Source organism: Alnus glutinosa, chromosome 1, assembly GCF_958979055.1.
Source record: "Alnus glutinosa chromosome 1, dhAlnGlut1.1, whole genome shotgun sequence".
Classification (NCBI taxonomy): domain Eukaryota; kingdom Viridiplantae; phylum Streptophyta; class Magnoliopsida; order Fagales; family Betulaceae; genus Alnus; species Alnus glutinosa.
Window position 1 is genome coordinate 6,830,854 of NC_084886.1, and position 106,800 is coordinate 6,937,653.

General features: G+C 36.2%; 12 protein-coding genes and 2 pseudogenes across 20 annotated transcripts; 4 read left to right on the forward strand and 10 right to left on the reverse strand.

Annotated features, from left to right (window-relative positions):
- LOC133863664 (xylan glycosyltransferase MUCI21-like) overlaps positions 1 to 361 on the reverse strand; it is a 7,773-nt pseudogene extending 7,412 nt beyond the window's left edge.
- Positions 362 to 1,594: 1,233 nt separating this feature from the next.
- Positions 1,595 to 3,843, reverse strand: LOC133863741 (xylan glycosyltransferase MUCI21-like). The gene is made up of 3 exons (XM_062299859.1): positions 3,714 to 3,843; positions 2,453 to 3,333; positions 1,595 to 1,909 (listed from the first exon to the last, which is right to left on the reverse strand). The coding sequence occupies exons 1-3, from the start codon at positions 3,841 to 3,843 to the stop codon at positions 1,595 to 1,597; spliced, it is 1,326 nt and encodes a 441-aa protein (XP_062155843.1).
- Positions 3,844 to 6,517: 2,674 nt separating this feature from the next.
- LOC133858629 (xylan glycosyltransferase MUCI21-like) lies at positions 6,518 to 9,434 on the reverse strand. 2 transcript variants are annotated; one of them, XM_062294104.1, is made up of 2 exons: positions 8,994 to 9,434; positions 6,518 to 7,846 (listed from the first exon to the last, which is right to left on the reverse strand). In XM_062294104.1, the coding sequence occupies exons 1-2, from the start codon at positions 9,205 to 9,207 to the stop codon at positions 6,603 to 6,605; spliced, it is 1,458 nt and encodes a 485-aa protein (XP_062150088.1). In that variant the 5' UTR covers positions 9,208 to 9,434; the 3' UTR covers positions 6,518 to 6,602. The 2 variants fall into 2 exon arrangements, with proteins under 2 accessions (XP_062150088.1, XP_062150087.1); XM_062294103.1 differs by having other exon boundaries at positions 6,518 to 7,852.
- An 18,983-nt stretch (positions 9,435 to 28,417) lies between these two features.
- Positions 28,418 to 35,493, forward strand: LOC133869132 (uncharacterized). Of its 2 annotated transcripts, XM_062306098.1 has the most exons (6): positions 28,427 to 28,580; positions 28,666 to 28,789; positions 30,705 to 30,940; positions 31,056 to 31,875; positions 32,036 to 34,207; positions 35,095 to 35,493. In XM_062306098.1, exons 3-6 carry the CDS (start codon positions 30,707 to 30,709, stop codon positions 35,124 to 35,126), a joined length of 3,258 nt encoding a protein of 1,085 aa, XP_062162082.1. In that variant the 5' UTR covers positions 28,427 to 28,580; positions 28,666 to 28,789; positions 30,705 to 30,706; the 3' UTR covers positions 35,127 to 35,493. The 2 variants fall into 2 exon arrangements, with proteins under 2 accessions (XP_062162087.1, XP_062162082.1); XM_062306103.1 differs by lacking the exon at positions 35,095 to 35,493 and adding an exon at positions 34,577 to 34,596 and having other exon boundaries at positions 28,418 to 28,789.
- A 9,272-nt stretch (positions 35,494 to 44,765) lies between these two features.
- Positions 44,766 to 47,332, forward strand: LOC133869150 (pentatricopeptide repeat-containing protein At2g03380, mitochondrial). The gene has a single exon (XM_062306112.1). It carries the CDS (start codon positions 44,868 to 44,870, stop codon positions 47,007 to 47,009), a length of 2,142 nt encoding a protein of 713 aa, XP_062162096.1. The 5' UTR covers positions 44,766 to 44,867; the 3' UTR covers positions 47,010 to 47,332.
- A 173-nt stretch (positions 47,333 to 47,505) lies between these two features.
- LOC133858638 (putative pentatricopeptide repeat-containing protein At1g69350, mitochondrial) lies at positions 47,506 to 50,195 on the reverse strand. The gene has a single exon (XM_062294113.1). The coding sequence runs from the start codon at positions 50,093 to 50,095 to the stop codon at positions 47,708 to 47,710; it is 2,388 nt and encodes a 795-aa protein (XP_062150097.1). The 5' UTR covers positions 50,096 to 50,195; the 3' UTR covers positions 47,506 to 47,707.
- A 1,210-nt stretch (positions 50,196 to 51,405) lies between these two features.
- On the reverse strand, positions 51,406 to 55,677 carry LOC133869157 (clp protease adapter protein ClpF, chloroplastic). Of its 2 annotated transcripts, none has more exons than XM_062306118.1 (9): positions 55,546 to 55,677; positions 53,949 to 54,359; positions 53,764 to 53,823; positions 53,348 to 53,442; positions 53,002 to 53,174; positions 52,546 to 52,658; positions 52,105 to 52,150; positions 51,915 to 51,955; positions 51,406 to 51,790 (listed from the first exon to the last, which is right to left on the reverse strand). In XM_062306118.1, the coding sequence occupies exons 2-9, from the start codon at positions 54,288 to 54,290 to the stop codon at positions 51,635 to 51,637; spliced, it is 1,026 nt and encodes a 341-aa protein (XP_062162102.1). In that variant the 5' UTR covers positions 54,291 to 54,359; positions 55,546 to 55,677; the 3' UTR covers positions 51,406 to 51,634. The 2 variants fall into 2 exon arrangements, with proteins under 2 accessions (XP_062162102.1, XP_062162099.1); XM_062306115.1 differs by having other exon boundaries at positions 55,527 to 55,666.
- A 2,268-nt stretch (positions 55,678 to 57,945) lies between these two features.
- Positions 57,946 to 66,685, reverse strand: LOC133869169 (uncharacterized). 5 transcript variants are annotated; one of them, XM_062306129.1, is made up of 15 exons: positions 66,527 to 66,685; positions 65,505 to 65,942; positions 65,345 to 65,422; positions 64,969 to 65,024; positions 64,243 to 64,362; positions 64,058 to 64,128; positions 63,300 to 63,393; positions 62,746 to 62,949; positions 61,090 to 61,341; positions 60,408 to 60,525; positions 60,223 to 60,290; positions 59,014 to 59,083; positions 58,857 to 58,931; positions 58,617 to 58,708; positions 57,946 to 58,281 (listed from the first exon to the last, which is right to left on the reverse strand). In XM_062306129.1, exons 2-15 carry the CDS (start codon positions 65,817 to 65,819, stop codon positions 58,203 to 58,205), a joined length of 1,692 nt encoding a protein of 563 aa, XP_062162113.1. In that variant the 5' UTR covers positions 65,820 to 65,942; positions 66,527 to 66,685; the 3' UTR covers positions 57,946 to 58,202. The 5 variants fall into 5 exon arrangements, with proteins under 5 accessions (XP_062162113.1, XP_062162129.1, XP_062162124.1 ...); XM_062306145.1 differs by having other exon boundaries at positions 57,946 to 58,278; positions 60,417 to 60,525; positions 65,505 to 65,976; XM_062306140.1 differs by having other exon boundaries at positions 60,417 to 60,525; positions 65,505 to 65,976.
- Positions 66,686 to 71,441: 4,756 nt separating this feature from the next.
- On the reverse strand, positions 71,442 to 75,392 carry LOC133859574 (UDP-glycosyltransferase 708G1-like; annotated as a pseudogene).
- Positions 75,393 to 76,408: 1,016 nt separating this feature from the next.
- LOC133869202 (uncharacterized) lies at positions 76,409 to 78,546 on the reverse strand. Of its 2 annotated transcripts, XM_062306168.1 has the most exons (5): positions 78,208 to 78,546; positions 77,836 to 77,925; positions 77,651 to 77,747; positions 77,381 to 77,534; positions 76,409 to 76,752 (listed from the first exon to the last, which is right to left on the reverse strand). In XM_062306168.1, exons 1-4 carry the CDS (start codon positions 78,425 to 78,427, stop codon positions 77,396 to 77,398), a joined length of 546 nt encoding a protein of 181 aa, XP_062162152.1. In that variant the 5' UTR covers positions 78,428 to 78,546; the 3' UTR covers positions 76,409 to 76,752; positions 77,381 to 77,395. The 2 variants fall into 2 exon arrangements, with proteins under 2 accessions (XP_062162152.1, XP_062162148.1); XM_062306164.1 differs by lacking the exon at positions 76,409 to 76,752 and having other exon boundaries at positions 77,152 to 77,534; positions 78,208 to 78,543.
- Positions 78,547 to 78,735: 189 nt separating this feature from the next.
- LOC133869194 (UDP-glycosyltransferase 708G1-like) lies at positions 78,736 to 81,422 on the reverse strand. The gene has a single exon (XM_062306154.1). The coding sequence runs from the start codon at positions 80,953 to 80,955 to the stop codon at positions 79,543 to 79,545; it is 1,413 nt and encodes a 470-aa protein (XP_062162138.1). The 5' UTR covers positions 80,956 to 81,422; the 3' UTR covers positions 78,736 to 79,542.
- A 427-nt stretch (positions 81,423 to 81,849) lies between these two features.
- LOC133858444 (uncharacterized) lies at positions 81,850 to 86,207 on the reverse strand. Its single transcript, XM_062293913.1, has 5 exons — positions 85,876 to 86,207; positions 85,080 to 85,212; positions 83,490 to 83,614; positions 83,180 to 83,326; positions 81,850 to 82,239 (listed from the first exon to the last, which is right to left on the reverse strand). Exons 1-5 carry the CDS (start codon positions 86,065 to 86,067, stop codon positions 82,105 to 82,107), a joined length of 732 nt encoding a protein of 243 aa, XP_062149897.1. The 5' UTR covers positions 86,068 to 86,207; the 3' UTR covers positions 81,850 to 82,104.
- A 9,145-nt stretch (positions 86,208 to 95,352) lies between these two features.
- LOC133869215 (nodulin-related protein 1) lies at positions 95,353 to 96,260 on the forward strand. Its single transcript, XM_062306174.1, has one exon. The coding sequence runs from the start codon at positions 95,500 to 95,502 to the stop codon at positions 96,013 to 96,015; it is 516 nt and encodes a 171-aa protein (XP_062162158.1). The 5' UTR covers positions 95,353 to 95,499; the 3' UTR covers positions 96,016 to 96,260.
- A 4,607-nt stretch (positions 96,261 to 100,867) lies between these two features.
- On the forward strand, positions 100,868 to 103,980 carry LOC133869223 (uncharacterized). The gene is made up of 2 exons (XM_062306182.1): positions 100,868 to 101,057; positions 102,824 to 103,980. Exon 2 carries the CDS (start codon positions 102,894 to 102,896, stop codon positions 103,683 to 103,685), a length of 792 nt encoding a protein of 263 aa, XP_062162166.1. The 5' UTR covers positions 100,868 to 101,057; positions 102,824 to 102,893; the 3' UTR covers positions 103,686 to 103,980.
- Positions 103,981 to 106,800: the final 2,820 nt, after the last annotated feature.

A 106,800-nucleotide genomic window follows, 5' to 3' on the forward strand; every position in this document is an offset into this window, starting at 1 on the left:
TGAAGAGAATAATATTAATGGTTCTGCAACGCATACCTTGACTCTTAATATATAGTACTTGAATGAGTCACATTTATTCTTGGTATATTCGATAGATATTTAAACTGGAATACCAAGAAAAGTAGTACGATCACGATGCATGCGATCAGTAAATCCATGAGTCGAGCCCTGTCCTGCAAGACCAACATTTCCCCAGCAAAAGAAAAGAGACCATAACTTGAGAAAAAGCACTAACAATATATCCAAACAAAATGGAAACACAACACATCTAAGTAGGAACTTACTTAGCTTGTACCCTAATGGCAGCCTCATACGCAACAGGGGACGAGAGAAATTTTGCCCTCTGCAACAAATTTACCATAGTGGATTCTCTTGGAGATCGAGTGCCTGCCTAGCTAGGCACCCAACATCATAAAGTCAAGTTTTCTCAGACCAAATATGGAATGTAACCAATAAGCCAAAGTCTCATATATGTGATTTGTCATTAAATCGATCAGCAATTGAGAGTCTAACCCAATATATATAGCATGACAGCAGCGACAGGGATACTTATCTGTTGAAAAAACAGATAAAAGAAGTATCTAACATGTCTTGTACTATTCTTGCTGCTTTTTAACTTGAATAATATTAGGAGAAAAGATAAACATATATGTAAAAGCAAAGAAAACACTTCACTAAAACTATGGAGTAGTCATACAGAATCTTTTGCTTTATAACTTCAATTTGAGAATTAAATAAAGAAACGGTCAAAATCTTCTTGACTATAGATAATTTATGCTTAAACCCCTTCAATAAAGATGGGAAAAAAAAAAAAACACTTTTTTCCTAAATCAATCATAAAAGCAAACTCTTTATCTCTTACTCTGCCAAATTTTGTGATTAAATGTTCGAGTAATGTGATTACGTTCACATTTATCAGGAAAGGAAATAACTTCCTAATTCTTATCCGTTTAGACTCTTTGCTGACTGAAAATTTTCAAGCCTTAATTTTTTATTTTTTTTAATGAGTAATGCTAGAAGGAAAATTTATGTCTTTTTTTGTGTCCTCTTAAAATTGATATGACTTTTTAAAATTATCATTGGATCAAAATTCAATAATAATCTATCACAAATCCAATGGTGATTTTAAAAATCACGTCAATTGTGAGAGAATACAAGAAGAACAAGGGTCTTCCTTCTAGCATTACTCTATCTCTGATATTAGTTTTCATTTGCTCTTTTTCTACTGTTAGAAAGCTTCGAAAGTGTCTAAGAATGCTAACTTTAGAGCACATAACTTAGCTAGATGACCCGCTTCTCACTTCATCTTTGAAAGCATTCCCAATTCATACCCCATTCTAATTTCTTTCTTCCATTTGGATCAAGAGTGAGAAAAGCCCTTTATTGTGACATTTTCCCTTCTTCAATTAGGAAAAAAAAAAGGGGGGGGGGGGGGGGGGGGACATCCAAATTATAAGCAGTTTATTTAATTAATTTCCTTATGAATTCTACAAATAAATGTGAAAAAGAAAAAAAAAAATATCAGCACCCTCCCTTTCAAGTTTCAAATATTAATTTTCTTGAACAATTACAAAAGTACTAATAATCAAAATTACTATCCCTCATTGTCCATGAATTTCTTGGCCTTCATGTACACTTCCTTCAAGTACTCCCTAAATCTTATAATATCCAACCTAACATTTTGTTGCTTCAAGTATATTCTCATAGCGTCATGATTGGAAAAGTTCACTCCTCGGAAAGCAACTGGGTCTTTTATAATCATTTCATCCTTGCTATACTTGTCTATCAAGCTGCTCTCCTCCGCCTTTATCTTATACTCCATGTACTCTATTCCCATTGCTCTTGCCGACCTTCCAAAGCAAGCCTCTGCCACCCATTCCGCCCCAAGCGGCACCACTTGCACAAATATCTGTTACAATATATATTCTTATTAGTTTAAGCTTTTAAGATAAATGGTGATTTAACATGATATTAGAGACCAACGTCTTGAGTTAGAACCTTGATTTTACAATTCACCCCATTAATTAATTAAAATTCAAGAGAAGAGTTTGTTTAAAGTTTGAATTCACACATGAATGAGAGTGTTAGAATATAAATTAAATGATTAAATTTATTCATTCTTGCTGTTGTGGGGTTCAAGAATGGTTGATGGGCCTTTCGAAGTTCGTGCCATCCTTAGTAGGATGTTAACCGTCATAACTAGTGGCCATTTCATAGGGTCGTGTCATCTATTTGGCACATTTCCTTTCATTTTCTATTTACACACACTCATATATTGTATTCGAGCTTATTGTTGGGTTGCCCAAACTTTTGTTTATGTTTTGTTTTTCTTGTAATCTTCATTTTCCGCTTTCCCCGTTATTGAAAAAAAAAAAAAAAAAAAAAAAAAAAAAAAAAAAACCAATTTCTTTTCTATCGAATTAAACTTTTGGAATATGTAATCATATTGTACCGAGCGAGGCCGGAGGAAGAAGGAATGTGTAAGAGCTGCGCCATGTACCCCGAGCATTGCATGACTCGAATTTATTAACGCATAAGATTCCCTCAGAGGGGTCCTGGGCGTTGGCTCAAAAACAGTCACATCAAAACCAACCTTTTCTGCTTCAAGTTTCACTTCATTTTGGTTCAAGAGCCGGCGGCTGGCGCTTCCATTGCGACCAGCTAACACAAGAAGTGGCCGGGACTTTGGAAGGCAGCTGGATATAGAGGGATGATTCTGGTGATAGGCTTTGCCGAGAAAGGCATGGAAATGGGTGAAGGTTTTTGAGTTTGGTATGGATTCAGGGTCTATGGTCATAACACCATGTGATATCAAACCCACACTAGCAGAGGGAAAGCACTGGGTGGCAGTATCATTATCGAGGATTATGATAGGGTGCTTGCTGAAAGTGCGTAACAATTCTCTGTACTTGCTTATCCACCAATCACGAGCGTTCGATATCACAAGTACGACATCTTGATCAGGGAACATGGAATTGACGGTGATGTAAAGGGGGATAAAACCATCGTTGAACTCGTGGAAGAAGTTCCCGGTGGCGCAATACCCACCAACGCTGAATACCACGGCCGGAGCCTTGTGTTGGATTTCACATTTTGGGCTTGGTGGGCCCGCGAGGAGGGTGACCTCCGTGATTCTAGACATCGTCAAATTCTCCGTCTTGCGAGCGTATGGTCGAACTTTTTCAACCAGGGGCTTTTCTGGGTTCGAGCTGGTGGGGTTCATTAGCAAGAATGTGGAGGTGGTGGAATCCAAGACTGTTGGGCCGTTGATTGAACAGATGTCGTAGGTATTGTGGGCTCGATCACAACTGATTTCTTCTGCTCGTTTTTTATCTGCAGCCATGAAACTTTACTTCAAGGTGCGCACAATGTGAATAATAATAGTTAAACTTATTCTAAAAATTTAAATTAATAAATTTAATTAATATTTTAATATCTACCCTTCTTGCCCCTAGAAGTGATATTCTTATGGTACAATATTTTTTTGGCACAGATTAATTAAGGAGGATGGGTTCACTTTAGTGATGACAATGATTAAGGGCATGTTAGTTTCATTATGAAGATTTGTCAATATAAAGCTTGGGGCATGTGTGGTTCGTCCCCAAAATATAAACCTGTGTGTTATATTTTCATTGGTTTGTTGAAATTAAAGCATAAATGTATGCACAAAAAGTAAAGGGAGGGAAATGAAGAGAATATGAAGGTAGAGTTACCTTGAGTCTTAATAGTCGTTGAATGAGTCACATTTTTTATCACCAATAAATTAAACTGGAATACCAAGTAAAGTAGTACTACAACTGCGATGCATGCGATCACCGTTGTAATTGAGTCTCTCCTCTTCATATCGCTATCCTTAGAACTATACTATTGGAGCCTCTCTGTGTTCTTACAAAGTGCTCGTATGAATATATATATATATATAAAACAGCTTTTGATCAGGATGTAACTACTGTTACATCGCATTTAGTGTATTATGAATGCTTTGTAGAGTAACCGATAACAATTGAACATTAATTACTCCACTTATATATGCTACTAATTAACTCATTTAATTCCCTTTCAAGGGAATTAATATAGCATGCATAATAACATTTTTAAATTTATATTTTGGCCCGAGTTCACCACTAAAACGACTGAAAGAAAAGTTGAGACGTATTGGTAGGCATATATTAGTATGAAACATGCAATTGGAATTAATCTATTTTTATATATAGTTTTGGATCTATAGTTGTAGAATAACAATATTAATTTACCCAACAAAATTATATAAGTTAACAATCATTGTGTTAGATTAATTAATTCCCTTTTTTCTTTCGTATCTTGGATTGGCAATGGAAACAAATTAGTTAATTAGTCACATTTAATTAATTATCTTTTTTCTTTCCTATCTTAGATGTAAGTACTGTTACATCACATTTAGTGTATTATGAATGCTTTGTGGAGTAACCGATAACGGTTGAACGTTAATTACTCCACTTATATATGCTATTAATTATTCTAATTTTAATAATCAACTCCCTTAATTCCCTTTCAAGGGAATTAATATAGCCTGCATGATAACATTTCTAAATTTATATTTTGGGTCGGGTTCACCACCAAAATGACCGAAAAAAAAAGTTGAGACGTGTTGGTAGGCATATATTAGTATGAAACATGCAATTGGAATTAATCTATTTTTATATATAGTTTTGGATCCATAGTTATAGAATAACAATATTAATTTTCCCAACAAAATTATATAAGTTAACAATCATTGTGTTAGATTAATTAATTCCCTTTTTTCTTTCGTATCTTGGATTGGCAATGGCAACAAATTAGTTAATTTGTCACATTTAATTAATTCTCTTTTTTTTCTTTTGTATCTTGGATGTAAGTTTGTTACATTACATTTAGTGTATTATGTATGCTTTGTGGAGTAACTGATAACGGTTGAACGTTAATTACTCCACTTATATATGTTATTAATTATTCTAATTTTAATAATTAATTCCCTTTCAAGGAAATTAATATAGCTTGCATGATAACATTTTTAAATTTATATTTTGGGCTAGATTCACCACCAAAACGACTAAAAGAAAAGTTGAGACGTGTTGGTAGGCATAATTAGTATGAAACATGCAATTGAAATTAATCTATTTTTATGTATAGTTTTGGATCTATAGTTATAGAATAACAATATTAATTTACCCAACAAAATTATATATATATATATATATATATATATATATATATATATATATATATATATATATATATATATATATATATATATATATATATTTATATATATATAAGTTAACAATTATTGTGTTAGATTAATTAATTCCCTTTTTTCTTTCGTATCTTGGATGTAAGTACTGTTACATCACATTTAGTGTATTATAAATGCTTTGTGTAGTAATCGATAAAGGTTGAACGTTAATTACTCCACTTCTATATGCTATTAATTATTCTAATTTTAATAATTAACTCCCTTAATTAATTCCCTGTCAAGGGAATTAATATAGCATGCATGATAACATTTCTAAATTTATATTTTGGGCTGAGTTCACCGCCAAAACGACTGAAAGAAAAGTTGAGAATTGAGATGTGTTGGTAGGCATATATTAGTATGAAACATGCAATTTGAATTAATATATTTTTATGTATAGTTTTGAATCTATAGTTATAGAATAACAATATTAATTTACCGAACAAAATTATATAAGTTAACATTCATTGTGTTAGATTAATTAATTCCATTTTTTCTTTCGTATCTTGAATGTAAATACTGTTACATCATATTTAGAGTCCGTTTGGGTTTTCGATTTAAAAATGTGTGATTTAAAATAACAATTTTAAAATATGCAATTTGAAAAAATAATTTTTAAAAACGCAGTTAAGCGTTTGGCAAAATCACAGTTTAGCCTTTAAATTCGCAAATTAACCTTTAAAATTATGCGTTTTCAAAAAAACACCATCTTACCTGCGATTTGAAAAAGCAGATTTTTTGCGTTTTCAAATCGCAAATTTTAAAAACACAGTTCCCAAACGATTTATATTCTACGATTTTAAACAAAATCACACTTTTTGTCTACGAAATCGCAATTCCAAATGCACCCTTAGTGTATTATGAATGCTTTGTGGAGTAACCAATAATGGTTGAACGTTAATTACTCTACTTATATATACTATTAATTATTCTAATTTTAATAATTAACTCCCTTAATATAGCATGCATGATAACATTTCTAAATTTATATTTTGGGCCGGGTTCACCACCAAAGCAACCGAAAGAAAAGTTGAGACGTGTTGGTAGGCATATATTAGTATGAAACATGCAATTGGAATTCATATATTTTTATGTATAGTTTTGGATCTATAGTTATAGAATAACAATATTAATTTACCCAACAAAATTATATAAGTTAACAATCATTGTGTTAGATTAATTAATTCCCTTTTTTCTTTCATATCTTGGATTGGTAATGGCAACAAATTAGTTAATTAGCCAGCCCTAAAAGTTTAAACAAATTCGTACTCAAATCATCAAATTCTAATTTTTCTTATGAATTCTACAAATAAATGTGAAAAAGAAAAAAAAAATCTCAAGACCCTCGTTACTATCCCTCCCTATCCATGAGTTTCTTGGCCTTCGTGTACGCTTCCTTCAAGTACTCCCTAAATCTTACCATGTCCAGCTTTACATTTTGTTCCTTCAAGTATATGGTCATAGCCTTATGGGACCAGTTCTTTCCTCGAAAAGCAACGGGGTCTTTCACAATCATGTCATCCTCGCTATATTTGTCGATCAAGCTACTTTCCTCCGCCTTTATCCTATACTCCATGTACTCTAACCCCATAGCTCTTGCCGACCTTTCAAAGCAGACCTTCGCCACCCACTCCGCCCCAAGCGGCACCACCTGCACAAATACCGAGCCAGGCCGAAGAAATAACGAATGTGTAAGCGCTGCACCGTGTATCCCGACCATTGCATGGCTTGAATTTATTAACGCATAGGCTTCTTTCAAAGGGTTTCTAGGTGTTGGCTCGAAAAGAGTCACATCAAAACCAACATTTTCTGCTTCAAGTCTCACTTCATTTTGGTTCAAGAGCAAGCGACCAACGCCGCCGCTACGACCTACTAACACAAGAAGTGGTCGAGATTTTGGAAGGTTTTGAACCTTATGATTCTGGTCGTAGGCTTTACCAAGGAAGGCACGGAAATTGGTGAATTTTTTTGAGTTTTGTATAAATGCTGGGTCTATGGTCATAAAACCATGCGATATCATACCCACACTTGCAAAAGGAAAGCAATGGGTGGTGGTATCATTGTCGAGGTTTATAATAGGGTACTTGCTGAAAGTCTGTAACAATTCTTTGTACTTGTTGATCCACCAATCACGAGCCTTTGATATCACAAGCACGACGTCTTGATTAGGGAAGATTGAATTAACGGTGATGTAAAGGGGGATGAACCCATCGTTGAACTCATGGAAGAAGTTCCCTGTGTACCCTCCAGCACTAAATACCAGGGCCGGGGCCTTGTGTTGAATGTTGCATTTTGGGCTTCGTGGGCCTGCCACGAGGGTGACCTCTTTGATTCTAGACATTGTGAAATTCTCCGACTTGCGAGTGTATGGTCGGACTGTTTCTACCCTGGGCTTTTGTAAGGTCGAGCTAGTGGGGTCCTTCAGAAATAATGTGGAGGCAATGGGGTCCAGGACTGTTGGGCCGTTGATTGAACAAATGTCGTAGGTATAGTGGGCTCGGTCGCAGCTGATTTCTTCTGCTCGAGTTGATTGCTGAGGTGGAGGAGTGAGTATTTTCATATTGTGAACTGATTTTGGTACCAAGCGTTTTCTATCTGCAGCTAGCCATTGAAATTTACTTCATTGTGAATATATATAATAACAATCTTTATAAATTCTACTACATGCAGGAGATGGATGAGCTGTAGTTTTTTTTTTTTTACAACACCTAAACTTAATCCGTCCCTAATTTATAGGATCCAGCTTCCATGCGGTAGTTTAAAACTACCGCATGGGTGCTGTAGTGGAAAACGGTACCACAAAACGGTACTGTTTTCCACTTAAAAAAATTTGCAAAATTTTTAATAAATTTAAAAATAATAATAATTAAAATCAAAAAATATTAAAATAAAAAAAAGCTTAAGGGGTGGCCGGCGTTGCCCAAGGGAGTGGCCGGCCACCCCATTATTGGCCAAGGGGGTGGCTGGAGCCACCCTCTTGGCCGATCTGAGGTGGAGAACCACCCCAGTCGGTTTGGGGGTGGTCCGGCCAACCCCAAAAGGCCAAAAAATAAAACAAAAAAAAAAAGTTAGGGGTTTGGGGGTGGCCGGACTTGCCCCAAGGGCCTGGGGGTGGTTTTGACCGCCCCATACGGCCGATCTGGGGGTGGCCGAGCCACCCCCAAAACCCAAACTTTTTTTTTTTTTTTTTTTTTTGGTTTCTAGGCCTTTTAGGGGTGGCCGGACCACCCCCAAGGGCCTGGGGGTGGTTTTGACCACCCCATACAGTCGATTTGGGGGTGGTCCGGCGACCCCAAACTTTTTTTTTTTTTTGGTCTTTTGGGGGTGGTCCGGCCGACTGGGGTGGCCGGCCATCCCTTAAGTTTTTTTTTTTTTTTTTTTTAATTATTATTATTTTTATAATTTTTAAATTTATTAAAAATTTTGCAAATTTTTTGAAGTGGAAAATGGTACTGTTTTGTAGAAAACGGTACCGTTTTCCACTACAGCAAGCTAGATCCTAATTTATAAACCAATGATATTATCCAAATTGACTAAAACCCAGGGAGTTCTTAAGCACCAAGAGATCGATCAAATTGTGATTTATTTTTTAGATTTTTATTAAAAATATTTATACATTCTACTACGCAGTTCTTTGCGTGCCTATGTGGACCAATGAGAGCCGAGGTGACAAGCAGATTGAGACAACATATGCAAGTCTTTCAGATGAAAAATGAAGAGAAAATGAAAAGAAAATACGTACCTTGACTATTAATGGTTGAATAAGTCGCATTTATTCTTGATATCGATGATAAATGAAACTGGAATACCAAGAAAACTAGTAGGAATATTGCGATGCATGCGATCGCCATTGTTGAGTAGTCTTTCCTCCTCATATCGCTATGTGATCGAAGCTTCTTTTTTTGGTAGATTTTTCGAATTTTGAGAACCCAGCTAGCAAACCCAATATCTATCATTCAAGCTTTCCTACCTATATATTATTCATCTTTCTCACCATATATATATCCCACCTCGCACGTTTAAAGCTCCTGTAGTTGATGGTATTCGATCTGGAATTCATAAAGAAAATGTCAAAGAAATTATTGCAGATATCAATCAATCAATATAGATGATGAGAACAGGAGAGAATTAGCATATTGAGAGAGAGAGAGAGACGTGGGAGGCATTTGCCGGGTGCAAGCTCACACGTTATTGGGATAAATTATATTAATTAGCAGGGAATCATTTACGAAATGTAATTAAATCGTACGTGGTTTAGAGTTGGCACAGTTGGTTGGAACTTGGAAGCAGCCTCTCACTGTGTCACAGTCTCGAGTAAAGCGGTGATTGGGTACGCGGTTGAAGCGGATTGGTTCAAAGATAAACAGTTTGAAGGTTATGGAGGGTTGGTGAGTTGAAGTCCACCCGCCGGTTGAAGCTAGCTTATTCATTAAGAGTAATGATTGAATACCACTTAAACATACAACTTTTCACTACATTGCCTATGTGGCAAAGTGATCCTTCACTACTTTTTGAGTTTTTTTATTTTTTAAAAATAAATTAAGGTAAGGGGACCACCTTGCCACATAAGCAAGGTGGTAAAAAGTTGTATTTTTAAATGGTATTTAATCATTACTCATTCACTAATGGGCGTAAATCATGTGGAAAAATGTTCCTTCTATGCATGGGAGGAGCATTTGTTTTAATTTATTTATATATGTACACGATTTTCTTTATTAAATTAATCAACTCTATCACCCCACTTCCACATGCATTTTGTTCCTTTTATAGTTATGCTCATCGATCGAACCAATTTTTATTTTTATTAATGATCGAACCAAAATTTCAATGGAAAAGATATTGGGTGTCTTGCTGTACACATCACATTTCATTATTCACATATCATTTTAAAACGGAAGATCAATGGATCTTAATTTATGCATAGATGGGTCATGGGCGATTCGAGCCTTAGACAATTTAGGAGGTCGCCTAAAGCCTCTAATTGAATAAGGCTTTCAACTACTAATTATACAATAAATATATATATTTAAAAAAAAAATTAAGACTCTAATATAGTAAAAAGTTAATAAAATACTATTTAATTAAGGCCCTGCTTAATAATTGTACCATAAAGGTTATTTCCGAAACAAATTTTAAGACTCTAATATGGTAAAAATTTAATAAATAGTTTTTAGTTAAGGCCCTCAATTATAGTAAAAGTAATTACAAATTGAAAGTCTTTAAAAAAAATTCATAAATTCTTGGAAAGTCCTACTTATTTACTCTTTTTAAAAGCACCATTTTTACATTTATGAAATTAGTCCAACATGCATAATTTTTTCTCCAACGTTTATTTGAATTGAACGTTTAGAAAAATATGAAAAGTCTTAAAAATTGATAAATTCTCATTGTTTGCGTTATGCATAATAGATAAAATTACACCATCAGTGAGTTTTCATTGTCCAACAATTTTTTTTCGCATTATGTTTTCAATAAAAATCGGTAGTTATATAACTTATTTCTAATTTTCTTTATTTTTATTTAAATCTTATTATTTCATGTCTTTAAATCAAGTGATAACTCATTCTATATCTAATAAGTTATAAAATATATTTTACAAAAAGAAAAAAGAGAATTGCTCTAATTGACATATTAAATAAATAAAAATATATAATATAAATAATAAATGGGTTGTCTTTCTTGTACTTTTTACCACTACAATTTACCATGCAATTAATTATTTGAATTATAGTCAATTTAGACGGCAGGTGAGAGAAGGCTCGGATGAAGTTCACATATTCAAATAAATTTGAACCTCCTCTTATCAGGAACTCAGGCAGACTACGGTCGACGAAGCGGTTTCTATTCATTTTTCGGTCGGGTCAAACAAATTTTAAACCAAGCCCAATTTAGGATCGATCCATTTTGCCATTAATAGCCAACGCTATAGAGATGGGTTAGGGAGGATGTACAATTTGGGCCACAAAAATAGTACTTTAATAAAATTATTTTTTAATTTGTTTTTGCTCAAAGTCAAAGCTAGGAATCCTAGGATATTCTATTATATAATAAGAACTTTAAGTGGGCCCCACTTTTTAGATTTGAGCCATTAACGTAATTTTTTATTGGATAAATATAAAATCGCTCTTAATAATTAGCCTAACTTACAAATTGTTTTTTTTTTTTTTAATAAACTTACAAATTATTTTCTGTCATATTAAAGTGAACTCAAAAGTTCTTGGAATATGCAAAAAAAAAAAAAGTCTCAAGAGTCAAATTTCATTAAAATATTGGACAAATTCGTTATGTGACATGTCAATAAAATAACGACGCGTATTACTCTTAATAAAAAAAAAATATATATAAATATGTAAAACTGAAAAATTAATTTTAAAAAAAAAATGAAAAAGAAAAAAAAGGAAAGGGTTTATTTTTCTTTTTTTAGATTTTAATTTTTAATAAAATAGTAAAAATATTATTTTAAACAGAAATGCTAATTAGACATTAACCATCTATAATAAACTAAAACGGCAAACTCCCTGAGCGAAGAATTGAAAATTCAAACATTTAATTTATAAAATTAAAAAGTAAAAAGTAAAAAAAAAAAAAATGTAAATTCAATTCACATTTTTAGTGGTACATTTAATATACATTTCCCCTAATATTTTAAAGAATTCTAATCCGTAGATCATTCGTGAGGGTCCCACTTACTCTTTGGTTTCAGTTCCAGCCCTTTTTGTTTCTGCCACCCGATCACTAACAGAGCAGATTTGAAAGACAAAAGAGTGGTCCCAGACATCTTAGACGTGTGACTGTCCCGAATGTTGTACTTCATCTGTCCAGCAAAGTCATCGCTCCTTCTTCTCATCTCACATATACCATACAATAAATATTCCATCGTTCCTCACTGTAATTTCTCTTTTCTTTCTTTTTTTTACCGTCAGAATTTTTATCAGTTGTTAAAAAAAAAAAAAAAAAGCAAATATTTCCTCTTTGAAGGGTGTTACAAAAATATCACTTACAGACTCCATACACATTCACATCATATGAGGAGGTGAGTGCGTATGAAGCGTGTAAATAGTTTTTTTTTTTTTTTTTTTTTTTTTTTTTTTTTTTTTTTTTAACTTTTACCTTTCTTTTTTCACGATCTTCTTTATTCATACCTATTGGCTATTATAATAAATACGATTAGTTTTTTTCCTTCCATTTTTAAAAGTAAAATTAAATCGTAGAAACTTAATTTATTGCTATATTTCTTAAAAGTTGGATTTTTTAAGCGAAAAATAATAATTTAGGAACACGTGGAATAAAATTATATATATACCATAGTAATATGTCCCACCATTTTCACAAAATAAATCCGTTCCTATGAGAGAAAATTAGAAAAGTAACTATTCACAATGGTAAAATAAGATCACCTTATGCATTCCTCTGTTTAGTTATAAGAATGTTATATACCATATTTTTATTACATAATTATTTTATAATGTTGATGTGGTAGTCCTTTATCAACCATTGAGTCTTTTTTTTTTTTTCAAGATAAATGCTATATACTATATTTTTTATTCCAATCAAACCTTTATTTATTTATTTTTTAATAATGATTGGTTTAGATTGTCTCGTCAGCACTTTATAATAGTTGAAGGATAAAAATGTAGTTTCTATCATTTTTTTTTTTAAATAAGGATTGTTCGAAAGGTTGAGACTGTTACATCAATATTGTAAGGTAGTTGTGGAATTAAAATATGGTTTCTATAATTAATTATTTAGTTATTATCATTCTATCATCTTTTCTATATATATATATATAGAGAGACACAGCTTCTAGTACGGTGGTACAAGCTTTCTGAAAAGTTATTATTTAACTTATAAAACAATGAATATTAGCACAGGAGTTTGCTGGGGGTGCCAACTGATCCCACTATAATGCTTAAGTCAGTCTTTGAGGAGAATTTATATCAACTCTCAATAATCAATAATATCAACTTTTTAATATTTGATGGCTTATATATATTTATAGTTGAGACTTCAACCGTTCCCTTTGGATAGATAGGACCTGATTCTCTAATTCTGAGGGTGATATTGGGTTATTTGGGGTTCTTGGGATCCCTACAATTCTAGTATCTTGGGTCTTGATATCTCCAAGATACTCGAGAGTATCTCGGGATCTTGGTATCTCAGTGGCTTCTTGCAAGTTGTTTTTGGATAGGCTTGGGCTTTAACTTGTCATCCAATAAGCCGCGTAGCTTGCCCCTTTTTTAGGATTAATATATGTAGATGGGCTTGATCTCAAGTTGGTATGCCCTTTTTTTAGGATTAATTGTTAAGCCCATTTACTAACTATCGAGAATATTTCCCAATATATATATATATATATATATATATATATAGCATCCACATTCAATCCTTTAAACATCATTTTTCTTCAAATTATGAAGAACCACAGCCTAAAATCGCCCTACATTAGATTTCGGTTGATCCTCCATATTAAATATAATGCTACATTAATCCTTCATATATTATACTTATTCTTTATCTCTTATTTTACTGGTTTCTCTCTCCAAATTCCACCTCTCTCTTTAACTATTATTTCTTTAAGCCTAAAATAAAAAATAAAAAACGAATCATTCTTCAAAATAAAGAATTAGATGTAGAATGTGTTTTTAAAAGTGATATTTCAAAAAAAAAATTAAAAAAAAGAAAAGAAAAGAAAAAGAAAGTAGGGTTATTCTTCAATATAATTAAAAATTAAAAGATCCGATGTGGATACTCTTACTTAAAAATCATTCTAATCAAACAAACGAATGTAGAAACAAATTCTCAAACTTAATTATCCAACACTTCTTGGATGCTATTTCGACCCAATGGGCTTTGTCGCCTATTTGCTTATATGTTGCAAGCCTTTTGTAGAGCATCTTGGAACTCTGCGTTTTATCAGGGAGACAAGATTCAATTTTGGAACTTTGTCCCATTTAGGAACTCTCACAAGTCACAAACATACAAACCAACTAAAATCACATTGCACCCAATTCAAACTCTCTTTCAACTCATAAACTTGCAATTGACACGCTTTGATTAAGGACAGTTGGGAAGAGTGCAGAACACTCCACTAGACGTCGGCGTGACCTCCACTCGAGCGGAGGTGATCAATGTAGAACACTCTACTAAACGTCGGATCAACCTTCACTCGAGCGGAGATTATACAATGTTAAGCGCTTGACCATCACTCGAGCGTCGGTCGGTAATGCTCGATACAGAATCTTCCACTCGAGCCATGCTAGACAAAGGGCTCGAGTAGTTCTGCCGGCTGCAAAACAGTTTTGGAAAGTTCTTAATTTAGGCAACACCACGATCTCATCTGTTTACCAACTTTATATGATTTTTCTAGCGTTAGCTCTAATTTTCCTTCTTTAATCATTCTTCGAAATCAGGAGATTTTTCTTGTCTTTTGTTTACTCTTTCAAATGCTTGTGTAAGGGGAGAAGAATTGTGATTAAAAAAAATCAATTTTTTTTTGCTGCAACAAAGATTTGAGTTCTTGGTTTTCAACGTGTGTTGAGACTTTGTGGAGTGAAACTAACACAATTTTCCCCTCATACCTCACCAACTCGCTTTCGCTAAGTCACTCTTATAATCTCAAAATCTCAATGTAGCAAATGGGACTCTCATGCTTAAACAATAAGCAAACTTTTAATCATAATTAACTCACACTATCTAATGTGATAATTAATTAATTAATTAATTATACTTATACGTACGTATATGTTTCAATATATTACAATTCTAACGTATAAAATGTGCAGGAGCTCCTCCTTTTCCCAAATTGGTATGCTTCTAAAATCTTAATATGTGCAAATTGTCTCTTTCTTCTAACATTTATTCGAAACAAATTTAAATGATTTCTCTTTTATCTCTCTTTCTCTTAATATTTAATTTAAATCACATTTAAATGATATAGAAAAATGATAAGAGAAGTAGAAAATAGTTTAATTTTATAAATTAAGAAAAAGTTTCCCTTCTACTGCTACTGCTCTTATTAATTAGTGCTTGGCAAATGGAAGAGTCGCGCCTTATCCACTAGTTCAACTGCACACTTCACGTCTAGTTGGAACCAACGTACGCAACTATAAATGTGTATCCGGTAGATGATTTGGTAGTAAACTCTTGCCGATTAGGGGTAAATCTCGTTTTAAAGATAGCGATTAAAGAAAAATAAGAAAAATAGGAAAAAGATTGGAGGTGGAAAAAAGGAAAGAAAAGCAAGGGAGGGTGCATGATGGTAGCAATGTTGGGGAGTAACAGGAGAAAGATTCCCATGGAGTTTACCTTAAAAGGACAATTATGGTAAATGCTGGGGCACTGTTGGGAGTGACTTTTATCGAAAAAGCCGGGGGAAAGCAGATGCTCTTCTCTCTCTCTCTCTCTCTCTCTCACATCGATCTTTGGAAGTCGTGAGGTTAAGAAAGAGACAGACAGAAGGATGAGGTGAAGGACGCAATGGGCCGGATAAATGCGTGGGGACCACACAATACCCCCAAAGGGCAATTTCGTCAGCCTATTTTTTTGGAAAAGGGCCTTGTCGTTATTTCCACGGAAACTGAGGGCCATCCACTTTTGCGACCCAAAGTCGTTAATTTAGGAGCCCAACATTCGTGGATGCAGATCGACATAGGGATTTGAGAGTGAGAGTGAGAGTCTTTGGAGAGAGAGAGAGAGAGATATGTGTGGAATTTACTATTTATGGGTAAGATGTTGTACGGACAGGATGTCGGAATCTTTAAGTTGCCCATTCTATCCTTTTGTATTTCCTGCCAAAATTGTTGAGTTTATGTGCTTGGTTTGATATGTGTAGCAAAAGCGCCGGTTACATTTTTATTAATATTATTATTAAAAACAAATTAATATATATATATATTATAAAGTTTAATCTTATGTAATAAGAAAACTAGGGATAAATACACATACTCCCATCAAACTTACACTTAATTGTCAATGTGCTCCCAAACGACTAATTGTATCAATATCTACCCCTACACTACTAAAAAATGTCAATGTTCCCTCTAAACCAAAAAAAATATAAAAATAATCTTAAAAAATTTTTAATAAGACAAATATATCCTTATAAATTCGATAAAAAATATAAAACTATTTTTTTGTTGAGATTGAAAAAAAAAAGTTGTTTTAAAAAGAAAAGAAAAATGAAAATACAACGAGGTGGCTCAAACTGAAAATTATATAAAACAAAATCTTTAAAAAAAATATCAAAAAAATGAAAAACATTGGTTTTTATTTCTTTTATTTCTTTTTTCCTTTAATTTTTATTTTTTAAAATAATTTTTTGTTATTTGTTTTGGTTTTTTTTTATTATATAATTTTAAGAATTTTAAAAAAGGTATTTTTGTCATTTTGGGGAATATTGACATTTTTTTTATAGTTTATGAGGGGCACATTGCCATAATTGATAGTTTAGGAGACACATTTACAATTTAGTTGTAGTTTAAAGAGGGTATGTATACTTTTCTAAAAAAATTAATGAGGAACTCAAATATTATGAGCTATTTTATAATACTAATTTTTTAAAGTGTCGCATTTCAAAATTATGAAAGTTAAATAAAATTATCTTATTTTTGAAAATTCTAAATATATTTGAGATAACTTAAAATCCTATTTTTGAGTGGTTGGGAATACGTATAAGGGTAAAATCAACCTTTCCTTTTTCTATGATAAAATAGACGTTGAGGTTGACCATGATTTATTTTTTCTTTCTAAATTTTAGAGTAATAAATAACGAGTGGTTTTTGTTTATGAGATTTGCACCTACAATTTCGAACAATCAAATTAAACGTCCCATTGCATTGCAATAGAACAATAATATGCGAGTGTATGGGTGGACCCGAATTACTCAGGTAGGTACCCAAACAATCCCAACAAATAAGGCCTGAAATGCCACTTCAATAAGGCAGGAGTATTAATTGCACTGATTTGATTAAATAGTCTAACTATGTACTATGAAGAAGATAATGAAATAATATAACAAAAATATAACGTTGAAAATAATGATGATGATCTTCAAATATGTAATATAACAATTTTTTATGAAGGATGAATATCTAAATTCTCTCTCGCCGCTAGGGTTTGAGAGAATTTAGAGAAAGAGAGAGGAGGGCGAGATCCGCATTCAAGGAGGAGGGAGGCCCTATGCTTCCCTCCTCCCATGGTGGTTTAGGTTTCTTGTTTTGGTTATCTCCTAGTCTGTTTTGGGTTATGGAGTTTTTGTTTCTTCCTGGATAGATCCAGTTGAGTTGGATATTCTCCTAGTCCTTCAAGGACTATGGTGTTATTGTTTGTTTTTTCAATTCGGTTTTTTAAGGCAAGAAGGCATTGGGAAGCGGCATCGGCAATAGCTTGTAGGACTTTCTTCTTTCTCCATCTACTGTTAAGCCAGATCTGTGTCTATACGCCGGAGCCAACATGACATACGCCCCTCTATGGTGTTTGTCAGCCTCCTTCGGTTCTGCCGCCTCAAGCCACAGCCTCATTGGACTTCAGTGCCAGGCGCGTGGCCAACACACGCCAAGGATCTTCTCCTTGGGCAACTGCACATATGGGCCACACTCTGTCTTCCAGGTCGTGACAGGTGGTTCCTAGCGGCCGCTTGCTGCAGTGGGGTTCCTAGGGACGGCGCGTGGTCTACACGCACCGTCTTCGGCGACGACAGTCTCCCCCGACACCGGATATGGGATTTGGTGTTTTCTGTTTTGGTTTTTCAGTGTTTTAGTGTGGTTTTTACAAGTCTGTCTGTTAAATTTTCATATATTATTGGACTTTTAATGGCTTGATAGCTAGATCAACCATCTTTCATTTGTTGTGGCGCTTTATTGTTAAAGAAAGGTTTATATGTCTAATCCTGTAATATTTGGTATTTGTAAGCAGCACCCAAGTCATAATTTTTTCTTACTTAGTGTGTAGAGAGTCTTATGCCTCTATTAACTGTATTTGCCTTCGGGCGTTTAATATATCAATGAAGATAGATTTTCCTGTTCAATTTTTTTTTTAAAAAAAACCTATGTACTATGCACATTACATCTTGTTTAACTTGCATGTGACTACCTTTTGAAATTATGCATAATTTTTTATCCATGTTATATTCAAACTGAAATTTAGATCATTTGAGAGAGTGAGTCCGATCAGAGGGCTGGGTCGTTGGCCGATGGAGCCAGATACGACGCCGCAGTTGAGGACCCGAATTCCGGTGGAATGACGCCTTCAGAGCCAGAGATCGCCGGTGAAGAAAGACCAAACCTGTATGACTTGAAGAGCCGAGTAGACCCGAGAGGCAAGGAGACCAAACAGGAGTCGATCATCAGTGGGTTCGACAGAAGGTCGGGGCAAACATAGATCTGCTTCCTGATTTTAGTGCTTGTTCTGTGCTTAAGCTTCCATGGCAGATTGTGGCCGCTGATGCAGTTGAAGGTTTTGAAGGTTTGGGGCAAACTGAAATTCTGAAAGTGATGAAAAGGGCAAAACTCAAAAGGCGTGCGGGTCATAGTCGTGTTCACGGTTTAAACGGGTTTGGTCTCTCTTTAGTCTTCACTTTCAAATTTTATTTATTTTTAAATGAAATCGGGTCATAATCGTGTTTGCGATAATGTAAAACCCAAATCCTATATTTTCGTATCGTGTTCGTGCCGGGTTCGTGGGTCGTATCAAAAATTCCCAAGCCTAGCAGGGCGGGGCGGGTCCTCGATTTTTTTTTTTTACAACCAGGACCCGCAATCCGCCCCGCCCCGTGCGGATCCCCTATATTTTGACTCGCACCCGCTGAAAAAACCATAAAACCGGTCTTTCTAGGGGAGGGGGAGTCGGGGCAAGGCGGGTCTTGCCCACCCCTATCTATAGCATAGAACGATTCAATGACAAGTTTTTTAAAAAAAATTAGATCGGAATTTTTTTTTCTTTAAAACAATTCATTAAACTAACATTTATTTTTTAGAAGGAGATTAAAAAAAAAAATTAATAATTGGGTACGCATGTAGCCGGCACCATTCAATCGTTTTTTGTTTTTTTAGATAGATGAAAAGAAATTACATCATAAAAGAAAATTACAACAAGAACTAGACAACCTAAAATAAAAATTAAAAATGTAAATACGCGATGACAATGCTTTCGAAGATCTAAATTCTACAACCTATCAAGAAATCACATAAAACACGGCGGAGGAAGATGATGAAAGCTGGTGAACTCTGTGTTATGAAGACAAAAGGCATAAAAAGTAAATAAATTATCTCCGATAAAGCGGATAAGGGTAGAAAGAGTTCAAGCATGGCTAAGCAACAGAAAATCTGAAAATCAAAGAAAAAGAAAAGAAAAAATGAAATAGAAAATGGGGGAGCAGAGCTTTTGACTTCCTTTCCGTCACTTTTGGTGCACGAAGGATAGCAGACTAGCAGTATTTTGTAAAAAAAGAAAGGCAGACGGTTCTCAATCTATCTGGCGAAAGTGGCACCATCCATCCAAAAACAAAACGGTGTGAGTATGAAAGACAGATATGGTTAACTTGGTTGCTCTTTTTAAAGTTATTTGAGCGTAATATTTGTTACGCCATGTGGCATGATTTGTATGGTGACAGCTATCAAATGCCAATTATTTGACATCCCTACTACACTCTACTTATAACCAATCAAAATGCTGCCTAAATCAACAACTCGTACACCTACGATGCCCTAAACTACATCCATCAATGTCTTATCTCAAACACTTTCACCGTCGTATTCTCGCCTGCAAATTAGTTTTCGAAAAGTTGCCTTCTCTTTCAAAATCATTTTCCAAAAAAAAATAAAAAATAAAAAATAATCCATGTGCAACATATGATGGATGCAATTCTTGAACAATCAAAACAACTTTTTTAAAAAAAAAAAAATTTAGTATGCATTTTATAATTAGGATTTAAAATTTGTGCATTTAACGATCAACGATGTAAATATAAAATAATTATATATTATTTAAATTTAAAAAAAAAACGTATTAATATTGACTTCATGTATATCATTAAATATACAAAATTTAAATTAAGTACGAAATTAAGGGAGCTGGCAGGGGTTATGGCCCCCCTCAATTCCAAAAAAAAAAAGGTAAAAAATAAAATAAAATTAGCCTATTGACTCTTATCAACAAATTTGTTAGACCCATGACCCCTACTCATAAGAGCTTCTAACTCCGTTTCTATTTTAAATCGTGACCATAAAATAAATGATTTTCATTTTATTGAAAATTGGGATGATCTTATTCCGTTCCTAATTGGGCTTTTCGTACTTGGCTTTTAAATGATTTTTTACTCTTTATTTTTTTGGATGAATTCATTTAAATGACTTCAGCCTTAGCAAGAAGGTAAAATTGTTAGGCAAATTTATGTTGAAAATTGGGATTCACATTAAATAAAGGGCATGGATCCCCCCCTCAGTTATTAGGGATCTGTAACCTTGATCTACCCGTCTACGGACACATGCCCTTTTCGTTTGGTTAGATAGCCATGGCTCATTATGGGTCATTAATTTTATTATTATTATTATTTGCTTTTTTTTTTTTGCAATGACCAATTAAGCAGTTGCTGTGGTTGTATTGAATTTATGCTGATGTGTGCATGTCAGCAGAGCCTGTACCCTTCTCATGGCAACTTATTAACAAGTTTGGGTACTTGGGTTGCATTTGAAGGGATTAAATAAAATATTTGTTGATTGAACATAATATCAAAATAAAAGCCATTATTAACTTCTAATCTTATTTACATATTTTACTTTCTGATCTAACCAACATTGTAAATTTATATACTTGGATGCATTAATGATAGTTTTCTTTTTTAAATAAAAAATAATATAAAATATGGCATAGCTAAAGAAGCAAAAACAAATAAATTGTAGTTTTGACTTCTCAATTGGCTGCATCTTGTTGCCGTGGATTTTTTTTTCTTTTTTCTTTTTTTTTTTGAGGGGATGCTTTTCTTGTTATTCTTGCTATCAAAAGTTATCAACATCTCCTTTTATTTTTTTCTTGACCTTTTGCTAATTGTACTTCAGATATTATTATAGTTTTATTTTATTTTCATGGCTAAAATGCCCTGAAAGTATCTTGTTGTACCAAATTTCGTGCACATTGTTTAGCTAAGTGGGTCACTTTCAATCATATTTTTTTGAAAAATTCTTTTAAGATCTCATATCTTCTCTTCCGTTTGGATAAGAAGTGGGAAAGATCATCATTTGTAAACTTTGTCCCATATTCAATCAGGAGAAATGTTACAGCTCTTTTCAGTGTCCTTCTATATTGACATGACATCATATTTTTAATAAAGAAAAATTACAATTTGATTTCTCTTTTATATTTTTATTAAAAAAAATAAGGTGCCGTGTTAGTATAGAACGACAATTAAAAAAAAAAAAATTGTTTTTATGAAGAAAAAAATGGTTGTTTTCAATTAGACGGTTTTCGAAGCATTGGTTATGGGAGGGCACTATCATATTACCACCCTCTTTATTAAATTGGTAATGACATTTTTTATTTTTTTATTTTTTTGTCGAAAGCAAAAAAGGAATAAAAAATCAAAGCGTTGATAAGCGCCTAAGCCAATCAAATTGATGGGAACCCCTGGGTGGGGCCCTAAACATCTGCTTTGCCAAATCTTCCACTAGTTGGGACTTGGAAAGCTTCGCATATTTTCCACGATAGCGACCGACCAAAATCAGGGACCACCTCAATTCTTAGGTTTACATAAACAGAAATATAAAATAAAATAAAATAAAATAAAAATATCTAGAATATATGGCTAATGATCTTGCTTGACTCGCAACCCATTTCATTTTCTTATACGTTTATTACCATTTCTGACTAATAAGCTGATGATGACATTTATCAGACCCCCTAAAGTCATGATTCATATGGCAGCAAACTTGTCTTTGTGTTGAACAGTTGTATTGGGGTGACAATTTGTGGTCGAGATAAATATATAAAATTATATAGGTCAATTTTAATAATTTGATTCATTTAATTAAACGAATTATACCCTTTGACCCTAATTTGTTAATTTTGTGTTTAGTTCGTGTCGGGTTTACCAACCGTGTGAAAAATTGTCAACCTCAAATGTCGCGTGTCGGATTCAGGTCGTGTCGAGTCATGAGTATAAGACTATATATATTATGACCTGATCCATTTAATTAAACAGGTCAAACTTTTCTACCATAATTTAGACAGTGATACGTTTGTTAGTTTGCTTTGAAAATATTTTTTATATTTAGTTTAAAGAGATGTTCAAATATGATATAAATATAAAAATATATTTTCAACATAGCCCGTGTATTGCATTGGAAGTCATAATTAATTGATGGGTGTGGATATGGGACCTGGCAACCGAATCGTCCACACAATGATCAATTTATAAAACCTTTTTGGATCTTATTTTGTGGTCCTGGATTTGGTTGGTTTGCTTATTTTTCAAGTTAAGAACAACCTCGTTTTATCTAATTAAAATGACATCATTTTCTGCAATGAGATTGTTTAAATGAGTGCATGATCGATGGGCTCAGGCTCAGCAAAAGGAAATACAAGATCGATTTCGTAACGCCATCTTGCATGTAAACGTTATAGCCGTTAAATTTAGACAATACTTGATATGGGGTGTTTTTATTGGTATAACAATTTTATTTTTTTACAAATTAATTTGAGAATCACTAAATAATTAAATTTATCTATAAAATTTAACTTGTCAAATTATTTAGTTAATAACTGACGTGATAATGCTATGTAAATTATTACGTGAATTTGTAGTAAATTGTAACAAAAACTTGTTCGGGTGTATGTAGCTTTATTTATTTTGAACATATATTGATTTAATAAACAAAGCCATAAAAAATTATTTCAATCCAATTGAAAGAAAAAATTTGTCAAATTCATATTCTATTATAAAAACATGTTTTTTACATACTTAAAGAACACATGACAATTTTATAAATTGAGTTTCAAGAACTCCCTCCAACCGAACTTGAAGAGAAACTCCGACCTTAGATTAAACATGACTTTGTCAAAGGTTATGTGTCTTTAATAGCATTAAGAATTTAAGGATCAAGTTTGGAGGAAAAACCCTGCCGTTAATGAAATTTCAAAGAAAGGATACAAACTATAGAATTGATAGAACATCAAATTGCAAAGAACATGAGCTCCTATGAATAATCAAAACAAAATATATGCAGTAATTTTTTGTTGTTTTAACTTTTCCATGTATTTTTCTATTATCTATGTTTTTTGTGGCTAGTTGTCTTTTTCTAGTTGTGTTTGGGTTATTCCTTTGCTGGCCTCTTTATCTTTTTTTTTTTTTTTTTTTGACATGTTACCTTCTTCTCAACCGACTAATGGTGGTCGTGTTTGTTACCCTCAATCAATTATTGATGATCATATTGTTAATCCAACAGGAGTTTGAGTAGGGTTGAAGAGTATTTCAAGTGTCATGTTCTTATCTGTATCCCTTACATTAGGGATTCGAATAGGGTTGAAGGGTCTCGAGACGGTTATACTCCTTCCCGCACCCCATTAGTTCGCAGTTTGTTCAGTTTTAAAACTCCGCCAAATTTAACAGTCTTCTTTGGCTGTTTATGTTCCATTGACGAGCCGGGTAATTTGACCCATTCTTAATTATTCTAAGGATGATTAAGTCACTTTTATTTTTTATTTTATTGTAATTTTTTCTTTTTTACATTGAATAGAAAAAGAAAAAAAAAAAAAGAACAGATCGAGTATGGATTATAGTAAAATTGACCGCATATGGTAGGTATACCTAAATTATCCGGGAATGGTAATATTATTATTGTAATTGGTACTGGAGTCGAGGATATATATTTATGTATATCTGAATCTGATCATATGTGGTTGTATCATGTATGGCAACTGGCATATTAAATCTGCATATACCCATCTCACCCCTCTTTCAGAATCCTCTACCCTGCCTCTAAATTTAGGTACCAAGTTGTGCTTGTAAAAATTATTAAAACAAATAGATTAATTATACTTACTCCCATCGACTACCATTTATTTATACGTTTTATTTATACGTTGTCCCACAAATTACTACTTGTCACACTATACTCTCTTCAATTATTAGTCGTTGGCAAAAACACCATTCCGTTAAGCCAACTCGTTAATTATAGCCAAAAAAAATACAAAAAATTAAAACCAACCAAAAATATAAAAAACTCAAAACTTAAAAACACAAAAACGAAAGCAGAAAAAAAAAAAAAAAAAAAAAAAAGGTGGTCATTGAACTACTCTCGAGATTTTGGAGATAGCTAAATCACATCGGCCACCTCCAAACATGTTTGAAGAGGAGGCGTGGATTTAACCCCAAGAGGTGACACGCCCACCCAGAAATCACTTGGAGTGGTCCGGTTAGCACCCCTTAGTGAGAGGGTAACCACCTTTTTTCTAAAAAAAGTTTTTAAAAAAAATTAAAGAATTATTTAGTTATTAATTATATTGATGTTTAAGTAAATTTAATTTATATACTAAAGGTATTTTCATCATTTTACGATAAAAATGAGCACGTGCGTGTTACATAAACATTTTTATGTTAGATTCAGTGAGTTGATTTAAGGAAATAACTTTTTTGTCGATAATTGGTAGTTGAAGGGGGTTAAGTATGACATGTTTTTCGTGAAAATAACATGTAAATAAATAATAGTTTCCAGAAGTTTAGTGTAATTAACCCTTAAAATATAGACAAAATAAAAACTAATAGTTAAAAAAAAAGTTTGTTTTAAAGAAGCCTGGTCCCTCACAAATACTTTTCCCATTTTGAAGACGATTTATTTAGTTAGATCGTTTTCTTTGATATTTATATTGTTGGAGATAATCATTAACATCTATATCGTAGTCATGCAAATTTCCACGCAATTCCACTAGTAAATAACGTTCTGCCTTGCTTCTTTCTTTCTTCTTTTTTTTTTTTTTTTTTTTTTGTAAAAATAAAAATAAAATGAGCGTATATAAATGAGCTAACTTAAACGAGGTTAAGAGCATCTCCATTCTCCACTAATCCTCTTTAATACTAAATAGTATTAGTGGCTAAGACTATTTATTAATTTTTTTTACTTTTTTAAAATATTATTTTTTAATAACTTTTTAATTGTTTTTTAAAACAAAAGGATAAGAAAGAGGGAAAAATAAATGATTAAACAAAAAGAGAAGAGAAAGAAAAAAAAAAAAAAATAGGGTTAAACACTTTATTAGTACTTATGGTTTAACAACTTCAATTATTTTTTGCCCATGTGATTTTATTTGTATCACACTATGCGAAAAGACAAAGATAGTGCCTCCGTTCAAAATTAACATCTAGCCATGTCATCGGACAGGTGTCGGTTTAATAATGCAACACATATTATCAGATGTAATGTCAGCGAGCCTCTTGGCCAAAATGGGGTTGCTCCACCCCTTCAATTTTTTTATTTTTTATTTTAAAAAAAATCCTTAAAATATATATATAAAAAAAATTAGTAGCCACTTCAGTGCTGACATGGCGCTGACGTTGCATCCGGGGACATGTGTCGCATTATTACACCAACACCTGTCTGATGACATGACTATACGTTAGTTTTGAACGAAAGTATCATCTCTGTCATTTCACATAACACAAGTTTCATATGTGATACAAATAAAATCACAAGAGGCAAAAAATAAAGTTGTCGAACCACATGTGCCAATAAAGTATTTAACTAAAAATATTAAGCAAAATGTTAAAAGTTTATTGTAGAAAAATTTTTATTTTAAAAGGTATAATAGCTCATAATAACTAAATATAGCTATTATGAACTATTTAGAACCTCGGTTAGATATGCTTTAATATTCATATCTTATAACTCAATTTTGGATAGCACTCTTTATATATATATATATATATATATATATATATATATATATATATATATATATATATATATATATATATATATATATATATATATATTAACGAAAAAGGAAATCAAATTTTCTCGACATAGATCATGCAAATTTGAATGAAAAGCGGCCATAGACATTGTGAAAAATCATCTAAATTATTTAAGAATACATAACTTTTTTAGTTACCATTAAGCCAATTGACGAGTAATGCTAGAAGTCTCTCTTATGTCCCTAAAAAAATAAAGTAACTTTTAAAATTATTATTAAGTTTGTGATTGATCACTATTGAATTTTGATCAAATAGTGATTTTAAAAGCCACATCATTTTTAGAGGAACATAAAAATGATACATGAGAGACTTCTAGAATTACTCGCTAATTGACCGTCACATTAAAAAAAAAAAAAAAAAGGATATTATAGCTTGATTGCCAACTATAAACTTGGGTACATCTCCATACAGTTTTTTTTTTTTTTTTTTAAATTTTTACAAATAAACTAATAAATTTGTGAAAAATCAAAATACAAAAATGAACGAGTATCAGATCTCTAATTAAAATGTGCAAACCACTCTCCATCACAACTTGAGTGAAGTTATAGAGCTTAGGTTAGGTATTGATCCTCTTAAACCACCCGCCAGGTCCCCCCACACCCCCCCATGTAATCAATTTTATATATATTTGCTTGGGTTTTGTCATTTGTGGGTATGATTAATGTTACGGTTAGAGGATTCGTTTATATAATTTCCTCATTGATAATGACGTGAAATAGTGTTTTTGTGTCTTTTGGTAAGTAGAGATGAAATTATTATTCACGAAATTGTAATCAATGTTTTGAAGGGATTCTACCCAAAAGTAAAAGCAAAAAATAAAATAAAATAAAAGCCATCAATTTTTCATTCTCGACCCTTTTGGACTATCTGTTTTCTGGTCTGCTTGCACCAACCGTTTGATAAAGAGTCAAATTTTTCATCCCTCTATATCATCGATGTTCTTCAACAAAAATTAAGTTTACAGACCCAATTTGATCCCTGTGAGGCTGGGTTGACCTAAGCCACCAATTGGGAATATATTTTATTGTATATTATTATTTTCATTCCCAATACATCCATGCATATTGGTTAGTTTATATTCACCTGGTCTCTTTATAAATCATGGTGTTTCACATGATTTAATTTTTTTGAATGACGTATTAACATTGACTTCATACACACGGTTAGTTACACAAACTTTAAATCTTGATCATATAATGTATTCGAAATTGAGAAAATAATTTTATGGGAAATTCAGGGTTCCCTCATCTTCTTCTTTTTTTCACAAAATTTCTTATAGTTCGGACATCAAATTTCAAGAAATTCCAATTTTACCATTGAGAATTTCAGTTAATGAAAAGAGAATGACATCATCTAAATCGAAGCTCAAGATGTTAAAGAGTTTGAAAAAGATCAGATTAGGTAAGATTTTGATTGAAATAAAGGTTGTCTTTAAATACTTTTCGCACTTGGTAACGAAGAAGTGTTTAACATTCTAATTGACCTCGCGCCCATTGTATCATTGTATGATCTAAAAAAGATGTTTTGCAAAAACAGCCACGTATCAAGAGCCATAATGTGCCCTTTTAACTCACAAATTGGACTTTTCCCTGGTCAGAAAACAGAGGATCAGCCAATCAGAAACCCACGGAAGCAGGAATCCCATTCTGGTAAATATCTCCGACCCAGATGGGCATTTATTATGTCAATCGTAATCCTTTCCACAGTGTAGTAGAGTGGGGCACACACTTTGTTTTTCCGCTACAATTAAGCCAATTAAACACTACTTAATATGGAAATTTTTTGTTTTGGGGGAAACAGGCAACATACGTTAATTTGATTTCGGTAGAATTAATCTTGGAGGTAAAGTAAGTAGCTTGTTTAGAAGAAAGGGTGTTTGTGAATTGTGAATGATTGTTCATGCAGTAAAGCAGTGGGGTTTAAAATAAATAGAATAGAATAGAATTATATAATATACGAGTGCGTTGGATTTTTGAAATTGTTTAAATGGTGTAGAAGTAGTTTTTAATATCTGTACCAAAAGCAAGGAAGGTGGAGAGAATCTAGAAATGCCCATTTCTTTTTATCACCTCAAAAACACAGAAATAAATTAGGGGATTTTATATTTATATATAGAAGGAAAAAGAAATGCGTGTGTGAGAGAGAAGTGAAGAAAAAGCAGAGAATAAAAAGAGACCGGATGTTGACAAATATCATGTCACTGTTCTTAGAAGGTCGTTTGTTTGTGTGAAGATTTCTTATCTGGGATCTCTCTCTTTCTTTCTCTCTCTAAAGGAAGAAAAGGGAAAAAACTCTCTCTCCAAAAACTATTCTTTGAGAGAGAAAGAGAGTGGCCCAGCAGATCGAAATCTCCTCCTTTTCTTCAATCTGGTGACGATCTAAGCTCCTTCAATGGTGTTGCAAAGACACCCACTCTTTTGTTTTGTGGAATAATTATTGTTATCATTTTCTTTAGCTGCTTTGGTCTTAGTGGTGAGAGTCTGGGACTATGAATTTTACATGATGTGGAGTTTTTGTTGAATGATTCAATCCATGCGGGGTTCTTGAGGAGAGAGGTGATAAGAGGATGTGGGTCTGAGGTAAAACTTATTTTTACTTTCTTACTAAATTGATTTATGGTTTCATTTTGCTTGATGATTTTGTTAATTGGGTTTTACTTTATTTTAATTATGTACTTTATTCTGCCTTTTGAAATTGTTAAATTTTTCTTGATTGTGCATTTGTTTTTGTGGTTTCACTGCAACTTATAAACTCCACTGATACTTCTTTTCATATTTAATTTGTGTTTTGTGTTTTGTTTTTTTTTTTAATTTTTTAATTTCTGAATTGGTTTGATGGGTGATTGTAGTATTTGTTATGGTCCTTTTGTCTTGTTAATATTTGCCTATATATGTAAATTTTAGGTTGTAACTGGGTAGGATCTGTTCTATTAACTTTTATTACTGATGTAGATATCATTATTCGTCATCTCGATAATTAGCAAAGAGAACTTCCAACTTTCCATCTTGATCTTATGGCTTCTAAAAGTTTTAGCGTACTGGGTTTTTTCTCCAATTTTTGGTCGGTGTTGAGGATTTCTGTGCGGTATGAAAAGCTTATGGTGATTACGGGCTGTCTTGGATTATCTTCGCCGGCATATATTATTTTCTTTTTTGGCGTCTACTTCTAACTGCATTAATGTAGGATTTTTTCTTTACATCGTTACAAATGTTAGCAAGACTTTTGAATTTCGATGCTTTATTAAAACATTCACTTTTAGCTCAGGGAAGGGAAGGGTTATATGAGTTCAGATTCATTGCAGGCTTCATGTGAGTTTTCTAATGATGAGTTTATGGTTTTGGTCAAATATCTAACCTTTGTAAACCCGACTACTAATAATTGGATATTCCTGTTCTACTATTGGTGTTACGGAATTGTTCCTTGAGTTGCCTGTGAGTTCTCCTAGTCAATGAGAAATGTAGATTCCTATGCTTAGAGGAGCGTTATATTGGTTTTGGTTAGAATTAATGGTTAATATCAACATGGAATGTGAGGAAAGTAGTTGAACGTAATGTAGTTGCTGTTCTGAAAACAAAGTGTCAGATAGCAGTTGAAGTTTTCAGCCAGGCCCATGAATATTTATAATTTTGTAACTCATTATTCATTTTTCTCAACATAATTATTGTATCTGTGCATTCATGTTGCTTGGAATGCTTGCTTTTTAAGAGCCAATTTGTTTATGGTAAGAAAGCCTATTAAAATTTTCTCTTTGAAGGTGCAAGAACTTCTAACTTTTCATTTTTTCCCCTCGATGCTTATAGACTATCAGGTTGTAGATGCTCTTTAGGCTTCATAGAGACGTTTGTGAAGGAGAGTGATTCTTGAATTTATAGAGTGGAAAGCCTTTAGGATAACTTCTGCTGTTAATTCATGTGCTAGATCTATAAGGTCATGTGACCTAGGCAATAGAGGGAGAGTGTGGAATAACATAATCAAGGAGTTTTAGGGTGAAGAAGATATAGGATATGAAATTAGTAAATAGAAATGGAACAAAGAAGCAAGCAATGAGCATTTAGCTTAACTAGGAAACATGAACAGTTAAGACATTTATGAGGGAACATCTTTGAAAAGACATTGAAAGGCCGGCAAATATGAAGTGGCGATATATGTGTAAAAAAATGTGATGTGTATTATTGGACGAAATGAGAATCTTGGTGCCAAATCAAGCACATCCTCGAACTTGTGTAACCTTTCACGTTTTCACTTTCCATAAAAATTGCCTAATGGCTCATTTCGTTCCTGCCCTTGGTAAGTAATCTTAGCATGCTTTGCTGGTTGTGAATTTCCTTGTATGTATATAACTATCATCCCTTGTTTTTTCCATTCTTAATAAAAACTAGGGTGAGCAGTTCTGCTAATTGGGAACTGTTACATGATACTAGATTCTCATTGTTACGTCTATGATTGTTTTGCTGATGTGTTTCAGTTTTGATAAGTTCCTTCATTGGTGTTCAGGAATGGGAACAAAAGTGCAGTGTAAAGGTTATCTACCAGGATATTACACAATGAGGGATCTTAACGAGAATTCTAACAGTTGTAGCTGGTCCCTGTATTATGGGGATAAAACCTCGGTAAATGGGCAGTATTATAATGATTTCTTGCCGAGGGCTGCCACAGATTCATATCCTGGTTATGATAAGGATGCAGTGAAGCATATGATGCTTGAGCATGAGGCGATATTCAAAAATCAGGTATTTAAATTTTCTTGGTCCTTTTAAATTCCTAGGGGTTCAATCAATTCGATTCTTAACAGATTGAGTTTATTTAGTTTTATTGGATACATCTGATCTTTCTGCCTTCATTCAGGTGTTTGAACTTCACCGCCTTTATAGAATACAGAGGGATTTGATGGGTGAATTTAAGACGAAAGAATTACATAAAAACCGGATGCCCATTGAGTCATCATTGTCATCAAGTCCCTTAGCATCTCAAATTACATCTGAAGATGCTCGGAAATGGCATATCCCCAGCTTCCCTCTGGCAAACTCTGTTTGTGCTAGACCATCTGTTTCAGGTGTTGAGGACATTCATTCTACTTTGAGTTCTATAAAAGGAAACAGCGCACAAGGTGGTCCTTTTTTATCCCAAAATGGGGGTAATTCAAAGGATTTAGAGGTGCTGGACTCCAGACCGTCAAAGGTCAGGAGGAAAACGTTTGATCTTCAACTTCCAGCTGATGAATACATTGATACTGAAGAAGGGGATCAGTTAAGCAAAGAAAGAGTATCTGGCATGTCAAGTTATCATTCTAATAGAAATCATAATGTTGGTCCTGAGAATGGTGTAAAGCTGTTTCCTATTGATGGTGGGAAGAGTGGATTTCAAGGAGAGGCTTTGACATCTGATTCGTGTTTAGAGAGCAGAAATGGTTTGGCGGACTTGAATGAGCCTATTCAGATAGAAGAAACAAATGCTTCTGTATATGTTGATATTCTGGCCCGTGGTGCCTGTCACCTTGAGGTTCAAGGCCCTGATCTGTCTGCTAAACCAAACTCTCAGTTTCTAGGTTTGCAAAAGGGAATTTCGCTCAACTCCCACAATGGAACTGATAATGGGACTTGGAACAATCGGCACTTAGAGAACAATGGAAATGGAAAAGGGTGGTTTTCCCATGTGCTTGAATCAGGTATAGTTTCTTCATCAAGTTGCATCAAAATTCCTTATGTTGGTTCTGTTTGAATTCTGCATTTTTCTCTACTCTTTTAAAGGTATATGTCTGGTTGGATTGTTTCATTCGGTTACAACTTTTTTTCTTTTTTCTCATATGGCTGCCAATTTGTTTATAGGGCACAGTAAAAGCAACTTGAACTCTGCTTCTCAAGGTTTCCAACCAGAAATATCTTCCCAGCCAATGCAAGTTTTGCTTAACAAAGCTCATGAATCTTCTGCTTACCATCTAACTGATCAAAGCAAGATAGGATTGTGGAATGAAAGAACAGTTTGTCCTTTGGAAATGTCTGACAGAGGTCATGAAATCTCCAGTAATAAGCATCTGGGGTCAAGTGTGGCCTCCCATGTACCTAGTCCATATACTATTGCCCCTTCCTCTGATTTCGCCAGGTCTTGGTCTCACTCAGTTTCATCTTGGGAAAGGCAAAGTAGTAGCTTAAGCCAGAAGTCAATATCAGTTAAAAAACAACCATATTTGAACTCATCTGCTAACTTGAGTAAGAGTTCTCAGTCATCAGTGCAGAGCAATGTAGTTTTTGGAGATTCTTGGCATCTTAAGAGCAATCCTAGATGTGACCCAGCTTTTGGAAGTGAAGTGCCTAACAGAAATGGATTTTACCATGGGTCATCATCGGGGTCCAAGGAACTACCAGTTCATCTCCCTTCAATCAGCTATGATTATTTGAACAGCAGTAATGATCACCACAGAGCTCCTGACCTCTTCTTCAATAATGGTATGATGAAGTACTATAAGGGTTCAGATTGCATGGACATGAAATCTGTAAAAGATGAGAACGTGAATGTGGTGCTTTCAAACAGTTCATCCAATAAAGTAGCTCCCCAGCAAGGTTTTGAGATGATAGATGGAGGACAGAAGCATGAAGAGCATCTTGCGGTCTTGCCATGGCTCAGACCTAAGCCTGCTTCTAAGAATCAGGCATCCAATGCAGGGAGAATTTCAACTGCAGAGGAGCCGAGTTTCTTGCAATTTTCACCTAAACAGTTATCCAACAAAATTGAAACGGAGAAGGGAGCTAATGAAATTTTTACCCAGAATTTGAAATCGGATTCATGTTCTAATGATGTTGAGGTCAAGAGGAGTGAAGCAGGAGCCCACCCGAGTAATAGAAAAATTCTTGGGTTTCCCATCTTTGAAAAGTCTCATATTTCCAAGAACGAGTCTTCTTCTTTCACCTCCCCTTCTGTGTCCCTTCCTCTCCCATCTGAAGGTGAAGTTGTGGAGAATAACAGGAAAACCAGAGTCCTTGATATAAACTTGCCTTGTGAACCTGCAGTTACTGACTTGGGCAATCAGATAACGGCAGAGATTCTGGTTAAAGATAAGAAAACAGATACAAATGTTTCCATTTTCAGACATAACATTGATCTGAATTCCAGTATAGGTGACGACGAAACATCCTTGTTACCTTCTATTCCAAGCACTAATGTGAAGATTACAGCAGGGATAGATTTAGAAGCCCCTGTAGTTGTTGAGACCGAGGAGGATGTAATTCCTGGAGAAGCTGCAGAAAAGCAGCATGTGGCTCTTCTGCAATCACTACAGCATAAAGCTGAGCACCCAGAGGATGAAGTTATGATGGTAGCAGCGGAGGCAATAGTTGCCATCTCATCATCAGGTCTCCACAATCAGTTTGATGATACCACTTGCAATCCATCAGAGGCTTCTGTGGACCGCCTTAATTGGTTTGTGGAGATAGTTTCCTCATGTGGAGATGATATTGAGAACAATTCCGACGTTGTTTTGAGAGTAAAAAATAGTGAGGATAATGAAGAAGAAGGGAGTGATTACTTTGAGCTCATGACATTAAAACTAATAGAGACAAAGGAAGAAGATTATATGCCTAAACCTCTGGTTCCAGAAAACTTAAGGCTGGTGGAAACTGCAGCCACTTTATTACCAAATCGGGCCCGGAAGGGCCAGGCAAGAAGAGGCAGGCAGCGAAGAGACTTCCAAAGAGACATCCTTCCAGGCCTTGCTTCTCTTTCAAGGCATGAGGTAACAGAGGATCTTCAGACATTTGGGGGGCTGATGCGAGCAACAGGTCATTTGTGGCATTCAGGATTGACAAGGAGGAGTTCTACTAGAAATGGTTGTGGAAGGGGAAGGCGGCGGTCAGTGGCTAGCTCCTCCCCCACTGTGCCAATGAGCTCAGCTTGCACTCCGCTGATACAGCAGCTTAATAACGTTGAAGTGGGACTGGAGGATAGAAGCCTAACAGGGTGGGGGAAGACAACTAGAAGACCCCGCCGGCAGAGATACCCTGCAGGTAATCATCCATCTATCCCTTTAACCTGATTGTGGGAAGAGGCTTTGAATTCTTAATTTAGAATTTTATAGAGAGAAGTAAGGAGTTGTTTCTCTGGCTTTGGGGAAGTGAGGTGGTTCTGAGCCATGGGGACTGCCTTTTGTACATTTCTTAGCCCAAAATTTGGGCTTGCTTGATGATTATCTACCTTTTGAGTGTTTACCAACTTTTTATTATCGTAAATAATGTTGTATGATTTGTTCCGGGATATATGATAGCATTCCTTCACTTGTGTGTGCAGTCACTTGGGTCTTAGGGGTACTTTTCTTAACTGTTTGGGTACTATTATATTTGCTTCATCTTATTAAAAATGAAGGCTAAGAATGTCAGGTTGAAGCAGCTAAAATGCTATCATCTGAGGACATCGAGCAAACGAAACACGGGGAATTTTGTTGTCTTTTTAGATGGGTGAGCTTGGCGTTTAACGGGAGGAAGAGAATATGTTATCAATTGCTTGGAACGAGAGAGGCTAATATAAAGGAATATCATCCGGTGATTGTTTCCTTAATTTTCTTCTTTAAGCGTGTGAGAAAGGGAAAGATAATTGGGCATAGTTGATTATTCTCTTGTGTAGAGTGAGTCTGTTCTCTCTCTCCCTCCCTCTCTCGATGTGTCAGACAGTCAGTACACCTCGGAAATTCAGAATAGGATCCTCTCTTCTCCATTTCGATCCATTTCACGGTTCAGTTTCTTCTTCTTCTTTTTTTTCTTTGACATCTAACGATGTATATAATGTCGGTTTATTGACGACATGAAAACATAAAATCTGACCTGCACTATGAAATGAATTCTCTTAGAAGCTACATATCTGGCTATCTGCTGACATGGTTATTATTGTGGGAAATCAGACGAGGAAATTCTGCTGTACAAGGAGCACTAGTAGAAATCATGATCGACCCGAGTGAAAGAATCTCAATAAATGTCAAATCCACAAGAACTCTTTCGTCAAAGAAGAAGTTATTTCTTTTGCATCTGTTTTGGAGAAATCTCTCATGACTCGTGAAAAATGGGGGTTTCCACATGGAACAATGATGCCTGTATTGAGGAACCAAAATTGATGGCCAACCAACATTCACGCGAGTGAAATAATTGTGCGGGGAGAGTAATTTAGAGTGTGGTGACCCAGTCAGCTAGATTTATGTGAAATGCATCGAGTTCTTCCACTTTCCTGATAAATGATTCGCTCCATATTGAAGAAATTCTTTTCCACCAACATAATGAGAAATGGGACATTGAATGAAAAACAATTCTTATTCTTTGCACATTGAATGAAAAACAATAATAATGAACAACCTGCTTTCAGCAATGATTTCCACGAGGCACGAACCTTTTCCGCTTTCCTTCCCTTCTCCCTCTCTCTGCCCATCAAATTAAAGCAAGATTTAAATTATCATGCAGATCTGCCATAAATGATCGTCTGTGCACTGCAGCAGCTGTGCTAATGCTTTGGACTCATCAATGGGTGGGACACTGTTTGTTTGTGCACATGCTAACGTACCATAGGAATGAACGGGAGCTCACCTGTCCGAACAGGTTTAAGACAGACCGTTCTTCTATTTATTAGGTTAAGCGAGTCGTTTTATAACAACTCTATCACATCTTCTATCCATCCGAATAACTAATAATCCAAAAAAAAAAAAAAAATTACTCCCAGGTAGCCATACCATATGTTGTGGGTGGGTGGGTTGTTTGTTTGTTTGTTATGGATTATCCTTGTGAAAAAGCGGCTTTACTTCATTGTCTGTCCTTTTACACAGCCACTGGGAAACTTTTAGCTAAACTTTGTCTACCTGAACCAACAAAAACATTGCGAGTGTGTCCAAGCAAAACTTGTCATTACATGCCTGTAAGTGAAGCCACCCCTCGCCTTTATAGACAAGCCTAGGGGGTGCAAGATGAGCCCCGTTGCTTGTGAATTTGATTCGATTAAATTCGATTTGAATCTTGTTGCTTGTGAATTCGATTTGCTCTCAATTTGAATAATAAATGAGTTATTCATGAACATATATGTTCGAATATTAAACGAGTCATACTCATATAAATTCAGCTCGGTTCGGATAAGCTTGTATAAACTCGTATAACTTCATTTTTACAATTTTGTTTAGTATTATTTTAATTTTTTAATAAGAACATATTAAGTAAAAGAGAATTCTCTTTCTAATATAATAGATATAACTTGAATTATTGTTGTTGTGAGTTTAGTTTAAGAGATTTGTGTGTACATGAGTGTATTTGTGAGTATGCATGGATATATGTGTGTGTATTGTGTATGTGCATGCATGATTGTGTATTTGCATAATGAATTTATATACATATATATAAACTCGAGATTAAATTATTTAAGATTCAAATTAATTAATTTAATTAACCCAAACGATAAAATTTTAACGTAAATATTAATTAATTAATAATCAATATGGATATACAAAAAGATAAACAATCATGATATTTACTTTATACGAGAAACGTATAAGTTAATTAAGCAGTTCGTAAACAAACTCCAATTCTTTCGAAAAATAAATAAGTTAAGATTGAAAAGAAATATTTTTTAAAATTAAATGAGCCAATCAAAATAAATTAAGTTGGTTAGAAAGAGGGGGAGAGTGTATTGCACGCGTGTGTGGGGGCGGATGGGGGTGAGATTGGAAGGGGGGGGGGGGGGGGGGGGACAGAATACGCGAAGATCTTTCTTTTTGTAGGGTGTGTGCAGTGCGGCTGCCATAGGCGAGGTCGTGTCGGTGTCTGAGTTGATTTGTCGTACTGTAGTCACAGTCAATAAGTCTCCTTAGATACTCCTCCAACCAATCGCATTTCGGGACAACTCCCCGTTTGCTTTCTTTTTCTATCGTCATGCATAAAACCCAACACCCACCCCCACTTTTCCTACTTATCTGTCCTTTTCTCGGACTTATTATTATTAATTATTACTATTACTTTTACTATTACTATTACGTAACCTTTTTCCTTTTTTATCTTTTAGCTCTGTACCCTAATAATACCATTAATTGCACCTGGGGCCCTTCATTTCGTTGTCGTTTATTTTTTTCGTATTCTCAGATCTTCTTCTATATCTACTTTGTAACCCATTGTACACTTGTACTTACCTGAGATCATCTCACATAGTCACGTGTGGTCCACACATGTATCTTTGAAATTTGCTTTGGACTCCTTACTTTTGTTTATTTACTTTTATCACTTTATATTTTATGGTCATATTATTTCTTTGCATTTTTAACAAAAAAAAAAAAAAAAACAAATTTCATCCAATCCAATCCAATTTATTAGACTCACATGTATAATAAATCATGTAATTTAAGAATAAACACATTTCATTTTAAAAGATTGGATCCGAGGATTAGAAGAAATTTGAAAAAAAAAATAAAAAACTTCGTCTTCAAGTAAAAGCAAAAAAGAAAAGAAAAGAAAAGAGAATTTCACAATAATTTAACTTCATTAGGTAAGTACTGCCTAGGATCAACGCAGCCTGAACCTATTGGAATTGGTTGGATTTGATAAAACTTTTGAGAGGGACATATTTTTAGTAATTTTGTTGTTCGGATAGCTGTAGATTCAAATAGTAAATGAAAGAGTTTTTATGAGACTTATTTGTCCGAGTAAATTTCGAACAGCCGGTTCACTTGTTGTGGCATGTGGGTTCCATATGAAAACTCTCATATTTATTGTTCGAATTGTTACTTTGCAGCACGGTGACATATTGCTTGATGATACGCATTGTTCTTCATGATTTGCAAAATAATAAATAATTGCGTCGAGGGGTGCCGGTGATCCTCCTCCGATGCTTGAGTCAGAGAATATTGATTGGGATTTCAGAGAGACAGTGTACTTGAAATAATTAAGTATAGGGTTATACCTGTTATAAATATGTATTTATAGGCTTAGAGGTAGCAGCAAACCTGGTGACTTAACCTAATATCATTTAGGGTTTAAATATGGGCCGATCATGGGCTTGGTGAAATATGGGCCGATCATGGGCTTGGTGGCCCACAACCTTTCTGAGTGGATAATTTCCCTAAAAGTTACCCCTCGATTCCCATGGTTGACTTGTCCAGCTAGTCGGGCATCAGGAATCTTCTTTGTACTTGTGACTGGAGTTACTTTTGTCCATCAATACTGAGGGTGCAATGTTGGTCATTAGGCGCTTGTTGGGACCATGGTTGTTAGAATGCCTAGCAAGTGGCATAGGTTTACCATCTCAACTTGCTGGAGAATCAAAGGCCAAAGTTAACTTGGTTGCAAAGCCCGTAGAGAGCCGGAAACAGCGTGATGCATTTGAGGCTTGGGTATGCGAATCTGAGGTAAGACTTTGGCCTTCGATTTCTTCGCAGACTATGCAGTCAACTTATCCACCTCGACTCGATCAGTATTGTTAATGAAAGGAATCTCACGCTGGTTGTTGTCCATAATTCTCCAATCCCGAGGCAACCTTCGGTCCTCGGAAAGCACTGTAGACTCGGAGCATTCCCACTATCCAGAGACTCGAAACACCTGTTGCTCCCAGAACTTGTTGTTTGAATATCCACTCTTCAGCCATATGAAGATAGGAGGGTGTCAGACCGCCAGCTCAACCGTACCATCCGGCTTCAACCTCGGACGGTATATGTTGAAGAATTGGTTGGTGCTCATCTCTGCCTCGAGCATTGTCTTCTATAGGATGTAGAAGGCAAAGAGGTACCTCTTGGCATTGGGCATACTTTGGCTTGGAGTCACCATCAAAAAAAGGACGAAGTCCCGAGCAATCTTCGGGAAGGGAAGGCCCAAACCGGCCATGAACATCTTCTGGAACAAAATGATGTTAACGCCATTTATTGACCTAGTGGTGGGGTCTTGAAAAAATAACCGGACGTACAACAGAATGTCATAAATCCGCCGAAGCACCTCCTCATGTACCTCGAAAACGACTATCTCTTGGCAATTCTCCAAGGGCCTTAATGTCGGAACAGCCCCAACACGGTTAGGGGCTTGTTGAGGTCTCGGAGCTGATGCGGGCCCAATGAGATTTGGAGTGTTGGCCATCTCTAGAGAGAGAAAGAAAGACTAGAGAGGAGTTTCGGGTTCACCGGAAGTTCGAGGAAGGAAGTACAAGGAAGTAAGAAGGAAGTGAAATTAACAGTGAGAAGTGTGAGTATTTATAGGGGTAATTTTAATGCCCCCACATGTGTCCGAGAATCGAAGGGGCATCATTATCACTCGCCCAATAACTGAAAAGACGCCATTATTGTGAATTCCCGAAATCCAAAGTGCCCATCAATCAAAACTCTAAAAATCAAATCTCCCATCAATGCGGGCCCTCGAAATTTGAAAGTCGACGCCATCATTAGCCGTGAAGATTCAATGATTATTGTTGATGTGAATTTTAATTGTATTCGCAAGTGCACGAATCGCTTGTAGTTAATGGATTGCAAGTGCGAGGTCGATTCCACATGGAATTGTGTTCTTGAAAAACAAATTTATATCTAAACTAATTAAATCTTAACCTAGTTCCAAAAAAAACTTGAATTTGATTTTTTATAAAAAAGAAAAGAAAAAAGAAACATAAACTAAATAAAGTAAAATAAAACAAAAGAAAAGATACTAAGGTTTTGGAATCTACACCCACCAAATCATAGCAACATATTCTCATATTCATCAATACACATCCGAAGTTCTCACCATACAAATCTTATGTATGTTCTACTATTCTTCAAAAAATCATTAAATCATTCAATAAATCCATTCTTTGCACAAATCACAAAAGATGTCATGTTTAAACCAAATCATTAAATGTATCCGTAGAACGAGACACAATGAATATCCAACGTTTTGATAAATAAAAACTCAAGCAATCAATTAAATGAAACTATCTCAAATCATCACATGTATCCGTAAATTACAATAAATATCCAATAATCATCTCAATAATTGAATTGAAGTATAACAATTAGAAATAAAAAAACTCATAAAATCGGATAGTATAAACTTACATTAAAATATTGTTGCTCTTCAAGCTTCATCCTCAACCTTAGTTGAAAATCTAGCTACACATGATTATTGAAAATAAAAACCTACCCTAAAGAAAAACTAAACTAAAAAGAATAAAATATATTTGGTCTCTAGCTTCCCCTCTCTTCTCTTGAGACTTAGCAGTCTATTTATAGAGAGCAAACAAATCTTAGAAGCCCTATAAATTCTAAAAAAGTAGTACTTCAATCTCCTAGTCAAATTTAGAAGTAATCATAGTACAAATTGGAATAGGATTCGTCTAAATTTGCGTTCTTATATTGTGGGACACTTTTGACATAGCAGAAGTTCGAATTAAGAAAATCTTATTTCACAATGACTTGTATTTTTTTGAGTTAGATTTCTAACATCGCTAGTTTTAACTTAATCCGATACTTAAAAGGAAAGTTATGGCCAAAATACTATGACATGTGCAGAATCTGAAATTTAATCCAATCCGATTTTGACTCCAATTAGAGAAATTTCGATTTAATCATTTCATTGATTTGGTTAAACATAACCACACCATCTAGGTCTTCTCAAAGTGTGTTTTCTTCCAAACTTTGAATTTTTTACCTTAAAGCTGTCGTTTTCTCTCAATGTCCTGCAAAACACTTGAATATCAAAACTAATAAAAAACATTAGATAATAATAAGGCTAAAGGTTTAACATATGCAAATTAGGGGGTCCAAATATACAATATTTTGCACTCATCAATTGTGTCAGGGATTTGGTGGATGACAGGTGACAGGTGTGGATACCGAAGGGGCTTTGAAAATTCAAAATAGGCACTTAATTCTCTTACCTTCTAAATTCAAATAACAGAATTGGGGGGTAACTGTTGGAGAAATAATCAACTCCGAAGACACCTAGGTCCAAAGTCGGATCCAGGGAAGGTGGGGGGGGGGGGGGGGGGGGGGGGGGAAGGGTAGCCCAAAGGGCCAACCCGGACAGGTCATCTCGGTCATAAACCACCTCGGAGGTCATCAAAACCCTTAGACGAAAGCCCATCTCGGAGTTGGAGAATCTCGGATCTGAACTCCACAGGACGCAAAACATCTCGGTATCCCAAACCTCGGAGTCAGACCATTCCGAGAAGTTCGGGATGACCTGAAATCCCGGATATCTTGGAATAATCAAAGGAACTCCGAAAGATCCTAGAGATTCGCTCCCACACGTGCAACCGGAATTGCACCATGAACCCATGTCGCCACTAATTGTAGACCCTTGAACGACCTGCATATCAGAACCCACATCCCCACTAACTGTAGACCCTCAAAAATTAGGGATGTGCAGAGTTATTTGGTTACACCTAAAATCCCTATAAATACAAAGGGTTTTCCAGGTATTAAAGACATTAATTATTTTATTGTCTCCTATAAATTACCTTGAACATTCTCTCTCAAATTCTGTGTTGACTTAAGCATCGGAGCAGGATTGTCGGCATCCCCCAACGCAGTTCTTATTTTCAGATCCCAAGAGAAGGAGAACTTAAACAAATCGTAGGGTGACATGTCATCGATCGGAAATCTGTCTTAACAGTTACCAATCTAGACAACAAATTGCTAAGGATCCGTATTCAACTTTGACAGCTTTGGTTAAGGTTGGCCTAAGATCATCTCTAGTAGAATAGACAAATAACTCATAATAACTACATTTGACTATTATGAGCTATTTTTGTGCCCAACAGAATAGCTACTTCAACATTTTTTTTTTCTTATAGTGTAAACAATAAATATGTTATTTCGCATATTCATTGTTCACACCATATTTTCTTTTTCTCTCTCTCCCCCCCCCCCCCCCCCCCCCCCCCCGACTTTTTTTTTTTGTTACTCTCTCTTCCACACAATAATGACATTGTTGTCCTCACTCTTCCTCCTCATTTTGCCAAGCTTAACCAAAAGCTTTGAGACGAAGTCGCACTTCGTTGTCATCGTCTTTGAATTCCTCTACCCCTTCTGCCATTTCACAACGATCCATAGAGAGAGAGAGAGAGAGAGAGAGAGAGAGAGAGAGAGAGAGAGAGAGAGAGAGAGAGAGAGAGAGCACGGAAAACACCTCCTCTACCTCGTTTTCATGTACCTAGAAATCGATCTCAAGAATTCATCAATTCCCACCACAAAGGCACCAATCCAAGGCCCCTCCCCACTACCCTCCTCTAGAGCTTCCTTTAACAGCTATGTAAGGGTGTCACCCATTGCAACTCTCACAACGTTCTCCATCGCGGTTTTAAGCCTCAAAATATACTCATTAACCATGTTCGTACAACTTTTTGTATGGTGTGAACATGGCTCTTCCTTCTTTATTTTTCAGGCTTCTTACAAGAATTCTGCAAAATTAGCAAACCTAAGAGACCCTTCTAAAGGTCTACTCCGATGCTTAAGTTAGCTTCTGCTAAAGAAAGAGTTTGCTTAATTCTCCAAACTTCTAGTTTGTGTTTATGCATGGGGTTGTGGCCTATTTATAGGCTGAATCTAGGAGTTCCACTTTCATGTTTCTATTCATACTAAAAATGCGTCTAGGTATACCGCAAGTAAAATAATCCATATATGCACCCTTGCTGCTAGGGTTTCCTTATCAACCTATGAGTGGGATCTTTGGCAACAAATCCAGGATTAGCCTCAATCTCGGATTTTCAGAGACTGGGCACAATCTCAAGAGATCGTAACCGTAATGTCCATCTTTAGATCGTGGGATTCAAACCCGGATTTCTTGGGATGCAGTTAAGACCTGAGTTCCCAGGCCTTAACTGAGTTCTCAGAACATGCTTGTCCTGGGCTTTGGCTAACTTGATAACTGAATCTTGGTTTTGGGATGTCTGTATTCCCGGGACCCAATTTGACTATGCCTCCTGTCACGTATTCTTGGGAATAGCTGCCTGGTATCTATCTCTTGGGATTGTTCTATCTAGGGTTGGCAATTTTTGACACTGCCCGTGAACTCGACACAAAAATGCAGGGTTTGGGTTTAGGCTAGTCGGGTTCGGGTCATAATTGGGTCAACCCGATTATGATATGATTAGAATCGTGTTTAGCAGGTCAACCCGTGGGTTGACCTACTAACACGATTATAACCCTTTTTAAAAAAAAATAAAAAAATTAGCACTTCGAAACAAAACCCTAGCCCTTCAAACTGTTCTTCAGGCCCTTCACTTATGGGTTCACACTCACGGGTCACGGCTTCACGCGGCTTCACTTCAAAGTTAACCATTAATGTTGTCGTTGTCCAACACGAACCCACAAAACCCACCACTTTTCTCATAAATGCTACAGTTGGCAGCCTTCCATTTCAACCAAAACCCATTTCTTAGGACCTCTCTAATCTCATCACTCTCACCCCCATAAGCATCAACAGGTGCCACCACCCGAGTCGTGCAGTCCTTTGATACATCCCCTAGCTTCAGGTCGTCTTTAGACAGGGCCACAACGTTTTTCCCATCACAACCGGCATAAGACTGTAAATCACTGTGAAGCAGCAAAGAATTGCTACAATTATAAAGCAGATTTAGTTTGCTTTGTTTTGGCACTAGCTCAAATCGGACAAGAGAAAAGGGTATGTTTTTTATTAAAGGAAAACAACCGATGTTTGAATTATAAAAGGCATCGATTGAGACGCGAAGGGTCTGGTTTTGGTAGAAATTTTTATGGATGGTGTAGTTGCTATCGCACATGATGGTGTAGTTGTTAAATTAAACGGGTTCATCGGGTTGTGCTCGGGTTACATGTTTTAACCTGATTAATAATCTAGTCGGGTTCGGGTTAGTGTTAAATGTGTTGGTGGGTCAGTCGGGTTGACTTGAACCTGACTCGTTTACCCGAATTGTCAAGCCTAGTTCTATTCCAGTGTTCTGTTGTTTCTCCTTCTTGGGTTGGTACTGGCCTGAAGTTCGGTCTGACTAGAATTATTCCCAACAAACAAGGACAAGTGGATCCTCAAGATTGCTGATCTTAGCCTCGGCCGCGCTTTCACCGTTCCTCTCAAGAGCTACACCCACAAGATCGTCACTCTTTGGTATAGGGCTCCTAAGGTTCTGCTTGGATCCCCTCAACGTTCCATGAGCTAGAAGACTGCTGTGACAAGGTTGGAAAAAGAGAGAGAGAAAGAAAATAAAATAATAAAAAAGATTAAAAAAATAATATTTAAAGAAAATATAGAGTAAATATAAAATATGTTAAAGTGTGTATAGAAAAATGAGTAGTTAAAGTAGATTTTTTTTTTATTTATTTTTCGGTAGTTATTTTAGCTACTCGTGCTAAAGATGTTGTAAATGTATAAAGAATGGAATACATCCACGTCGTCCGGTAAACATTGGCGAGACCTAATAAAAGTTAGCAAAATGTTTGGTTTTATTATCTTGCACATCTCTTGCCAATCTCCATACAAAAGATATATAAATCTACCATTGAATATGTAGGATCGTATTTAAGTTTCACATATTTAACGATAAATTTGTAAAATAGATGTGCAAAGAGAGATTGTCATTGCCTCGTTGGTATCATTAGGCCGTAGGGTTAAAAAGAGGATCTTCTTGACATTCTCATTGGCATATTTAGCAAATAGGGAAGGAATGGCGGGAGCACCACTGCTTTGCTTCTGCAGCAAACTCAGATGACCAAAACAGACCATGAAACTTGCCTACACCTTATGTACACGCTTCCCTCTTACCAAAAAGTCTTACCTTCCATGGCGGACGCTCACCTATGCAACCCATCAACAACCCTTAGAATCTCCGGAACTCGCTCCGGCTCAGACCATAGCTTCTATGCACTCCATCTCTTCAAACCCCGGTTTTACACTTCTGGGTTTCTGCAGAAACACCGATGCTCTCAAGATAATCCACGGTTTGCTCATCGTAAACGGCCTCACCGGTGAACTTCTGTACGATACGAAATTGGTTAGCTTGTATGGTTCGTTTGGGCAAGTTGAGCATGCCCGCTTGGTGTTTGATAGGATAGAAAACCCAGATTTTTATTCATGGAAGGTGATGCTCAGGTGGTACTTTCTGAACGATTTGTATTCGGAGATTATTCGGTTCTATACCTGTATGAGAATATGCGTCAGAGAGTGCGACAATATTGTATTTTCAATTGTGTTGAAGGCGTGTTGTGAACTGCGCAATATTTATGATGGGAGGAAGGTGCATTGCCAGATTGCTAAGGCGGGGAGCCCCGATAGTTTTGTGTTGACGAATCTTGTTGATATGTATGGGAAATGCGGAGAGATTGGGAGTTCTCGTGAGGTGTTCGATGAAATTCTTGATAGAAATGTGGTTTCATGGACATCAATGATCGTGGGGTATGTGCAGAATGATTGTCCCAAAGAAGGGTTGGTTTTGTTTAACAGAATGAGAGAAGGGTTAGTTGAAGGTAACCAGTTTACTGTAGGGAGCTTAGTCACTGCGTGTACAAATTTACGAGCTTTACATCAGGGGAAGTGGCTTCATGGGTATTTGATTAAGAATGGTATTGAATTTAATCAGTTCTTGGTGACAGCACTTCTAGACATGTATGTTAAGTGTGGGAATGTTAGAGATGCTCGTTCTGTCTTTGATGAGCTTTCTGCTATTGATCTTGTGTCATGGACAGCAATGATTGTTGGATACGCACAGAGTGACCAGCCCAATGAGGCATTAAAGTTGTTTATGGAGAAGAAATGGCTTAATATATTGCCAAATTCTGTCACGACTGCAAGTGTGCTTTCGGCATGTGCACAGTTAGGCAATTTAGTTATTGGACGGTCAGTTCATGGTCTGGGGATTAAGCTTGGGTTAGGAGAACCTACGGTGAACAATGCGCTTATAGACATGTATGCAAAATGTCATATGATCAGAGATGCTGGTTATATATTTGAAACAGTTTTAGACAAGAATGTGATTACTTGGAATTCAATTATATCTGGCCATTCACTAATTGGTCATGCATATGAAGCTCTTGAACTCTTTAACCGAATGAGATCGGATTCTGTCTCACCTGATGCAGTCACACTTGTTAGTGTTCTCTCAGCTTGTGCTTCCCTTGGTGCTCTTCGAGTCGGTTCTTCACTTCATGCTTTCTCTATAAAGGAGGGCCTACTATCATCTAGTGTCTATGTTGGCACTGCGCTTCTTAACTTGTATGCCAAATGCGGGGATGTGAAGTCCGCTCATATAGTATTTGATGGGATGGGGGAGAAGAACACTATCACGTGGAGTGCAATTATTGGTGGTTATGGAATGCAAGGGGATGGTAGTGGGTCCCTAGCACTTTTCAGCGAGATGTTGAAAGAAAAATTGGAGCCCAACGAAGTAATTTTCACGACTATATTATCAGCGTGTAGCCATACAGGGATGATTGGGGAGGGCTGGAAGTGTTTCAGTATGATGTGCCAGGACTTTAACTTTGTTCCTTCGATGAAGCATTATGCATGTATGGTAGATCTATTATCTCGTGCAGGCAGACTTGAAGAAGCCTTTGACTTTATTGAGAATATGCCAGTACAGCCAGATGTTAGTTTGATTGGATCTTTTCTCCATGGATGTGGACTCCATGCAAGGTTTGATCTTGGAGAAGTGGCAATCCAGAAAATGCTGGAGTTACATCCTAATGAAGCTAGTTACTATGTACTCATGTGTAACTTGTATGCTTCAGATGGAAGATGGAGCCAGGTTAACCGGGTGAGGGAGCTGATGAAGCAAAGAGGATTGAGCAAGTCCCCTGGGTGTAGCCTAGTGGAGATGGATATTAGTGATGATATCTCACCTGCCAGAGTGGCATCTCTTCCATGGTAATATGCTTCTTCCAACTCAATTTGTAGGAAATTTCTGTCAAATCCAGGATTGGCATTAGATTGTGGTGGGGGTTCAGGAAAAGACCTATGGATGAGTATATTGTATATTTTCATCTTAAATTATAGGATTATTGGCAATTTAAAGCTTACAATTTATTTGGTAGGGAGGGTGGAAAATGTAAGAATGATAATAGAATAAGAGGAACATATGAATTTTGCACATAACATGATATTATGAGACTCTGTTGAGGCAAGTGGTTCATCATACTATGTTTTGTATCGTGCACATAATGATGGATAACTAATTATTGAGTGCCAAAATAATGTCATCCACTAATTGATCCCAATGTTTATCACACAAGTATGAATATGCTATTTATTGAGTTTATTCAATGTGACATTATATGAATTATAACAGAATATTTAAATGAAAATAATATATATTTTATTGAATTTTGAAAGAGTTTGGGAAATAATGACATAAACAAAATGCCCTGATTTCCGTCTTGATTTGGATAAGAGCAACTCCCTTGCATACATAATGAAACCAAATCAGGTTTCGCGAGATAATCTCTATGCCTGTGGGTTGCACAATTTTGATTAAAGAATGACGCTCTACAAAGAACATGAGTTTTTTTTTTGAAATCTATTCCAAATTCAATTGCCAACTTCTCCCTGTGAACTGTAAGATTATCTTCCTCAGAGAATATGAGAGATTGAAGTATCATATTGTACATTATACCCTTGTTCGACAGCCAAAGTGGACAAATTTTCCGAAATCCTGTAAATTTCGTTCGTTTGCAAATGAGAAGTATCTCCAGCTCCAAATGTGTAGATTCTTTTGTCAAGCTCAATTGTACTCCATCCAGGAACCTTCGTCAGACCTATACCTTTCATCATTGATCTCACTTTCCCAAATTCATTCCATTCTCCTCCTTCTGCATATATATTAGACAATAAAGTAAAGTATCCAGCATCATCTGTACTAATATCTAAAAGGTCTCCTTCAATGCTTCTAACCATGTCCATCCTCCGGTGAATTCGACACCCATTAAGTAGAGCACCCCAGATGCTAGCATCTACAGGAAATGGCATTGATTTGATAATTTCATACGCTCCATTGAGATCACCAGCCCGGCTCAGAAGGTCAACTACACTTGAAAAATGTTCTGTGTTGGGCTCGATCCCAAAATCCTTCATTGAGCTAAAATATGACCTCCCTTCTTCCACAGATCCTGCATGACTGCAAGCTGATAGAATATTCATGAAGATAACTCCATTTGGTTTTATTCCGGAATCTACCATCTGCCTGAATAGTGAGATGGCAGCATTGATCTGACCGTGTATTCCATAACCAGCAATCATGCTACTCCACGAAACCACACTCCACTCTGACATGCTATAAAAAACTCCTTGGGCTGCACGAAGGTCTCCACACTTGGCATACATGTCTGTTAGAGCTGTATCTACATAAAGATCTTTCTTCAGACCACAGGTAATAAGCTTGTGGTGAACCCATTTTCCCTTTTCTAGATGACCCAAATGGGAGCAAGCTTGAATTGCACTTGAGAAGGTCACTTCATTCATCTCAATGCCATTCAAATACATTTTATCAAATAGCCTGATTGCCTCCACTGGAATCCCATTCTGTGAAAACCCACAAATCATACAATTCCAAGTTACGACACTTCTCTGGTTAATCTTTTCAAATATCATGTATGCGGAATCTACAAAGCCACATTTGGAGTACATGTCCATTAGCGAATTCTGTACAAACTCATCCATAATGCCTCTTTTGATAACATGGCCATGAATCTGATATCCAAGCTGTATTGAACCCATATTTCCACAAGCTGAAAGAGAACTTGACAGGCTATATGAATCTGGCATCAGTCTCTGTTTCTGTATCTGCACAAATAGTATTAATGCCTCCTTCAACAACCCTTTCTGAACATAAAGCGAGATGAGCATATTCCATGATACAATATCTCTCTCCCCAAGTGCATGAAGAACCCCCTCACAATTATTTAGTTTTCCACACTCGGCATATAATTCTATTAAAGTTGGCCCTAACAAATCAAGGTCAGCATCTAAAGCTTTTTTAAGAACAAAGCAATGAACCGACTTCCCTTCTCTAAGCAAGCCTAACCTAGTACAAGAACGTATGATACTCATCATGGTTACTGAATTGGGTTCCACTTTAGACCCTTGCATCTCAACAAAAACATCTATTGCTTCTCGGAAGAGACCAGTTTGGTTGAAGCATGTAATCATTGCAGTCCAAGCAGCAGTATGCCGGTGAGTAATATTTTGGAAGAACCTCTCCGCACTACGCAAGTCACCACATTCATTATACATTACAATTAGGTAAGAATCCAAAGATCCATCACTTTTAATTGCCCGTGTCACAACTTGACCATGAACCGACCTCGCTAGTCTCAGAAAACCCAAGTCACCACAAGCCTCGGCTAAACTAAGCATTGTCACTGAATCTGGTTCAACACCTTCGGAGACCATCCTACGGAACAAATCCAAGCCTTCACTTGTGTCTCCATTCTCAACATAACATGATATGATTGAACTCCACAAAACCATATCTTTAATTAGCATTCCATCGAATATCCTTCGTGCATCATCTAAGCAGCCCATTTCGCCATACATGCTAAGCAGTGAAGTTTCAATAATAGCATCAGTATCAAACCCACATTTGAATATCCTCCCATGGATCTTCACACCAAAACCCAGATCACCAAAACCAGAACAAGCTCTCAAAATGGAAGGATATATAAACCTATTGACCTGGACTTGATGGTACAGCATTTTATGGTACAGTGCAATTGATTCTTCAAAGAAGTGGTTCCAAACATAGCACTTAATAAGTACACCCCACATGAACGAGTCTGGGCTAGGGAAGGTTTCAAAGACAAGCCTTGCAGATTGAATGGTGCCCATTTGGGCATAAGATTCAACGAGTTTGGTGGAAGCACCTGGGTCTTTGTGGAGGCCAGTGACAAAGAGATGGGCGTGGAGTTGGGTTAGTGTTCTTAACATGGTGCAGCACCTGAACAAAGGCATGTAGAGCGTCATTATTCTTGTTTTTGAACAGCTCAACAGGGTTATTTATAGAGTCTAGGTGAAGTGAAGGTCAGGCCAAGAGAAACAATTTTCTTCCTTTCCGCTCGGTGGATTGAGCATGGAACAATACGAAACCAGTTTTGGAAAGGAGGGTAGTGCATCGGTACCAGGGGTAGAAGTGTAAAAGTGGCACCGTATATAGTCAGCAAGAGAGAGAGAGAGAGAGAGAGAGAGAGAGAGAGAGAGAGTGAGAGTTGAACAAATAGTTAACCTCGGACCCTTTGCATCCTATTTCATACATGTAGCTTATTGATTGTTTATTTGCTTTCTGTGCTTTTTTCACATTAAATTCAGACTAGGCCCGGTTCTTTTGGGTGAAATCAGAATTGAATTTTTATTTGATTTGTAAATTTTGAGGTAAAAAAAATATGTTTGAGTGATGAATAGAATTTAAATTCTTTTTGAAATTGTGTTTGGGTGTTGAATTTTTTAGATTGAAAAATAGTGTTTTTTAATGGTAGGAAATGATTTGAAGTATGAAAAGTTGTATATAATAATTGGTGTTATGGAAAGTAGGGTGGAATAATGATTAAAATAATAATAATAATTTATCATAAAAAAAATTATTATTTAATTATTATTTGGGTGTACCTACATCAGACCAGTTGAGACTCACTCAGAAAATGTTTTTTTTTTTTTTTTGGAAAATAACTTGATTTCCGGGTTAGATTTATGGGTTGAAACCGGGTTGGATGCAATAACCCAGCTTCCAGAAAAAAAACTCAAAGAGAATTCTTATTCTCTTTGGTCCCCAAATGCATAGAGAAACCATCCCGAGTCCTCACAATGTTACCATCATCAAAATTTGAACATGGGTTTTCACCAAATGTTTTATCTTATTGAACCCACCTATCCTAAAAGGCAGATGAGTGCAAATGTTCGAACAAGGAGATCCTATAAATTTTTTTCATATTTGCTGTCTAAATTACTAGCAATCAGAACAACAAAATTACTAAACCTTATATCCCAACGTTGAATTATTAGTCACAAAATTTCAATCCAAATTATACAGCTTGTTAAAATGGATAGTTCCTCGAAAATATGGTATAGGTTCCAAACATTGAGGGAAGGGCTTGGCCGTCGGAAAAGGATCCTCTCCATTTCAAAAGAAATAGAGAGGAACCGGTTGGTGCTAAAGGAAGGGCAAAATTGTCTCAAAATGGAGAGGATCCGTTTCCTTGGCCGTCTGAACCCCCTTGGAACAATAATTGTTTAGAAACCGGCGAAATTTTCACAATTTCAGTAAATCAAATACAATACAATTTATCCAAAAACGTAGACAAACTGGATATATGTGAACTAGGATTATATATACAATGTACAGCGCCTTCCCAGGAGCCCAAAAGAATTCTACAAGTAAATGGATTACAGTAGATCATAACAAAAGAGAATATAAGAGTCAAAATAAACTTTCAGATAACGAGTGAGACCCAAAGTAATTACTAAGTGCCACATGGTAATTCTACTCCTAAAAGCTTAAATGAACATTCATTAAGCATCACCACGAGGCTTCTCATCTTCCGAATCAAAGGGTACTTCATGCCGGGGCTTATTGTATTTCTCACGCAGCTGCTTAATTGGGATGAAATCTCCAGCCGCGTCCACCCCATAGAATAAAAAGGAAATATAGGGATGATCAAACGTTTCCTGTACATGGTTAAGAGCAGCAGAAACACGATCAAGCAACATATCAGGAAGGGCTAATCATGTTATTCAGGGCAATTCTATACACACACACAGATTTTTTAAAGTAAGAAAAAGGGACAATCACCATATCTGGTTGGTCAGGGGCTAATAGATTCTCCTCAGGAACTGCAACAAGGAAAACCATTCCATGTGTTCGTCAGGAAATTTGAAAGGTAACCAGCAAAACCTCACAAAACAAAACACTCTTAACACCGCAAAAAGTGCTCATAAAAACCAGTTTTAAAGAGTAATTAAATCAAGCAGTTGTAAATCACCATAAGCCACCAGTAGATTGGGGTCTGCATGTACGTCAACCAGAACCTGGAAAAAAATAAAAAGAATATTATTGGAAATAATTATTTGTACCATGGCTGCTCATTCAACTAACACATAAAATGAGGCGAAAGAAAAAAGAAACTGAAAACAATAAAAGAAAAAGGAAAAGGTATACGTTCAATTAAACAATTTAGGGCCAGCTACATAGAAATGCACCAATGAAATGGTTAAGGGCGTATCATATGATATCAGAAAGATATATTCATTTCTAAGATGGGCCCATCATAGCGGAAAATGGCCAGGTTATTAAAATTCATGAGGTTAATAATGTTTAGGAACTAACAAAAAATCTATAAATACTGTGGACTATGAAATAAACCTTCAAACACTGATTTTTATTTTATAAAAAATTGAATAAAAATTGATACAGTTGGTTAAACCTGATAAAATGGCTGATTAGAACCCCGACTCAACTTTTCAACTTGAGCAATCTCCATCCATGAACTTGATTCACAGCACAGAGGATCCATTCCACAAATTACAGCACAATAGCCTGAAGATGTAAGATGAGCCCTTAGGTTATAACAAAAACCAGCAGGGAAGGGGAAGAAGGAAGATAACGTTCGCTCATCAGAATGTGAGGAGCCAACTCCTGATTCTACTGATTTCACTTTGATTCATTTGGGTTTCTCCACCGTTTACAGATACTAAGGCAGTTAATATAATTTCCTTGTAAAGGCTCCATAATCATAACAGTCTTAAAACTATATCTGCTCACATCAAGGTTACAACCAAGAAAAAGAAAAATCACATTTTACTTGAGTTCGAACCTTATGCTGGAATCAAACTAAAGAAATCTGAAATAATACAGTAAAGGGAATATTATAGTTTTATACCAAAGATTTTATGCCTCACTTTCTGCCCCAAACGAAATGAATATTGTACATTTTCATATGCCAGAGCGTTAACTGATGCTGCCAAGGACTCTGACTCAAGTTTGGAAATTTCATCCCGTAAGTCAGCTGCCAAAGCATAATTCTCACTCTCAATTGCGTGCTGCAGGTCTGCGCTGCAAGGAAAGAAGCAGAAGGTGATCTAATTTAATGTACAAGTTGAAACGCTATGCCGCAAGACAAAGAGGACAAAAAGATTGGAAAACATATCGAATATATTAGTATCTTCTTTACAGAATCACTTAAATAAAACCTTTAGCAAAGCTAGATTGAGAAAAGCAGGACTCACCGTAGACGTATGATACTTATAGTCTTATCTTGAACTTTGCTCTTTGAAGATGATCCCCTTTTTGCTTCTTGCTGTCTCATGACCTCTGCTTCTACCTTCCAAGAGTTAATAAGAAGGTCGAAAATCACTTGATGCACTGATTACAAGCTTTTACACATGGACATGGAACAAATTAGTGCAGGTAAACATATTCATACTCATGGTGTTGAACTCTGCAACTCCAAAAGGTAACAATGCAACAATCCTCTTTAACCACTCAATAATAGTTCAAATTCCTATCATCAAAATGCATAACTGCATGCATTTTCATGTAGCTGATAGTTTATAATGCTTCCGAACAAGTCTTTAAAACAGGTAATTGATTGATATAACATCCTTATGATATTCTACATATAAGCAGGATAGAGAGGGCTAACCTCAGTAAGCTTGTTTCTCAGTTGTTGAGCGGTTTCATACTGCTCCAAATTTAAAGCATACTGCCATACATGGACCAAACCAGGAAAAAAAAAAAAAAAAACCTTGTTGGCAGGAATATACTAAGAGATATGCTAAATCACATTAACATTATAACAATAAAAACCTCAAAAACAGCCTCTTAAACCTGTACTCGAGTGGCCAAGTCAAGCTGGAAGAAGAAGATCAATATATCCTCATTAGCACTCTCACTACGTTCTGAGCTAGCATCCAACCCCTGGCCACCTCCTTTAAACAGCCATCCAGCTTCAACCCTTAAATTTCTGTGTCTTAATATATTGGGATTACCTGTTAAGAACATACTCTGCACGTACTGAGGGCAGATGTAATGCCTATCAGTCGCAGAGGTTATCTGAGTTTTCTTCATTAGCTTGTAATGCTTCCTCCATGAAGCGATTGATCCATACACCCCACTCTTTCCAGATGTAGCAAGAGTGCTTAATGAAAGACCTTGCACCATTTCCACCATGCAATGGTGTACCCTTTTTCCAGAAAACTATTCTATCGTTTCCACCCTTACATACAATAACAGCTGCATCTACAGTTGGACAAAATGGCCTATACAGAGTCAATTTATGTAGGTAGGCTACTATTGGAACATCCAATCAAAATTGAAAACATGAATTTTGAATCTACATTCCACTGAGGCAACCTAGAATCACATCACCCAAGAATACAAACATTAAAATTAAAGAATTAATGGGAATGAATTAGGCAACTTTAAAAATCAGTAATACTACGTCAGATGCAACTTTGAAGTAATGATTTATACATTTATGTAGTTTTAGACATTGGATCACAATTGCAAATCTGAGGCACTCATAGAAACTGAGCAAACTTCCAACTAGATTCACTTTGAGATATTGATTTAAGTTACATGTAAAACAAGACTGGGTTATGCTTCTCTCCTTCATCACTTCATTGCTTAATAGAAAATTTTGTATTATGCTATAAGATAGTTTGTGCTTTTCCGTTTTCTTGAAACACCTCTCATTTCTTATTCAACTTTGCTTTTGCTTTACTTATTGGAAAATAGCTAACTCGAACACACTATACTAGAAGGCATCGATTTTCTCAGCCAAACCAAAACTCAATAATGTTTAAATCATAATTAATCAACCCGATGATAGGGCATGCATCCACTTGCCCGATCACCCTATCTATTTGCAATATACAATATCATATACATAATGCATCCCATATTAGGGTTTAGGTCATCAACAATTTCGTAGAGTATCACATAAATCCTCAGTAAGTGCATTTCAAAATTACCAGAGTAACCCTAAAACCATTTCAGAAGCAATTATCTCAACTGTTTCTAGTAATTATATTCTATCACCGTTTTAACCAGAGAATATAATCGAATTGCACACACACCACTGGCATGAAAGTACTAGAATATTGTCCAGCACAAGCTCTGACATATGATACTTTTATTTTCATAACTATGCTTGCGTTAAAAGGGCCCAAGACAAGCTCATTTACATTCCGCTCCTCAAATATTTTACAAGCTTATGGCATTCGGTTGAGTTAGCCTAAACAGTGAGAAATTTCAGTTCAACATGATAAGTTATTTCCTAACATCCTACACTATTTTCTCGGCATCCAAACAAAAACATCATAAATTCAATTCCCGAATCAAGATATTTAAATAGAATTATCATGTTCACAAAGAAGAAGAAGAAGAAGATAGGTAAAGGTATACTCAAGATTGGAGAAGTCACCGGAAAGTTACTGGAGAAGCATGAAAGCCGAACCCCAATCTACCATCCTCACAAATTCACAATAATACAAAAGAATTGAAGAAGATATTAACAGTGGCACATGCCACATGGCACGGGAGTCCCTTTAATGGTAGTATGGTACCCCTTGTAAGTAATGGGCTGGGTTATTAGCAGGCCCATTCCAATTAATAGTTTTAGTTTAGGACTATGCCTATATAAAGCCCAATATTACAATGGTAGGGTATCTTGGATCATTGTTCTTGGAACAAGAGGAGATTAATGCTCCGTTTATTTCGACGTAATATAGTTTTTGTTGTAAAATGGTTTTAGGGAAGTCATTTTTTTGAAAAATATTTTTCGTCGAAAGCATTTTTCGGTGTTTGGCACCTACGGAAAATCACAAATATATATATATATTTTTTTTATTCAATCATATTAACCTATAAAAATCAATTTTTATTCAAAAACATATAATTATAAATATTAATGTAAAATAATATAAAAATCACCGATGACGAGATTCCATCATTGACTGACAGGATTCCGGCTACTATAGCCAGAATCCGAGATAAAGGCCGAAATCTGGACAGTTTCGTCAGAATTTGGGTTGGCTGGATTCCGGCGAAAGTGGCATGATTCTGGCAAAAACTGCCTAAATCTGGCACAGAACGGCCGAACTCCGGCCAAAACTGTAGGAATTTGGCACAGAACGGCTGGACTTCGGCCCACTGGCTGGAATCCTACCAGAACCGTTGGAATTCGGCCAGTAGGTCGGAAACCGGCCGTTCTGGCCTGGCTATTCTGGCCAAATCTGTCCGGCCAGCCGGCGTTTTGGCCAGATCTGGCCAGTTCTTGGCGGGATGCTTTGGCCAGATCCAACCAGCTAGCCGGGATACGTCAAGTTTGGTCGTCGGAATCTGTGCTGACCGAATTCCGGCGAAGATGGATTCCGGCGACATTGATCGGATGTTGTCGGATTTCGATACTAGCAAGATTCCGGTGATGGTCGACTACTTGAATATGAAGGTCGACTGTGTCGTTTAAAAGGGGGTCGAATGCGTCTGGCGTATTCGAAAAATGATTTACGAGCGTAAATCATTTTCCGAAATTTACTAAGCATTTTTGGTCAAACAGAAATCATTTTTTGGTTGACTATTATTTTCGCCCCTACCAAACACGGAAAAATGTCAAAATCATTTCTCAGAAATCATTTTACGCTGAAACAAACGGAACGTAACTCTCAAATGTTGCTAAGGAGACCGGCAATCTCGAATTTGCTATTTCTATCCAATTTAGTGTAATTTCTGTTATTACGTTCAATCAATCTACAAATCTTCCATTCCTTTTATCATTTCTTCCATTTCCATCCCAAATTCATCAATTAAACCCTAGGAATTCAGTAGCGGTAATCGGTACCGTTACTACTTACAACCATTACAGTCCCACGAGGGTTTGTATCATGTGCATCGCGGATTACAACACTTTGTGTGTTGGTGCGTAAGCGTAACCTGCTGTGTTCAATAAATTCACAATATTTTTTTCTCTTTACAGTCAAACATCCCTTGAAAATTGAATCATTTGCTTGGAATTTTTTTATTTTTTATTTTTTATTATTTATTATTTAATTTTTTTGTGAATAGTTAAAAGAAAAATGTTAGATCCTATGACTTGTTGACTCATGTTAACACGTAATTAGAGGCTGTTAATTTTATTTTTAGTGAGTAATGCTATTTTTTGCACTATCGTATAAAATGAGTATGAAAGAGTAAATATTACTATATTTTAGAAATTGATGCAACTTCTACCAACAAGTTATAAAAAAATTAAAGGTATAACGTTATTTTATTTATTTATTTTTTAAAAAAGGATAGATTATAGGCATTTCCCTGATTAACAAAAGTAATCTCATCGAGTTTGACCGCTTGCAATATTGGAATGCAATTAATATTTCAGGTCTTGAATCTATTAAATTGAAAAGTTTTTAAGTCAGAATGACTAAGAAGTAATTGCTGACTAGAAAATGTGTTTTCCCTGGTCCTGCCTCCTGGGCATCATGTTTCATTTAAGAGTAATGCATTATATACCAATTCCCATACATACGTAAAGCTACGAAGAAAGTCATATTTATGAGGCAATGTGCATATGGAGTTTGGCCTTGACCCCCCACAATTGGACGGAATAGTATCCTCCCCATTTCAATTTGAAATGGAGGGGAGCCGGTTAGTTACAAAACAAGAGGTAAAATTGTTATTTCAATTTTTTGAACAATTTTGCCCGTTGTTTTATAACTAACCGGATCCTCTCTATTTCATTTATTGGACAAGGTAAATAACCGGACGTAAACAAGAACTTCAATACCATACAAAGCCAACCATCCAGCTTTGATGAGGCTCATACACATTTATTTATTTATTTATTTTTATTGAAAACTCACCAATATCATACAAAAAAACAAATGAAGAACATTATTTCCATCTTCAGACAAACAGATCATTGCTTCAAAAATAAATCAAAAAATTGATATGTAAATTTTCTGTACACATTTAACAATGTGTACAACTCCACCTAGCACCGATGATAAAAGAGAAACAAACGATGGAATCACAACCTGTGGCCCAGCCCAGCTTTTATCGCCTGATGGAACTGCACTTGTGATCCTATGGTCGATGATATACATATTTTGTTCTCGGGTCCACAATGAGACCCTTCCCTCCATTCACTTCTAAATCATGCCTGCTAAAACGTCATTAAAAAATATCAGAATCAAATAATATTGAATTTGCATACTTGTTATTATTATCATTGTAGACCACAAATGGCATGCAACTTGCAACACATGCAGCAAAAGTGGTAAAGGAAAAGGACTGTTAATCCAGCCATCTATAACGAGCCACTGGCTTCGACACCGACAAATTATAAACGAACACAGAATCCTTATGTATCATGTGTGCTTTCAGCTAAAAGCCAAATTTCCTTGTAGAGCCCATTATTCAAAACTTTGAAATTTTTATTGTGTAATAAAGAATACAACGAAACTAAATGGGGGGAAAAACAGAAAAGGAACACTCAACTGAAATACAAAGTCGGGAATGGTCAACTGCTCACGGGGAACATATCTGAACAGCTGAAGAAGTCGATCAACATATACCACTTTCTTCCACACCTAAAGATTGGTTCTCACATAAGAAATAAAAATATAAACGTTCAAAAAAAAAAAAAAAAAAAAAAAAAAAGAGCACGCCAATGAACCATAATTTTGTTCTGGTCCCAAATCCCAATATTTGATAAACAGGAAATAAGTTTAGACATACCGCATTGTCTACAAGCAATTGTAGAGCAAATATTGCAGCCTTGAGTCCAAAGGTTGGGTGAAGAACATATATTGCCTATATATAGCAGATCAAGAGATCAGACCAAGATTGAGAGTATTGGATTCCTAATTAGAACAAGTAATTCAGTAGTGCATACATGCAGATTGCGCTGGTGTTTCCGACCAAGTATCTGTTGTAATCTTCTCATCCATCCAAAGTCCGGTTGACTGTTTATTTCAGAGGCACATGCATAATGTACAGAGTGAGCAAAACTGGATTACTTTCAGAAGGAACTTCACATATAAAGCATTAAAAATTGGCAAATATCTTGTACCAGTTCCACAGAGTGAGCAAAGTGGTGCTTTTTTGAAAACGAATAATTTTAAAGGCTAATATGCGATTTTAAAGATCAAATTGTGATTTTGTCAAACGCTTAACTATGTTTTTAAAAATCAATTTATCAAATCGCACATTTTAAAATCGCACTTTTTGAAATCACAAACCCAAACGAACCCTAAGACTAAGATCCACATGGAAGAGCTCAACCCCTGTTTCTATTGATATAACTAGTTCTATAGTTCTTATGAAATGTTGCAACATTCTCATCCAATCTTCCAAAAGAAAAGTCCAGGTTTATCTTCTTTTATATGTGAATATGTCCATTAGTTCCTCCATCACAGAAAAAGGTTACTATTTAAAAGGTTTCAGTAAAAACATCAACCATCTTAAATGAAGGCCCTTACAACAAATAGTGGAAGATGGCTGTGTCAAGCCCTCCAGAGAACTTACAAGCTACCGCCAATTGACTAAGCTCATGGGGGCATTTAGATGTTCCAAGTAACCATCTAAATGCCAAAAACTGTGAATGTCCCTCTTTTAGCCTTCATTGTATGAATAATAAACATGCCACAGTATTTACCATAAGTTTTACTCATTCCACCACTTATACTGGCCTCATGTGGGCATGAATCACAAAGGAAAAGGGGACAATTTTGTGCACAAATTCAATATTAGATAGGTTACCCTTGATATACATGAAACCTGTTGGATAAAAATATCAAATCCTCAATTTACATATAGCTACTCTTAGCAAACTAGCCAGGTATAATTTCAAGAGAGGCAACAATGCTTGAAATCATGATGGTACCAGCTAAATTAGTTGATTGTCTATTAGCATTATTATTTTTGTTATAAGTATTGTCTGTTAGCATTATACAAGAGACACAGCTCAAATCCCACCTTCGCTAAAGAAGGGGTTTATGGGATGGCAGAAGTATCCCTCATTATGGAGCTCATAGGCCCAATAGCCACTAATGGAACTGGGACAACAAAAATATAGGTCATGCATTTTGCATCTAATACTTACGTCTGTAAGGATGCAGCAGAGTGGAAGTAGACAATAGTATAAGGCTTCTGCATCAAGGGCTCGAACTCCTGAGATTTGATAATCAAGATGGTAATCTTAGTCACAAACTAGTATCAGTATGCATTTTCCAACATCGAGGAACTAAAAAACTGTAGCTGATGATCCAAGCACTGTAAAAGCCATACCCTAATTACCTTTACTACATAAAGCACAAATCGCTCCAAATCAAGACATCGCAGCAGGAAATGTGCCCCCACAACAACCATCACAGGACGACCTTCACTGTCTACCCCACCACGGTAACTGAAATAGAAATAAAGCATTGATGTTAAATTTGAACCAAAACCATCAATTATTGAAAACATGAATGAAAAATTAAATGTCTCTGAACAAAAAGTAATTCTTTCCATGTGGGAAATTTTAGAAAAACCCTAGGCATAAAGTTGTTGCATGAAAATAATTTTTTTTATCATTTATGCGTCTCATAATTGGGGCTAATCCCACACTTAGTTTTAACCTTTATTGTGTGGCCACAACAAAAGCATCTTCCTTATGAAGTTGTAAACATGGGTTTCTTGAATAGTCTCGAAAATAACCACTGAAAGAGGAAATATATAATAGGCAAGCAAGAATCTAGGCCCAACAAGTTCAATATATTTGCAGCTGTCAAGGTGGCTAAGAATTCACAAACTCAAAGAGAAGAACTGCCATCAATTATACCAACTTAATCATCTTAAACATGAGAATTTCATATGACAAAAAAAAAAGTAATTCAGAACCTCAAGCAAGTACTTTATTGATTACTTTGTAAAAACAAATACCATAGTAGGCATCTAAAACAGAAGAACAAGAAATATGGATGCCTACACAATTTTCATCTCTGCAATTTCCGAAAGGTTAAGAGAATTTGCTTTGGCAAGGTATCTAGAATGAAGTGAGTATTCTTCAGCAGCAGATAATGGAGGTCCACCAAGGTCACCGAATCCAAGCATTTTAGCACAATTCCAACCCCTTTGTGCTTGAGCAGTTTTTTCCCATTGTTCTTTGCGTCTCTGATCTGGATCTTTGATTAAAGACATGAAGGCAGGATCCAGAAATGAACCCAAATATGATGAAGTCCTAAAAGAATAACAATCACCCGGTAAGGTAGTTGAATGTTGAAAACTGAACATCCAGTAATAGTTTCAATTTAATTCCATCACAAAGGAACGATAAATACAAAAAGAGAGCACATGTGGGCATCAGTGGTTGTAATTATAAGCATAAACAAAAGGGAACAGGGGTAATCACATATGAAGAATTGTTTTACAATGAATTGTTCAGTTAACATACCCATACACTAGGCTTCCTTAAAATTAATTTAATTTCCGCTTTGATATGTAAACATTTCAAAAATGTTGATTATAGTGGACATAAAGAAGTAGAAATCAATAAGCAAAAAAAAAAAAGCACAATAGGCATGTCGAATTTTGGAGTTTATCTGGGCAATGTTATACCAGTCACCAGATTTTCTAGTTTTTCTCGTAAACCATTTTGTCAATAACCATGAAACTCTGAGGCTAGAAAAATCTTATCCCAGAGACCTGATAAATACAACATCCACAATGAAAAGAATGTATAAAAGAACACTGACAACCTCGCACAGTGTTACGTGGCAACATTCATACACTGGAAAGACTTCGTGCAGCAGATGGACTTTGTGCAGCAGAGGAATTATATGCAGATGGACTTCGTGCAGCAGAGGAACTCTATTTAGTGCAGCAGGAGAATTCTACTTAGCTTGGAGTTAGTTTCAGCTATAATGAATAAGAGATGTAATATCTCAATAGGGCTGTTCCTTAGTATCTATATCTATTATAATCATTATCATATCAAAGTTGATGAATAAAAGTATGAGACGTTAATTGCTCAACTATTTTAGTTGATTGGGAGGTCAGGGTACATCGAATACCCTATTCTTTTCACCATATTCATCACCATAGGTAAGTTGAGGAAATTCGATCCTGCAGCTCTATACCTATTTGTCGACCTATTACTCGTTCTCAAACTCAAGCCCATAACACATCGAATAGGGATCACATGATATGTTGTGATAATAGACAGTGCCTAGACTAGTTTCTCGTGACAAATTTAAAGTGAAGCAATTGTGGTGTGTAGCTCTATGAAACAAACAAAAGACACTTTGTAATTTCTCATGGAAAAACTCAGGTCACAAGTTCACACATAATAAACTAATAAATGATTTTAAGCATCATAACCTTTAGCCTATGAGATGACAATCTAATAGTAGTCATTCTAAGGCTATTCATCCAAAATTCAATCATAATTTAATAATGAAGTGTAGCAAACCAGAAAGATATATGTCAATGTAACATATACATATATATCTACACAGTGACTGTACCCATTCAAACACATCTATATGATGGTTACAACTTACAATCAAACAAACAGTCAGTAAACCGAAGAATACATTTTTTACAATGGTGATTGATTTTCTGAGATCTACTAAAGTTCACTGACCTTCGTACTAAGCCAACATCACTAACAGGAAGATCAACTGGAGCCAGGGGAGGTTTAGGAGCGATCTTCTTGGGCAAAGGCTTTATTCTGATTTTACGTTCATCTATAATTGTCTCACCATTCTCATCCCCAACATCTGCAGGAAGCTTTGAGATGGCCACCTCCTCCTCATGTTTATCTCTAGGAAAGTACAGTGGAAGCAACCTACAACGGAAAAAATATGAAAAGGGATTACGCCAAAAGCCTATTATTGAGTCCTAAAACAAGTAGTCACAACAGAAGTAATATAAAATTGCATAACATAACTGAGGAGACATATCATTTGATTAACATCTTTGCCACCTAGGTGTTTCTACTTTTGTAGACTTTCTTAAGTTATTAGTTGTTCCTCCTGTTTAGGGGCTCTCTTGTATACTTCCCGTGTATTAGGGTTGCGCCCCTCTGCGCTTTTTTATTGAATTTTAAATTACTTATCAAAAAAAATCATTTGATTAAACAAAGCAACACACTTCACATATACAAGGTAACATATATAAATAGCAACATAGTTATACCTCTTGTAGATTTCAGTATCAGTTGATGTGGTAGTACAAAAAACAACAGCTGTTATTTTATCTTTCTGCTTCTCAAGAAGACGCCGCACCGTTCCTGGAAAGTAAACCAAAGGTGAATTGGACAAGAGGAACAAACTAAAAATATTCGACCTTGCAAAAAAAAAAAAAAACATTGACATGATAATTCACAAACATTCACAAGATCCTTAGGTTGTATGTATCCACATTAAAAAAAAAAAAAAATACTCTTCTACTCCACATTTATACAAAAAAAGTGAGCAAGTGTAGCATGATTTGATAATTACACTCTTTGTCATCCCACAGAATTTCACTGCCCCTATTGTATTTACTAAAGCATTTGAAGTTATCAATCCATTGGATTGAGTGCGGCCACTACTAATGAAAAAGAAGAAAAGAAGGAGAGGGGGGCATTTTAGATTGGGGCCACTGAAGAAAACTGGAGCTATCACTGCAGAAAAAAAATAAAAGATCAGTTTTAGGAATTCATAAGTTAGACCACACCAAAGATTTTTCCATTTTCCATTTTTTTTGTTTCCCCTGATAATTACAGCCTGTTAGCTTTTCTGATTGTTTGCATTGATGCCTATTACTTAATGATGGATTTGTACAAAAACCCTATATCAAACAATATGGAACAGTTCAATTTACATGGGTTTCCCAGACCTACACTAAGGCAATTCGTGGAAAACATCACAAGAAACAATTAAAGAACTGTAACAAGAAGGAAAATATCTCACTTATAGCCACATGAGCAGCTGGTTCACGAGGATAATTTTTAGCCTCTGTGTATATACAGCCCATAGCAATGCTGCATTCATATATGTCACACAAAGTAAGTTCCAAGTTTGCAAAACTACAGGAAAAGCACAATAGATGAGCAAGCTACAAGAAAAAATTGACACAGCATCTGCTACTAAATAACCTTTTAAGCCCATTTTCAATGAGAAGTTCAAGGCAAGAACGATAGCAATGACTAAGAGCATTCTCTGCAGCAGTATGGTATTTCACTGCATACTTGGGACCAACGGTATGGATAACCCTCCTGACAAGATATACAAAGAAATACGGATGCTTCAGATACAAGGAGAGAAAATGCATCAAAATGAGACATGTAACACATATCAAAATTACACATGTAACTCAATAATAAATAAATGTGAGATTATAGAGGCCAGAGCACAACATGCAGAATGTGCATATAAATCACCAAAAAACACGTGACAGCCACCTCATGAAGCATGAAGACAATTTGACTGATGAAAGATCCAAATCTAAGAAATCCTCTAAGAATTTTGTTATGACAACCAACATTAGATATTTAACCAAAGATGGTTTATTTATTCATCAACCAATTCTGGGAAATAATAGACAATCACTAGTAATAAAAACAGAATCCTATGTGAAGGCATGCTGAGTCATTTCTTTTTTCTCTTTCGTTTTTTTTTTTCTTTTTTCTCAGGGGTTTGCTGCAAGTATTATAATTTCAAGTTAGAAATCATGGCACATCATCAGTGTCTATGATCTCCTAGTCAGTAGGCCCATAGGTGAAGAGCAACATGGTACAGAAATGAATTTCTGATATTGTATATATTTCTGCTTTCTTCTTTTTCAACAAGTTATAGATACAAGAAAGCACCAATAAGCCCACCTAGCAGGAAGGTCATATGCATTAGTAACTTTTGCCATCCCTGTTCGACATCCACCCTGTCAAGAGACAAAGATATATCAGTTCAGACAACTGTGGCCATATCCCAAAAATGCCTTAGCAACCAGAAAATCTTTATTTAAGAAAGAGCTAACTCGCTTAATTATACATGGCACTCCATGGTTTCAACAATGTTATGGCCTATCCTGACTATTGAATATCTTTTAAACATACGTAGTAAAATCCTATGTACAATTTCCTGTGTCAAACTATCAAGGATCTTGCAAAAAAATCCTCAAGACCACATCCAGTGGAAATTGGATTAGTAATAGTGAAAGTTTTCCGGATAAAAACAAGGGCTCAACAATAAAAGTCATACCAATGTGGCACATTCTTCTGCAAGATCAGGTCCAGCTGCAGCATGCAGACCAGCGCTGCTGTGTGCTTCATCCAAGTTCTGTTAGCCATCCAATTTTAAATTATATCAGATATCAAATGCATTGTATCCAAGACCAGACTACAAAGTATCAAGTGCTCACCTCATTTGTCGAGTTCACAACAGCATCTACCTCAAGATTCCATGGGTTCCCCCTCCAAAGATATATCTTTGAGTTAATTTCATGATCAACGGGAAACCTTGACACCATTGAATAGCTACTGCTCTCCGCCCCCGGAGACGTCAAAGGATCAGGAAAGTATGAATTGGAAAATGAAGGATCTTCAATCTCAAATTCCAAAGAAGACCTATGCTCCGCATCACTCCAACGTGGAACTTGATCCAAGCTAACAACAGAGTCCCCACTATCTGTTGGTACTCCACCCCGGGTTGCGGCTGTAGCCACAGTCCGGTACATTTTTTCAACTCCCAATCAGAGTCTCACCTCCCTTAATGTTGGGTTTCTCAAACCCAGTATCAAAAACACTACTATCACCAGTCCTTTCAAAATCACAACTTCAACTGCCACATGAACGAATTCCTGAATGCAAACCCAAATCAATCACAGACTTCCCCTGAATCAACACAATAAAACTAATCACATAGATACAAACACAACAAGCACAATTCAACCAGAACTTTTATCCTATGCTCAAAATAAACTAGATTACAATCAAGTCACCATAACCAGAAGAATTTGGAAAACTAGAAACACAATCCTCATGGATAAACCATTTATAATTTCCTATTACGAAACGTAAAAACAAAAACAAAATCAAGGATCACTCAAATTCTGAATCACTCCGATTGGTAGCTGAGAAAATGGTACGAAAAAAACAAAAAATAAAATTTCGAATCTCAAAAATCTCAGCACAGAGTACCAAAACTAAACAAAAATCTCCTTCCAAAAGTCTCCCCCTGAATTACATTGGACACTACATTCGAATTTCGCTTTGTTTCGTATCCCACAGTTTTCGTAGCAACCAAACGGATACGTAAAAATTGAGTTTCGAACCCTAACCTGAAATTTTCCTCGGAAATGAACAATTAAACAAAGAAAAATTCTAAGAAACCCAAAAATTCGGGTAGAAGAGGTATAGAGAGAGAGAGAGAGAGAGAGAGTACCTGTGATTGAGTTTCTGCTCTGAAATGATTTTTTCTTTTTTCTTTTTTGGTTGGGTAAGAAGTACAACTATTTTTGGTGGGTCGATGAGCTTGCAAAGGCAAACAAGCTCATTTTGCCAGGAAAATACGAGGAAAATATGGTATCTTATATATGTTTTGTCTTTTTGTGCAGTTTGACTCTGGATATCATCACAACCCCCTCCATCTCTATCTCTAGTCTCTATATTCCATGTAAAGACCCTTTTCGTCATCCAATAGAAGAAAGACTCTCTCTTCTTTTTTGCACAATAATATTTCCAACAGGTTTTTTTTAATTTTTTTTATTCAACAGGTTTTTATGTCGTGGTTTTTTTTTTTTTTTTTTATTAGAAAAGTACACGTAACTCTCTTAAACTACCATTCAATTGTTAATGTACTCCCCAAACTACTAATTATGTCAATGTCCACCCCTAAATTACAAAAAAATGTCAATGTCCCCCATAAGACCAATAAAAAGACAAAAATGACTTTAATTTTTTTTAATAAGACAAAAATGTCCTCATAAATTCAAAAAATTAAAAAAAAATATTTTACAAAAATCAAATAAAACGAAAATAAAAAAATAACGAAAAAATAACTTTTTTTTTTTAAAAGCAAACAAAAAATAACTGATTTTTTTAAAAAATAAAAAATAAAACAAATGAAAAAAAGAAAAAGAAAAACCAGTTTTTATTAAATTAAAAAACGAAAAAGAACAATTTTTTTTTTAAAGAAAAAAAAAACGAAAAAACAAAAAATAACTGAAGTTTATTTAATTATTTATTTATTTTAAAAAATAAAACAAATTAAAAAAAAGGTTTTTATTAAAATAAAAAAAAAACGAAAAAGAACATTTTTTTTAAAAGAAAAACAAAACCAAAAAAAAAAAAACTGAAAATTATGATTTTTTTAAAAAATAAAAAATAAAAAAACAGTTTTAAATTTTATTATTATTTTTTGGAATCAATTTTTGTTATTTTATATTTTTTTAATAATTTTTTTTTTTTTAGTTTTATTTTATTTTAATAATTTTATGAATGGCATTTTTGTCATTAGGGGGACATTGACACAATTGGTAGTTTGGGGGGTACATTGACAATGAGGTGGTAGTTTGAAGAGGTTATGTGTACTTTTCCCTCCTTTTTTTTTTGGGGGGGGGGGGGGGGGGGGGGGTTGATGAGCGTGTATGGAGCACCATGTATTCGGGTAATTGGGTTTGACCTTCTTGTCTACTTAGGGTGCGTTTGGGATTGCGATTTCGTAGTGAAAAAATGCGATTTTAAACCAAATCATAAAAAATGAATCGTTTGGAAACTGCGTTTTTAAAAAATTGCGATTTGAAAACGCAGAAAAATGCTTATTCAAATCATAGGCAATGAAGTGCTTTTTTGAAAACGCAGTATTTTAAAAGGTTAACCTACGATTTTAAAGGTCAAACTGCGATTTTGCCAAACGCTTAACTGCGTTTTTAAAAATCACTTTTTTAAATCGTACATTTTTAAATCGTTATTTTTAAATCGCACTTTTTGAAATTGCAAACCCAAACGGACCCTTACTCGGTTACTCCTCAAGGTTTGCTAAGATTTTGTGGATTGACAGATTGAGAGTTAGTATAATAGTGGGACAATATCCCCTTCGGTTCAAATGAGTTGCGAGGAGATTTATGCTTCGTTTGTTTTGATGTAAAATGATTTTCGCCGTAAAATAGTCTCAGGAAAGTCATTTTTCTGAAAAAAAAAAATTTTGCCAAAAACATTTTTCGGTGTTTGGTACGTAAGGAAAATCACAAATATTTTTATATTTTTATTCAATCATATTAACCTATAAAAATCAATTTTTATTCAAAACATATAAATGTAAAATAATATAAAATTTACTGGAGATGAGATCCCGTCACTGACCGACAGGATTCCGGCCACTTTTACCGAATTCTGGTTACTATAACCAGAATCTAAGATAAAGGCTGGAATCCAGACAGTATCGTCAGAATCTGGGTTGGCCGGACTCCGGTATACTGGCCAGAAACTGCCAGAACTGCTGGAATTCGACCGTTCTGGCCAAATCCCGGCCAGTCGGCAGGGATCCGGCTGGGATTTTCTGGCCAAATCTGGCCGGCCGGGATCCAACCTTTCTGAACAGATTCAAGTGAAGATGGCTGAATTCCGACGACATTAACCTGAGGTTGTCAGATTTCGATACCGGTAAGATTTTGGTGATGGTCAACTGCTTTAACGTGAAGGTCGACTGTGTCGTTTAAAAGGGGTCGAATGCGTTTGACGTCTTTGGAAAATGATTTACGCTTTTAAAAAACATAAATCATTTTCCGAAATTTACAAAGCATTTTTGGTCAAACATAAATCATTTCCGGTTGATTATTATTTTCGTCCCTACCAAACACCGAAAAATATCGAAATCACTTTTCAAAAATCATTTTATGCTAAAACAAACGGAGCATTAGTTAATTTTATTTGGATGGTAGAATTATCCTTTTACATTTTTATGAATAATTTTGCTTTTCAAATAATATTAATTGGATTTCCTTCCGTTCATTTTAACCGAAAAAGATCAAAATGCCAAATTGTGATAGTAGGTTAAAAAAAAAAAAAAAGTGGTTTTATTTTTTTACATATCTCTTGTTTATCTTCGTATAATTGATCATTTCACCATTAAATCTATGAGAGAATATGTGGATTTCATATATTCGATGGTAGATTTACAAAATAGATATATAAGAAAATGACACTAAACATATCTCTAAAGGAAAAATAAAAAATATGTGGCTTACAGTACAACCTAAACCATCCCTTTGACCACAACCGCAAGGCTAACGACTGTGTTTGGCAACAAGTTTTCCCTCTCTTTTTCAAATTTCTCTACAAAAAAAAAAAAAAAAAAAAAAAAAAAAAAAAAATCAAACTCAATTCTTCGTATTACCAAACAAGTTTCTTCACTTTTATTTTACAAAAAATTTTAAACTTTTCATTTAACCTTTATATCACATCAATCAATTCTTTTACTATTTATTTATTTATTTATTTATTTTTAAAAAAAGAGGTATAAAGCTTTGTCAAATATACTTGACAATTTTTTACACAACTCTTAAAAATCGTCACAAACCCAACATGGAATTAGCATATTCGGATTTTGTATAATTGGGTTTGGATTGACCTGAATTAACCTGTTTAATAAACAGGTCAATCCCAAATCAACCCATTTAACACATGGGTGACCTGTATACTATTTTTTAAAAAAATAAAAAATAAAAAATAAACTAGACCTAAAAGTAAAATAAGTGGGTTATACGGGTTAGGTCAAAATGGATCATTTATTTATTTAAGTTAGTTTTCAAATAACTTTCTTGTTTATCAAACAGGTCGTATTGTGTCACCGACTAGCATATTTAAATGGGTAATGTTATGATTGACAGATATGATATTTTAAACTAAACGGGTCGTGTTAAGATTGACTCTTAACAGGTTGACGAACATGCCAACCCAGATTAAAAGCCCTACACAAGGGTAGTTTCCCCTTCTCCTTTTTCCCCCCCCCCCAAAAAAAAAAAAAACGGTTATTATGATTTGAGAGTGGCCGAATCACTTCTTGTAACCTCCAAACTGTATCATCTTTTGAGGCGGCCAAACAGCAATCCCTTAAACTGCAAGCCACCCATTCTTTCTCTTTCTTAAGTGTTATCGGTTATCACAATTTGAACCATTTATAAATAAGACCTGTTATTTCTTCGATTCTTGTCAAATTCTCATCCAACATGAAGAAATAACATTTCTCTTTCTCTTTATAAATAAACTGTAAGAAACATAAAAGAAAAATAAGAAGAAGAAGAAGCTATTATACTGTTGCAATGCACCGAATTTCAATACGATTTTGTGTTCCTTTTTGCCATGTAATTGGAAAATTGGGTTAGCGTGTGCGAAAGAGTTATCTGGGAATGGGATGCATATGAGATTTGTTATTTTGTCATTGAAACTTTCTCCAACACCGTTCATAGACGTAGACCAAAGGTCGTAAAAGTATTTGATTTTCTTTTTCTTTTCTTTTTTCTTCTTTTTTGTGTGGTTATTTTGTCCTATTTCTTTATTTCTTTATTTATATTTTGCATAAACCCCATAAGAATTTACTTTATTCACAATATGATGTGGCCCTTCTTTATATATACTTCCATTGGCTATTGGATCTGGCCGTTGTTATTTTAAATTTTTTATTTTTATTTTTTTGAATAGTGTAATATTTAATGTTACTGTTATCTTAATCTCTTGTTGAGATGGTCGGGGTTTGTTAATATCTTTAGTTAAGAGGTTGGGTAGTTTGTTTACAGTTATAAACTTCTTGGCTATAAAAAGTCTAGATAAGATCAAAATAGGTCGTTTTCATTGAGTGATTCTATATATACATTACCCTCGTATCACTTTTGTATTATTCTGAAGTTAATGTGACGTGTCTTTCTAACAAAAAGAGTTTAATTTTATGCATCGCATGTTAATGATGTTATAGATGACGGCGCCATATCAACTTTAAAATGATACAAAGGTAATATAAGAGTCGACGTATAGGATTACTCGTTTTCATCAGTTTTCATATTAGGAACAAGCGAATTAAGTTAAGTTGGAATTTTCAAAATTTATTGAAGTTACGGTTGTGGCCTTGAGTGTTGCCAGATTTTCGAAGGCTGGATCACACAACTCCATATATATGGGAGACAAACCATAAGTAACAAGTGAAAAGAAAAACTTTTGACTCGTTCAATTATTGAAGATATATAACTGCAAACGTACATGAAACGGAGAAGTAATTGCAATAACATGAACGCTTAACTCATGACTAGTTTCTCCATAATCCCTCAAGGCGAATCAATCCTAGAAGGAAGCTGTTGGAAGCTTGATCAAATGTTCGTATTGCTAATCTTCCACTGCTCAAAAAGTCGCATAAGATTTATCCCACAACTTCCACCATCTCCAAGAGCTTTCCTTGCCTTTTCTCTAATGCGTGCAGCTTCCCCTCTCAACAATTCACTCCCCATCATCTCTCTAATTCTCTCTCCAATCTCTTCCCCCTTCACCATGCACGACCTGGTCAGCCCATTCCCAACTCCTCACCCACATCCCAAGCCCACTCCTCTCCACCACCTCCGCATTAATCTTCTGATCCCCATGCTGCGGCCAGGCTAAAATCGGCACACCGTGCCAAGCTGCCTCAACCACCGAGATCCATCCGCAATGGCTCACAAACCCTCCCACAGCTCTGTGACCCAGTATGTCTTCTTGGTCCACCCAAGTCTTCACCACCAATCCCTTCGCCTTCACGCGCTCCATCAACTCACGCCCCACCACCTCGTCCAGACCCTCTTCTTCCTCTTTGTCAACTTTCTTGTCCTTCACCACCCACAAAAATCTACACCCACTTTTGATTAACCCTTTACCTATCTCTCTTATTTGATCCCTCGACATGGCTGTCCGACTACCAAAACTAACATAGACCACCGACCCCGTCAGTTGCTCGTCGAGCCACTTCAATTGATCACCACGCTCTCCTCTCTCAAACTCACACGGCGCAAATGGTCCAACCGCAAACACAGATGGCAACCCCTCTATTACTTTTCCGCCATTAAGAGCCCCTAGTGACTCCGCTTCAAGTCCGTCAAACGTATTGATTACAACCCCATTTAATTTTGGAACTTTAGGACTGTCTTCCTTCATTATGTTAGCAAAGAGACTATTTGAGGTCAGAAGCAAGGGAGGGATTGACGATCTGGGTATTGGCGTTAAGGCCTGGAATTTTAGCAGAATCGTCACTAGCTTTGGATGCAAAGGTGGGGAAGTATGAAAAGAAAGAAAACATTCTGGCTGATGATGTGAAGAGGATGTAGCTACTAGCTAGGGATATGTTGGGTTTCAGTAACTGGAATGACAGAGGAAATCAAACTCACATCAAAGACGAGGGCATGGAGAGGTGGAGAAAGTGAGGCGAGGAGAGGAGAAAGAAGGTGAGCTGAGCGACGCATAACGCATTGCTTCAAACCGGAGCCAAAATGGGTCAGTGGAGTTGACAGTGGAAGGGTCCAAAGAGAGGAGGTTGAATTGCACCTGAGAGACTGAGGGAAAGCAGAGAGTGTTAGAGAATATATTGATACCGTATATTACGGTACTTTCCATATATTGTAGGATTTGATTTAATCCTTATTAATTGTAATTGATTATAATCAAATCAGATTTGAATACATTCAATTCTGATTTGATTATATTCTCTTTACATACTATTTTGTATTCTCTCTATATCCCTATAAATAGAGATGATTTGTATTGTAAATCATTCAAGCAATAAGAGCATAATGTAGCCTTAGGGCTTTACCCTGTGGATGTAGGTCATAGACCGAATCACGTAAAATTCCTTTGTCTATTTTATTACTCCGCAATCTTTATTTGTCATTTGTTTATGCTTTCTTTCATGGTATCAGAGCTATAGGCTAACGCCAGTGTTTGATCCAATGGTCCTGTGATTTATTTCTCTTGTTTATTTTTTTTTTTTCCAATTTCTTGTATTTCAGTTTTCTCATCATTCCTCTGTTCGATCAATGTCCTCTGTTTCTTTTCTTTTCATTCTCTGTTTCTCTTTCTTTTCTTTCTTTTGTTTTGTCAAACAGTGGTGTGCGTGAGTTGGAGATAAACTTTCCTCCAACTCATGTCACTTATGTCTTCTATGTTGCTGTTCAATCAAAAATTCTCCTTTTCCGCATATGTCTTTTCTTTTTGTATTGTTGTTCTTTTTTATTCAAAAAATAAAAAATAAAAAAATCCAGTGCTTGCCTGTGTCTCCTTTGGAAACAAAACAAACCATTTTTCAAATGGTTTTCTCTTGCATTTTCACGCACGAAAAAAAAAAAAGAAAAAAGAAAAAAAGGAGATGTCCATGGTGACCGGAACATCTCCGGCGGAAAAAAAAAAGTTTTTTTTTTTTTTTTTTTTTTTTTTCGATATCCGTGGGTGCAATATTGTGCAATTCTATGCGATTCATGCCGTACGTGCCTGTGCGATTTTGTCCTTGTGGGTACCTGTGACGGAGTGTGGCTGCTGGGATATGCGGCAGCCGATCGGCGTTTCTCCGGTGGAATTTGTTTCAGATCGTTTGTGGCTTTGTTGCGTGGCCTATATTCCGATTAGAATTTTGAAGGAGTTTGTCGGCATCCTCTGGTGGTTCTGGCAGTTCTGATCCCAGAGAGAGACGTGATCTCTCAGTGCTCCAGTCTAACAAGCCCTCGGTAGAAGCTCTCAGTAAAGATTCTGGTGCGGGTCTGGAGATTCTGGTTCTTGTTTGGTATTTTGTATTCGGTTCAGGTATTTTTTCTGTTCAATGCCTTATTGGTCCGGTTTACCAGTTTTCAAACCGGTTCATTGCCTTTTAGGTTCGGGTCAGTGCATTCTAGGACCGATTCATTGTGATTTTCTGACCGGTTCGGTGGTTTTCTCCTTCAAAAAAAAAAAAAAAAAAAAAAAAAAAGGACGGCGAGAGAGACGAAAAAAAAAAAGAGAGATTTTCTCGAGAAAAGGAAGAGAAAGAAGAAAAAAAAAAAAAAAAAAGGAAAGAGAAGGAAAAAAAAAAATAAGGGGAGAGAGAGAAAGAAGGAAAAAAAAATCATTAAAAGAGGCCAAAGTTGCCCAAATTGTTTTTTTGCCTTTTGTTGGCCCATTATTTGTATTTGGCCTTTGCGGTTTTGTTTCAAACTAAGGCCTATTTTAGCCCATAGTTGGCTCTGGCCCATAGTTGGCCCATATTATTTGACATGTGGTATTGTTTCAACCCATGTTCATTTCAGCCCATAATTGGCCCTACATATTTTTGGCTCCTGTGGTATTGTTTCAAATCCAGGTCCATTTTAGCCCATCGTTGGCTTTCATATTTGGCCCATAGTTGGCCCATTATTTGTATTTTGGCATTTGTGGTCTTATTTTAAGCCCATGCCCATTTAGCCCCCAGTTGGCTCGAAGAAGAAGAAGGAGGAAGACGAAGAAGAAGCAGAAGAAGGAAGATGAAGAAGAAGAAGAAGAAAGATGTTCTCCAAACTGGGTTATATCTGACCCAACATTAAAAAAAAAAAAAAAAAAAAAAAAAAAAAAAAAAAAAAAAAAAATTCAAACAAAATTTCAGAATCTTCCACCTTGAGTTTGCAGGGGATGTTACAGAATATATTGATACCGTATATTACGGTACTTCCATATATTGTAGGATTTGATTTAATCCTCATTAATTGTAATTGATTATAATCAAATTAGATTTGAATACATTCAATTATGATTTGATTATATTCTCTTTACATACCATTTTGTATTCTCTCTATATCCCTGTAAATATGGATGATTTGTATTGTAAATCATTCAAGCAATAAGAGCATAATGTAACCTTAAGGCTTTACTCTGTGAATGTAGGTCATAGACCGAACCACGTAAAATTTCTTTGTCTATTTTATTACTCCACAATCTTTATTTGTCATTTGTTTATGTTTTCTTTCATAGAGTAAGCGGGAGATGAAGTGAGACTCGGCGAGTGAGACGGTTGGGTGGGTGATGATGAGGGTGACGCGGCAGTGGTGCTGGACGAGCAGCGCGGCAAGTCTAAGGAAGGGTGTCAGATGGCCCATGCCAGCGCTAGGGAGGAGAGCTACATGAGGATGAAGGGCTACCGAAATCGACATGCTTGGTGGATCCTATTTCTGGAGGTGGTGTCGATAATGGAGGGAGGCTTTAATTAGATGATAGGAGTGAAAATTGTCCACACAGGCCTTGAATCCTGTACAATTTTCAATGGAGATCGATCTCCTATTAAAAAAAGAAAATGAATGAACAAGAATATGATTCCTTCCAGTAAAAAATATTAAAATAAATAGATTTTTCCTCCAATCTTACGATCTCGTCCATTTGAAGTTAATTAGAACTGACATTTCTTGTCCAGGAAAGCACACCGACGGGTCCTCGATCTTTATGTGTAGAAAAAACGTGATAATTAATTATGGGAGTAGGTGCAGCAATGTGAGGTTAACTGGTTAAGTCATAGGTGTGATAGTGAGCCACGTGTACTTGTGCAAAGAAAATGAAATATTCATGATGGAGTAATAATGTTAGGAAGGTAATAAAAAACTAAATAAATAAAGACAATAGCATAATAACAAAATAGAGCAGAGAGTTTTACGTGGTTTGATCAATGATCTACGTCCATAGAATAAATATATGACACGTTTACAACTTCTATATAACTCTTGTACAACTCCGACAACTTTTTTAAAATCAACCATTAAATATATAAGATTCACATGTAGGAAAATAGATCTAATGGTTAATTTGAAAAAATAAAATAAAAGATATATGCGCAAATGGATGTTGTGAAAGATAAGGCGGCAGGGCGGCAGATATCGTGGAAGATCAGCTACTACATTCATTTGAAGTTAATAAGTGTTAAATGATAAGGATAGATGAAAGGAGTCCACCACAGATTGAAGAAGTATATCATGATCATACATTTTGAAGTTTTAAGTTACAAACATTTTATTGACCGCTATCGCAGTCTCGCTTTTCTGGTATATTTTTCATATTCAAACATCTATGTTATCCAATCCTACGATGTAATTCTTCAACTGAACAATGATTCTGGCCACTATTATATAACCGTCACTAAAAGTCCTTACCATTCCCACTGCCCGCTGTGGTGGTCGTCTCTATAAGTCGTCAGGGGCGGACCTATAATGGCGGTCTCAACCACATGTAGCTAACCACTGCTAGGTTTTAAACCCTATTTTCTTGTAGTTTTTGAATAACAATCAAATTGAGTATTTTTTAGTCACATCTTAAATTGTTAATACCATGAGAAAATGTCACAATATCATAAAAAACAACAAAGTTCTACAATTCTATAGCTTGGCATGTTTCATAGTTCCTTTAAGAATTGGAATTTTGCTTTTCGAAAGATACCCTTCAAAAAGAATCTAATACCAAATGAGGCTCTGAACAGAAACTTGTCTCACTCAGAAACTAATTGATAACCAATTTTCACATGGCTTCGTAGAGAAGTTTGGGCCAAAGAGGAAAGCTTCAGAAAGACCGACCTGTGATTTTGCGGGTATCAGAAACTTTGCTTGACTCTCACTCGAGCGAGATTGCAGCGGAATTGTCACTCGATCTTCGCCTAATAGTTGCTTGAGCAACACTCTGCAAGAGTCACAGATAAAGTTTCACTTCATTCTGGCTCGAGCAAGAATGCGATGAAACTTAAAACATAAACATCGCGCGATGTTGACTCGAGTGAAATTGTGGCTGTTTTAGAGAAGGATATTTTTTTTTTCATTTTAGTTTATAGGTCTCAAACCTTAGTTCTATTTAAACATAATAAGGCGGGTTTAGGCCGCCATTGTCTAATGTCTATTGTTATTCATATTTTATCAGGAAGAAACACTAGAGAGAATTTTCTCTATTTTTCCTATAATCCTAGTCTTTTTCTAGGCTTTATTATAGAAGAGTTGTTGATCTAGCATTCGCAAATTTTTGCTTTCCACATCAGAAACAGCATGTTCAGCCGCATAGGTTATAGTTATTGTCATTCAAGCAGCCTAAGAACCAACTAAATATACCAATTGATTAGCTAACCAAACATCCTGTGACACAATTTACGCCTGTCTCATCCATATTACATTAAAGACAATAATTTTTTTTTGGGCCATTCAAAACATTAATTGAAAGAAAAAAGGATGCATATGCTATCCTGTTGTAAAGAAACCGTTCTGAAATGTAAATTTAGACGGTAGATTTTTCCATATTGCTAAACCCAAGAAACCATTACCTATAGCAGCTTCATTCATTTCACTCCAGCCTTCTGCTTCAGCATCAAAATGAACTTCTCTCTGTCCTCGGGTGACATTCCCTCTGCTGAACAATCTCCCACACCCCATTCTGCCCCACGTATGCAGTACTTGTCCTGGGTTTCTCGACGGTTCCTGAAAGTTTCCAAACAATATCTCAAATCTAGACAAGTAATTCTTATAGAGCCCAATTGAAGCTGTTTTGACACTCGAGCTACTGTGATAATTGACGCATAACCAAAAAAAATTACTTTTCTTTGTTCGACTTGGATTTCTCTAAGTATTCTTTGAGCAGGGGAGATGATTTGAATCTTGCATCAGCTTCCGCGTACTTCTTCTGGTTTTCTTCTGGAAAAGAAGGGCAGAACGATGCCATTGGACACATCAACCATGAATTCAATGCTGGTATTATAATAGAGATTATCGAGTATCAAACCGTTGAAGCGATTGAGAAAGTCAATTTCAGGTAACTTAGGACCCGGTACTGATTCTATTCCAGAGGATCCTGACAGAAATCCAGCTTTAGCTGCAAACCCAAAAGAACGATTTGATTCAAAATCCTGAATCGCCCAAAAGATTCAAAATCTTACTTTTTTGCTTTCCCTGTTAACGCATATCCCCACCAATAGGCAAATGACAATAAGAGAAATGAAATTGATGAATATGGGAAACTCAGGTTCTTTATTTTTCTTCTCAACTTCTGGTAAATTAAATTGTTCATCAAAAAAAAAAAAAAAAACAATGTTCTTCTACAGGTGATATTAGAACGAGAGATGAAATAAAGCCAATTCTTGAACCTTCCGGATACCTGGATTTGACGAGAGAAGAACAATGACTGAAGCAGCCAGAGGGAGAGACCTGCGAAGAACTCGGCAGGGTGGGTACGAAGACGAAGAACTTGTGGACTTTACACCGCACCCAATTTGGATTTTCTTTGGACGGTCAGTGGGTTTCTCACTGACGGTGAGGATGGTGGAAGAAAATTGAGAGAGAGAGTGGGAGAGAGGAGAGAGTGAAGAGGAAACCATAGTTGTTTCTCTCTCACTCTCTGGCTTAGATGGAGATGATAGGGAGGGAAAAACAAACGGTAGATAACAATCGCTGAGATACAGTTACAGTAAGAATGCTCTCATGGCATACTTTTATTGGTTACACGTTTTTTCTTATGATTTGCAATTTTTTTTTTTTTTTTTTTTTGTAAGTTCCTCCGTTCCTGTCAAACTTGTTACAAAAGATAAAACTGTAAAAAAGAAAAAAGAAAAATCAATTTAGGGGGAGGGAAAATTAGAGATTACACGGAAAAAAAAAGAAAAAAAAGAAAAAAAAAAGAAAAAACTCAAAGCCTCAAAACAACATAAATTAGTGCTATAAAACTTACAATTATGGGAATGAGTTAAATATATGACCTGAATCATTAAGAGAACTTATGCCACCATAAAGGGCCGTTTGCAGTAGTAATAGAACTACCTACACAGTAACAACTGCCGCAAGCGTAAAGACGCTTCACAACAATAAAATTAACATTGAAGAAAGTTGGATCGGAGGCATCGAAGAGAAGCTTCTCCACGGTGTCTGATAAGGGCTGTACCCAATAGTAAAAGCTTTGTGGATACCAAAATGGGATTGACAACCATATCTAGGGCTCCGAAGGCAAAAAGAAAGTATCAGCTTTAGAGATCAGAAAAAAAGTAAAAGATGAGCCAACGCTCTTACTCGTGGACCAAAAAGAGGCAGTAGATGTAGCAGCGTATGTTGAGCAGACGCCAATGGTGCCGAAGGATAGGAGTGTGGGCAGAGCACGGTAAATCTTGCTTTAAGTTGCAGACCCAAAAAAGGGGGGCAGTCGGAGTTGGGCTAAGGGAGAAGAGAAAATTTTGGAAAAAACATTGACATGAAGAGAGGGAGTCGGGGAAAGTTGGGAGATACAAGTCTCTCTGGTTCACGACCACCAAAAGCATCATTTCTCAATAGAGACCATCATTGGGATGTGTAAGTTGCATAACCACAACTTTTACATAATTAAGACACATCGGTGAGATCCGCATAATTCATATGCATGAATCCCGCCGATGTATTTTAGTTATGTAAAAATTGTACACTTTTAATTGTGCAAAAATTATTTTCCACCATCATTGGTGTATCATCAAATGCTCCTATTGCTCATCTGCCACTCTTCAAAAAGTCGCATAAACGTTATCCCACAACTTCCACCATCTCTAAGAGCTTTTCTTCCCTCTTCTTTAACCCCTGCAGCTTCCCTTCTCAACAACTTACTCTCCATCATCTCTCTAATCCTCTCTCCAATCTCTTCCCCCTTTACCACAACCTGTTCACCCCACCCCCAACTCCTAACCCACATCCCAAGCCCACTCCTCTCTACCACCTCCGCATTAATCTTCTGATCCCCATGCTGCGGCCAGGCTAAAATCGGCACACCGTGCCAAGCAGCCTCAACCACCGAGTTCCATCCACAATGGCTCACAAACCCTCCCACAGCTCTGTGAGCCAGTATCTCTCCTTGGTCCACCCAAGTCTTCACCACCAATCCCTTTCCCTTCATACGCTCCATGAGCTCATGCCCCACTACATTCTCCAGACCCTCTTCTTCCTCTTTGTCAACTTTCTTGTCCTTCACCACCCACAAAAATCTACACCCACTTTTGATTAACCCATTCCCTATCTCTCTTATTTGATCCCTCGACATGGCTGTCCGACTACCAAAGCTAACATAGACTACCGACCCCACCGGCTGCTCATCGAGCCACTTCAACTGATCACCACACTCTACTCTCTCAAACTCACATACCGCTAAAGGTCCAACCGCAAACACAGATGGCAACCCCTCTCTCACTTTCCCGCCATTGAGCGCCTCTAGTGACTCTGCTTCAAGTCCTTCAAAGGTATTGATGAAAACCCCAGTTAATTTTGCTACTTTATAACTGTCTTCCTTGAATATTTTTGCAAAGAGATTATTCGGGATAAGAAGCAAAGGAGGGATAGACGATTTGGGTACTGGCATAAGGCCTGGAATTTCAACAACATCATCAAACACAGCAGGATCGTCATTAGATTTGGATGTAAAGGTGGGGAAGTATGAAAAGAAAGAGAACATTCTGGCTGATGATGTGAAGAGGATATAGTTAGGGATATTTAGGGCTTCAATAACTGGAATGACAGAGGAAATCAAACTCACATCATAGATGAAGGCATGGAGAGGTGGAGAAAGTGAGGCGAGGAGAGGAGAGAGAAGGTGAGCCGAGCGACGCATTGCTTCGAATCCGAGAAAGAAAGGGTCGGTAGAGTTGGCGGAGGAAAGGTCCAAAGGGAGGAGATGGAATTGCACTTGAGAGACTTGAGGGAAAGCAGAGAAGAAACGGGAGATGAACTGAGACTCGGCGAGTGAGACGGTGGGGTGGGCGGTGATGAGGGTGACACGGCAATGGTGACGGACGAGCTGTACAGCAAGTCTGAGGAAGGGTGTCAAATGGCCCATCCCAGCACTGGGGAGGAGAGCTACATGGGGAGGATGAGACTGCAGGGCATCAGAAATCGACATTGTTAAGAGGAGCCCAAGGTGGCGTTGGCAATGGTGAAGCTTTAGATGCGAGAAGTCAGAATGGGACAAGATCACAAGAAAGACGAGTTTGTCTGATCTGTTCGCATAGGCCTTTAAGTAGTTGATCGACAGAGTTAGGTAAAGTTCCTAAAATACATGTTAGCTGCACCTACCTCCATATCGCAGGTTCATGAATTTGGTAAGTTCAGCATATCTTCTGTAAATTTATGAAGGGCCTAGATTGTTTCGAGGTAAACGTCTTAGTCTTTGATAACTTCAAACCTCTTAGTACTTAAGCTATACTTGACGCCGTTAAAAAAAGCCCACCACCACCACTTCATTCCATCTCTGCAAAAATGATGCCCCAGCTTAAGGTTGCAGAGAAAACAATGTTGAGGTATCTCCTCCTCTCATCACACTCTCTCTCTCTCTCACTCGCCACTTTCTTTGTTCTCTTCTAGAAAACAATTCCCAAAATCTCGTATTGTCATCAACAGGTGCACCACATCGCATCACATGCTTTGACATGGTTTTGATATGAATTCCAGCCATTTTAGTATCGATTAGGAATTTTTTTTTTTTTTTTTTGATTAGAAAACTTTTAATTTTCATTGTCAATTACGAACTAAGAATCTTTCTTTGTTTGTCTGCAATTATTTCTTAAAAATACGAAATAGGTGTGTTTAATAGATTAAATTATAGGAATTTCCTATAAACGGTTTTTGATGGTATACCGTCAGAAAATTTAACGAGTATCATCCAGATTTTGGAATTAAAGCAACCCACACTAAATTCGGTTTTGCAGCAAAATGATTGAAGATGCAAAAAAAGAAAAAAAGAAAAAGAAAAAGAGATTTGAGAGAGATACTGACGGGAGGAGGAGAGAGAGCTGTATACCTTCAAGCACAGCCGAATCGTTTATAGCTATCAGCATAGTCTCTGTTATGATTAAGTCAAGAAAATTCCTAGTTCCTTTCATTGTTTCGATACAATCTCAACGACAGTTTAAATGTAAGCTGTCCAGTGAATTTTCGTGCTTTTTGCAAGACTTAAGCGGAATTTATCCGAACATCACAATTTTTCCACAAAAGCACACTTCATCCACTTACCTTGGAATTCCCTCTCCTAATATGCTATTCAGGAAGAAATTCATCCTTCCAGCATGGCCTTAGCAGCATCAACTAGTACTGGTCTAAAATCATCTAAAGCTCGACCAAGCACAGTGTATCCTTCCTTGTCTTCCACATCTACATCTGCTCCATGCCTTACTAAAAGGAGAGCTACCTGTCAACCAAACACAGATCAGCAGATCATTCTTAGAACAAAAAATTAGTACTTGAAACGGAAATCATCTAGAAGAACCATAAGTAATTCAACAAGTTTATTTTGCATATGACATCCAATATACACCCCAAACAAAAATACTATAATTAGATAATTATGAATAGTTTATCATTGTCTCTTTAAAAGGGCATTGATAATATGAATATTCCATAACTCTCTTCTATTCCTTAGAAGACACTACAAATAAACAAAATGAAAAGGTTCCTCAATTTCTTAGTACACTTGGGGATTCGTGTCTAATAATAAAGAAAACAGAGATTTAACACCTGACGCAAAATGCCTCCTGTTTCAATAGGCTTCCAGCAATATACAACCGACTCAACTGAGGAGTTTTTAAACAAACTGCATAAGACCACAAAAATACTTCTAAAAGATTCACATGTAAGAGAAGCCAGCAAGATTTGACATACTGAGGAGTTTTTAGATTATATGTTTTACATTACAAATAGGTACAGTGAAATTTATTACTGTTTCATTCTAATGCGATAAATTTTGGAAACAATCTTGGAAAAGCTTGTAAAGAAGCTCAATACAGACCCCGCACCATCTTTCTTTCCAGTTCGTATTTTTCTAGGAAAATCAAGAAAACTGTATCGTAACTGTATTAGTAAAAAAAACATCTTTCTTTCCATTTAGATTTTTGCAAGGAAAATCAAGAAATTTGTATCTTAATTATACTGTTAAAATGACGAGGCCCCAGACACAGCATAGTTAAAGTAGGCTCAACAAAGGTTTGTCCGAACACAGAAGAGAAGGGGAAGAAACGGTAGGTCTAGAACACAATAGACGTGAAATTAATAAGGGAATAAATTTTACTGAAAAATAATTGTCAAGTGAATATCACAAAGAGGTCTTCTCTAGGAACTACGACCAAGCATACCTCTTTGTTCTGGCAAATAACTGCATCCATAAGAGAAGTCTGACCAGCATTATCAACAGCATCAACCTCTGCTCCTTCCTCAATTAAAAATTCACACAATTCCGAGTTGCCCGTGCTAGCTGCCCGATGCAATGGGGTGCAACCAACCTGGAGACACTGAATGTCATACGACTGGTGTTGAAAGAAAAAATGCACAAGCATTCAAAAAAGAACATTTTTTTTTTTCACGTAATGTGCACATGAAGAAGGCAATATATGGAAAATAGAGTTATGCCATATTAAGTAAAAATTCTAGTGTGAAGTTACAAGCCTTGTCCTTCAGATTAAGCTTTGCCCCTTGCGAGATTAGAATTTCAGCAATCTTCAGCCATCCCTTGCTGGCAGCATAGTGAAGAGCAGTGCGACCGCCACTATTTTTCAAATTAACATCAGCTCCTGTTAAGTGCAAAAAAGATAGCATTTGAGATTACATACGCAGTTTTCTACAACGCAGGCCGGAAGGTTAAAAAATGCAGGGAGTGGGGTAATAAACAGGAAAAGGAGTTAACTAAAATGTTGGCTGCCATATTATCTTGCTACTGCTGCCATGAATTTGGGTGTGAGTGTGGGTATTCTAAACAACAGCTTACCTCCTAATCCGCTCCCATTAAGTGATAAATTCATCATAAATAACATAGTGTCCCCCTACGAAGCTAATAGCACATATGCTTGCTTAAGATTTATGGTATGCAGCTTGATGGCACAATTATGTATGCATGCCAATTTTCGCAGATAAACCAAACTAAAAATGTTTGATCAATCAGTCGTGTGGATTGACGGGTGGTACAGTATCCATTAGCCTGTTATAAAGCCTAAACTGCCCCAAATATCTTACTCCGATCAAATGCTAGGTTGGTTCAGAAGCTTACCAAGTTAAGGCCTAAACTCGAAGAAGAAATTGGAAAAAGAACTGTATACTATACCAGTGCCAAAATATATATGTAATAACCCACATAATAAAGATAACTTTTCAATGCAAAAGAAAGATTTGGAAGTGGAAAAAAAAAAAAAAAACACACGCACAAATGATTGGGTTTGACGTGGATAAAAATAGGCCTAGCGGCCAAAGATAATGGCCCAATCGACATAGAGGGTCACTCACACAAAAGCTAAAAAAGGCATAAGGGAGACTTAGATAAAAGTACCCCATCTTCTCCAAAGGAAGGGTACATCTCTCATAACCCAATTTTTCTCTATTAAGTCCCTCATGCTGAGAACCCATCACTGACTTAACCATCGGAGGCACGCCGCTAACCCCATGCCAGCGCCACTTCAGTAGTTCTCCCCTTGTTTTACAGGTATCGGTTGTCCAATCTGGCCGTGTGAAATTATGCATCATCAAGGCCGAAATTCAAATTCAATTAAATTCATTGTGATGAATGAATTACAATTTGAATTTTTTTTGATAAGTAATAAGCCAATCTCATTAAAAGCGTAAAGCGCCCCTTAGTACAATGAATTACAATTTGAATTCATAACTCAAATTTGTTGATAAATTAAATTTAATTGGTTTTGCAGTTCAAGTCATTTTTGGAATAGACATAAAAAGGAATTAATTTGTTGTGTACAAATAGAATAGAGATATTTCTGGGATTTGGTAAAAGGTGTCTTAAGCAAATTGAAATGAATCTAAATTGGAGCAAATCCGATGTGATTTAGTCCTTTGTTGGCCAAGTCTCATGAATTCTAATTCAATTCATTTTGGTCAATTCATGGATTTCCAACTGTATCTAAAAGCGACTAGCTTGGCGTTCTTTTTGTAACCAAGTAAATACTTCCAACATTGACAAGATGAATAATAATTCCAACAAAAAAATAAATAAATAAATCAATATATCAGGCAGAAAGTATGAACTCCTACCTCTGCTTAATAAAATTTCTACCATCTCCAAATGCCCAATGCTAGCTGCCGAATGAAGAGGCACCCACCCTTCTTCATCTGCACTGTTTATCACGCTTTTTGATTCGTCAATTGCCGACAATATCTTTAACACCTGATCCCATCAAGTTTCATAACATTTAAAATTCACAGACTCAAAATTCCAATAACAAAGCACCAAAAGTAAAGCGGTAACAATGTTTCTACGGAGGTTTAACAACTCCTAGTGCTTCCCAAATCAATACAGAAATTGAAGTACCACAACAACGTAATACCAATATCTCAACATAGCATATAGATTCACTGGTCTAATCTCGCAAAAAGCGAACCATGAGGAACTACAATGCTCCTCATTGCTGGAAAAAAAAAATGATGATATCGAAACATCAAATCTCGTATTTACCAACTATTTGGTCCAATTTAAATCAGATCTTCCTTTCTCGAAAATCAATAGCAGCGGAAAGCGACCAAACAGACAAAATTTGCTGTCCTTTTCCTTCTTTTTTCCCAGCAACCAATCAGAGGCAGAAGCACACAATTCGGGAAGGCAGACCAATTTACAGTTTGGATTTCAGATTTTAATTCATTCATTTGACATTGGTATAAGTTTGATTCATATCATGCAATACTGACCAATTTCTGTTAAAGAAAAATTAAAATAACACCAGCGTAAACCAAAAGATAAAAGGACTCCAGGCATTGATTTTTCTCTATTTCATTTTCCAACAATTCTTCAGCAACCAAACAGGGAACTAGAGAACTTTAGGAGAGGACAGACCTCGGATTGAGCAGAAGACGTGGCCACGTGGAGGAGGGACCGGCCGTCCTCGTTCCTCAGAGAGAGAGCTCTGGAGAGCTGCTCCCGAGAGAGAGATTTAAACGTCGAGGCGTCGCCGGATTCCGCGGCTATGAAGAGGTCATCGTCTTTGATCTGAAACTCTGCTTTCGGGTGATCGATCTCCATGTCCATTGTGCTCGATGTGCGAACGGGTCGCTGGGGTTACGGTTTTAGAGATCCTTTTGTGCGAGGAAAATGATCCTTTTCAATTTTCATCATTCGAGTTGGAGTAACGCTAGAAGTCTTGTGTAAGAGACGCTCACTAAGGGGTGTAACCGTGTAAAGGAGCTGATCTTGAGCAGAGAAATTCGCGATTAGTTGAGCTCGTTTATTCCCTTAAGTGTAATTTTTGTGTTCATAAAAAATTGAGATTACTTTTTAAAATTATCGTTAAGTTTATGAAGAATTATTATTAAATTATGATTTTAAAAGTTACCTCATTTTTTGAGTGATACATAAAATACTTTTAAAATTACTCTTCAAGTTCACAACTAAAATGTACAACCGCTAACCGCGTGTATATATATATATATATATAATTTGTTTGTATGTGGTTATTTGGATTTGTAATTTTTAGGTTTTGGATTTGTAATGTTTTGGTTTTGTATTTAGTTATTTATATTTGTAATGTTTTGAATTTGAATTTGGATTGGTAATGATTTGGTTTTAGATTTGTAGTGTTTTAGATTTGTATATTTTTTTTAATAGATATTCTGGGTTTGTATTTAGATTTGTTAATTTTGTACTAAAAGGTTAAAAAATTATTATTATTATTATTTTTTTGAAAAAAATTAAAACTTGCCCAAACACCTGCTCAAAGCCCAAATTAAAAGCAGTTTTCAAACCGCCGGTTATAAACATAATAATAAAAATAATCGCTAACCGCCTAGGCGTAGGCGGTTATAGTTAACGATTTAGTCAATAACCGCTTGTACACCCCTAGTTGACGTATAGAGCCATTCGATTTTCGTTTCTCACTCTACAAGAATGTTTAAATTAGAGTGTTAAATACTTTGTTGATACATATGGTAAATGAAATAATCAAACAGTCGCCTCGGTTTCAAAAAGTATCACAAGTAGTACTTGTCATTAATCAAAATACTTACTTGGTCCTTTTGTTTGGGTTCCGGCCATTTTTTTTACGGTCATCCACGTCACCTCCTTAAAATCATGACATCTATCATAGTTACTATATATTTTAGCCAAATCATAATATCATCCTGAATGGTCATGCATCACAATGATACATATGCTTTTAATGGCACATATGATGCATAAAGTAAAAGAAATTAAATAAATTAAAAATTAGCTAAACCCTTTTTTTTTAAAACCAACCTCTATGGCCACTTAGGGTGGGTTCGGCCACCCCAACTTGCAAAATGGGGGTGGCCGAAACCACCATCAAGGCTAACTCTTCTATTTTTATTTTATTTTATTTTTTTCTTTGGCCTTTTGAGGATGGTTTCAGTCACCCTCATTTTGCAAGTTGCCCTTGGGGAGGTTCGGCCACTCCCGTGACAAGTGTCACAATTTTAAGGGGGTAACGTGTATGACCATTAAAAAAAAAAGAAAAAACAAAGGATAGATTCTGTACGGAAGTACCAAGTGGATATTTAGATTAACGTCATTTACCTCCTGTGATACTTTTTGAAACCGTAGCAACCATTTGATCATGACCCTTACTACATATACCAATAAGGTATTTAACCCAAGAAGATATGATAGTGAAAATTAACAATTTTAAAAAGTAAAAATAAATAAATAAAATTAAGAACTGATTTTCTTTATCACGTCATCTTAATTGTATAAGAATCATATAACAGTCAACTAAATAACATTACTCTTAATAATATACATATGTTATATTATTTAAAGTTTTTAAATGACCTAAGAGAAATAGAGAGATCCATTTTACATTTTAAAAAAAATTATTTTGTTATATTTAACAGTATACATGATACCACGTTGTTTAAAATTATAAATAACATGATTGTATATATACTATTAGATAGTAAAATATAATTTAGGCGTCTCACTAATCATAATGAGATATGATCACTTTACTACTTTTTTAACCCTGCCGACATGGCTTATTTTTATTTTTTAAAAGAATGCCCACACTGAAACCAGCATGGGGGAAAACTTCCATTTCCCCCGAATTCCCCTCCCCCCCCCCTCTTGCGAAAACCCACTCTTTCTCTGGACCGGTTCCCGGCCGATTTGCTTACGCAACTTCCATCTAGGAGGTGGCCATCCTTCTCTATCTGACTGGCCGTTTCATTTCTTTGGTAGATTTGGCTCTCTCTCAATTTTTCCGTTGAGCTAATATTTTTATGGGTATAATGTTTATCTATGTTCCAGATCTCACTGCCAATAATGTTGATCCTATTTCTGGAGGTGGTGTCATAATAGAGAGAGGCTTTAATTAGATGAGAGGAGTGAAAATTGTCCACAAAGGCCTTGAATCCTGTACAATTTTCAATGGAGATCTCCATTTAAAAAGAAAATGAATGAACAAGATTCCTTCTAGTAAAAAATAAATAGATTTTTCCTCCGATCTTACGATCTTGTCCAGGAAAGCAGACCGACAGGTCTTGTTTGACAAACCATTCTCAAACTTTTTCTCTTTTTCATTTTACTTTTCTCAAAAAAATCAAATAAAAAGTATTATAATTTTTTTACACTTTTTATATCACATCAATCATATTTTATTACTATTCAAATAGAAAAACTCACTACAAAATAATTTTTTTTTTTTTTTTTTTATCTTTTTATAAAATATTCTCAAATTTTATATCACATCAATCACTTCTTAGTATATAACACACAAATATTTCCTAACACAATTACTTACCAAACATGTCCGTGATAATTAATTAAGGGAGTAGGTGCAGCAATTAGTGTGTGGAGGTTAAGTCATAGGTGTGATAGTGAGCCACGTGTACTTGTGCAAAGAAAATGAAATATTCATGATGGAGTAATAATGTTAGGAAGTATCTATTATTAGATATACACTGCAGTCCAAAAAGTTATTCTTGACCGTCTCTTCGCTATCAACTTTCTAGAGAGTGAGAGTTTGCTTTCAAAGAGTTGTTTGCTGGAGGAGGGAGGTTCATCCCTCCTCCCGGCCTTCTGTCCTCCAAGCTCTTCAAGCTTTGGAATTTTTGTCTCTCCTTGGCTTTACCAGTGGAGGTTGATTTTTCTTCCTACCATTAGGGTAGGGTGTTTAGTTCCCCCGAACCAGTTTTCGGTGGTGTTTTGATATTCCGACTATTCGGGGTTGTGAAGTTTTATTGTGTTTTCTTTGGTTTTCTTTTCTGTTTTCCGGCAGGAAACTTCCAGTGTATTGTTGGCTTGGATCCGGTTGTTTTCCTTGAGTCCTCGGTGGTTTTCGTCTCTCTGGTAGTGTGTTTATAGTCTTATTTTGAGAGTCAGATCTGTGCGTTTTCACCGGAGATATCCTATCACGCGCTCCGTAGCCGCTTTTGACGTCGTCCCCCGGTCCGACTGTCACAAGTTGAGGTCACGTCATTATTCCCTAACCGGCGCGTGGCCTGCACGCACCGGGATCTTGTCGGCGCGTGAGGGCTATGCTTCGTTTCTCAGGCCTAGTTTGTGGCTGTTGGTGGTGGTCCGTGGTGGTTGGGTGTTGCTGGAGTCTCAGGATATGGCGCGTGTCTCGCATGCGCCGATTCAGGCAATGACTGTCTCTTTCCGGTGAGGGCAGTGGATGTTTTCTGTTTGGATTGTATACTCTTGTCTTTCACAATGTATCTTTGCAATGGGTTGATATTGTATGGGCTTTTAGGTGGCTTTAAGCTAGACTAAGCCTCTTTATCTTTAGTTGGGTTGTGCTTTATTGTATTGAGAGGCTCAAATGTATGTTCATGTAATGTTAGTCTGTTGTATTCGATAACTGCTTTAAGTCGAGTTTTCCTGACTTAATGGGCAGAGATTCTTTATCTCTGGTCACTGCCATGGCCTATGGGCTGAGCTTCCGCCTTTGGGGCGGTGTAATCGCCTTCTGTATTTACTCTTGTATTTGTGTAGACCTTTGGTCTCTTGTTGTCACTTGTAATCCCCTTTTGGGGCTTTTATCATAAATGAAGGTGATGTTCAAAAAAAAAAAAAGAAAAAAAAAGGAAGTATCTATTATTATAATAATAATAATAATAAAGTGATGATGTGATATAAAGTAAAAAGAATTTATATAAAAAAGTGAAAAAAATTTGTATTATAGTGAATTTTTGTATTTGAATAATAATAAGAAATTATTAATGTAATATAAAAAGTGAAAAAAATGAGAATGTTTTGATATTGATTGTTATTAAAAAAATATGAAAAAGTAGAAAAAAAGAAAAAAGAAAAAAGTACATGAACAGTAGAAGACACTATTATGTTCCGTTCATGTTCTTGCCAAACAACACCAATATTATGAAGTAGCCAGCGTTTTGTGTTTTGTTACTTATTTTTCTTTGCTTTTTTTAGTTTTCTTCGGACTCTTAAAGCTATCTTCATTATAGACTTCGTTTTGACCTTCAGCAATGTCTTATTTGCTGCCGTGGTTTACTTTTGAATATGCTATTGCAGTTGTTTATTTGCTGGGCTACAAATTGAGTTATTGGACCTTTTAAAGTTTGTGGCATTTCTTGCGCTTCTAGGCTGTGCCATTCGTGGAGCGCTTTACCAAACCGTCTTAATTAACAATCACTTTTTTTAGTCTTCGTACCAAAAATATACAAAATTGTGCTATTTATTTGATGCATTCTCTTTTAATTTATGTTTACCATCATTAATAAGATTAATTCGAAGCTCTTTATTGAGTTGTCTAGCCCTATCCTCCTATTTGTTGTACTACCTTTGTTGATGTACTCAAAGAAAAAATGTTAGGAAGTAGAAGATCGATAAAGACAGTTGGGGTAGTTGAGAGAAAACATAAACGAATAAGAAAAGCAAGGATAAAACTACAGCATCTCTGCGGTCAAAGTATGAATGACCCAAATTTAACTGAGACTTTTGTACTTAAAACTGTGTCGTTTGAATTTTACAACAATTCGTCTATTTTCTTTTGTGCCTTGACGCCGTTTGGGTAGGAAATAGAACTCCACATGCCGAACTTTCCTCGCCCTTCAACCTGCTCCTTCCTTCTTCGTAGTCTTTTTCTCCTTCTGAAGAGGAAGATGAAGAATTTGCTAAGGAGACAGAAAATTCTTCAGTGGATGCGATCTTTTTCATGGGAGAGAAGCTGTTTTCAGCCAACCATTTCTTGGATGACATGCATGCGGATAGAGTTCTTTGAAGAGAAGCATCTTTGGTTTTCTTTCTTTTCTTTTCTTCGTGTTTTTTTTTCTTTTTCTTTTCTTTTTTCTTTTTCCAAAACGAATCAGAACCAAGCATAAATTTAATCAGAAAAGCATCTACTAATAACAAACTACAACTAAAATCAAAACTCAAAATAAATCAAAATACCCGATACCTAAATGTTTTTGTTTTTTTCCTAAAACCGAATCAGAACCAAGCAAAATCACCAACACCACCCAATAATTAGCTTATATTATTTAGAAAATCAAAACCTAAAATAAATCAAAAGACCTACTGTACCAAAACAAATCGATTTTTTGTTTTCTTCTAAAATCGAATCAGAACCAAGCAAAATCGCCAACACATCCAACAATCAGAACCAGCAAAATCACTAACACCATCCAATAACAAACAAAAGATCGAATCATTTTAACTCCTCAAACCGAATCAGAGACCATAAAGAAATTCAAACAATATGATTCGGTAATTTCAGAGAGAGAAAGAGAGTTGCTGGCGGTGGAGATAGCACCGAGATAAGTTCCATATGCATGGATCTCACGCCTATTGTGGTTGTGTACACAGCATGTGTATAGGAAATCATGTGTATAGGGAATCATATCTCAATCATAAGGAAAATGTTAGATTTACAACACCAATACAACAACTGTACAACAATCCCTCACATGAGGGTGGGTCCCACATATTGAGGCCCACCCTCATGTGAGGGGTTGTTGTGCAGTTGTTGTATTTGTGTTGTACAAGAATCAAATTCCCAATCATAATATTATTACATTTAATGCATACAAATCTTAGCAAAAATAAACTTGGAGGATTTGGTGGACTTTTCGGCCCATTGACAACGCGTCTTCTGCAATATTAGGTTCGTATGGGCCTTGGGTGAGGTGTAGGGTGAAGGATGAGACAATAATAACAACTGCATTTTCCTGCAAGCATGTAAATGATGAGTGACAATTTGATGGCTCATGTGATACTTGTTTTCTTTGTTTTTTCCTCTTGAGCTGATCGCTTAAGGGATTGAGATTCCTAGCAATTTGTTGCCCAAATTGTAAGATAGCTTATATAAAATCTATATGCTAGAGTAAATGGCCGAACGACTCAAAATTTATTTGGGCAAGAAATTGCTGGGGATCTCAATCCATGTAGCTTATGTAGTAACAGCGAACTCCACTAGTCCTGCATAAAAGGATTTAAAAAACTTGAAGATGAGAAGTCATGTAAACAGGGTGCCCCATTAAGGGTGACCTGAGAACACAGAGATTGTAGCAGCCAACGCCTAGAGTGTTCTCAGGTGCACGCCTAATGGGGTGTACCCTGTTATATGAAGTGGAATGTGTTTGCTGGGCATCTGGGATGGTGGGTTTTCTTGGGCTCTCTCCTCTCATGGCATGTAAACAGGAAGCCCCAAAGGGGTGACCTGAGAACACAAAGTGTGTGGCCATTATTTTATAGCACCAACACCCTTTGTGTTCTCAGTAGTCACTCCTCTGGGGTAATACTCTGTTAATAATATTAGAGATGGGAATTGGGTTTCTCAGGTTCTCTTTTATAAAGGCCTAAAATGGCCTCATTTCACACCATGTTGTCATTCTACCGACACTTTTGCATGTCGTCATATTTTGCACATTTTTTTGAAAATCTCCCCAACCTCACATGGAGAAAGGTTTAAATGCAAGATTGTTATTTGTGCTTTATCTAGTATTACTCTATAATTCTCTCATCTTCATCTTCATCTAACAATAATGTACCTTTTAAAATTAGCATTAAATTTGTTTTTGTTTATTTATTAGTGCTTTTATTTTTTTTTCTTTTAAAAAGCAAAAAATATCCTTAAAATAGTTGCCAAACGAGCGTTAAATTTTTACAAACATAATTTTTATTTTTATTTGAACTTCTACAACAAAAAAAGAAAGAAAGAAAGAAAGAAAGAGAAATTAGTAAGGCAAAAGAAATTAAGGAAGAGGGCCATGGGTTATCAAAGCACTAATAGTAGACGCTCTTAGATTTTTCTTAAATTTAGAAAATAAAGCTACTCGTTGTTTCCCTATTCAAATAAACTCTACAATTGTTTCCTTTGTCATTTTCTTATATTATTTAAATATTATTTCAAATCAATGTTAGTAGAAAGAGAGAGAAGTTTGCTACATGTGATTTTTTAGGAGTTTTTCATATATTTAGGGGATAATGAAATTTAGGGAGTAACGCTGATGCTCTTAGAGCACTTTCAACGACTTTCCTTAAATTCAGGGAACTAATCAACTTGTTGCTTCCTTATTCAAATGCACGACACAATAACTTTCATTATTCTTTTTTTATACCATTTAAATATTGTTTCAAATCAATGTTACAAGAAAGAGAAATAAAAGAGAGGAAAAAAACGGTTTTTTTTTTTTTATTTTTTTATTTTTTTATTTTTTTATTTTTAAATAAAATAAGGATATGAGAAGTTAAGGTGCTTCCCTTGGTTTAGGGAATGAAATAAGAATGTTCATAAGGTGAATTTTTAGAAGTTTTTCTTACGTTTAAATAATAAAATAATATTTAGAGAGTCTATTAATAGTGTCGAACAAGTACAATTTCATCAATTTAGAACAACAAATCGAGACCCTATTGCTACAAAAAAAGACTTCATATGATTGAAACAAAACTTCTTTCTGTATGCATTGACATTTTGCCTTGTTTTTTTAGCATGCTAGTCTATGTGGCTAAAGCATCTCTAGTAATAGGATGAAAGTGAATTTTATTTGAGAAGTCTTCTTTTTTTTTTTTTTTTAAGGGAAAATGTAAACATTTCATTAATTCACCCCAAGGGTAACAAAGATACAGTCATCAACTCAGACCAATAAGGGACTCATCAAACGTCCCATTACAGTTACCCCGAAACTCAGATAATACTGATAGTTGCTACAAATAAACCTAATCAACAGGAATGTGCCTCTACGTTGACATATGAACTTCTACTTGAACCATCAAAGACCAGGCTAAATCTAACACAGAGCAAAACTATCAAATACAATCTGCATTCAAGAACAGGAAAAAACACCCAAAAAAAGAGCTGTCGTCGGAATAATGAACCGCCGGAGACAGCGCGTGTACCACACGCGCCGCCGTCGGCAAATCCTCTGCAGCAACCGAACATAAATCCACCGAATACCACCACGCACGGCAACAGGGGCGGAAATGTGGTCAACACGCGCGGCCATGGAGTAACTAAACCCCCTGGCGCGTGCCAACCACGCGCCGGTCAACAGTGAGATTTTCGGCCGAAGCAAGTAGCGGCAGAACCGGAGGACGACGGCGGGCAAGGCTGGGGGGCGCGTGTCGACTAGAAAGTGGCAGAACAGAGCAGATCTGGAACTAAAAGAATGATAAAGACTGGGCCTCTCCAAATCATTCCGCCGACGACACGAACGCCGGATGCTCCCCCTCCATCTCCTTTCTGAGGTGTTTTCCTGCCAAGAAACAAAGAAACCTAAAGAAACTAAGAAAAACAAACCACTCCATAGTCCAAAAAAGACTAGGAGATCAAAACCACAACTGGAACAATTCCAGGGGGACTCAAAACTCCACAACCCTAGTAGTTGGGAGACTCTAACCTCCACTAGGCTAACCCAAGGAGGAACAAAATTCGGGAGGAGGGAGGGAAACTCCCTTCTCCCGGCAACCCAAGCTCAGAAAAAACTCTCCCTCTTTTGACGAAGACCTACGAAGAAGGAGAAGAAAAAGATTATTTGAGAAGTCTTTGGTTTCTATCTTTTGTTAATTTTTATATAAGAAATAAGCAAATTTATTATTGAATATATGGGACAATGGCCCGGTAAATTCAATAATAATTTTATAAAAAAAAAATGATAAGAGATGACGTGTAATTTCTCCCTTTTTTTTTTTTTTTTTTTTTTTGCGCTAAACAAAAATACAAAAATATCATTCACACGTGAGTGAGGCAGTTGACAACAATGACAAGCCACAGCCACAGGAGACGCGGGGCCGACGTGGGCTCCTAATTAATTATGGATCTGTAAGGGAGCGCCACACCGAACACGCCAACTACACGGAAAAGAAACCCTCCATTATAATTTATAACTGGGACCTCACAAAGTCGCAACCTCCATTATATTCACGGACAAGCAGGTCAGAGCATCATCATCCATTCATCCTCTTCTATCTTCAGCAATTTTTGACAAATCTTCTGGCCTCCCAAGTCCCACCCCTTTAATCCCTCATTTTCATACTTTGCAGGCACCAATGGATCAATTTTTTCAGTCAGATTCTCACAAGAAACCCACCACCACCACCACCCACCCTCAGAAGCACCACCAACCATCCAACAGTGAGCTCCTCGCCAGCGCCAAGTTGGTGGCTGAGGCAGCCCAAGCATCGATGGGAAATGAAACCAACAAAGTTGACAAGGCCAGGGTCGCTGGTGCCGCTGCTGATCTCCTAGAGGCTGCCTCTCACTACGGAAAATTGGAAGACAAGAGCTTCGGCAAATACATAGACCAGGCCGAGACTTATCTCCACCAGTACAACTCCTCCCATTCCTCCACCACCACCGGTAGTTCTGGCCACTCAGCATCACACGCAGACGGTGGTGATGGCCATTCGGCTCATTCTGGAAGTGGGTACGGGGATTCCCATAGTTCTGGCCACTCGGCCAGCACCACATCTCACGCAGATAGTGGTGATGGCCACTCGTCCCATTCTGGAAGTGGCGGGTACGGGGATTACCTCAAGATGGCTCAAGGTTTCTTGAAGAAATAGTGATTCCAACTGCTTTGCTGTATTTTCATTTTCTTGTCTTTTCCCCGTTGTATGTTCTATCTATTCTGTACTTTTGTGCTTTGCTTTGTGGATTTTTAGCCTTTGGAATTTGGATTGTAGTTTGACTGAAACAGATCTAGTTAAAGTCTGTAAGAATATGTTCAGTGTGCTAATCTCCGATTTAGCCCAACATGTATTTCTCTCTTATCTCAGATTGCAATATCAGATTAGATCTAAAACTAGCACATCACATGCGTATATTCCGCGATTTCTTGACTCTGAGCTGCGTCTTGACTCGGTCAAAAAGACATATTTCAGGAACCATTTGGTTACAATAAACCCAAATTGGCTCCTCTCTGCAACGAATCCCCATGCCTAGTCCTCATCCAACTCAACTTGCGACTGTGCTTAACAAGAACAGGGGTAACTGGCTGGATAAGAGCCAGAAGGCCTAGAACCGCACCTTTAAAGTATTTCCAGCAACAATTATCAAAATAGCTACCGAAAAAACATTTGCTAGATGGATAAAATCACACGCCTCAAGCAAAATGAGAAAAAAGGGGAGATCCATTGACTGGAAGTCACTACGGCATAAAGAGCATTCCAAATGGCTTCGCTATTTTTATACTAAAAAATCCTTCCATGTATCCACTACACGTAAAATTGTTTATGTTTCTCGTCTGCTTATACCATTTGATAATCATAAATCATGTGGTTCTTAAACCAGATAATAGTAGTAGTAGTGTAAATTTGAAAGGACAAGTAACATTTTTATCTATCTATGATAGTAAGTAGGAGTTTAGTAGTAGTTATCTATTTATGACAGATATTTATGTTAGTAACTTAGTAGGGTTATTTGTATTATTTAAATGATGGTTACTAACGAAAAAAAAGGGAGTTAATTACTATTTTCCATAATACGGTTTAAGGTGTTTTGGATGTTACGGCTTCCTTGAAGCAGCTATATATAAGTTTTCAGTATTTATTATTAGTTGGTACTTATCATCGTTTTCTACCCCTCTCACACACTCTTGGATAAGAAATTATGAGAGCGCCTCTTATAGGACCTACCTGTCCGAACAAGTATCCGCAACTCATCTTCGTCATCTCTCTCGTCGTCACAGCTCCTCTGATTATATGAAAATGATAATAATTGTTAGTTAATATGTGTATATTTTAGTTAAACATAATTTTTAGGTTGATTGTTTTAGTTGTTCAATATTATTAACATTTTTATGTCGTGAATAAAAGTTCTTATATACAAAGGCTAATTCGATTGAATGAAAAAAAAAAAAAAAAAAAAGTATTAATTTTCCGTACAAGCCAAATGTTAAAGAAAAAAAAAAGTTGAAAATGTTTTTCATCAGAAATCTTATGCTTACGCCCAAACAAATGGGCCTAAAGGAAAAACTGTATTTTCTTCTTATACACCATCCGCAGCATTACAGATACTGAAGGGCGAGTCTGGAGGAGGAAAGAAGAGGTTAGTAGAACTTTCATTGAGTTTTATACCCATTTATTTAATTCCCAAGCCCCTTCGGGTATTACAGATTGTCTCAGTGTTATTGATAGAAGGGTTACTGACGAGATGAACCATAAACTCCTTAGACCTTTCACAGGGGATGAGGTTCAGTGTGCCCTCTTCCAAATGCATCCCCTTAAATCCCCTGGTCCCGATGGCTTCTCTGCCAGTTTTTTCCAACAGTCCTGGGGTGTGGTGGGTTCGGATGTCACTAGGGCTGTTCTTAAAGTTCTTAATGGGGGTCTTATAGAAGGGGGGATCAATTATACTTATATTTGTCTTGTCCCTAAGATTAATTCGCCCTCAAAGGTTTCTGATTTTAGACCGATCAGCCTTTGTAATGTGCTTTATAAAATTATTTCGAAGGTGCTTGCTAACCGTCTTAAACAAGTGCTTCCTTTTATTATTTCCTCAGAACAAAGTGCCTTCATACCTGGCAGGCTTATTACTGACAACATCTTGATAGCCTTTGAAACTTTTCACACCATGGCTACCCGGCTTAAGGGGAAGGAAGGGTATATGGCTTTGAAGCTTGATATGAGCAAGGCCTATGATAGGCTTGAGTGGGATTTTGTGGAAGGGGTTTTTCGGAAATTGGGTTTTGGGGATAGGTGGGTTGAGCTCATCATGTCTAGTATTCGGACGGTGACTTATTCCCTTTTAATTAATGGTCAGCCTCAGGGCCATATTCAACCCTCCAGAGGAATTCGCCAAGGGGATCCACTTTCACCCTATATTTTTGTTCTCTGTGCGGAGGTTTTGAGTTCCATGCTGAAGCAGTCGGGTAGGGAGGGTCTTATCTCGGGAGTCCCTATTTCTCGTGGAGGAACAAGGATTCAGCATCTCCTATTTGCGGATGATTGCCTCTTGTTTTGTCGTGCTAACCTTTCTGAGTGGGGCTATATTCTTACTCTACTTCGTAGATATGAGGAGGCATCGGGACAGCAGATCAACCGGGAGAAAACTGCTGTTTTCTTTAGTCGAAATACTAAGGAAGCAGTTAGGAACTCTATTATTCAGGGCACGGGTTATAGTTGTACTTCCCAATTCGAAAGATACCTTGGTCTTCCAGCCCTCATAGGTAGATCGAGGATAGCCACTTTTAATGTCATTAAGGAAAGGATTTGGAAACGTATGAACGGGTGGAAAGAGAAATTCTTGTCTCATGCGGGTAAAGAGATTTTGATTAAATCTGTCCTTCAAGCTATGCCTACGTATACTATGAGTGTCTTTAGACTCCCCAAAACCCTATGTCGAGATATTAATTCTATGTTGGGCAGATTCTGGTGGGGGAATAAGGAGAATGGATCTAAAGTGGCCTGGATGGCATGGAGTGGTTTAGGGCGAAATAAGCTGGAGGGAGGCTTAGGCTATAGGGACCTGGTCAACTTTAACACTGCCCTATTAGCTAAACAGGGTTGGAGACTCTTAAAACACCCAGAAGCCTTGGTTAGTAGAATTTTTCAAGAGAAATACTTCCCTTCAGGGGATTTTCTGGGCTCCTCTTTGGGATATTGCCCTTCTTATGTGTGGAGGAGTCTTTGTGGAGCAAAACCGGTGCTTAGTGAGGGCATCATTTGGAGAGTTGGTGATGGATCGAGTATCAAGATTTTTGAAGACAAATGGATCCCTTCTACACAAACTCATAAGATCCAGGCACAAGTGCAGAGATTGAATGGGGAAGCTAGGGTTTGTGAATTGATAGATTTTGAGTTAAATTGGTGGAATATTCCTCTAATTGAACAAACATTTCCGGCAGAAGTAGTGGAGCAAATTTGTAATATTCCTATTAGCCCCAGATACATGAGGGACAGGCTGGTGTGGGCAGGAACTAACAATGGCCTATTCTCGGTTCGAAGTGCTTATAATCTCGAAACTGAACGATTAGCCAGGGACCAGGGATGTTCTTCTTCCTTTTCTTCTTCCAGAGAATGTTGGAAGCTCCTATGGCAGCTTAAGATTCCCAGATCGGTGCAGTTATTTCTTTGGCGCGTCTGTAATGACATTCTCCCTACCAAAGAAAAATTATGGAAGAGACGGATCGTAGACAATCCACTCTGTCCGTTCTGTGGCATTGAAGTAGAATCAAGTATCCATGCTGTGTGGCTTTGTGGGGTAGCTAAAAATGTTTGGTCAGAATGTTCTCCCCGGATTCAAAAATGTGCCTCGGATGTTACAGATTTCCTGGCTCTTTTTGACTTATTGAAAGGGAGGTTGGAGAGGGAGGAGCTTGAGTTTGTTGCCATGGTTGCCCAAAGAATTTGGTTTAGTCGGAACAGGTTCGTTTTTGATGGCCTAGTCACACAAACTAGCTTTTTAATCAAAAGTGCTAAGGAGGCTTTGGAGGAGTACAGAAAGGCTCTTGATTCAATGGATCTTTTCTCTTCTCCTATTCCTATTTCTTCTCCAGTTCATTGGCTTAAGCCTCCTCATGGTTTTCTCAAACTGAATTGGGATGCTGCCTTGGATAGAAACCAGAAGTGGATGGGTGTGGGCATTGTTTCTCGTGACTCTAATGGAAAGGTGGTTGCGACTAAGTGCTCTTGCCACCGTTATATTTCTAATCCCCTGGTGGCTGAGGCCTTTGGAGCTAAATTGTGTGTTGAGTTCGGGATTTCATTGGGTTTCAAGTGGGTGGTTATTGAGGGAGATGCTGTGGGGGTTGTCTCTGCCTTGAATCAAGCTGCTGTTGATGAGGGTATTGCCACTAACCTCATAGCTGAGACTCGTGTACTGCTGAAATACTTTGATCGGTGGACTATTAAGCATGTTCGGCGTGAAGGAAACAAGATTGCCCACTTCTTAGCTAAGATGGCAATTTCGCAGTTGCAGAATCGAGTTTGGCTTGGTTCTTTCCCTTCTGTTTTGTTGGATCTTGTGAATGCTGAGATGTATTCTTGATTGATTTTTTTGAATACAAGATCATTTCAAAAAAAAAAAAAAAAAAAAAAAGGAAAAACTGTATTAAAAATAAAAAATAAAAAAATTAGATCCTATTTGACAATAAATCAAGATCCACGCCATATGCTTTTTAGAAGAGATTTAAGACACGCTAATTTTAAGACAAATATAAGCATTCTGTCAGATAATTGAAATGCTATTATATACCCTCCCAATTCTCACACTTTCAAATACATATTTTTTTTAATGCGGCACTAAAATTTATTATTATATTTTGGATGAATCATATACAGCACTAAAGCGGAATCCGAATAAATTTTAGTGCCTCGTTAAGAAATGCGCACTTGAAAATGTGAGAACAGGGAATGTGTAGCATTTTTGTTAATCCACACTTAACACTTTGTTTGAGAAGGCAATTAACTTCCGCACGACGCCGTTTCTTGAATATTCGGAAATTCGGTTCTATAATCAGGCTCTTCGGTTCTTCCCGTCCCCGAAACGTTTTTCGAGGGCGGAGAGAGAGAGAGTGAGAGAGAGAGAGAGATCTTCCTCTATTCACCTCTGCTCTATCTCCTCATCTTTCCGAATTCCACCCCAATTCATTTATAAACTGAAAAAGGTTAGTTTCTCTTTCAATTCGCCTTCCAAATTAAATGCCGCTTTCCCGTTTTAATTCTTGATTGCATTCAATTCTTTAACTCTCTTTGACAATATTATTTTGCGCTTCCTGAATTTAATCAATAATTTTTTCTTGTCTCGACCAGAAAATTGTCTCTGATGGGAACTTGTGTTTCGCTGTACCGAGTGTTAATTTCTCGGGTTTTAAGGGGCACTTGAATATTTCTCAAGTCCCAACCTTTTGTTGCATTTTGTGATGATTGGACTTAGAGAAACGTAGACTAAAATCTGCTTCTGCTGGGGTATTCATTTTAATAGAATTTATCTTCATATCTTGGGCGTCAAGTTAAGGTCTTAGTCGTTCTTAGATGCAAAGAAGAACTTGTAATGTGTATGTGCGTGCGTGTATTGCAATATCAATGAAATAAGGAGAAATTAGATATGTAAGAAATTTATTACAAAGAAAATAAAATTCTTTTCTTACAAAACAAGATAAAGAAATTAGATATGTAGGCGTCCGATGCATTTGTTATAGAAATCTGTATGATTTGTTTTTGTTTTTTGTTTAGATTATCTGCTTTAATCACTCCATCTCACTGCCATCTGTACCTTTGAAGATTTCTCTTCCTAACTCTAAGAGTCCGTTTGGTCTTGCAATTTTGCCAAAAAAAAAGAAAGTGTTTTTAAACACAATCGCGAGAAGTGTCTCATTTGGAGGTGCGTTTGACAAAAATGACGGTTTAAAAACGTAGAAAAATTACATTTTCAAATAGCAGGTAAGGGCAATTTTAGAGGCTAGACCGCAATTTTACTAAACGCTTAATTGCGTTTTTAAAAATCACATTTTTATTAATTGCGTTCTGAAATCGCCATTTTTCAAACAACATGAAACCGCTAAACCAAACGGACCCTAAGAAGGGTAGCATAATATGTGTTTTTTTTTTTTTTTATATGCGTAAAGGTGATGCAGGGTGTGAACTGGTTTCTTGGGTTGCCATTACAACACAAAGTTCTGTTTCAGCTGTGGTCAGTGTCCAAATGTCAGTTTTTTCTTTCGGATTTCAGGGAGCCCATGTATACGTTGGTGGGATACATACAGTACTAGGGTTTTGTTGGATGAGACCTGAAAATTGTGCCTAGTTTAGAATTTAGATGATTAGTGCTCAAAAATGCATTTGATATATGTTTGTCTACGTTTCTGCGGCCAATTACTGCATTAGGATCCATCTTTTCTGTAAACTTCTACAAAACAGTTTAGCTGTTAGATGAACACTGGAGTTGTACTTGCGAAAAATACCTCCGTTGGGATGCTAGACCGTGTGCTAATTTCTTGTAGGCTTACAAACTGCAGGTGTTATTAGCTGCAGTTTAAATTTGTCATACTAGCCATATAATTCTAAACAGGGCAATCAGGTTGATATGATAACCTCTTTTTGGCATCCAAATATGGCTTGTGCAAGGGGGCATGAAAGTATGCAAATAAAAACGTAGAATATTCCAAAATTAGAATTTGAGGTGTTTTTATTAACTTGTCATTCACACCAAATCACCACTGTAGCTTATGTCTCTTTTTTGCAACCAAAAGTTATATCACTTATATTTGTATCCTAATGACTTGGTTTGTAGATTTTGTTCACAATCACATTTATTGAGAGGGTGATTGGCTGTTATAGGTTTAATGTCAGGAACATAAGCTGTTAATAATTAACACTAGAAGAGGAATCTTCAAGGCTTAGTTTGGTTGACTTGTGGTTGGTTCTTTTGCAGGAGAATGGCTAAAACTCGTCGATTTTAGCAGTTACTGCTCTTATCTAATAGGAGTTTTTCTTCTGTCATAATGTGGAAATTTGCTTCAAATGCCATTTCAAGCATTGGACTGAAGAAAAACTCACTAGAGTCAAGTCGAGCTTGTCCAGAGTGCTCAGATGATGAAGTGTGTTCAAATGCTAGCCGAGAGGAAGGACTGGAATGCCCAATATGCTGGGAGTCTTTCAATATTGTTGAGAACGTCCCCTATGTGTTATGGTGTGGTCACACGCTCTGCAAAAATTGTATCCTAGGGCTTCAATTGGCTGTCTTGAAATTCCCCACCCAACAAATCACAATTCCATTCTTCATTTCCTGTCCATGGTGCCACTTGTTATCATTCCGGCTGGTTTATAAGGGAAATCTTAGCTTCCCTCGCAAAAACTTCTTCCTTCTTTGGATGGTCGAGAGCTTGAATGGCGATCGATCGAAGTTTAATTCCTCCTCCTGTGGTGAAAATCAACCGACTTTGTCTCCAAGATGCAATTTCGCTCTTGGAAATCAAGCTACCAATGGTAATCTCAGAAGGGCCCCTCCTACCCGTAGCCTTGGACATTGGGGGTCTAACGATGATAATGGTAGCAGCAATGTGGAGAGACACCAATTTTCCCTTCATAAATCTCTGGATTTCTTTATTCACTTTACATCCAAGTTCCCTTTGGTCATCATATTTCTTCTGATTGCCTTTTTTGTTGTACCTGGCTGTGCTGTCATCTTAGCCCTCTACTTGCTTGTTACAGTTGCTTTTGCAATCCCTTCTTTCTTGGTATTGTATTTTGCTTACCCTACTTTGGAGAGGCTGGTGAGAGAAATAACCTCATGAATTCACCCCAAAAAAACTTGCATCTCCAATTTCTCTTTTCTGAATTAACCCCCATTGCCTTCTATCGAAATTGGTCACTCCACTACACTTTCTAGCAGTTTGTCTGTTCGAGGTCGGGAAGCTTTTAAGATTTTTCCCAAAGTATATGTGATGCCGTGGAAGCTTCAAGAAACTGAGAGGCATGGTTTCTGTGATTGAATTCTTTTCTTGAGAGTGATTGTCAGTGATTTGGATGAACCTATTGTACGAACTCGAGTGTGCATAAGAATATATTTACCGAGTGCTTGTGGTGATATCTGAATTTTTTTTGTTTTTATTTCTTTCAGTATAGGCTTGATTTTAATGTTTAGATTAAATGACTCTGTTTTTGTGTTTAAAGGACTAATTGCCAATTGGGCTATAACAAGTATCAGTCTTTGTTCCAAGCACAAAAAAAAAAAAGATGAAAAAAGAAGAAGTCCTTGAAGTATGGAAGATTGATATTCTCCTGTTTCTACACAACTAAAGATGCGGTAGACTTTGGCTGTGCATGTTTCTTCAAATTGTTTAGTTTACAACCTGATTATGATTCATGGTGCTTCGAAGACACACGAGATTGCGAAGGTGGAATGGATTATTGGAGCTAATGTGGGAAGCATGTCAGATTTCACCCATTTACAAGATGATTGTGATGTTCTTTCCTTAGCTCTATATATCCTGAACAGAAGTGGGAGATGTCAATCGTTGCTTTCAATGGTTCTAGGCAGCTATTGCATGTAAGTCTTGAGTGTCAAGAATTGAATCCTAAACAAGGATAAAATTTGTTTTAATAGCTGGGAAATGAGCTTAATAAGTTTCATGAGTTCTCTCCTTCAAGATAAAAGGTCTATAAAAGGTGCCTATAATTATCCAAAGAGGCTCTCGATGAGGTTCATCTGTCCAAACATCACAATTGCTTGCAAATCATACAAAGAAATTTTCATCGCGTTTGAATTAATGGCGCTTTGAGTTAGATAAGAAACTGTGAAATTATTTTTTTGAAAGGGTGGAGTATTAGAATTAGTCTTGTATATAAAGAAGTTTAAAGAGCAGAAACATGTCTTAGGAACTCTCCCCGTAGTTCTAATTATGTTTGCCTTTTTTCTTCGCCTTCAACTCTTCATCCCTTTGCTTTTCCTTTGCCTTCACTCTTCCTGCTGAATTCGTTCGTGGCTTTGTGCCTTCTTCTCTCCAGTTCACTCTGCACTTTTTGCCTCTTTCTTGTCTAGTTGGCGTCTGGCTCTTTAATTTCCTTCATATTTTCCTCCAAGAAATATAAACTGCACTTTAACGTCTCGTACCTGAAATTCCAACCATTCGTGACTGAACAGTACATATATTCTTAATTGCTTGTTATATAACATAGGCATTGGAAGCGGAAAATTTAGCTCATAATTTTAATTTTTTAAATTTTTTATTTCTGGTTTAATTTGATTTTTTTGAGTCTCCATAGACTTGGTTTTAATTCGCTTGGATTTTAATGTCTATTATTAATTTGCAATCTTGATAAATAAGAACATGTTTTTGATTTTAGCCAACTCAGCTTTCTCCCAAGCATCTGCATCTGTGTCTTCCTTCGCAGATCTGATTACAAAATCACAGATTTTAAAACCGTCTTTGATTACAATCCAAAAGAATCATGCCTTAACAATGTAAATGTACTCAACTTTTGAAACCCTTTGAGTTTTATATATATATATATATATATATATATATATATATTTTCATTGTTAAAGTAGCAGAATTACCTCATTTGCTCGAGCAAAGCGTCCAGTAGTTTGAGACAAGGCCTGTTCTGAAACTTTAGTGCTTGAGCATTAATGATTTGCTAATCTATAAATTAGGGTTGGTCTTTGGCTGTTACTGGGTGGGCAAGCAAAGTTGGGTTACTTGGGTATGCTTTGCATGCTAGCTAAGCCTGGTTTTGAATCTTAATCATCTTATTAGTGAAGGAAAGTATTCTTTCTTTCCGTTAATATATATATAGGCTTAACCCCTCGTTATCGTTTTAGCCCCTCCTATGAAAAATTATGATTTCGTCCCTGCTGGCGTGCCATGATTTCGTGGCATATGCATGATAATTGTTTCTAGGAAGGCTTCATATGTTCATTTATGGCTTTATGTAGTTGACTGACATAAAGCCTGATGAGGCTATATCAGTCACGCCCATTTTATCACACTCTCGCTTTATATCGGTTGACTTGACATGGGTTGAATGACAATTTTTTTTTTTTTTTTTTTTTTAAGAAACTTATTACTTTATTCAACTCATGCCATGTTATCGGTTAGCAAAAGCTATTATCCACGTATGCGGACGTGGATAACAGTTTTATAGTAGACGGATGTGGTTATTATCCACATCCGTATTCCCCTTATATATAAATTAGATATATTTAATTAAATTCATTAAAACGACATTGTTTGTAATGTTGTTGGATCAATGGATTTCACTGCTAGGAAACTCTTTAGGAAACTCTTGTAATTTGTTTTGATTCAATTGCCTTATATGTTATTCCTTTATTATTATTGTTTTTTCAAATATATTTTATTTTCACCAATTATAAATAGATGATGCACGAAACTAAATAATGTATGAGGTGAGAATTTCATGGCAAAATAATTAGCAAGTGTGATCTGAATAATAGGGTTTAACTATAGATAATGTCTTTTTGTATTTACTAAGCAGGAATTACAACTTCAAGGCCCAAAATACCAATTACCTCATATGCGGATAATGAATAATAATCGCATTGAATAATCGCGCGGATGCGAATAATAATCACACGATGCATAAGGATGCGGATACAGATACCTAAAAGTGATAACCGCATTATGCGGATGCGAATATTGCTAATAACTAAATCTGCATCCGCATTTTTACCCTTAATGGTATATAAAAATAACAAATAAGTCTTTATTATCAACTTCTGTCTAAAATCTTAATGGATTTCGTTAGTGTGCTAAATCAAAATCTAATTATATATTGATAAGCGTCATATGCCATTTCCATTTTTTAGTTTTTAATTTTTTTCACGTGCCACCCCTATATATATATATAAAACACGTGTCGTTATATAATTGGATTCGACATGACACA

Coding starts and splice junctions, on each gene's coding strand:
- LOC133858444 (XM_062293913.1), bottom strand. CDS start 86,067: ATGGACATGGAGATCGATCACCCGAAAGCAGAGTTTCAGATCAAAGAC. Junction 85,213..85,875: donor CGTCTTCTGCTCAATCCGAG/GTCTGTCCTCTC, acceptor TGATGGGATCAG/GTGTTAAAGATATTGTCGGC. Junction 83,615..85,079: donor AGAAATTTTATTAAGCAGAG/GTAGGAGTTCAT, acceptor TGCACTTAACAG/GAGCTGATGTTAATTTGAAA.
- LOC133869132 (XM_062306098.1), top strand. CDS start 30,707: ATGGGAACAAAAGTGCAGTGTAAAGGTTATCTACCAGGATATTACACA. Junction 30,941..31,055: donor AGGCGATATTCAAAAATCAG/GTATTTAAATTT, acceptor GCCTTCATTCAG/GTGTTTGAACTTCACCGCCT. Junction 31,876..32,035: donor TTCCCATGTGCTTGAATCAG/GTATAGTTTCTT, acceptor ATTTGTTTATAG/GGCACAGTAAAAGCAACTTG.
- LOC133869157 (XM_062306118.1), bottom strand. CDS start 54,290: ATGGTGGAAATGGTGCAAGGTCTTTCATTAAGCACTCTTGCTACATCT. Junction 53,824..53,948: donor ACTTGGCCACTCGAGTACAG/GTTTAAGAGGCT, acceptor CATGTATGGCAG/TATGCTTTAAATTTGGAGCA. Junction 52,659..53,001: donor AGTGAGGCATAAAATCTTTG/GTATAAAACTAT, acceptor TTACATCTTCAG/GCTATTGTGCTGTAATTTGT.
- LOC133869202 (XM_062306168.1), bottom strand. CDS start 78,427: ATGGTTTCCTCTTCACTCTCTCCTCTCTCCCACTCTCTCTCTCAATTT. Junction 77,748..77,835: donor CTTTCTCAATCGCTTCAACG/GTTTGATACTCG, acceptor CTTCTTTTCCAG/AAGAAAACCAGAAGAAGTAC. Junction 77,535..77,650: donor TCCAAGTCGAACAAAGAAAA/GTAATTTTTTTT, acceptor GGAAACTTTCAG/GAACCGTCGAGAAACCCAGG.
- LOC133863741 (XM_062299859.1), bottom strand. CDS start 3,843: ATGAAGAGGAGAGACTCAATTACAACGGTGATCGCATGCATCGCAGTT. Junction 3,334..3,713: donor AACGACTATTAAGACTCAAG/GTAACTCTACCT, acceptor TCATGGCTGCAG/ATAAAAAACGAGCAGAAGAA. Junction 1,910..2,452: donor TCTTCCTCCGGCCTCGCTCG/GTACAATATGAT, acceptor ATATTGTAACAG/ATATTTGTGCAAGTGGTGCC.
- LOC133869169 (XM_062306129.1), bottom strand. CDS start 65,819: ATGTACCGGACTGTGGCTACAGCCGCAACCCGGGGTGGAGTACCAACA. Junction 58,932..59,013: donor AACACCAGCGCAATCTGCAT/GTATGCACTACT, acceptor TGCTATATATAG/GCAATATATGTTCTTCACCC. Junction 58,709..58,856: donor AATTGCTTGTAGACAATGCG/GTATGTCTAAAC, acceptor ACCAATCTTTAG/GTGTGGAAGAAAGTGGTATA.
- LOC133869150 (XM_062306112.1), top strand. CDS start 44,868: ATGAAACTTGCCTACACCTTATGTACACGCTTCCCTCTTACCAAAAAG.
- LOC133858638 (XM_062294113.1), bottom strand. CDS start 50,095: ATGACGCTCTACATGCCTTTGTTCAGGTGCTGCACCATGTTAAGAACA.
- LOC133869215 (XM_062306174.1), top strand. CDS start 95,500: ATGGATCAATTTTTTCAGTCAGATTCTCACAAGAAACCCACCACCACC.
- LOC133869223 (XM_062306182.1), top strand. CDS start 102,894: ATGTGGAAATTTGCTTCAAATGCCATTTCAAGCATTGGACTGAAGAAA.
- LOC133858629 (XM_062294103.1), bottom strand. CDS start 9,207: ATGATAGATATTGGGTTTGCTAGCTGGGTTCTCAAAATTCGAAAAATC. Junction 7,853..8,993: donor TTCAACCATTAATAGTCAAG/GTACGTATTTTC, acceptor TTCAATGGCTAG/CTGCAGATAGAAAACGCTTG.
- LOC133869194 (XM_062306154.1), bottom strand. CDS start 80,955: ATGTCGATTTCTGATGCCCTGCAGTCTCATCCTCCCCATGTAGCTCTC.